General features: G+C 36.0%; 2 protein-coding genes across 2 annotated transcripts in view; one reads left to right on the forward strand and one right to left on the reverse strand.

Annotated features, from left to right (window-relative positions):
* Positions 1 to 20,984: 20,984 nt before the first annotated feature.
* On the reverse strand, positions 20,985 to 118,380 carry WDR72 (WD repeat domain 72). Its single transcript, XM_072345101.1, has 20 exons — positions 118,093 to 118,380; positions 112,592 to 112,753; positions 111,648 to 111,754; positions 108,890 to 108,968; positions 106,209 to 106,380; positions 105,612 to 105,688; positions 104,120 to 104,239; positions 102,399 to 102,544; positions 101,929 to 102,025; positions 100,127 to 100,268; positions 99,437 to 99,679; positions 98,652 to 98,872; positions 97,514 to 97,709; positions 87,693 to 87,898; positions 72,304 to 73,124; positions 68,203 to 68,294; positions 65,997 to 66,079; positions 59,611 to 59,787; positions 26,405 to 26,540; positions 20,985 to 21,069 (listed from the first exon to the last, which is right to left on the reverse strand). Exons 2-20 carry the CDS (start codon positions 112,742 to 112,744, stop codon positions 21,014 to 21,016), a joined length of 3,324 nt encoding a protein of 1,107 aa, XP_072201202.1. The 5' UTR covers positions 112,745 to 112,753; positions 118,093 to 118,380; the 3' UTR covers positions 20,985 to 21,013.
* Positions 118,381 to 124,375: 5,995 nt separating this feature from the next.
* Positions 124,376 to 125,997, forward strand: part of LOC140256565 (protein unc-13 homolog A-like) — a 10,659-nt gene continuing 9,037 nt past the window's right edge. The window contains exons 1-2 of the mRNA XM_072345102.1: positions 124,376 to 124,469; positions 125,783 to 125,812. Of these exons, the coding sequence (XP_072201203.1) occupies positions 124,448 to 124,469; positions 125,783 to 125,812 (52 nt within the window). The 5' untranslated portion in view covers positions 124,376 to 124,447. The remainder of the gene's footprint in view (positions 124,470 to 125,782; positions 125,813 to 125,997) is intronic.

Below are 125,997 nucleotides of genomic sequence, written 5' to 3' on the forward strand. Positions count from 1 at the left end.
TTAGAAGCAAGTCCAAATACTCTGGAGGTATTTGTTTTGGATGATGCATTCTTTGTCATGTAAAAATATAACTTTTCAAAGTACACACGTTACTGATTAAACACTGAAGTTGGAAAATCTTATTTCCTTCTAATTATTCCTAAAGCCCTATGTAAAAGATGGAGAAGGATAATCAATGGGATGATCCAGATAAAAAAGGGTCTTAACATAAAGAGAAATCAAAGGGCCCAATCCTCCAAATCCTTCTATGATTAGTCTTTAATCTGCAGTGAGATTGCTCATGTGAAACAGAATTTACAGAATCAAATCTTAAATTTCCCAACAGCATTTTTCCTAAGAAAAGAGATGAATTAGAAAATCCAGACCTAATGTCTTATTGTGTCTGAGAATGCCAGAGAAACAGTGGTGGTGGCAGCCATCAAATCTAAAAGACTTGGTAGGATTTTGGTAGGTTTGAATAGGATTAGCTGGCACTAACCCTCAGTGTAGTGAGTGGAAATCTTAGTTATGGCAATTTAAGTTAAGTTAGATCCCTGGTAGACTAAACAAGTGAACCCACAGAAGTGACTATGCTAAAGGCAGCCAAGGAGCTAAGATTCCCAAATGTTTCCTCTACACTAAAAAGCATAGCTTCAAAGTAATTATAAAAATGGAGCAACTTTTGCTCAAAATATGGTAACAACTATCTCTGTCTTCTTTTTCTAACATTTCCACCAATGATTCATGTAAGCAATACAAAAGCCTTCTTCTGTGGGCTGTCATTACTGCCAGGTCATTTGGAGTGGCTTGGGGCTAAGACCCTGCGATCTGAGTTATGTTTGAAAAATTATTCTTATGTGGAGACTATTTTCAGAAGTAGCAGACCAAAAGTTAGAAAATGGAGGGACTTGGAAAAAAGTGTATTTAAATAGCCTCAACCACAGCCAGATCTGTGTTAGGTTCCACTCCAACCATTTTCTTCTGCATTCAGTTCCAGCCGGTACCCGGCACTTCTGTTTTTACAGCTCTTATCCAAACCTACTTCTGGTCAATAATAAATAACTTGGCATGAGTAAAGAAGTGAATACAAGTGCTAGTTACTGCCTCTAGCAAATTTAAAGTCATTGAATCAATAACATGTTTCAATTGGACTCCACACCTTCCGATTCACTCAGTATCTCCTAAAATTATCATTCCACTAGTCAGGAATTATTTAAATTATGTGTTAGGCATGGATTTGCTGTCAGTGTGTCTTCTATTAAAACTGTTAAATCCTGCATCCATCAGGAAGTGGGTCTGGAAGGATAAGAGCTACCTGCTCACATTCCTCTGTGTTGTAGTTGCATACAAAGGTGACACACCTTTGCACCCTTCTCCTGTGCTCACACCTATTACAGGAAGCAAGCAGACAGGCTTACTCCTGTATCAGTGGGATGGGAGGCAAGGAAAAAAGGAGCAGAGTGCAATAGCACCTCTTACTGCTATCTGCAGAGCTCCCTGGGACTCACAGCGACCCATTTCTCAAGAAGGATAAAGTACTTCTCTTCTATACTTTTTCTCTTTCCCGGACTTGTTAATCTCTTAATGTAAAATAGATCAAAATGATAGATGGCTCACTGCCACCATTCTGCTTTGGAGATCATGTTACTTTGCTTCCTGGTTGTCCTGAATGCTCTGTACAATACAACAGGCCTTAGAATAATCTTACTAATCAGATCTGTACACATTACTGTTTCTATTTCCCTTCCTGGTAAGTACAACAAAAATTCCTTTAAAAAATATTCTGTAGCAAAATGCCAAAGTAGTGAAACTGAATAGTTGATTTTTATTTTTAAATGATGCTCTGAAAATATTTAGTATTTAATAAATAAGTTCCCTTTAGAGAGCTGTGACTAGGATTACCAAAGCTAGTCCAGGATGAATAACCAACATGCCAAATTCTGGTCTAGTCTACAACCAGTACGTAGAAGATGCTTTTTTGATTTCAGTGACATCACTCTGGATTTACACTGGTCTAAGATCAGAATAAAATGTTCTTTAAAGATATTGTCCTCCAGGATGGCTTTCCAAATCAATTGGCACAATTACATCCTTATTTAATTTGTCTCCCTCAGGTCAGTCTACATGTCAGAGGCTTACAAGCTTTGTTGTTTCAGAGCTGAATGAGTGCTTTAGGGAAATGAGTTCTGAAGGTTCCCCTCATGTCTAATGGTCCAAACTCCTTTGTTTTTGATGCAAAAGACACAAAAATACACTGACCTTTTATTCACTTAGACTTCCTCTTCTTCCTCTGAGCAGTGAGAGATGCTTTCAGAATGAAATAGGCTGGCTCCCTTCACCTGTGAAGCAGTTCATGAAACACTTATATGCACTTATTACTTTTTCAGCTACCAAAGTAAAAAGACTATTGGCATTCACAGTCAGAAACTTATCTTTCTGCTGAAGAATTGCTAAGCTAGAGGCAATAGCTCAGTGATCTAAATACCAAGGATCAAATTAAGCTTTGTTGCAAGAGAAAGAATCTTGGTTGACTTCAGTAGAATGGTGCTCATTTGCATCCAAGTTGAATTTGTCCCATAAACTGTATAGAAACACAGGTTCAAATCCTGGTAGGCAGCAACCAGTTAGGAGTGCTTTGTCAGCTTAGAAATAAACATTATGAAAGAGGACTTCATGATTTGCCACACGCTTACTTAAGATTCAAATAGTAGCAGCCAGCAAGATATTTCTGATAAATTTTCCCCAAAACTGTTAATAAGACAGTGACAATAAAGAAGTTTTATCATGCTCTTTGTTTATCTTTCAACACCATTTGTCCATGTGGCTGACAGCTTTTCATCAGAACAGGAGATGCTGCTATACACCTTCCAGTTGGCTATCACTTGTGCAGTATGTCACTTTAAAATCCAGTAATAAAAGTCTGTGAGTTCTCCCTACTTTTTTGCACTACTTTCTACACACTGTGTTAAAAGAAAACCTTCTTTTAGGCCATCGGAAAGCACTTCATACTCCATTTTCTTTTTTCCATTCCTCTTTGACTTTATATTTTCATGATTTCCTTAAGGGTAATTACTCAATAATTTATCTTTAAGAGCAATAGAGAAATATTAGTATTAACAACACAAATGCCTTTTTCAGACCTGCTGTATCTCACTTTCACAGGGAATTTGGAAGTGGAAATCGCGTGCAGCTCCTATTCTCTCCTATCCTGTTTAGACTTTCAGTGGAAAAGGCTGTGTGTTAGCTGTGTGCAAAGACAATGTTCCAATATCAGAAACCTCCCAACCAGAAAGTTGTATTTTGGAACTCTGCAATAGCAAAATCCCTAAGTGCTGTTAGATGGCAATTACACCTTAAGCAAAAAGATATTGCAGATCATTGATTCCTGCAAATCTCCTCTCCTTTGAAACAGTGGCACTTGCTTATGAATGAAGATGCACATACTTTCACCTTGAAATCACATGAACCTATTTTCTCTGTCTAGTCCTGGAAGCACATGAAGTGTGTGGTCCAAACTGAGTATATCTCATCTTAAGAAAAAAAGTTTGATTCTTAGCAGTAAGGTAGGATAGTTGTGTGAGTGGTGTCAGTAATATGGTCAAGGCCGTGGGAGTGAGAATATGAAGTTTGCCGGATACAGATGATGTTTGTCTTGGACCTAAGCATTTACAGCTCCACTCAGGTGGGTCAGATTGAAATCACGTCACTGGCTCCCACATGGATATTTGTGTGAGCAAGGACAGGAGGGGAGAAAGGCTGCAGAGCTGTGCTATTGGAAACTACTCAGTTGATCGGTAGAGAAAAAAAAATAGTAGAATTGAGCTTTTCTTTGATTTTATGGAACATCGACTTCTGCAAATGTGACCTTAAATTCAAATTGATTTGATCTTAAATGTGGGAGATTTCATCTACCTTCCAGGCAAATATGCTCCATATGTTAAATACCAGTAAATATAGTTAAGTTCTCCTCTGTCTATGAATGGAATACAGAACAGCTTTTCTGTAAAGACCAGATTCTCCCTTAGCAGCAGAGGATTTAAAAGGTCAGAAGTAGTAATGATCAGTTGAAAACAGGAGTTTGTCTGAAAGCTGTTATAAGGTTTGCATTTCCGGTAGTTCCTAAGGCCCATTTTTTGACTGTCATTCCAGAATAAATCAAGTGTATTTTCTGGGGGTGATGATTCTTTCCTTCTTTACCTCTTGACAACGAACAATTAAACTGGAATATTATTTTTACGCAGCACAATCTAAAGTAGATAATTCCTCACAGTTATTCTGGGAAGATTGCATTTACTCATAAACTCGGTTTAGCATTTAAACAGACCACCACTGAGTAGGGTTAGGAAATAGCTTTTTCTTTCAATTAGTTACCCTATAGTTGCTCACTGCAGGATTTTTTATTTAAGTGTGTCGTACTGCTTGAAGATGGCTTTTTCAACAGTTTTGACTACTTATTTATTATGCAGCTCTCTGATGTTATTCTGGATGGCCGCTATTTTTAGTTCTTGGATTATACATTCTGGGGAAGAAGAGTGATGATATTCTCTCTCCCAAAGATAGATTGCCCTTGAGTTGCCAAAAGCTGGCAAAGGGAAAAAACAAAAACAACAGCAAAGTGCTCATGGCAGAAGGCTTGATGGAAGCTTTAGGGGACTAATTCTGATATGTTTACTTTATTTTCTTTGTAATGGGATGTCAGCTGAACAGAACAAACAGCTCTTCCTGCATCTGGAAGCATAAGCATTTATTGGTCTAGATAAAGCACAGAGAAGAAATATTATTCAGGGTGTACTATAAGTCATCACCATGTCTCTCCAGGTAAACTGCCAAAGTGTTTCTCTGTTGTACAGTTTTCACTGCGTTGCTCTGTGCAACATAGATTGGTTGAGGGGATTACTTATGGCTACCAGAACACTGGAGAGTTTAATACTGAATGTATCCTCTTAATCTTACCCTGTAAGAGCCTCTTAGGTAAAAAATATTTCTAGTATTGTTAACAGGAAAAGCAGTTCTGTTGAGAAGGATACGTACATACTTTCAGTAGAAGGCTGCACACTCATATGCAGGTGTTCTGAATACTCTGTAAGCTAGGAGGAGCTCAGGGAGGCTTGAAGATTCAAGGACTATAATGTCCCACCTCTGATAGATATACATGGGGAATCTGTAATGTCTCTCTGAACCCTAGCAGCTCTTTCTCCCAAGGGAAAAGGAGCTCAGTTTACTTTCCTCTTCTCAATCCTCATAATAAAAAAAGCCTTATTTTTCATATATTTGCTGGCATTGGCTTAGGAAAATAGTACACATAGCAATCACTTTCCCACCTTTTCAGGATATAGACATAAGCACATACAGATGGGATTATTTTTCTGTGAAAGAAAAACATTTTGATATTGTTTAGATATGTTTCAGAACATTGTCAGAATAAAGTTTATAGCAGAGCAGTGTTACATATTCAAATTTCTTTGACATATTTCAAATAGCTTTAAACTATAAGCCTTTCTCAGCAAAGAATTCTTTAGAAAATGAACCTCCTAATCATCTTGTATGTTCTGGATCAAATCCACAACTCTCACATTAGGTTTCACTATGACAGCTTCTGTATTGCTTTTCAAAACTGCCCAGAGGGAGACCAGAACGGCCAATATATCTTATTCCCCAAAAGGAATATTCTGGTGAGCTTTGGTGTGACTCAGATGAGATTTCCAGGGAGAAAACCTGCAGGCACTTGTCTGCCTTATGACTTTCAGTATCCAGCTCCCTGAGCCTGCACTTAGGCTATTGGAAGGGACAATAGAGATGTCTGGTGTCAAATCATGAAACTGCTTTGGAATATCTGGAGCCCTGTCAAAAACTGTGGTTACAGCCAACAGTGGTCAGCAAATCCTAAAAACAACTGTGTAACTCTTGCATTCTACTGTTTTACGGTATGTGAGAAAATCTAAGTTGCCATTTTGTAACAGAGTCTCATTTATAAAATGGTAACTTTCTCACATTGGGACAGTTATCCATGGCTGCATTTATACTCTTGCAGAGTTTGTACAGCTTCTGTACAAATAATGCAATATCAGATTCCACTCAGGCATAATCATTCATATACATCAGCTAATGCCAATTGTACAAGCTTATCATCATAAATACTGAGATATTTATATATAATAATACGTGATAAGGAACACATCGAATTTCAGTTTGCCATTAATTTCAGTTTGCTATTTATATACAGTATATGGATTTCAACTTTTCCCTTGTCGCTGGCATTGTTGAAACAACTGCTTGATCTATTACATTTTTTGAGTAGCTCTGTAAATTATAAATAGTGCCCAGTTGTTTATTTCAAGTGCTTTCAGTACTCCAAATGTGGTTTAATTGTATTTGAAAACTGCCAAATATCAATAGAGATCAATCCTGTCCCATTGATCTGTTTATGCAGTTAAACATGTAGAATATCAGATTCAGGCTCTAACATATTTAAATACTCCTCTATTGATCAGCTGCTGCCATGATCCAGCACAGATGATAGTATAGATGATTAGAGGAAACTGTCTTCTCTGGTTTGCTCACTGATACCTCTGTCTCTTTAAAGGCTGTATGGAAAGCCTGATCCACAGCTTGAAACCAGCAGTTGAGTCAGATTAACACACAAGCCTGCCCTGCAAGAAGTTTTGAATCTATGGAAAGATTTTAGCATCTCATACAGATAATCACAGAAACATGTACTAAATTATGTGGGAAGTATGTTAAAATCCTGGACCTCACTGTCCAAATCTAAAAGAAGTGAATTAGGGAGCTTAAAAATATCTCTATGCATTCAGAAAAGCAACTGGTTAAAGCCTGTCCAGGGCTGTCTGTCCAGCTAGAGGATAAGGTTAAATTTTGTTCCATAGAAGATGATGGGACTAATCTAAGAAAAATGCAGAAATAACAGATCTTAAAATGTTACTTCAGTTATTCGGATTAGTACATGATTCAAGTTGGAGAGTTCTACAGGCAACCCAAAAGGTTCACGATTGGATTTTCTAGAGCTAAATGGATGCCCCTTTTATTTGTAAGCTATTTTGAATATCCATTAGAAAGCTGACCAGGAAACACTGGCTTCTTGTATTTAGTTCAGGACTGATCAAACAGAGAAAGTGTGTGTGAGGAATGATAAAGTGTCTCATTACAGTGCTGCACAGAGATCAGGGTTAGTTATCAGAGGAGAATCACTCTCCTGTGAGAGATGAGGTTTTCAAGTAAGTAGTTCTGTGTCAGTAGTTTCCAGTGTTCTATTCTGCTCTGCTCATGGAGAGCACTGGGGAAAGCACCTCTTGTATCCCTCAGATATCCCCAGGCGAGTGAGTGCAGCTAAGTGGCTGAATGGGATGTTGGTTTAGATACTGGAAAGAAGATGATGTGGGAAAACACATCTAGATGCTTAGTTGAGATTTCATAAGTAAGAAGATACGGAAAATTGATGTATACTTCCAGAAAGTGTCCAGTATTGCATTTGACAACACCACAGAAAGAGAGCAGTGCAAATAAGTGCCAGGAATGTGACATTCCCACTGCTGAACATGAGACCTCCAAAACACACAGTACTGCTGTGGATGAACAAGCATAGCTTTGTGCATTTCAGTAACTCTGAGAGCTGAATGCCTTATTTCTTGAGCTTCTTCGGAAATCTCAACTAGAGATGTGAAAAACTAACATGAAAGCAAGGAACAAATACGTATAAACTGCTCTGTGTGTTTTCTGTGAAAGCTTGGAATGCCATCACCTATCATCATTATTATTATTCTTTGTCAGCTAGCAAAGAAAAGTAAGAAATTGTCCTTGTCAAGTTTTCTTCAGAATCAAACCTTGCTTCACACCTTAAATAAACAGCTTTCTCTGGGAACAGGTGCATGTGGTATTATCATTACGTTATCAGATATGTACCTTTTCTGAACTGCACACAAGACTGTTGGAACAAAGTCTGAATATTTCTAAACTTGCATTCCTGCGTTAAATAAGACTAACTCTGTAGTTTAAGATAACCTACACATGTATTATGAGATCACATTAGCTATTTCTGAAATTAGTTGGTATCATACCAGATTAAAAGAACTTTCCAGTGTTAGTGCCAACCAATGTAACTATTTTTACTCACAATAAGTTTTGAAGAGAATACTGCATCTGCTTTAGACTCAGGACTCACTCACTTCAGCAGCTGCTTTTGAGCATTGCGAATCAAATCACAGAATTCATACTGCAGTACTGTAAAGCACTAAAGAAAAAGGAATACATTTCTTCTTTCTGCATCAAAGCCAGCAGGTGAAGGACAGTATTACTAGTTTTTGGTAAATAACAGAAGCTGAAAAATGGCTTCTTCAGACCAACAGGTTGAATATATAGCCATAAATTCTTGGCTGCAATGATTTATTCAGTTGTTCTATAAACTTAGCAAATGAATTTTGATAGATATAGCAATGGTATCTTTCACATTAAAAATACAAAATAATAAAAAGTAAGAAAGTGTTAAGTGTGGGAAACTTCCTTCTTAATTCTTGTGGTAAGGAGGAATCAAGCACTGCAGGTAAAGCTTTACCACTAACAGCAACTTGAGCTAGCACTCATCAATATCTCTAAATTACTAGGAAGAATCTAGCTAATCATTATTTCCTTACACCTTCTGGCAACCTTGTAAAGATTGGTATGAGTTAATATAAATCCTGTATAGATCCACAAAATGTCCTTTGACTACCGGAACTTTGTGGGAAACTAATTTAATAACCAACCAACAGGTTACAATACAAAACGTTTGTTGAAGGTACCTTGGTATCTGAGTGTGACTGACAATGTGATGAATGGTGATTGCTGGGCTAGCTTTGAACAAGCATTCTTATTCCAGCAAAGTCAAACAGACCTTGCAGAGGAAGTTATGGAATTTGCTTTTTGTTAAGGAAACTCAGAGATCAAAATCTATACACCAAATCTTTAAAACTCTAATCCAGTCTCAGGAGTGAGGTGACTCTTCTCAATTTTGTCCTTTCAGAGATCAAAACAGAGAATCTTATTGGAGCTCTCATGTCATTGCTGCATGATAGCTAGCTAAAGACTCTGATATCCCTGTGCTCACAACAGCACTGACTGGCAGCAAAGCCCAGGGCAGCATACAGAGGACAGCATGCTACCTTATCCTATCTGCCAGGCAAACTACAAAATATTCTTTCCAGCAGGAAAAATTTATGGGCTGTACTTAGCAGATTTTTTTGCGGAGCCCTTCAAAGCAGATAAAGATAATAGTAAATGTAGACTTTGTATGAGTGATTGTGAACGTCTGTGTTAAACTTCATCATCTATGTTTAAAGACTTATCAGTCAAACTATCTCTATGCTCATCACAGACTGTATACATCATAGCATTCATTCACAGATACAAACCAGTCTCACATATAAAGTGGGAAAAGTAAGGATGGAATTGAGTAAAATATGCAGGAAGCTATTCTATCCCCATATGGCCTGAAATTTGCTCAAGGTATTATACATGTGATTAGCAACTGTCTGTCAACTAAAGGATAAAGCTTGAAAATTTAAGGAGGATAGGGCTTTTACTGCAGTTGTGGTGGTCAGATGTTAAGTGATTATAAAAAGAAGAATTATGAATTTCTGCTTCTGTCTTTGAAGACAGGGAAAATAAATGGTCAGGTTCTAGTGGGTTTCTTTTGTTACCATATTAGCTAAGACCTGCCTTGTTTCAAGTGTGGACATAAATATATCAGTTGTATTGTTCTGGCCCGACTGTCAGGACCAAAATTAGACCAATTTTTCTTTAAAATTTGTTTAAAAGAGTTAATGTGTATGCAAAAATATAGAAGTTTTATAAGGTTAAATTAATTACGGAAAGACATGAGCTAATACAAATAAAAATTGGTGTGTAATAGATATGTAGAAAAAATTAAGTATTCTTTCTGCAGTCCTAAAACTGACATTTCATGATGTAACTAAAATCTTCATATTCCATTTTAAAATAGGATTCAATATGAAAGGTATAATAACTGATATAAAAGATATGTATCTATGTGTGTATGTGTGCATGTTTGTGTATGTATATACATACACAGGACTCAATTTGAAATCATCTGTAATCAGCAAATGCATTTCAGTGGACTCACGGCAAATACCATTTTAATATAAATTTACAACATTAAATTTAATAACCTTAAAACGCTATTAAATTATTTAATGTAGGTATTTTGCATCCTAACATATATTCCAGAAAACCAGTGTTAGTTATGAGTGAGTATCTTTTTGTCTCTCTGGCAGAACAGTATTTTGGATTTGTGCACAAGATATATTTAAAGGGACTTTCTGCAGTATATTGCAGTCACTGGAGCTTTTCCCTTTTATTTCTATATACTAACCAAGTAAAAACTGTAAGTTAACATGCAAAACTTTCTCTTCTGTTATGTAACAATATTAAGAATAAAATCTATCAATATCTCTACATAATAACTCTAAATCCAGATATTCTGTGTGGTATCTTAAGCATAGTGTGAGTACACTATTAGAGTTTATCTTGCACACAAATAGAAAATGTTCTGTGTTAGGATATAAAATATGTGCTACCTGACATGCTAAATTACATAATTTAATAGAGTTTAAAATGCATTAAAAGTTAATGTTGGAAATTGATACTAATATATAAAATCTATCACACATACATATTTTGTATACATTTAGGTACAGAATGAAAACCCGATTTATTTACCTTCATTTGTTCTTGTAAAGAAATACAATAGTCAGTATCTTCTTCAGAAAAAACCCTCTGTTGATTTCTTTCCTTGTCTGTAACTGTGGAAGAGCAGAAACCATCACACTCTCAGTGGTAAAGCAGTTCTATCTGTTTAGTTAACTTTTTCCTCAACCCTGTAGAGGTAATTTGCAATGTTCCCCCAGGCTTAAAAGAAAAAGAACTTACTGACTCCCATACTGCCAAACAACAGACAAGACCATAGAAGTGATAACACGTAAGATAAAATAGTAACCCTGCAGTGGATTGAACCCATGTGGAACCTTCATTTTTTAAAAGTCACTAATTACAGACATAAACCTAAGTTGGAGGGATCAGATCTGTATCAACAGCAGGAACCTAGCTCTCCAAAATTCAGTATCCCCTGCCTTGGCTTACTCCCAACCTTCTATGAGATGAAACAGTACTAGAAAACTCTCACAAGAACATGCATTTTCAGCTCCTCAATTTAATTAATACGCATAGAGCACTTTCAAGATGACTCAGACAGCATACCGCATGTTTCTCTTGAAGGAATATGATCCACTTATAAAAGAGAATCTGAGTTTTATCACTTCGAGAAATGTGCAACTACTACACTTAACATATACTTCATGAATACACTTTTGGAACATATATATATAATAGCAAAATAAGTGGGCTTATGTTGGCTTCCTGGCAGAAAGCTAACTGGCAGGGGAAGACCTGAAAGAAAAGTTGATTGAAAAATGCTCTTGCCTTCCAGAAGAGTGTGAACATATGTGTCACAGCATTTTCTAGGTGTTCTCATAGGGACTGTGCTCATTCCTACAGGTCAAAAACATGGAGTGTCTGTCCCCTTAGTTTATCAATACAGATAGATGAGTTCCTTTACCTGGAAATGTTTCCTTCGTCTATTTTACTAGTACAGGTACAGCATCTAAGTCTAGCCACCTTCTGTGATGGAACAAGCATACCCACTCCTAGAAATACTAAGTATACTACAAATGCTAAGGTGTATATGTATTAGCATATATACAAATGCTAATGTACCAAGATGGTGAAAGAGAATTACTTCATGAAGCAAAGAGAATTCGTACTTAATTTCACAGCTAAACTCAAATAGACCCAAGTTGTGAAAGAAACCCAGTTTTAGATTAGTAGTGCCCATCTTTTTTGCTATAAATTGTAATCATTCTGTTTTCATTGTGACTCACTTTCCAAGGATAAATCCAGGCACACAGACTTACTACTGTGATTTCATCATCAGTACTGCATTCATTAGCAGTATTTTATTCAATAGAATTTGAATTCAATTTCTGGCAGTAGTTGAGATAAGTGAGGCCAAACCTGTCAGTGTACTTGGAGCTGATGTTTTCACCATAAGCACAACATTCTGAGAACAGAAAGAGGAGTGTGTGTGTGCTGGGGAGGAAGCATGTGAGGGCAGAGGGGGTGAAGCATCTTCTGGTTTTTGCTGCAGATGCCAAACCAAAGCTTTAATCACTGGCTGTCACTGAGGATTCTATGAGAGCTTTCACAAGAACAGTTCAATGCATTTCACTCACTTGTCACTTCTTTCCAAAACACTCTTGTGCAATGGTGTTTGTGTGGAATAGAAGTTGAATTTCACCATGGACATAGTTACAACTCAGTGGTGGGTGAAGTGATCCCAGCAGACTTTGTAAAGCACTTTGGGATTCTTACAGATGAAAGGTGCTATACAAATGTCAGGTATTGTTATACACCACTTAGGAGAAATGTTTCAATTTATTCCCCTGGATTTACTGTTGAACGTTTTGAGATAATCACTGTTGCTGATAATAACAGTAAGAATAGAATAGAAGGCTGCAGACTGTGTAGATTTTTCTGTATTCTGCTCATCTGTAATAGGAGGTTGCATACTGATAAGGAATTTTTTGACAGTGCAATTATAAAAAACTAGTGATTTTTCATATTATGTGGTCAAGGTACAACTGTCATATTTACATGGCTGCACCATCTACAGCCCAGGATTATGGAGAGATTCAGCAAAAATGTAAAGTGCTTTCAAATTAGTATAGCCCTTTACTTGGGCCATTTGTTTTACTGCATTATCTCTCCATATTTGTCTAAGTTCTACTTGTTCATCTTATCAATAGTCTATTCAAATGCACGACAGATTTCTAGCAATGTTTATCCAAGCACTTGTTAGAATCTGTTAGAGATTTCACTGTTCATCTTACCACAGGTAAATAAGGTTTTACGTTTTTACTTTATTTAGCATAACAGAATTCATAACATAGTCCAATACTATCTATAGTAGGAATGTAAAAGGCTATTTTGCCAGGTAGATCAGTAAATTCACGTTGCTTATGTTCTCTCTTATATCACTTGCTGCTACGCTTTAACAAATCAAATGGTCCTTTTAATACTGGAAAAGGATCCTATGCCAGCAGTTCTCTCAACTGTGTAATACCTGAACATACTCTAACATTCCCTCTTCACCATCTGCTTCCCAAGTCTCCTCGTATTTCTCGCTTCCAGTTGGTTCATGTCATTAACCTGCTGGCTCTGTCCATTTCTCATTATCTTCTCCTGAAGATTAGGATAAGAAAGAAGTACTTACTAGTTGATGCTGACAAACTGGTGCCCCTGAGCCCTTTTGAAGGTAGTTTTGGCTGAGTAAAAGAGGGTGGAGGACATGGGTTAGGACTGAATGCCTGATAAGAAAACATGTCATCTACTGTGGGACTCATTTTTTCAATACCTTGCAAAAAATTTGTGTGCAAGGGAGTTGAATCCATCTCTAGGGAAGTCTTATTTTTAGTATGTTTTAGTACTTTTGGAGAAACTGCAAAAGCATTAAAATATATAGAACTACCTCCTCTCCTAGCTAGCTAACAAGGACACTCTCCTGGCTTATCCAAAAAGTCTAGCTCAATGGAAAAGAGTTAAATGTTTAGGAAAATCTAATGTTGCTGAGGTTTATTTTATTGTCCCATCTCCCTTTCCAGAATTCTGACAGTGAGCTCAGTGCAGTGGAGGACTTTGCCCACATGTACAGCATTGTGGTTATGGCTATATGTATCCTACGCAAATTCCTATAAATCCTTTCTTCCTCGCATATTGACCTACCTTTTACCTTCAGCAGCTCTGGTCAAAATTACCATAAAAGATCAGAGTGCAGCCTGGAGGTCACTGTGACCATAATTTGGCCATGCTAGTATATTTACTCTTGTTAATAGAGTTTAATTCTTTCTATTCTTCCCTATTGCTGCTTCTACCTTGTTCTCTCCCTATAGAAATATAACCTCTGAGTGTCACCAAAGGAAGAAAAAACTCAGAATTCTGGGAACAGTGTGATAGATTTGTCACACAAAGAAGGAAGAAAGAAGCCCACACAAATCTACAGATTTAGGCACACTGGAGTAACAAAAATTAATACGGGTTTTGTGGGCTAACCATCAATATTTGTGTAAAGGACATAAATAAAGAGAAGGCACTTTTTACTAAGAAAACTAAAGAAACCAGTGAACTACTCAGAGTTAGTCAGATAAGTGATTTAAGAAGTGAGGGAAGGACTTTCTGAAACCTCTTACAAAAGGAATTCTAAAGATAAATGTTTCCTCATGCCCAGGCTTAGCACAGCAAAAACTAAATGCATGAGATGTCTTTCAAATATGAACACTTCAAGTGATACGATATACTTGAGTGTTTAGTTGAATAAGCAAGTAAACATAAGAAGACTCGTGTTCCTGATATGATAGATGGTGGATTCGCCTAACTCTTCCCAGAGATTTCTTTATGGAAACCACCAAAGAACCTCTGTAATTTAATCACTAGCCACTGCAATTGGCTGACTGCCTGTTAATTGCTCAGATGATTCCCAAATTGTCAGACCAAAAGTCTACCCAGTGATTCATTGGGCTGTCACTCTATATAATGAAAGCAACAAATATAAGAAACAGCGGCTAGAATGAATCTTCCCTTGTAATGTCATCTGTTTTTTTCTCAGGATCCAATCCATTAAAATTGTTCAACCTCTTTACAATCTAAAAATCTCACTGTTGCTTATCTCACATTCTTAAAGAGCAGTTTCAAGTTATGCTCCAAGGTGATTCTGCAAAAAAGTCAACAAGGAAAGACATGCTTTCATGGCTCAGCCTAAATAGTTTGGGCAGGGTTAACAAAAATTTATCATTTTACTGTGTAATTTTCATTTTATATTTTACTGACAACATGTAATGACCACCCAACTACACTTACAAAACATCAAGGTTGGGCCTTGTCACTATTTTTATTCTACAAAGTACAGATTCATTACTTTATGTAACACCTGCTTTTACTTCTAAAAAGAGACGATCCCACAAAGCCTCCCAGAGGTTTCAGCCGATGCTGCAAAGAGACCGAGGCTATAAAGGCAGCTTTGATTCTGGGTCTCTGTTCTGTGGCTTCTCTTTCAAAACCTCTCTGTACATCTTAGGCAAAGCAAAGGTCAGAGTGCAGACAATTCCACGCAATTAAAGATATTTGTACCTTAAAATGTATTTTTTCAGGATAATTCATGATCTTTTTATGAGGTACTATAATTAGCAGAGCCTACAGCACAAAACCCTACATTGTGCATTCCCCTACCTTTCTTTACGCTTCCTATAGACAAGGATGCTCCGACAACAGCATCTGCTAGCTGCTTCTCACCCTGCAGTGAAATGTATCTATCTTGGTAAATCTTAACATTTTTGGATCTTCAGAAACAACACATATTCTGAAACCTTGCACAACAGAAAAAAATAGTAGCAATTTAATTTACAGAAAGAAAATGTCATAATGGACAAAGAACAAATCGTGACATCTATATGCGCAGGCAGATAAAATACCTTGACTTTTAAAAACTGACTTTATGATGTTACAGGCTTGTTTAAGAGTACATGTTACTAACCTGATATCCATCTTAAAAATAATCTTACTCTCAGTTCATTTATGACAATAATATGCTTAAGCATGGAGACATGGAATAAGCTCACCGGTGTGAATTTCAAGGCTTGAGTGCTGCTGCCATCTACATGGCAGGAAGACTATAAACCAAAACAAACAACAATATGTTTGCTGCATTTTACTTGGCACCCTGTTTGCTAGTGTGGCTATAGAAAATTAAGTTATGAAACTGGAAAGAATATTCACTTTCTGTGAAGGAAATCTGTAGTGATTTAGAGTTCTCCAGCTCCACATTAACAAGTTTACAAATTATTTATATAAAATCTGAGGATAAGAAAAATAAAATTATTTTACTAGTACTGGATACTGTTAATATTTTTCTGCTGAGTATTAAGCTTTTAAATGCTAATAATAAATATAAAAATAATTATCTTGGTTACTGTAAAAATGGAGGGAGCAATGTACTTAATAAAACAACATATATTATTCCAGTGATGATACTTTTCCTGGCTATCTTACTGAGAGTATTGCCAGAGGAAGAAAAATGGCTTTTTGCCCTGCATTGTGAGGAACTTAACAAAAAATCAAGCTACAAAACTCTGTTCTTTAGCTAAAGTTCCTAGAAATACATAAAAGAACAAGTGCAATTAAATAGTACTGTGTAACAATTTCATCATGTATACAGTCCACCCTAAAAAAACAAACAAACAAAAAACAGCAGATATTTAGATATATTAATATTTAATATTGTTTAAGAACTTGTGCTGCTTCACATTGGCAGGTGTATTTGTACTTACTGATCATACTGTAGTCAGGACTCACATACTCATCAGAATGCAAAGAAGGCAGTGTTTACACGAGGTAGCTTTGTCCTGCAGCACAGCTCCTGGTCACCCTTTAGACTTTCCAGCAGCTGCAATTCAAGAAGTAAACTTCCCATGGTCCTCAATTAGACAATTCTCAGTTGTTGAGTGTTTTTTTTTTTTTTTTATTTGGTTACATCCATAGATGTGTTACTTCTCAAATAATACTGCTGAAGGATCTGTAATAATAATTACCTGGGGATCAATGGACTCAAATTGTAAACGAATGGAGTCTCTAATATTGCTACTAAGAGCTTTGCCATGCACTTCATACTGGCTTTTCCATGAGTGAGAGAAAAGGGAAAGATCAATCCTTGAAATTCCTCTGCATGCTTTTATCATACAAGAATGGCCTGTAAAATTCAACAGAAATATCCGAAACATGAGGAGCAAGACTTTTTCTTTATAGAACCCTAATAGAACCATCAGGAGTGTGCATATCTGCTAGCTGTTCAATGCTGTGATTTTGAGATTTGGGTTCTAGCTCACTCCTCTAGCTTGCTTTCAGAGAGCATGTTCTTTCAAAAGGAGCAAAAATCTGAAGCGATCCTCTTTGTTACACCCTTTCCCATTTTGTTTCCAGAATTTTCAACACTTTATAGCTTAGTCAGACTTGCAAAATCTTTTCCGTTTATAGATTCCTGGTGCTTTTTGTAGCTTGTGGCTCTGTTACCAAGTGGTCTTATTGAAGAGTTTCACTCTCTTATCTCTGAATCTTGTACAAATATTTCAAGCTCTATGCCAATGTACTAAAGTACATTGTAAATGTAAATTATAAAGTATATATATATTTATATATATATAATTTATATATAATTATAAAGTATAAATGTAAATTGTAAAGTAAAGGGCATTTTCCACTGCACTACAGAAGAACCTTGTTTAATAAAATATATAAAAAAATACAACCCAGGAATGGAAGCACATGAGATTTCAAAATGTAATGGTTTGTATTTAGAGCCATAAATGAACAGTTCAATATTTAGGGATTTTTTCAGGCAAAAATCTCCATCAGCGATCATTTAACAAGTATGAATCATTTGGAAAATTCAAAATCCCTCAAATTAAAGATATGTCAATGACATTAGGGTTGGGTTTACAATAAAGAATCAGTTGGAGTTACAATAAATAATCTTTTTTTTTTTTTTTTTTTTAAATATAAAAAATTATAAGCATAACTATAGATTATAAGATATAGATATCTTACCCATCTTCCTGCCCTGAGCTGCTTGTTACTCCTCTGTTCCATGCACTGACGCTGGTGTTTGTTGGCACAGCCCAGTCAGGCATAGAGTGCAAGCATAAGCAAGACATAAAAACATAGGCTGAAGTGGGGACAAGCTGCCCTGTTTACTGGTAGGATGTCCTAATGTTGCTTAAGAGTAAAAGACCCTATGACTTCTGGAGGAAGCAAAAGATAAGGCCTTTCTCCCTAAGCAGTGTAGGCTTTCATTAAATTTTTATCCCATACCTAAAATTTGGACAAGTATTCTAACATAATAGTATGTGACTTCTTTTGGTAGGATTCCTTCAATGTAACACAATAGAGCAGTACGTTCATAATTACTTTGCAACTTTGTTGTAAAATCAATCTCCATAACAATGAACAGGATAGTAGTACATCAGAGTGCATTAGTACACAAATATTTCTTCAGTTATTACTGCTCATAAGAAACAATTGCAGGTTAATATGTATTTTTCTACAGAGCTCTAAAATCATCACTTTGATACACAAAGATTTTTCTAAGCATGAGTTTGTCCTGAGAAAATACTGTATAGCTGGTTACTTGAAAGGCATTCACACTGGAGATAAATTCATTTTACTGGGACATAAATGCACCTAATAAGATAAATTCTTGTCTTCCCTTGGTGACTTAACAACCGATGGGCAGCTCAGCACCACCACAGCTCTCTCACTCCCCCTCCTTATAAACACAGGAGGAGAAAATACAATGAAAGAAAAGAAAAGCTTGTGGGTTGAGATAAGGAGCAGTTTAATGAAAGGGAAAAAAAAAATGCAAAGGTCATGTGGAAGCAAAAGGAGAAAAATTATTCATCCAGTTCTTGGAAAGCAAGGCCTCAATACTCTCGAGAATGCCAACGCTTTCACCTTCTTTCAACCAGATTTTATTGCTGAGTATTACATCATACAGTACGGAATATCCTGTGGTGAGTTTAGTTCAGCTGTCCTAGCTGCATTTCTCCCCACCTTCAGACCAGCCCAGCCTGCTGGCCTTTGGGGTTGTAGGCCTGGAGATACAAGTGCAGAGCCCAACTAGCTCCATCCTAGCCAGACACAGAACACTTACTGATACCACAATTATAATTAGCACAAAGCACACATAAGCACGTAGCAAACACCAATCATCATCACACAACCTGTTCCAAGGGCTGTCTGTATTGGCAGTCTGCTGATGTGCACTGCTTTGACGAATTAAAGACAAGCAATCAAATATTGTGCAGCACAAATGTAATTGCTGCCACAGCAATACTGGGTGTTATGGACAATGCCAATTCCTCGAGCTATGACACCTTTTTGAACACAAAATCAAAAATACCTTGTAGATATTGTTTTAGGAGACTTGCTACCCTTGTTCTAAGAACATAGCTGGTGCAAGTCAGTAGATACTGATGCAAAGCAGAAATGTTTGCAGTGAAGGGAAATGTATGTTTCAGTGCCAGTGGAAGATTACTGCAGCAAAATAGAGATGACTGTTGATGAGGGTGTGTGGCAAAGAAGATAGCAAGGTTCAAACATTACAGTACATTTGGTTTACTGTCTGTAAATTTCTTGTAGTAAGTTCCTGTAATTGTACTTGTAACTTTATTTTCACCTTCTTGATATTTTCATCTTTGATTTTACCATAAATTTTAAGAACAGGGTAAATGTCAGTTGCGGGCACGTGCTGCTCTTGGCTGCATAGAACTTGTGTTATGTAAGCATAAACACGTAAGTGAAATTACTATAGACATCCAGCATGATAAATGAAAGAATGAAGCCATACCACTCCACGTCTAGATTGTTTAAGTCACCATAATTCAAATATAAGCCTGTATAAACAAAAGGTATGGTTTATATATGAAAATGACTCCTAAGAATAAGGAAAGCTTATGGTGTGATTTCTGGGTGGTTCTGTGTGGATTGGATTTGGAGTTGGATTCAATGATCCCTATGAGTCTCTTCCACCTTGGGATATTCCATGATTCTATGAAAGCTCCTCCTGAAATATACCAAATTTGTAAAACACATTGGCTTTACTATAAAACATGTCATTTTATGCATGGTATGTATAATTCCAGATAAAGAAAATAAAATATCTTTATCTGCCCTGGGCTTCAGCCTCTTTTAATGGCACATTTTCAGTAGAATGACAGTTCAAATACTACTTCATATGATGTTGCAGCCAAATTCAAGCCAGGTTTGGTCACACCTACGGCCACAGCATTCCCACACAAAGAGGAGAGGGATTAATTGCCAGAGAATTTTTTCACGCTGAAGAAATCCCCAATTTACTAGATAAAGCAGATTATGGCAAGCATAACAGGAAGCATAATATCAGGCAGTGATTTCCACCATCATACAAATCCAGATGATACCATCTACAAGCCTCTATGACTCCATTAGCCCTCCTACTATTGGTAACACAGAAAGAAAATGTGCTGCTCAGAGTGGCAGACCAGCAGAAATCCCTCAGAACTTTGGGTGATATATGAGTCTAACGAACTGCAAATATTTTCCAAACACACTATTTTTTATTTTTTTTTTAAGGACAGAGATGTGTATTTTCTTTTCCCAATGAGAACAAACTGCAATACAACAAAGTGCATCACTTTAGAAGAGAACTCAGATGGGCTTCTCCATCTTCATATTGGAGCACCTATCTTCAGATTACACTGCTGGCAGTATTTATAAAAGGAAAATGCACATGCTAGACACAACCAGACTTAAAATCAATTTCCCATGCAGATCTGTGAGCACAGAGTTGTCTATATTTTATTGTTTCTAAATATTCCAGTGCATTTTTCCTTTAAATAAAATAAAATAAAATAAAATAAAATAAACCTCTATTTTTTCAAATAAGCCAAATGCTTTTCATTTTGCTTAGTGTTAAAATGCTACTGGCAATGAAAATGAGAAGAAAGGAGAGAAAAAAATAAGTTTGATTATTTAAATTAGTTGCACTTAAAATAATATTCAAACTGATGCAAGAGTTTCACAGTCAATCAGTGTCAGGAATCACCACTGTAGCTAGTGAAAAACATCTAAAATAAGGACTTGATATTTTCTATGTTAGAAATATCAAATTAAATTGAATAACTGTAAATCTATTAGCGAGAGAAGTGTGAACTGAATTCAGTAAATCAGCAAAGAACAGATGACATTATGGAAGATATTTCTTCTGAAAATGAAGTGTTAAAGGTATAAAATAATAACCACAATAAGCCATCCCATGTCCATTCCACCTTTATCTTATGTCTTAGCTGCTCTTGTGCATTGTCACATTCTTCCAGCTAAGTGGAGTCTTCTAACACACCTTACAGGAGCACACCTTAGATATCCAGGGATGTGACTTCATATCGTCTGGAAAAGATAGAAATGTATTTTGTTCAAAAACCAAAAAAGTTATTTGAAATTCTTTCCGGTAGATTTAGAATCTATATTTCTGTCATGAAATTAGGACTTTCAACACCAACACAATAGTGTTAAAAAATAAAATAAAATCACATATCTACATCCAGAAAGTTTCTATTCTGCAATAGAAACTGCAATAGTACATGAAGCAATATGGAATCCAAAATAGCTTAAGAGAATTCTTAGCCTTCCTCAGAGTTTTTCTAGAAAACAGTCCTCCTCTTGTCTTCATCTTTTTGTTTTTAATAAAATGCTTTCCAGAAGACAAGCAAAACATCATTTCAGTTTAAAGCTAATAGGTTATTTGCATTTCCTATGGAAAAAGCATGCTGAAATTATGTATATTTATATATATTTCAAGAGAAATAACCCAATATTAGCTGTAAACAGTAGTAGTAAGAAGCTTTATTAATAAGGCATTAATAGCTAAATTTGTAAGGAGTAACCACAGTCATCAGTTTTTAGCTTCATGACTTTCTCCCAATTAATGCATATATATTATATATATTTACAATCTGAATTTAAAGTATTAATTAAATTAAAAACACTGCTTCTGTAGATTCAGCACTCACTTTGAGTACATGAAGCATGCTGTTCTTTTTCAGTCTAATGGCTATCTTCTCAGTTTGTCCTATTGTCTGTCATTTCTCTGCCTATCTATGACATAAAGAGAGACACATTTTCCTGTTGTCAACTATATAATCTTTTGGTTTTGCAGTTTCATTTACAAGGTAAAACCAAACCAAACAATGACTCAATACTAGCAACTCTGAATGATGACAGGACCCGGCAACACATCTAATGCAGTTAAATTCTTATGGGCCTAATTTCTGGAATTACTGCTTAGACCCTAATACTCAGTATCTCTTCTTGTTATATCTCCACATTGTCATTTCTATTTTCTTCAGTTCCGTCTCTGACAGACTGTACTTTGGGAGTAGTCAAAGATCTCTCCCATCTTTGTGTCAAGGTCTACCTAGGGCATCCAACTATGGCAGACTATGAAAACTGTTTGTATTTTCACTGTTATCTGTCATTCATTATTTCATTATCAATCACATTCTGTCCTGAGAGAAGAAGGAAAAAATTAATATCTACGATGTTTTTGCAGTGAAGATATCACATGGAGCAGTCATGAGCTGCAGAAGGGACCGGCTGACTCAGCCACACTTCCTGGCTACTGAAAGCCATTCTTATTGTTTACAAGGTTTTCATCCAAAAGATAAAAAATTTTGAATTCCAATTTACATATTTCAACTGTCTTTTTTTTTTTTTTGTTTGTTTGGTTTTTTTTTTTTGTTTCATCTGTTCAAGCTCAATTTTTCTGCACTACCAAAGAAAGTAACAACGTACTGCTTGATCTACTGCAATATCTCTGCTGGGAGAAACAAGAGTGAAGGGATATCTGCACCTACATTGTTCCTCCCAACTTCCACTCAGATCTATTGTTTTAATCTCAAGAGAGCTACGCTTGCGGAAGCCTCTTTACTGGGGCTGTGCACATATGGAAACTAAAACATCTGCAGTTGTGTAAACTCCTGCTGTGTTCCTCTCAGATTCAAACTGACAAAATTTGGAGCCCTTAAAACTTAAACAACACCCTATGAAAAGGATTATCTGCTCTCTAAGGTTGTGAATTTTCTGCTGCTGTTTACATAAGAATATTTGGGTGAATAGCTCAGACCTAGAACTCAGACATCTAAATTTGATCCATTTCAGCTTCCTTCTTGGTTTCTGTAACTGTGGAAAATTTGACTGCTGAAACAGAAAACAATACTGTGAATATTTATTTCTACTGAGGAACCATTCTAAGGTGCAATGAATTCTTTACAGCAGTTTAATGTGATTAAAAGTTAAGTTCTACAAAAATCTGTTGCAATTCCTATTTGATTATTATCTTCAAGGCCAGAACAGAGTTTCAAAAGCCTAGGCTTTACATATCAAACAGAAGTAGTCCTCAGCATGTAGGGAAAATGGCAGTGATAAACCTACTATTAGGCATTTGAGAGAGAAGCCCAGTATCTCCTCTGTGTGAGGGCTAAAATAGACGTGAGCCACTATCACAGATAATGGCAGCTTGTAGGCACACGAAGGGAGAAACTAAAATCTATTTCACTTAGACAAGAAACTGCAGTCTGACATTTACCTGCGTCCATCACACATGAAAAGTGTTTGCTGTGAATTATCTGAGAGAAAAGTGCAGGTTGAGGGGTTTCATTTCCTACCTAAGTGTAGCTTGGATCACACACTGAATACAAGAAATCACAGGTAAATCTCAGACTGGGGTCTTGGTTAGTCAGATGGATTCCTGCCATCTGAGCATAGGCCTTTTTTCCATGACTGCTGGAGGCCCACCTCTGGAGCAGTAAGAACATGTACGGGCACATAAAGAGTGTGAAAGTAAAATAAGCAGGGTTACTCTATGTGATTTTAGAAAATTTAGATCACTTTGAAAATGACTTTCACTCTTACGTCAAGGTTAGAGGCTGCACTTTTCACCGGCAGGAAGCACAGTAAACAGATATGTCTACTAATGGCTGTGTACCTCCAGCCTTACTGATGCTGGTAGAAGATGCAAAAAGGAACCCTTTCCAGAAATAGTTAGAGCTCCTTTCTGGTATGTTGTTATACATTCACCTTTTCCTCATCAGAAGAGATAATAAAGTGAAGATATTTCTTAACATCGCTTTTGCACATGTAACGTATTCTAAGGGAAATGCAATAGATTCTGCAAAACAAACATACTCACAACTCTTCAGTTTAAGCTTATAAATGACTATTAGTTGTCCTGACTTTGAATATGAGAGAGCTCAATTCACAGGTTTCACCAAATCAAATGCTGGCCTCCCAGGCACTCTTACATTCCAAGATCCATTTCAAAGTCAAAACACCTGAGAAACACTAGAGAAAATCTTACCCAACTGAATACCATATTATTGTTTCAATGTTTGCTACTAAAAGTAAGTAGTAAGTTTTAAGTGAATGTAGTCCGTTATCAAATCTCTCCTTTCAAACAAGCACTTCGGTCAGAAGTGTCTTAATTTCTTATCACAGAATTTCATCCGCACAAGGAGCAATAAATAATTCATGTTCCTAGCTCTTTGTTGTGTGTCCCTGAACTGCACAGAGCTGGAAGGCTGACAGCTGTGTCAGGACAAGCACCAAAGATCTGACATGACAAGTGACTAACAAGTTTCTTTCAGTCTATAGCGAAAGAAGACAATGGCATAAAGTGCAAAAACGAAATCCTGAAACAAAATGAAACTGTTTCTTTCTCTTTACCTAAGTGTTTGCTATGAGCTTATTTCCGACCCATAACCTCTGGTCATTTTATAGTACTGCCCAACCCCCTTTACTCCTCACATTCGCCTGGCCATTTACGCCTGTCCACGGATCAATATGAGCAATTCTTGGAGAAATACGATGTCTCCATGACAACCAAGCCACAAATTCTCAGTGGAAAGCAGTGAGACCAGTAGTGAAATCTCCTGAGGTTTTCAGACCTATAAGACAAGATGTCTTAAAATGCAGGAATGGTCAGAAACAAAAGCCAGAGTAATTCATTGTTTATTACCAGTTTAATGATGTCAGATGGACCGCACGGAACTCAGTTTTTAAGTTTAGATGCTTTATCAACATGTATTTTTGCTGGCCAACATTCACTTCCTGACAGCTTTTTATCCTTTCCATTACTTCACATAGACATGCAGAGTGTAGAATTGGTATTCAAGTTCCCATCCAAATGTGTGCACTTTGCCACTCAGAATAATTTAAAGCAAGGTTCAAATTAATGTTATCTTTAATGTACATTAATTCTCACCTCAACACTTTCACATCACTTTGCTTAAATTCTCTTTCACCTTAAAACACGTCAGATCTTGGACAACCCACACTTTCACACAGAATCGTTGTAGAAGGGACTACAGATGGTTTCTGAAGGATGTACCACGCACCACAAACAGTTTGAGGTGGCCATGACCAAGAAATTACACTGGTCTCCTTCCCAAGTAGATTACATATTTATTTCTATATCTTATACTGCCTTCTACTGTACAGCAGTGAGTTCAAGCCAGCGTGGCTTTAAAATGAATACAGACTTACAATTCATTGGTTTCAATTATTCTAACGTATGCTTGTGTTCATTTTTGTGGAGAAGATGAAAAAGGAATGTAGTTCAAATCAGGTATATGATGGCAGTTGAACTCCCAAGGAATCTTGGAGGAGTGGAGTGTGCTGAAATATAATCCCCTAGACAGGGGTCCTTTCTGGGTTCTGAGATGACTTAGGGGACCTGACATGGATTTCAGACTGCACCCTTTGACTGAAAATTAAATCTCAGCAGTGTTCCTTGGGGAAGGATCAGGGGACTGTTGGCAGCTGCCCCCTGTCAGCACAGGCTGCAAGATTTGGAAATCTCTTAACTAAGCTGACAGGCCACAGAGACGATGAATCAAAAATATGATACACGGATCAGCACACAAAGATGCAAGAGGGTACACAGAAACCAGATAAAGCAGGGGAGGAAAATACCGAGTGAAGAAAGATGTTTAACTCTTTCATTAATGAGTACTACGTGCAGGTTTCATATATGGTGTATGTGGGTCAAGCTCATAGACTGTTAGATTTTAATATTTAGTTGCACAGTATGTTTTTTATCAGCTGTGACTGGATGTACTTCATACTTGTTTCCTCTTGGGATTCATTTAATGAATTTCTTAGATATTCCATAACTAGGAAGATAATGATACTACATGAAGATAAATCTTCTGGTCACCAAAAATAATGCACTTTATGGATGTTCTTGTATTTAACTGAATCAATGTTAAGAGTCATTAAAATGAAATAATGATTGTGAACTGATTTAGAGAAAAGAATCAAGCTTTTTAATGCTACCAATTTGCTTTGCTCCAAAGATACAGTGTTTGAATGTCCACTGCTATGTTTAACTGCAGTATATACAGTGCTTCTAATTTTTCATAACCTCATTCTACCTTCAAAGGGTCAGACATTGCACATATATTAACTAAGAAGTGTAGTCCAAAACTAATTATAATGAACTAGTTGTGTCAGCTTTCTTTTTGGTCATAAAGACCTTATCCTTTCTAAGACCTGAATTCTTGATGAAAGGGGAAAGGATAACACTGTGACCCCTAGAGGTGACCATTAATTTGACACTGCAGCTGCTAAAAAGGAAACAGCATTACAATGTGCCTTTTTTACCCAACCAAAAGCTATGCCAGGTTTATCACTTGATACTTGGTAACTGTCTTTAAATGGTTCTCACCTGGACTCTCAGATTCTTCTAAGACACATCTGTCAGGCGCATCCTCCACATCTTGGAAGTTGGCGGGGTTTGAGCTCTTGTCATGCTTCAGTACACTAACTGGAGCAATAAAGAATAAAAACAGGGGAGGGAGAGTTGTAATTTATATTCAGAAACAAAGACTTCCTGATATTCTGCAGGTAATTCAATGTTGAAGATGTACTTTATAAACACAAGTGATAGTCTGAAATAAAGCCCAAACTCAAAATACTTATATCCAGCTATAACACTGTTGAAAACTCTATAGACAAGAATTCATCTGGGGACAAGTTTGAGGCATTGGCTTGATTCTAAAATATGAACATTATATCATAACCATAGAATGTGCTATTCTATTTCATGAAAGAGTCCAGTATACAACATCAAGGGCTAGTTAGGTGGTTTAGTAATGGGTGGAAACATTCAGTAGGAAGAAAAAAAAACATGTTAAGATGAAAATATGTTGAATATAACAAGCTAGGATGCACAATAAAATCAGTTGTTACTCAATATGCAGTAGAATACAGACAGAACTGTGGTTTAGAGATGGTCAAATTTGATTTCTTCTTTTAACTAATTGCTAAAAATATTTTCATTTTTGAGTAGGGAAATATTATCATGGAAGTAATTATTTATCAGTATACAACTTGTAGCTTTCTTGGCTTTCAAACAAATTACACACAGGTAGTCCCAAAACGTTTAGGGGTATTTCTTTTGACAGTGTTCATTTCTTTCCCTGCTGCTCTTATGAACCCAAAACAACATTACAGAAAAGAACTAAGAACTAAGAACTAAATCTCAAATATTCAGTCCCCTTTAAACTTTCAGTTGATCTCATTTCTTAAGGAAACAGTGGTGACCAGGATTAATAAAGACATTTTTATTTTTTTTTTTTTTTCTAATATCTGTAAAAGTAAGCAAAGTCCTAGACTTCAAGCTAGACCACGTGGGTGAGGATCACAATGGCTGCAATTCCAGTTTTGTCCTGAATTCAAAACTACTTAATTTCAGAACTCATATAAATTTTCCAAAAGGTTGAGTGAATTAACAAAGCCTCAGTGTACTATTCAGATAGGAAGATATCAAAATACACAAATTCCACTTTGTTATTTTGTACATTCCTTTGGTTTGCAGCTATTGATCCCAGGCCATCAAAACTTCCCATAATACTCAACTCCTACATTTACCCAGAATCCATTTGAATAAATCATCCCACAACTGTGGAGGTTGATCCTTGAAAATGCAACATTAAAACATAATAATAAAATCAATGATAGAAACACTGTACCTTTCATATGGGAAAAAAAAAATAAATAAATAAATAATAAAATAGTAGATTTTGCTAAGATTATCTGCCAGAGATGGTAACCAGGCAGCATACAAACTGCCCAGGAATAGCAGGAATACGGGTTACATTTCTAACCTTACAAAAAATGACAGTGGACTTGCATCAGTGGTCAACCTCTCCACATAAAAAGGAATTTTAGTTCATAACTCTGTTGTGAAAGTGTTGACAAAATAACCTGCGTGAGGAACACTGACACTGAAGAATAACTTACAATAAATAAAATATGTTATTTTTCATGAAAATGCTATGACACGCGCAGTCTTCAAAGATCTTTGTGTTTTCCTCTGATTTTTACAACATCTAAATAATTTTCAACTAGACTGTCTGAGGGTGAGGATTCCCAATTCAAAACAAAAAACAAACAAACAAAAACCTGGAAACCTCAAGTGTGCACAGACATTTGGTTTGTGCCAATTTTTTTTACAACACTTTCTAAAATAGTTCATCCTATCAAGTACTCAGCTCTATTGCGCTGAATGATAGATTGAGCCATTACAGCAGCATGAATGTATAAGTCAGAACTCTCCTGATGTAGAACAATTGGAAAATTTCCAACAGAGAATTCTGAGAGAGAAAACAGAGCATACAGCAGCACCTCTAGAGAGAAGGAAAAGTCACAAGAGATGTCCTCTCTAAAAAAAAAAAATAACATTGACCAAAAATTCAGAATCAGCCTTTTGAAATGGAAAGCTCCCAACTTCAGGATGAGCTGTGAATAATATTTTAATTCACTACATGACTCTGAGTTTTTCCTGGATTTATTTATAAGAAGCTACATAATTTGAGTTTAGCTAAGGTAAGGTGATTCCAGTCAAAGAACAACAACAACAACAACAAAAAGGTGCTTAATTTAATATGTAATGTGGTGCTGAAGCAAAATATTCACCTCTGAAACAGATCTTTGACAGGAACAGGCCAAACAGCAAATAAACTTCATGGCACCCTGGTTTATGAAGTTATGTAAGTGAGCATGAAAGGGACCTAGGCAGATGCCTTCAGGTCTTTTTTTTTTTTTTTTTAACATCAAGTTACATGCTCAATTTGAAGAGGAAGGTACCATAAAAACATCATAAAAGACAGAAGAACAAAGCAAATTGAGAAGTTAAAAATACAAAAAGAACAGAACAGTCCGGCCCAAATAAAGAAAGTTAAAAAATAAAAAATAAAAAGGCATTATATAACTCTTGAAAAAAAATAGTAAAAATTACATTTAAATAGACACCTACTTTACTGTATCATAGAATTTTATGTTCAAATGTCAATAGGGGAAACACAGTTCTGAATTTCTCATATCCAAGACATCAGTGGAATTTCAGAACTAATGGAATCATAAAAATCACAGTCTTTAGTCATTCTGAGCACACCCTGTCCTATACTGGGTTTAAATGAATCTTAACATTACTTTTGATTCTACTTGAAAGATAATTTGTGAAGCCGAAGTGATGTAAATGTCTAGAGTGTAAATAAGCCACAAATCTGCAAATCAGAGAAAAACGTTAGGAAATAGCCATTTCTGATAAAGTGACCCCAATTATGTTCTAGTACTGTTCAGTGAGAAGTAATATAAGTTGATACTTAAATAGTATAAAGGATAAGGGAAAAGAACAATTTTCACAGAGGCAAATGACATCAAACAGCGTATTAACATGAGGTACATCTTCCTTGTACAGAATCAGTCTTGAGAACTGCAGTAATTTTTTCATGATACATATAAATGAGAGTTGTTTACTGAACTCGACCATCTTACATTCTAGCATTAAAAAGAAAAAGACAGGCAAAATAGGTGTAAAATTTAGAATAGCAAATGATTGCTATCACAGTATTCAATGAAACATTTATGTTAACAGCTTCCAAATATTTCAAATGCAAAAAAAGAAAACCAAACAAATTTTTTTCCATAAAAAGATAACAGACTCATTTGTGATAAGTCTATGAAAGAACGTCCTTTGTGTGAGAGTGCTGCAAAATGATAAGCAATTCCTTGTGATTTTGTACTAATCATGGCAACAGCCAATCACTGTCTTATTTCTACATGTTCTGCTTGAAGTCCAAAGAGCCTTGTTTCACTCAGGAATGAACCATCACATGCCAGATTCTAAGTAACCCGTTCTTTGCACCGGTTTGCAAGGGCAGACATATTGGAGAAAGCTTGTAAAACAGAAGTGAATCAACAAATTAACATTTTTTTTTTAATAAGATGCTTTGTTAATTCATGAGAGGGATTAATAATTTGAGGACAGTGTGCCTGCAGAGAAAGCAATGATGCATTTGTCATTCAGTATGTGACATTTCAAAACAAGCTGATAGGGCAACAAAAATTATTTTTCAATCAAAAATAGTAGATAAGATTGGCTACAGGACATAAATGTATTAAAGGATCTTTGCAAAATGTAAAATAACCTGAATCTAAATAAATTTGCAGTTAATAACTCTCAGTATATTTCTTTTCCGCAAACTTTTCCACTCTTCCCTTAAATATCTAAAATTTTCACACCCCACATCCTGACTTTCTTTACCATGGGAGGCTCTATGTTGTACACACTGGGAATATCTCCTTTTGTTTGTCTGGACAAGTCCCTGTTAGCTTAATGTCAACCCTCCCCCAGCTCTGGTATGAGAAAAGGTGCACAAGCCCTGTGTATCTCTGTGACATTTTTGATTAACAGTCCTTTGTTGCATCCTCTTTCAACACCTATGGTTTTTTTCTATGTATTTTGATGCTAGCCTAAAAGGAAATAATTATTTCACTAATACAAAAAATGCAAAAGGTATTCATGAAATAGCAGGTGAAACAGTAGCAGTACTTGCTCCAATCATCTAGAAGCAAGAAAAGAAGAGAAAGAATCAGCTCCAGACTGTATGGAGCACCATCCCTTACACTGGGATGATAGCAGAGCAATGGAGCAATGTACCAGCAGGCCAGAGCCAGCCTGGGGCTGTGCCCTTGGTGTTACCAATGCTGAATAGAGCAAAGAGATGACCTCAGGTTTTGCAGGTGATACTCCTGTTCACGGGGCCTGCTATGGGGTTTGCCTTCATTGCCACAGGGTGAACATTGTTGAATCATTCTCAGTTGGCATCCAGATTGTTTTCTGAAAAACTGTCACCTTGCTGTTAACTCCCATCCTGTCTGTATGCAAACTAACCTAAAGTCTGCCTAGAAACCTAGCATTCCAAATTGAATTTATCTCTATTTGCTTTTTTTTCCCCAAAACATCTCTCAGTCCATATAACCACTAATTCACTGCAGGAATGAAGAAATACAGTTGCTGGTCCTTTCATAGTCTTTAGTCTCATTAAAAATAAGCAAACAAGAAATAAAGGAAAACATTCTACTGATGTATTTAGTCAGCACCTAATTGCTAATGGCATGTCCTTTATTGACATTTGAATGCCACACTGAGTTTCCATTATATTTTAATTTTAAAAATAGAGATTAAGACAGTAACCCTGAAAAATGTGTAATTCAAAAGCAAAGGTAGCATTACATGGAAGTTGGAACAGTTTTTGAAATAACTCAGTATGGAGCAAATCACATTGGAAGCTAAAGTAATTTAAATCCTTGCATTAAATGCAGCAATAGGTCCTAATACTGACACGTATGACATGCACAGCTCATTCTGCAGAAATAGGAACCACACACCCAGAGGAGCAGGACCCAACTTCTGCACTGTGGGAAGCTGTGTGCAAATGAAGTTCAATCCACTTCCTTAGTGAATTACAACCAAACAATTTATCTCCTTGTAAAAGTCTAAAACTGTTCTAAGATTTTTCTAGATTTTAAATTAACAAAGAAACAAACAAACAAACCCCACTATAAACTCCATTTTCCATCCCTCTCTATAACCACAAGGACAGAATTACTCCAGACAGGAAAATGAAAATTTTCTGTGATTTTTTTCCCAATATACCTTGCAGTTTTATTCACCTGGAGGGACTTCTCTACTTCTCTCAACTAAAATATGGCAGCGTGTAACAAATTGCATTCCCAAAGGACATCCCATTTTTGTTTCATTAGCGCAATGAAACATTCATTCAATTTTAAAGCAGTTGTCTCAATCTTAGTTATGATTTATACAGGAATGTGTCCATGTATTCTGTGCACTGTGTATAATAAAATACCCAACTAGTTAACTTTGTCTCAGTGGGTTCTGCTACAAGAAATAAAATTATTTCCCATAAAACCCCACACAGCATTTATTGCAAAGCTCAGAGCATATGCTTCTGTAAAACTTAGGAGGATTATGAAAAGGAAAATGTAACCTCAAAGCATCTTTAATTCTTCTACCACTACATACTGCTTTTTCTTCTCCATATCTCCTCTCTAGCCACAAAGCTCACATTTCTTTTTAACAAAACATGATGTAGGATTGAATAGTTCAATCAGTTGATTATCATTATTAGCATCTCTCTCTTTTTTTTTATTAAATAAATTTTTCTTACAGGAATTAGGAAAGAAGGCCCAACTGCAGTTCTGGTACTTACTAAGTAAACGTCATCTCCTATCCTGTCTGTCCTTCTAAAAAATATAAAGCACATTAGAACAATACAAGTGGATAGTCCATACTGTAGATATAACTGCCTGCCAATAGATTAATGTCTTCTCCAAAAACAAGAAACAAATAGGGAAATCCATACTTCATATTTTTAGAATTACATTATCGCTAGCTTTTTCATGAAGATAGATCTTTTTGGTATTCAAGTGCAAAATGTTTTTAATTACTCCATTTATACACAAGAATTCTAGTTGTGGATTTCTTCAGTTTTCTTTCAAAAAACAAAATGAAACAACAATGTGCAGCACTCTGTGGCACTCACATATCCCTGTGCATAATGTGCATCTTACCACTTGCATACTCTTCTTGTCTCTTGATCAAAGCTTTCCAAAAGGCTTAATCCACAGGGAAAAAAATATACAGAGAATCTATATTAACCTCTTCTGGACAGATTATTGTTATTATTTTGCATTATGGCCTTGAAGATGCATTACTGATAGGGAGGTAAAGCCAACTCAGCACAGCATGAAGCTGCTGAATGGCTGCTGTATGAAAGTGGAAGTACTTATTTCCAGGACATTTCTGTGATGCTCCCTACTGTTAAAATGTTATCTGACTTTAAAAGATTTTCAATTCAATTGTAAGCGGTAAGTAAACTCAAGCAGTACAGTACTGTGTACTGAAGAGTTTCACAAACTGGTCAAACAGGCATTATTCCAAGAAACTAATGTTGTATAGGACTGCTTCCTGGTGGCTGAGACCTCTGATTGGCAAAAGACAGCGGACTTTTCAGTCAGCAAGCTAGTTACCCATGGATGTGGCTTGAGGCTGACACACAGATTGACTGGTTCACACTAATTTACTTCACACAGATTCCATTTATCTCCTAGAAGATCCCCTGGCAGCAGCTTATAATGGCATATCCTAGGATGCCTGCCTGCATGAGTTTTTAAAGCGGCAGAGCTTGATGAATCTAAGTCCAGAAAACAGTTCACAGATTGAGGACTAGGTGCAATCAAAAAACATCAAGTAGCACAGCTGGGACTTGCTAGCTTGCTTGACTGGTTTGAGCAGCTGAGCATTAACTACGCTTGCTTTCCTGCTGGCAGCCCTGTGTCACTAGGACAAATAGGAGCACTACCTGACAAAGAAAAAGGAAAAAGAGAAAGAAAAAAAGGAAAGGAAAATGAAAAAAAAAAAAAAAAAAAAAGAAAAGAAAAGAAAAGAAAAGAAAAAAAAAAGAAAAAAGGAAAAAAAAAAAGAAAAAAGCAAACAGTATAAAGCAAAAAAAAAAAAATCAAAAGGAAGAGAAGAGGGAAGAGGATTATGGCATTACATAGAACACTATTAACAGATGCAGGGAAAACTCATTAGAACATTTAATCTTTAAGCAACTCGAGGATTATCAAACTAAATAACACTCTAGTTAGCAAGTTTTGAGGCTGGGAATCTGTAACATTTCTTTTGGTCATGCTAAAAGTTAATAAGGAAAAAAAGACCTGAATAAATCTAAAGCTGATGCCATTTATTTCCTATTGAGAATAAAATTATATTCAATCTAGTAACATGTGCATTGTGAATAACAGTTACCAGTATACTGCGTTTCACAATATAAGAAAGTGAGATATGGGTCGATGTAATTCCTCACCTCCACAGAGAACAACAGACCTCAGTAGGGGCAGGCTTATATTTTGTCTGAAAACACAAGCTTACACCATAGCTTTCCAAATTCAGATAGAGTATTTTTTTAAGTCCCTGTCAGAAAGGAAGCAAAATTAATATTATTGGACAGTAACATTTCACAGCAAATGTACTGTGAGACATACAAAGCACATTTAGTACTTAGGAGGTTAAAGACTCAGCTGTAGTGTTAGTTGATGAAAAAGTAGGATTAAGGCTTTAGTATGAGTCTTGACATGATCATGTTGTCTGCCTGCTGTCTTAAGCTTTGAAAAACAGCTGGGATCATCTTCTTCTAAGCTCCAACTCAAAGATGTTTAAGCAGTTCCCAATCCAATTAAACAGAGGTAAATATAAGGAAGGGCCCTACTGAGCCCAATCATCTTATTTCTTTAATGAAAAACGGCATAATTGTAGGTTACACAACTCCTTAATCTCACTTTAAACCTAACAGACTGCAGCCTTATAGTGCACATGGCAGGCCCATTTAACCCAAGCATTCTGTATTGGTGTGCTTAATTTTGGGCATTATCCTTTATTATGTTACTTGTAATCCTAAAAGCCTATGATTGTGTCCAGATATTTGGCAAGGATTGTACCTGGATATACAGGGATTCCTCTCCTAAGAGTAATGGATTAATTGGATACTTCTGTATGAGTAGTAGTTGGTTTTGTAGTGAAATTGCTGTGCAATTTTTAATTTGTGAACACCGCTTGCTTTCTCTAATGTCCTTTAAACAAGCTGACTTTTTGAACATTAGCAATGATACGGTAGGAACCTATATTCTCACCACAGACATGACAGCACTACAGAATCAACACTGCAGTTCACAGTGAACTGTTTACTAAAGTCCTTGTCATAAAAATAGAAGGAGGATACAGAAATCCTATTTTTCAGGTGGAATTTCATGTTCAATTAAGAAGTAGCTATCTCACACACACAGCCCCATTATAATACTATTACCTAAGGACTTGTATTAGGCTTCTTATTTTCCATCCAGTCTAAAAAATTTTCAGGTATGCATATGTAGTCATGCAATGCTGTGTAGGAAATATTTGCCAGTGTGTGTATTTTTTCCGTGGTTAGAGTTAATACTATAAAGGCAAAAATCCACATATGTGATACTTCTGCTTTGTCCTACAAATACACAATGGGACATTCTCCAAGGATGTAAAAGCAAAATCTCATAAGAGACTACTTCAAATACAGGCTCCTCATGTCTGCAGAAGCAAGAAGGAAATGTAAATGAGCAGGAGTGGACAGTTTGCAGTAGCTGTTACATTATGCATGATTCCTGACTGCACAGGATTTAATTAATGATTTTCAGTTACATGGTTAAGTTTTGTAGTGAACTGGCATTCAGGGCAGCAAACTAACATCTGAACAATTTGTATTATTTTGTGCTTGTTCCCAAACATAAGCTGTTCCAATTAACTGTCCCTTTCCTTGTATTGTTGGAAACCTGTTTTTCATAAGTGGACAATGATTCTGGCCTCTGTTACAGAAGAATTAATTCAGAGTTATGCTAACGGAGTTACACTTGTCATGCAATTGAGAACAAAATCTGGACATCGCTGATCTGTAAATTAATTTTATTAATAATGAATTTTCACCATCACTTCCAGTTACTTGAAAACAGATCCTTTAACTTTAAGCTCTACAGAAATGAGAGGACAGGAAAGTAATGGTATGAAATAGTGGGTAAAAGAGAACCTCTCTCTAATACTGCATCTTAACACCATTCACCTGTTTTTAACTTTATACTTCAACCATCAGCAAGAATGTCTGTAAATGGAAATAAGGGCCTCGACCCTGCTTTCAGATGTAATAAATAGGGTAATAAATAGGTAAAAAAGACACTACGCACTATGGCAAGGAGAAAGGCACCTAAGGAGGTGACTTCCAGTATCACTGTGGTTCAGAGGCTGTGTGAAACCACACGTGAAGAACTGAAAAGCACTGTTCTAAAAATGCAGATGATCTTTCTGTTGATACGTGAAATACAGTACAAGATTATGCTCTTACTGTAGTTAAGCTTCACAGGGAGATGAAGAGCCAACAAGTTACATGTGTGAGCTTTTCCATGCTCTTTTTGCTGTTGTTGATGTTATATGTTTTTTTGAAGTGTTCTGTTCTGTCTCTCCAGTTTTTGAGTCCTTATTCTTCAGGAATGTGCTATTTTTCTAGTTTTTGTTTGTTTGTTTGTTTTTCTGATGTTTTTTGTTTGCTGTGTTTTTTTCTTTTTTTTGTTTTCTTTTCTTTCCTACTTGCGTTTGTGTGTTTGCTTTTAGCAATATGTAATACTTTTGTATTATTGCTGTTGTAAGATCTGAGACTTTCAGAAAAGAATCTCATACACTAGCTTAAGACTGGCCATAAGATGGTGAAAGTGAAGCTATGTTACATTCATGGTAACTTCTTCTCTTATCATGTCAGCCAAGTCAGTGTTTAGAGTTTGATTTTTCATTCATGCCTGATAATTAATTTCTTGTAGATTCTGAAATGAAAGCTTTACCTTAGGGCCTATATAGTGGGAACTTCTCTCTCTTGAACTTAAAATCAACATTAAAAAAAAGCAGTTATCATAGAAAATGTTAAATCAAATTGGCTCCATTGTGGGCATCTGATCAGAAAAGAGATTATCTTTGTCTCTTAAGTAAAATAAATGTCATTTCATGCAACCCCTGATTTTCTGATTCAAAAATGGCAGTTTAGTTGCTGAAGTGATTTTCATTTCCTGTATTAAAACCACAGGAGTCTGTATGTAAAACTCGGAGTATTGGAAATATATTTAGGAATTCTGAAACCTAATTCTTCCATAGTGATGCTTTCTCATACACATTCCTGTGCCTAAAAAATAGTTCCTGTGTTTTGAAGGTAAGCATACACTGACTGTTTGGAAATGATCCAGCCATCAACAAGAAATTCCAGGTGGAAATGCCCTACCTGTTCCAAATTGTAATTCTGGTACTCTTCTCTCACTTACTGGTTAATTTGTTTCTGCTCCTATATGCTTTCAGCCTATCTACACAGTCAGAAGTAAATCTAGGGACATTCACATGTATCTCTCTACATATTGAAGGATAAAAACAAATTCAGTGTTTCAGGAAACAAAATGCCTGTTCAGGAGAGCACTAAAGGTGCTCTCACACCTGTATACCAGCTTGTAAGACGAGTGAAGTGGAAAAGCCAAAAGGCTCCTGCAAAAAACAAGGTAAAAATGTGCAGCAGGACCTTGATTGCAATTTTCAAAGACACAGTGCAATGACCACAGCATTATGAACAGAGAACACATAGTTCTTATAAAGTGAATCACAAAGTGCTCACCCCCTGCCCAGGATTTCACACCTGTGTTAACTATATGCACTTTTACTAGAGCAACATGGAGCTGCTTCTGTTTAGTTCCAACCTGAATTTGGTCATGCAAGTAGTGTAAAAACTATCTTGGGTACATAAAAATGAGAAGAAGGGATACAATGTAAAACAACTTTCCATAATTACGCTCAGAAGAGAAGACAAGCTCACCATCACCAGAATATAACTGGCCCTCTAGATTCCTTCTAATCTTTTCCTAGATATAGTAAAATCAAGACCCAAATCTAAAATAGAGCTTCATCCTTCTTAGTCCAAAAATTTGACAACACACAGCTGTAGCACAGCTGTATACCCAATTTCAATGATTAGTCAAATGTAGGAGTCCACTGAGGGTCTTGGGCACTTCAGTTTTTGCACAGCCAAATTCACAGGCAAATGACAAATGCAGGTGAGCTTCTACCTACAGATGTTGCCAAGACCTGATGCTTTTTACAGAAGAGAAATGCCTTGCTCTGCCAACAGGTCCACTTTACATTTCTACATTTTTAGACCCCATCTCTCCCTTGTCTCTCCCAGCCCCTTCCTTGTCAAAGCAGTAAGAGAAGCTGGAAAACTGAAATGTCCTTGTTCTTTGCAGCACTGTTCAGCAACCCCTAAAACATTGGTGCATTATCAGTGATTTTTCCCTCTGAAGGCAAAACATAGCATTATGCCAGACACTATAAAGAAAAAAATCAACATAGCTGGAAACAGCACATAGATGTAGGATAAAGAAAATTTAAAGGAATTCTGCCAATGTGAAGAGTTAAATTCAAATTTACACATTGGGTTCACAGTAGTATTACCATATTATATTATTATCAAACACTTTATCTCTGTTTATCTGACACTTTTATTTCCAACCGCCACATCAGGTTCCACTTCTAGGGAATCACTCAGTCATTCAGAGCTAAAGGAAAGTGAAAATGTGGTTTTAAGGAACCAGGAACTTATTTTGTTTTAGTCCATGTAGAAAGCTATTGAGTGCAAATGAATAGGGGTTACTTTCCTCATCTTATTTTTTTATTCTTACAATGACATCCTCTAAAAAGCAGATGTTATTTTATAGCTTCATTGGGACTATGAACACTATGTTATTTCCTTTACATATCAGTATTTAAGAAGTCCAGCTTCACTTAATGCTGAATGTAAAGAAAATGAATAGACAGATCTTACTATTTTTGTTAGCTTACTTTTTGCTTGATCATTTTTTGTACTAAGTCCTTCCTGTTCTAGCCAGTCAGCAAACCTCTTTATACATAAATCATGTTCCTTAAAAAGTGATGCAACAGTATCTTATAGAAACACCAGGAATAGCTCATGTTAGCTATTCACAGAATCCAGTCATGACTGGAAAGTTTACTAATGATGTGTTTAAAATGAGTTTTGAATTGGGAATTGTTCCACCATGGTAAGCACTGCCCAGCTATCTAGCTATCCTTGAATGAAACAGTTCACACTGAAATTTCAACTAATTTACCTTCTGTCATCACTTTATGGGAAATAGATGTATAATACTTAACAAAGCTTGTGGAAGATCCAGAAAATCTACAGTGAGAGAACATATTTTTTCCTTAAAAGCAGAAATACAAGTGAAAAATATGTTCATGGCAAAGATTAGACAAGAAAAAAACCAAAGCAATATGTACTGTTGACCTGAAGATTTAAACAATATATAATTATAGAAACAATGATGGATCCACATGAAGACATGAAAATTTGGGAGCAGATAACTGCTAAAATATGAAGATAAAACCTTTTTCATTAACTTACTTTTATGTGTTCTATATATTTTTCTTTTCATTTAATCCTATGAAATTTGTTCTTGACCTCTCTTGCAAACACACGTCCTGCAAAGTAACTTTCACAGACATGCAACATTCATAATATGGATGGAAGAATGACAAATGCCTTTTTTCACTCTGTAAGGTACACCAGCATATGTGCTAGGATATTTCACAAGTGAAGGCATTTCTCAGACTCTGTGACATAGTGTGAATATTAATTGCATCATGGCTATACAGAGCTTGTATAATTAAAGCTGTAGTAGAACCTGGGGTAAACTCACATGTGATAGCACGTGGTGACTTCTCTAAAAGATTCAGAAAGAAAACCAACAAACATTAATACAGCTTGTTTATACTAGAAACATCTTACCTGTCTGGGATCATGGTACATAGCTACACAGTTAAAGCAAACAAAAACGATGTACAGAAAAATACTTGCAAAGTACAGATATTACTGATGAATGAGTGAAATTCTGTACTTCAAAATGTCCTGCGCACAACCAAGTAATAACCTACAAAGTTAACCTGCATTTCACTACTATGCATTAGCTTTACTTAACTTTCAGTAAAAAAAAAAACCAAAAACAAAAACAAAAAAACACAAGAAAACAACAACAAAAACCTCAAAGAAAACACTGTGCCATCAAGAGAGTTGTAACAGATACAAGGCTGCTTTTAAAGATAAATAATTTGATAAAAAGGACTACTATATCATGTTATAATTCTTTCCACAACAGCAAATCTCCTAGCTTCCCATTCTTACTAGAATACCCCTTGTTCCAACCAGATGGAATGCATGCTTTAATTTCATATTATTATGCATTTATGTTTCTTTAATGCAAGAGAGCAGCTCATAATTTCATTATGAGCTGATTTATTCACTGATTTATGACAGAGCTGCACCTACAAAGACAATTGACTGAAAGATATTTAGAAGACAAAAACTATTCACAACAATGTAAGTCTCTCTGTGAATGCAGAGGTTCAGGTGTTTTACATATTCTTAACCCAGTGGCTGTTTAAAGTACTTCTCTTACCATTATCCTCTAAACTTGTTTGGCCACATTTCAGGTATGTATAAATTCTGATACTTCAAGAATATGTAGTTTACAGCAATTTTTAACTAACTTTAGATTTACTACAGTATTATGAGAGAAAATGAATTTCTATGAAAGCTGTACATTCACAATACATTGTCGAAGTATTATATATTGCATTAATACTTCACTGTGCTTATGAACGTTAATATAGGTTATTTGTTTATTACTATGTCAAGGTTATTCATCATATGCAGTGTCAGAAAACACACGCTGACATCTCATATTGTCTGCTTCAAGGGCAAGAACCAATGTGACCTTTGACACCTTCTTTTAAAAAGGATGAAATCATTCCACAGGAATAATGCTATACTGCACAGCTCCCTTTAGGAATCAATCTGACATATATGGTTTCCAATTTTCCATACTGTATTACGGCTTGTTAAGCTAATTCTGGCTAATTTTCTCTTCCAAGTTTAGATATGTAAAACTTCAAATTATTTTTCTTATTTAGCTATTATTTATTCTTCCTACCTATTCACCACAAAATGAAAATTTCAAACAATTGGTTCTTCATTAATTTCACTATAGACAATCTTAGTTCTACTTGAGCAGGGAAATTTAACAACCAGTGATTTCCTACATCTGCATTGCATCTGTAATCAAAAGATATTTTAACAATATTTGGGGCTGTCACTGCTTTTCCTTTCAAAGTCCATTAAAACCTCCAGGAAATCCATCTTCGTTTCTATTAGTGTTTCTTGCTTTGCGGTTCTTTTAGTACTCCTGTTATCACTGGATAAACATATATGCAACCAAAATAGGAGGTACAGTTTCTACTGAAGAATATAGTGAATAAGTGTATTGAAATAAAAAACACTGGAATGTAATCCAAAAGAATGATAAAAATGAGAGATTATCTGAGAGCAACTGAGCTCTGCCTTCAGCTGTTTCAGTAACACCATCGTGGAAAGTGGATGCACAGTTTGAAGTACAAAATTAGACATAAAGCTACATGTGTTATCATAAGGTATCAACGTTGTCTTGAGGTGTATGTGCATTTGTACAGGTAATGATATGAACTTCATCAGTCTCAAAAGTGAGTACATTTTTGGAGAGAGAGGGATGAGATTCACATGAATTGATAATTATATTATCTGTGTATGATACTGATTTCACTATAAAATTCAACCAAGGAGAATGCAGTATACTTTGACCTAGCTGATAAAAGGTCAGAAAGCAATTTTGAATAATAAATGAGACCTGCTGACCTCATGACCCGAGTCTGGCAGGGTCAGCAGCAGTCCTCTCACCAGATGCTGATGGCAGATATACAGACGCAGACAGCTCAACTAATGAGCTTCCTGCATAAGGGTTTCATATCCAGTGACATTTAAGTGCTATGCAGTATATAAAATAAACTTCCAAATAATCTGCACCATAAAAAATTAAAGCGATATTTACAGAGAGATGTAATATGACATTGTAATCCCTGCTAAAGCAATTATTTTACTGCTTTACCTAGATTGCCTTTAACCACAAAGGATAATACCTTACTAACATTTCCTACGATGTCTGTTCTCTTCATATTTATACAGTTCCCATTTAGTGGATGTGCATAGAAGAGGTGTAAGTTTGATGGCACCTCACGCAATATGGGTCAGCAAAAATTAGTTATAAGATCCATTCAGTTTTATTCCATTTTAATTTTTTATTCAGGGGGTAGAAGAGAAGCCTAACATGTAAGACCAACAATGATTTTCCCCTGAACACTTCATAAATTGTGCTAACTCAGAGTTACAAAGTACATGGCTCATGATGAAGAAAGAACACAATATTGGAATTAAATATCCATCATTAGTTTTCACACTACAAAAGGCCTAGGGTCACTACCCCACTTGGGTCTGAGCTCCACAAATTGCTATCTCCTTACTCAGCTGTGCTCCAGCTGCTTGCATGAATTTGCAGTAATACTTCTATATCTTTGTGTTTGTCCTCTGTTAATTAGAAACTTCCTATCAAGCTTCTAAATACCATTCTTGGAGAGGTTTTGAGATCTGATTGCAAGGGAAAATAACTACTTGGTTATCCTGATATCTAAGTACTTGTCTGTGAACAAAATGCAGGAGCTAGAAAGTCTATAGGAGCTTACATCTTTTAAAGGTTACTGTTAAATACTTTTCCAAAGAAAGCTTCTTGGATACAGAAGTCTAGAAGTTACATTAAAATTCTACAGGAAAGTAACTGTGGTCTTTTCAGTTATGTATTACTGTGCATAAGTGATGTTTAACTTATATAGTGGCGAGTATTTAAGAACTTGGAACCTTTCAACATTCAACAGAGATGGAAAAAACAAACAACTACTGCCTCATTTAAAAGAAGGAGAAATGGAGGCATTATGAAGTAAGATCCAATCATTTTAAAGCTCCAACCTTGCAGTTTAGCTGAATGTCTACATGTTGTTGGCTTACCAGAAAGGGCAAAGAAGAGTGAGTAGCTGACTCACTTTTGCCAAAACATTTGTTATTCCGTATACATCTGTGACTTTTAAAAATATTTATATTCTCTTTAAATCAACCAGTGTTAAAAGTTACATTTATACAGAAACCTGCTAAATTTTCTTCCCTCTCTTTAAGCTCTTATCTATTTCAGCCGTATCTTTTCAGACACAGTCAACAGAAAGGAAGGTGACCTCCCCAAAAGGCCATACAATCAATGTATGTAATAACTTTGTAATATTTGCAGAGTTATTTACATTCCTCTTATACCCCCACAGTCTATCAGCTCTTCTGAGTGCTGCTGTGCAACTTTTGACTGAAATGCAACACCTGACATTTATAGATGAAATTTACCTCCACAGTGGTGAGTGGCATACCACTAGGGAGAGAGAATCTGCATCCATCTGATCCAGGGCCTGCCAGGAGCCATTTAGATCTTTTTAATCAGTGCTGATTAAGGCAAGTCAGATGACTATCCTCAAATTTATCACTGCCTTTAAAGACCCTGTAGCAGCCAATAGCTAGGGGAGCTAGCAAAAGGGATTGTCTTGACCACATGTCCTCCCTCTGCACTTGTAAGGACTTTGCAAGGAGAATTAAACACTGTCTCTACATAATCTATCCCAATTTTTCAGTGAGCCAAGAGTGTGTCCAGAATGCAATTCTGGGACTTCAGTATTGTGTGCAGATACCAATTAAACTCATTGTTAGTGCACCCAGCTTCTAAATCTTACTGCATTCATTTAGGGAACCAGTAACAGTATCCAGCACTTCCAGCCTGTGTGCAATTGAAATAAAATTTGATTATAAATATATTAGATTATAAAAGTTGCTTAAAAAAATTTCCCTGTAGTTTTTCTTCATGTATTTAAGACAGCAGCAGACTACATAAAGACAAAAAGTCTTACTGCATCCAGGGCATCAGGAAAAGTATTTAGGCTTGCTTGATTTCTTTTCTGCCACAAAATAACATGCGTATTCCAAGGAGACTGCTAGATTTCCTTAAAAATATTACATTCACTCTGGTTTACAACTGATGTGAGCTCTGTAGTGGACAACCACTATCAAACCAAATTTAACCACTTCCATGCTGTTTCCCCATCCTCCTGATGAGTACTTTGGTATTCCAACATTATACTTCCCTTAAAAAAAAAAAAGAGAACACCTCTGGGATCTTTGGGAAATATCATAAAAGGACGACAAACAAACAAACAAAAATCCCTCTATCCAGACTTTCTGTTCTATTTAATAGTCATGGGAGTACAAGTCATTTTGAAAGTCAGTGAAGAGTTGTTCGCAAAAGCTTCATACTCGATGTGCCTCTAGAGGCTATATGTACCAGCAGAAGCTTCTGCTCAACAGAATGCAGATTTTATTACATACATCTGATGGTTTTATGCTAATTGTTTACTGGTAAGACGAGAGGCAGAACAGTGCAGTCTGGAATTAGATTCACAGCCCTGAAATGCATCTTTTAACTAAGATCTTAAAATACCTTTTTTTCAGGAGAGGAGGAGCTCCATAGATCTGGCAAATGTTATCACCTGTAAGCAGAAATTCGATTTTGCTTTGCACACCAGGTTTCTCCTGTGTATGCTATTTGAGAGCCAGGAGTCAAAAATACATACTACAGAGTGGATCTCACTATGGGAAGGAGAAGTCAAAAAGGTTACCGCATTCAACTGGTAGCATAATAACAGCAAATAAGCAAATATTTCTCAGAGAAAATCATCCCAGGCGGGTCCTTTACAGTGAATTTGTTAAGCAAATCTCCTAGCTGTGCTCTAATGTACCCCCTGCCCTTGTGCAATTGTGCTAACAGCTAACTCAAGGAAAGCTGCAATTTTCCTTTCCTCGACCTCCTTTTCAGGCAGCACAACAAAGCCATCCCACACAGAATTTTATTTTTGGTTCTGCACATCTATGTGGTGACACAAAGAATGAGAATTTTCTCTATATCTGTATTGTTTACTTCACAGACCCAATGGATGCATTTTTAGTGTTACCTCTGAGCTCTAAAAGAGGAAAGTGTAAATTTAGTACTGTCCACTAAAAGTCAACATGCTTTCCAAACTGTACTATTCTTTTTAACCTGGAGTAACACATTCCCAAGAGCAATTAACATGCCTTATCTTCTTCCTTTTTCTACTAAAACTGCTACAGAGAAAATAAGGAAATTAATGTTTCATTTGCTTACATCTGATCTAATCTTGATCCAAATTGTAGTCTTACTTGCTAATCTTCAGCACAATTACACTTGATAGGAGCTACATTTGTATGTCCCAGAACAGATTTTGCATTCTGTGGCTTTTATTTTCTATTAAAATGTACTTTCATAAGCCATTTTTTCCATGAGAAGATCATGAATTACTTTGGTGCTGACTACATACTACAGTTTTGCAATTTGCATAAACTGATTATTTTCTAAGTAGAAATTTAACTTTTTTACAGCATTTAAATAATACTGCAATCTAGTTTTATTTCAAAGGAACAGTTTGTCTTAGCAGCAACACATTCTATTTGGTTTCTGTCAGTCTAAAAGCAACATACTCTTTGGGGTTGTTTTTTTGTTTTGATTTTTTTTAGATTTTAAGGCCAAAAGATAAAATACTAAAAGCACGAGCTACACAAATGCTTGTAAAGTTTGTATCTAAATATGAAAACTCTTCTGCTTCCCCATATTTCATGTAATTGTCCTCATATCTATTTTCTAACCTTTACCAACCTTGAAGTCCGTTTTATATTGTATCAGAAGTGCAGCTCATTTGCAGACAGCTGCAACATGAGTTTCCTTACCCTGCCCTGCCATTGACCTACAACCTGATTTGAAAGAACCACCTTCTTTCAGAGTGAGAAGTTATTCATTTGCCATAATAGCTCTATTTTGGGCATTCTCAGCAAAAACAGGCAATTGTGCCCAAATAGCACGAGGTTTTGTGGTATCAGCCTCGTTTTATATATGGTGACAAAAAAACAAGGATATTTCACTTATGACTGGCTCACAATCAGAAACAAGAAAATTTGTAATTAAAAATAGGCTTGAAACATAACATGTAAAAAAAAAAAGTTAGAAATTGGTATTTCTCAGTCATATGAATTTGTTTGAATTTTATTCTTTAAATTACGGACATTATTCATTGAATAAAATCTAGTTTTCTAGTAGTCCATTGTACAAAAGTCAACTTTTAAATATTACCATTCCTACAGAATAAATGAAAACATGAAATAACCAGAGACTATTGGATAACAGAAACAAAATGTTTCTGATGAAAACAATTAGTCACAAGCATTACAAGTTGAAATTCAGTTCAGCGTTAAACAGACAGTTTAGAAGCACACGGTACATTTATCACAGCTCCACAGACAAGTTATTGAGCTGTCTGTGAAAAACAGAGCCAAACAGGAAAGCTTTCAGCAGAAAGCAGTGGTTGAGGTCCTTGATTGATAGAGTTAGATGATGCAAAGCTGTCTGATGGCCTTTCTACAAAATAAAGTGAAGGAACTCAAGGTCTTTCATGACGATCTCTGACCACAGATGAACAGCTACTTTATTACAGCACAGATTGAGGTTGCACCTTAGTCCATATTCTGCCACTTTTGGATGCACACGGATAACTTTACCAACAATCCACTGTGTTTAACATGTCTGCCATCTTTAAATGGTTTTAAAAGGGACAGTAGATCTCAGTAGTTAAAAGCTTTGCCTACTGACTGTGACTGAAAATAATATAATCATTTTTATCACAGCATCCTTACTGCAGAGACAGGGCTGATTGTTCAGGAACAAGCGTCTCATTTAAAAATAGGAGAAAAAACACCATTGTGCATAAAAGGCAGTAACTATCTGCTTCGCTCTTCCAAAATATAATCTCTCTCCTCCTGGTTTTTTCAAGTGTGGTTCAAGTATTTTCCACTGACATGATGCTACTGATAGATCTCACAGAATATATAATTAACAGAATTATACCTCGTTTGCTTTTAGCAAAAATGATATGTTCATCTCTATGCTTGAGTTATATGGGAAAAATACCCTCAAAGCAAGAGTCAATTCTGCATTTCTTAGTGATGTAAAATATTTATAGCCAATCACCTGCAGCCAGTTCCAGGTCTCCCAGTCTCAGAAACCAATGGGCTCTGTCAATGGAGTCTTAGTGTGAAACAGATTTACAACATTTAAAACTAATGTGCTTACTTAAGCCCATATTATTGTCTGATATACACATATTTAGGAGAAAAATGAACATTTTCTTCACTGCTTAAAAGCCTAAACCCTGTCCACTGGTATTTAGGACCTCTCTGCTCATCCTTTGCTTTGGATACCTGAATGCACTTTCAGATGCTATTTTTTGAAATGAAGATGACCAGCACTTTCTCACAACTATCCTACTCTGAAGAGTCACAACGAATTAAAAAGATGGGGAGATTATGCCTGTTTTACATGGACTGACACTTCTGATTTTTGAATAGCAAAAATTCCCACAAATAATTTATCAGTGCGTATGAGTTTGATTATCCCCTCTTTTAGCTCAAGTTCCTATCACAGGCCCATAGCGGGCTCAGCAGAAGTTGGTCTCTCATTCACTCTCATTTAAACTCTTTTGAAAAAGAAAAGTGTTTTCAGACATTTAAGGTTTTTCCTTAATTCTCTCTTTCTCTCCTTCCCTCCCTCCCTCTCTCAATGTCCAGGCCAAGGTAGTGCCACTAATATTTGCAAGACTTTCATTTATCTTTTTTTTTATATATTCATATATTTCAATTTCTATTATTCTGATAGCACCCATGTTTCAATAAAGTGCAAGAGCTTAAGATCAGAACAATTTATGGTAAAGCCAAAAATATTTATGTCTCCTCAGCAGAAAACCAAAGTGTCAGTGGCTGCAAAAAGCAAAATTCTAATATGGAAAGCTTATATATACAGACTATTCAGCTTTCTAACAATTTCTGCCCACAGGTGAGGAATGAGCCTTACTGATGAGCCATCTGTTCAATACATTTCTTCACCACCTTTGCCTGCCTTAGTTTTAAAGTCTGTGATAATCACTGCTCCCCTGACTGTCTTCCTCAGAATAGTTTCTTCTTTCCATTACCTTAGTTTAATATTTACTTAGAGACTGATGCCAGAATTGTTTCCTGTTATGAAATTCAGAGTCTCAGCTATCAGAGGAGTGACAGGAGGAAGTCTGTTCTGAAACCTTGACTTGCGAGGGGCTGGTTTCAAAATGTTTTGAAAGTGATTGTACTATTTTTTATCACTAATTGCACACTCCAGGTATGACAAATGTATTTATATTGATGTTAAGTCACAGCCACGTTAAGTAAGTTTATATAATAAGTAGGAAACTACCATCTGATGAAATAAGGCAAAGAAGCTGACAGTAGAATACCTGCCAGGATTTACCATTCAAAATAAACAATACCTGATTTGTCAGGAAAAAAACTATGTAATCCGCTGTTCAAAAAACAAAGCGCATGCATTAGCTGTGGTTTTTAATTAGAAAATACATAGAAAAGTACATTAATTAATGATGGCATTATTACATTTTGCATGTAATAATGAGCATTTAGTTTGAATTCACAAGCTCCTTTTTCATGGTTGCTATGGATGTAAACACAACTTGTGCACTCAGTTTCCAGCTCGGTTACTTTAAAATTAAAAATACCCAATTATACAATAATATATGCCAATAGTAGACTTAAACCACACTGTTTAAAACACTTCCCTTGATTTGTTTGGATTTATTCTGACCAGTGCACACAGGTTCCAAGTCCTACAGGGATTTATGCAAAAGGAGATCTTTATTCTTATCAAGGCTTTTGTTCCTGTAACATACAAAAGACTTTCCTCACCACAGTACAACCTGATTAAGAGGCCCTCAATTGCTTGGACTAGATAACAGAAGAATGAAAATAACACTGGTTGCTATTAGAGAGACAGGCGTTAAGAAAAAGATTTCCTTCTTAAAAATTCAAACTGATAGTGTGTATATACCCACAAAACTCAAAAGAAACATTTCATGTATTTTCAATTATTTCAAAGCAGCATTTCACTTTGTTTAACACTGGGAGCATTGTTTTTACATCCTAAAATTGATCTATGAGATTACATGGTTGCATTTCTGTTGCATAAGGTCAACCTTGGAACGAAAACCCTTTAAATATAAAGCACCATGTCAGCTTCAAATAAGTAAGGGTGTTTTTAAAACGTGCATGGGTTTTTCCATTTCATTAAGATTTTCGGATGAATCCAGTTGTTAAATGGTTGTTCTAGTAACTGGCCTGTCATCTGGAAATGTTCTCAGATTGTTTTTCTGACACAATGTCCCTGAAAAAAAGTTGGTCAGTGTGACATGAAGAGCACAGGTTTGCCTATCACACTGATTACTTGATGTAATAGTAAGCAAGCTTAAGTGAACTGTGTGTCTTCAATCTTTCCAATCACTTAGGGATGGGCACCAGAGGATACCATCCATCATCCATGGCCTGAAACATATGGTGCATCAGCAATCTTAGGCTGACCTAAATGATAGTAAAAGCTGCTACACTGTTCACAATAAGAAATTGTTGTTCACTGAATTACAGGTTTGTGATTAGATTGCTAACATGGCCAACTTGATGTATAAGTGAAGTGTCCAGGAAAGATATTCCCTAGGATCCTTTGAAGATTAATTTATACCCTTGAAATGTGCACCAATCACAAAACGAAAAAATATGTCAAGATATTTTTCTTGTGAACAAAAAAAGCACTGCAGTGGTTACGGCCATTAATTCATTTTTGGCAGTTTTAGCCAACAGAATGCAATAAACAAGGTCTTAAAGGTTTTTGTTTTGTTGCAAGACATTTACTGCTTGATTCCTAAAAACACAGGGCACTACAAATTCATCTTTTCGATAAGAGGCAGCATCTTCCTTAAAAAGACTGATATATATATATATGCAAATATCACACAGCTGGGGAAAATACTGAAAATTCTTCATTTTGTATTATTATATTCTCCTCTACTGTTTCTATAAAGCGCCTATTTTTAGGATGGTCTGTAAAACAGAAAACATACTGTAACGTATCTGACTGCTGATCCCCAAATTATTGATCTTGCCTCTCCATAAAGTAGATTATGCTCATAATGTTATCATTAACCAATTTTGGAAAAATGCATCTTTATCACACAGTTAAGGTTCAAACAGCAATACCAACTGATGAGAGGTGAGAGGAGGGAGGTTATTATCCCACAGCAGCTACCTCTCTTGTATCCACTCCAGGTGACTGCATTGAATTTCCCCACCAATGCTGAAATACATGTTTTAAGAGGCACAGTCAAAGAGCGAAGATTTCAAGATCATTGCGTTATTTTAACTGTGAACTATATTAGAGCATGGCTGAGAAAACACACATTTATGCTGACCATTCAAGATCTTTTTATGAAAAACAGCTTAGTCCAGGCTAACTTCAGAAAGAAATAACACCCTTATAAACTATGAACTTGAGAGAAATTATTTTGCAGATATGGCTATTAAATGCAATTATCAGAAGATAAGGTTGGAAAAACTGATTCTCTTTGCTCTAGCTTTCTATCAGAGTAACACTTCCCTGTTCTGATACACGTGAGGTAGATCTTGCTGCTTGTCAGATCAGACCTCCTACTGATGCTTTAGCTCTTTTTTTCTTCTTGTGACACAAAAGTCCTTAACCCCATATGAGTCATATAAAAACACTCCTAACCACGCAACTAAATCATTAAATTTCATTACACAAAGGAAAGCACAGGTTTGCGATCATGATCACCTCACTACTCTTCAATGTAGCCTATTGCCAGTAGTACAATTTATATAATATACTATATATCATGCCTTGACGTTGATAACAATGGTCACTGGTGAAATTGACTCCTTTTGAACCTTCCAAGAGGTGCTAATTAATTAACTAATTTTTTCCTGTGGCTGAAGAAGGCCTTAATTTGCTAACTTGATCAGGGGCACACCTATTTGATCTCCCTTCTTTTACATCAAAATGCTTTTTTTTTTTTTTTTTTTTTTTTTTTGTGCCTGCTTAAGTTACATATAAATACAAAAATATGTTGGTTTTGCTAAAGGAAATCCTAAGCTTATCCTGCTATAACAGTGGTGAAGAATAGAATGTTCATACTGACTATTAATTAGTTTAAAGTAAAAATCTCTCAGATTTAGGTTCCTTCACCCTCCTCACTAGGCTATCTGAGCATCTTCTGGTAGTGCAGCAGGTGATGCAACTAACATCCATCATATGAGAACAATGCTGTCACTTGGTCCTTAGGGAATAAGTGATAGGTATTTCAAGTGTGACAGAAGCTGAAGTTTTCCAAGAGTAGGAAAAAAAAATATTCTGCAGATATTTACTTTGATTTGGTGCAAAATCCTAAGGTGTACTGGAAATTGTTTTGTATACATTATCATTTGGGTTGACTTAGTTTTGGAACAATACAACACAAGAAATGAATCTAAAATAGATTATTGAAACAAGATATTTGCTGGATCTAACTTTGTGACTTAAAAATTAAACTTCTGCTAAAATACCTGATGTGGAACAGGGGTGAGAGGGGAAAACTTCAAACGATACAATTATGAATTTCCTGAATTTGGAAATCTTTTTTCTGCTATTTGGTTCTACACACCACCTAAATATGAAATACCATTTCTGTTATTATTTTTTATCTGCTTTGAAACAACAAAATAATCATTACACGAACACAGATCTAAAGAAAGCGTTCTACGAGGAAATAAGCTGGTTCAGGTTTGAGAGCGTGCTCAAAAAATTAAAGTCAGGATTAATCAGAAAATAACATATTTAGAGGCATCCAGCTATTTCTTCTAGCATAGGATTTTAGTCTCTCATACATACATCCTGCTTTTCAATTCATATTGAATCCATGCACAGTGTTTCATTACAGGCCTGAGGCTGCATTTGACTTGGCTTTTTCTTTCTTTAAAGAAGATTCTGTGAACTTCAAACAGTGAAGTTAGAAGCTAGTGATTTTATAGGAAGAAATTAATAAACATTGTAAGAAGGTGAATGCAGAGCATCGAGAAGTTCAGGAAAAAAAAGAGATGGAAAACTACTAAAAAGTATTATGTTATTGATTTGTTCTGCTCTGTATTTAGTAGCATAGAGCTAAGCTAATACTCATAATGAATGCCTATGCATAGGGGTACTTTTTTCCCCCTGCTTCTCATGATGGACATATAGAAAATACTTAACAAGTATTAACAGGGGTAATTTTAGAGGAAGAGCTGTGCTTAGAACTATTCTTTTTTTTTTTTCCTGTTGTTTGATTAATTATCACTGCAGTGAGTGGAGTATGGACAAATAAATAGTGCTCAATATGTTACTTAACAGTACAGACAATGGACAACTGAGAATCTGAGCCCTTAATTCTGGATATGGTGAAGTTAGTGTAGTAGAAGCATAAATTTCAAAATCTAACCTGATAGAGGTAGGAGGAAAAAAAAATCCACAAAAAACAAGGTTTTGTAGTTTCTCTGTTTTTTGATGAACTCATGTTCATAGATAAAGGTAAAAAGAAGTTCTGACATACAAAAAATCAAACTTGACATTGTAATCTACACACATTGTTTCCACCTTATGTTCACATCTCTTCCATTTCTAAGGGAGCACCAAGAGACTTATTTGACTCAGAGCTCTGTATACACAGTGATAGGGAGGAAAAAAAGAAAAAGACTATAAACTAAACAGTAAGGAAAAACAAATGAGAAATCTGAAAACTCTTTGACTAAGAAAAGTAATTTGTGCAAGGCCACCTTCAGAACAAGGAAGGAAGGTGTGACAAAGTTTGGATCTTCAATAAAACAGCAGAAGATGTAAATGGCTAGGCTTATTTCAGAACAGCTAAGGTACTGCTTTATACAAGGAGTACTTGCCATTCATTTATTCCAAAGCCTCAACTCAGAACCAACTTTCATGTTTTTAAGACCTGTGCTGTAGTTTGTCATTACCAAATGAATCTTTAGATAAATTTCATAAGTAGGGAGACTAAAAATGAACTAATGATAATTCTGTCTATATTAGCAAAAAAAGTGTTAAAGAACTCTTAAAGCTCAAAATAAAAAGTTGTTCCAAAGTTTTCCTGTTCAGTATGTAAGCAGTGAAATAAGCACATAAAAACTGTATTGTAGATTTGAAATTAGAATATGCGTCATCCTTAATCCTTCCCTTGACTGGTGTCCTAGAGCAATCCTATCCTTCCTAATGTTTTGGAGGAGTCTGAGATGGCGCCTGTACAATTTGATTTTGTGTAAAAATATGCACTAAATCTGATTTCTGCTACATTAAGGAGTCCTCTAGTAAAATATATGATGCATGGAATGAAATAAGCTGTAGTTCTAGAACGAGTCTTTAAGCTTGCTTCCTTTAATACTTGACCACTAATATTAAAGACTACTGGATCAAAATACAGTTTTAATTAGATATATAGGAGATGATACAGTGGTATAGATAAACCACAGGTTAGATGCTAAAATATAACATTGATTTGTATTCTTTTACTGGAAATAATTGTAACATGAAACTCATTTTTAATGCACATTCAGTGCAGAAGCAAGCTACTGCTGTTACCATCCTGTACTTAAAGTCTATTCATCAAAGAAATGCTAGATTAATTTGTTTGCTCTTTCAAAATCTGAGATTACATATATGTCTCATTCCAATTAAGTGCTGAAAAGTTGATTATACAATCATTTCTTACATTGCTTATTGCTAATATGCATGCACACTATGTTAGTCAGAATTTTTTTTTAACGGCTTGAAATAATTCTAATAGTTTAATGAGCTTTTGTTAAACACATGAACTTGTTCAATGAAAAAAGTATAAAACTTCGGTTTTGCCTAAAAAACATTCTGCTCCTACTGTCTAAAATGTCTGTGCTAATGAGAATGGACAGAGAAAAAAAATTCCATTTTATAGTTAAGTTTTATCATTCTTATTTCAGAGTGAAAATATGCTTGTTTTCAACAAATAAAATCCAAGAATCGTCCCCGAGAAAAGTGTGTTTCAGAAGGTTACAGTTTTATCTTACGGAATAAAACATAATACATGTAATTCTCTGATAGCTGAGACCTCCGTTAATTGTGAATTTTCTTCTAGGAAAAAATATATTTACTTAGGGAGAAGTTGAAGTATTTTAAACTTCTTCCCTCGTGCTACTCATAAAGTTGATAGCCTGGGGCACCTAATTTTGTTTAAGGTGCGATTTGAGACAAATTAGTTTCATCATATTTGTTTCATTTCAACTCTTATCGAATTTTTGACTTTTTGTGAAATTTCACTTACATTTATCTGCTTATATTTATTTTGGTTTTAGAATCTCTAAAGTATAGTCGCTCTTCTGTATCAATAATCTCCAAATCATTTCCCATACTCATTTTAAAAAAAATCTGTAAACAATTTCCTTTAGTGATTTCTACGTGTTACTTCCCTCTCTTACAAAACTGGTAGATTTATTATCCTTTTCCTTTCAAATGTCTCTAACTACCGTACCTCCTTGACTTTACTATCTCCATTTTTAGCACTCTGGGCTGGGGGGGGTGACCTCCTCAGATTTTGCTAGACATTTGCTAGATACTTAATCTCCATACCCTTGATAAATTGAACTACTATGAGAAAGAAGCAGGAAGTACTACTGGTCCTCTTCAGCAATAAAAAATCTTTAAAGTAGTCTGCTTGAGGTAAAACATCTTTGCTTCCTTCAAAAATCTGCTTATCAGAAAATATGATAAGATTTGTGAGATTCACAAATAGGTTATGAAAGCTTGCACAAATCTTTCACTTGCTTTCCTTCAGGAAATCTGTAATATTGAACGGCGTTTTAATTTTCATTGGCTTTCTTCCAGATAACTTGCATTGGTCTTTTCTGCTTCATGTTTGAATGCGCATTTACAAAATGAATAAATAAATAAATAAATAAATAAATGTATGCTCCACTCTAAAATGTACACTGTTAGACTCTTAACTGCTTTCATATTTAGTCTCTGCTCTCAGTTTGGAAGAAAATAAGGTTATCAGTACTAGTCAATACGAATTCATCAAGGGGAGATCATGCCTGACCAATCTTGTTGCCTTCTACAGCTTCATGACTGGCCAAGTAGATGAGGGAAGAATAGTGGATGTTGTCAATCTTGACCTTAGCAATGCTTTTGTTACTGAATCCAAGAACATCCTGGTAGGTAAGCTTAGGAAGTGTAAGAAAGATGAGTGGACAGTGAGGTGGATTGAGGACTAGCAGACTGGCAGAGCTCAGAGCATTGAGATCAGCAGTTCAGTCTACTTGGAGGCCTATAACTAGCTCCCCAAGAGTCAGTATTGGGTCTAGTCTTGTTCAATGTCTTCATCAGTCACATGGATGAAGGGATAGAAAGCACCCTCAGCAAGTTTGCTGATGATAGTAAAGTGAGAGGAGTGGCTGATGCATCAGAGGGCTGTATTAATTCAACAAGACCTGGACAGGTTGGAGCGTTGGGCAGGGAGGAACCTAATGAAGTTTAACAAGAGCAAGTATAAATCCTATGGGGAGGATTAACTACATGCATCAGAGCAGGTTAGAAAATATCTCGCTAGAGAGAAGCTCTGCAGAGAAGGACCTGGGTGTCCTCATGGACAACAGGTTGACCTTGAGCCAGAACAGTGCCCCTGTGGTCAAGAAGTCCAATGGTATCCCGGGGCACATTAAGAAGAGCATGGCCAGATGATCAAGGGAGGATTTTCCCCCTCCTCTACTCTTCCCTGGTGAGGCCACATTTAAAGTACTGTACCCAGCCCTTGGCTCCTCAGTACAAGAAAGACAGGGAACTTCTAGAGTCCAGTGGAAGACATTTAATGATCTGGAGCATCTCCCTTATGAGGAAAGGCTGAGACACCTGGGATTAGTATTTATCTTAGAGGAGAAAGGACTGAAAGTGGAACTTACTAAAACTTATAAATTGCTGAAGAGTGGCAGCAGGCTCTTTACAGTGGTGCCCAGTGACACTGCTAGCAGCAGTGGGTTCATACTGGAACACAGGAAGTTCTATATGAACATGAAAAAAAGCTTCTTTATTTTGAGAGCTACAGAGCATATAAACAGGCTGACCAGAGAGGCTATGGCATCTTCTGCGAGATATTCAAAACCCAACTGCACACCACCCTAATGCTACCTGCTCTAGCAATCCGCTTTAACAAGGGAGTTGGACTTGATTTCCAAAGGTCTCTTCCAACCCCTATAATTCTGCAATTGTGAATTTCTCTCAAGCAAAAATCATGCACTGAAAAAGTGTCCTTTTTACCACATCTACCAACTAATCTCAACAACCTTCATCGTATCAGAAATGAGTTAAAATTCCATTCCTGAAAGTTTTTTAATAAACAGCTAATTTCTTGGATTTGATTTCCACTAGAAGTCTGATAAACTGCTGCACATACTCACATCAAATATTTCTATTAAAATATTTTCTCATATTTTATCTAGACGTTCACATCAACTTCAGTAGCTTTCTGCCCACTTTCCCTTTTAGCTGTTTTTTTCTCCTTTAATTTTATTTTTCTGGTGGCTTGCAGTTCTTAGACATTCCAGCTGAGCACCTTTTTCCAGATTTTGCTTGATTACTTGATTAATGTTGGATACGGAACTCAGCAACAGCAAAAACTGTTTTATAGAATGAATATTAGATATATCAAGAGTTCAAATCAAAACGTGAAACTAGCAGAGTAAGGGAAGTGTAAAGACATCAGTCATTTTTTCAGCAATCAGAGAATCAAGCTGAAGTTTTCATTAGAAGTAACCTTATCAACAATCCGTTTTTTTTTTCTTTGTTTAAATACACAGCCAAAAAACCTTACCTCCACTAATATGAAAAAGAAGGAGACCACAGGAAGAAGACACAATGAAGGACAGTATCAAAGATAGAATAACAACCCTTATCCTTATCTGCACTTTCTTGACAAAACAAAAACACTTTGCAGGCAAGCAAGAAGATTCACTTGTTATACAGAAAGATTTCTTAAGACACATGCATGAAGTTAACATGAAAAGTTGCATGTGCCTAGACTGAGTTCTGAAATTAAGATGAAAGCCTCTGCTGCAGGTCACTACACATATCCAAGTGAACAGCAGCTGTTATATCTTGGCTTATGCTGATTTATCATTAATGAGGAAACAGAATGCCTTATCTGTAGATAAGTACTTGACAAAACTTTACACTAAATTCTAGAACTTAGAATCTGCTCTCATGCTGGTTTTTTTCAGAAGAAGGTTGCTTTTTTTCCTGCAAGAACATATTTACTTAATTGATTTGTTTAAAAAGTTCCAAAATCACATACAGAAGACAAGGTTATAGATAATAGGCATCAAATATACATACTTAAAACCCTGAATAATTATTAGTTTCTTAAACTAAGGATTTTTAAGTGTTAACTAGAATTCATTGCAAACAATACTTAGCAGTGTAATTTTTTAACAAATCCAAGAGGCAGTTAAAATAATATTCCATATTCAGGAATAAAGCATGCATCTTGTACTTGTTTTAATTAATTTATTATTTTTTAAAATACAAGAATACATTAAAACCATTTTCCTAAAATGCAACTGAATCCACATTCACGTGTTTATCCACATTTAGCAAAAAAACTGAGGCAAAATGCCAGAAAAACCTGTATGCTCTACTACTGTCTCAGATAATATAATTTTGGATCTTTACACACATTAGAAGAAATAGGCATCCAAGGATGGCAAGTGGAAAACTGCCTCAGTGCATTAGCTAAAAGGAATTTACAGTCCTACACGCAGCACTCAACTGAAGGGGAAGGAAGCTAGTTTCTAACTTTTACCCTTGCAAGTGTTTTGAGATTCCCATTAGAAAAGAAACAATTTCTGTAGAACTTCTTGAAAAAAATCACTGCAGAATGCCCAGTGGGTTCAAATGAACTACAAAAAGGACTATCTCATTTCCTTGTATCCAATCAGTGGACTGTTGGATGAAATGGAATGAGACTTCTGCCATTTTTCCTCTGGTCTAACAAGTTTGGCACATGATTGTGTATGTACTACGTATGTATACCATAAGATCAAAGACTGCAAATTAAAGACAAAAAAAGAACAATAGCAGATTCATTTCTTCTTAATTTGGCAATGGAAAACAATACCATTAGTAGTATCATTAGTACGAGTTCAGCAGTGTTTAGGAAAAAACAGGACGAAATCAGTACAATGTACTTTCTCTGAATTACAAATAAATACCAAAAAGAAAACAAAACAGATAAAACTTCAGTTTCTCTGATGAACAGAACCATAGTCTACCAATATATTTGGAACTGACTCCAAATAATCACATCTCTGACAGTACCAGAAAAATTACAGCTGTTTGCATTTGTATTTCCTTTTAATAAAACAGGAGAACATAGTAGGACACAGTTAATGCCCTGTGAGCAATAACCTGTAAAAACTTTAGAGGTAAGAATGCCAAATCCTGAAAGTTCTATTTGACATCTTAAATAAAAATTCAGTTTACTTCAGTAGGAATGTGATGAGTAAATCAACATTAAAAATCTTGGGAATATATTAATTCCAATTAAACAGAAATTCCACACAGTACAGTGATTCTGGTCACCAAGATTCAGGTACTTGTACTCAAGGGTCAGAGCGTATGTTCCTGGTCTTGAATTATGGCTTAAACTTGAAACAATATTTAACCTTTATCTTCATGTTGCACAAGATGACTGCTACTGTGCTACCCATCAATACAGATTTAGTGAGATATAAAATGACCTATGTATCAAATGAATGAGTAAAGCCAGACATAATTATGTGTCTCAGTAATTACAGACTGGACTCAGTCCTGAGTGGGCTTTAAACAATTTCTACACATAATCACATCCCCAAACCAGTTTTACTCTAACACATGAAAAATCCTGAAAGATTTTGTTAAATTCTTAATAAAATCAGCAAGTTTTGCAGTGCCAATCAGAAAACCATACAAACTAAAACAAGATTACTTGCTTATATACTGTGATTAATATTTTGGGGTGTTTCAGTTACAATGCGTTTTCTCCCAGACTGCGCAGCAATAAAGTGATCCAAAGTAATCTCAAGTGTAAACAAAGAATAAGTTCATATGTAGAAATTACTCAGTGTCTGCAGTTTGTTACATTCCAACAATGCAAATTTTACAGAGACCATACTGTTTTGCTGCCTGAAACAAGTACTGGTTTTAATATCCTGAAAGAAACAAATATATAACAATTTTTTTGTGACAGAAACACACATTCAATGAGATTATAAATCAGTTTCCCAAGAGAAGGCTCACTTTTAAGATAGGATCTGAACTACAAGCTATTTAATTTTAAGACTCAGCTAATGGATTAGGGGGGAAAAGAAGGTTTAGTTTCATAAAAATCTAGTTCAGTCTTTTTTTTTCTTTTTCTTTTTTTTTTTACTATAAACATCAGCACCATTGTAAAGTCACAGATAGTTGGCTTCTTGTAAAACGAAATGATCTAATTGTAAAATGCATTTGATATCTCCTTGCAGAGAGATTATTTCTAAAAGAAAAATAAAATATTCTCTACTAGATTTCAATGTTACAAAGTCAAGCAATTAATTTTTAGTGCTAAACTGATGTCATGGAAAAGAAATTTGTAAGTTTTAAAGACGTTTCAGAGTTCCTATTTCAAGCACACTGCTTCCTATATTTTCAATTGTATTTACAATACCAGCACCATTATGTTTCTAAGAAAAAATTACATAAGCAAAGAAACTTTATCTGTTTATGTCTTCTTTAATGTCGAGAACATAGAAGTCCTTTAACTCCCCAACAATCCCCTAAAAAAAACTATAGGCCTGTTAGGGTCAGGAGTAGGCCAGTTAACTTGTCTTGCACAGTAATAATGTATTGTGAACTCATTCTGCTGACTTCTTTTGAGCATGTTCTGCTAAAGGAATATACCAATAAATTTAGTACTTATATGTCAAAGTTTTTAACATATTGCAAATCCATCTGATCAGCTTTCTCAGTCTTTGGCCTTGTCTGCAACTTACCATTTCCATTCTCTACTACAGCCAATGGCTCTCTGCAGACTTCTGTCTTTCTCAAGGTTCTCATAGTCCTCTGAACTTCTGCCAACAGCACTGCTTGCATTGCCTCAATAATCTGCCATAAATGCAAATTATTATTGGATGATAGTGATAATTCAGTTAATTTATCTAAGTATTTCACAATTTTAAACAAATACCGGACTAAGACAGTTCAAGCAGATGCCATTACAAATGCAACTTCTACCAATATATTAGACAGAGATAATCATGTGGCTCTATGTAAGTAACAAGTGTTAACTGGGTAGCAGTAAAATGACACAAGTTATGAATAGCAACTGATGTTCACAAATTAGACATTCATTTTCCTCAGTCTCAAAACTAGAATCAATAGTCTACTGCCTCTTTGATACAAGGCGGCCATTGCAGTACATGTTAGGGAAGCACAGGTGGTGTGATACCATCTAATAAAAATATCCTCATTTGTTTCTGTGTTTGCAACAGTGCTTTACAGACTGAATAAGAACCTCCTGATGTTTTTAGAAGTTTGCCTAGTCTCTCTGAAAAGTATTGTTAATATTTTGCTATAAGTGGTAATCTCTTATTCTTCCAGCTTAACCATGTTAATACCATATTTTTGCCTAGTACAAAGAGTAAAATTACCCACTAACACCTCTTATCCAAAAGAAGCGGCTGTAAATATGGGCAGCTTATAAACAGCACGTGATACCTATTGCACCACACACAGGTGTTAAGATAATACAGTGTGTAAACTGTATGGCAGAGTTATAATTTTTACTTGTTTTTGCTTAAGCAGAGAAGCCTGAGGAGAACTTGGGAAATTTTAAAGCCTAAAGCATTTCTAAATCACATTGAGATCTTTTACAATGGACCCAAGCTTTTACATTTCCTGATCAGTCTACATTTCAGCATAGCATAGAACAGCAGCATGTGTACCTTCTTTTTATTTATTATGTCCTACAGAAAGGAGATAAAAGTTTCTCACCCCCACAGGTAGTTATTCTCTACTACAATAAAATTTCTGAAATACAGAGAAAACCTGAAGTTTCCAAGACAGCTTACCCCATCTCAATATAAATGTGAATTTAAGTTGCATATGAAAATATGTTAAATATAGTATATTCCTAATATAAACTTTAAAAATTTTTATATTACACAAATTTATGTTAATAAATCAAACGCAGTCTTCCTCTAACTGCCTGGAGGAGTTTCATCTCACTAATAATATCTAGTGAAATCATGGGTAGTTGTAGCATTCACAGTTTTAGCCACTATTGTAAATTCAAATCATCAAGCAGAACAAAGGCTTTAGGTGTCCTTCATGACAAAATATCTTATTATAGACAAGTATACCCTGGCCAGGTCTACAGTGTGAAATTTCACAGCAAATGAACCCAGCCCTATGTACCATGACTTAGTGTAAACCCTCATCTTGTCATAATAGTGCTTTATTTTACTAGGGAAACCTAGGGCAGTTTCCATTTCCTGACATCTGTAAAATACTGAGCTTTAGTGATTACAGATTCAGACTTTATATCAGACTCTTACAACATATCTCAAATAATTAAGAGCCTGAAACCCTGAGAAGTTTTCACTGTCTTAGGAAAATTCCAGACAAAAAAAAAATAAATTAAAAAATAAAGTAAAATAAAATAAAATAAATATATATATATATATTTCTGACGGAGTTGCACAAGAAAATTGTGCACATTATCTATTTTTCATGTTTTTTGATCTACTAAGAACCTGTCAGTAATTTGGATCAGATATTCATTATCCATTCCATTGTTGTGTATGCCACCCAGGCAGCATTTGTAACATGCAATTTCCTCTAACATCTTAGAGTAGAATAAAAAAAACCCTGTTCCAAATGGCACAACATGATATTGTGGAAGCACCTGTATGTCTCTGCAGGCAGCCTGTCTATCATTTTGTTGAATCCACATTACCACAGGGCTCACTGTGGTTTCACGTTTGGTTTTGTTCTCTCAACTATGTTTTCCCCAGCAATTCATATACTTCATCTGACATTATCACAAAGTTTAAAAATCTCCGGAAGGTTTACCTGTTTTTAACACAAGGCACATTTAAGTTAATAGTTTTAGTCATCTTTGACATTTTCCAGTCTATACTTAGCTTACTTCTGGGTTACATGTATATTGGCTATCTTGTGGGCTAATGTGTTTTTATTATCTGTGATTGTGAAATACGACAGAAATTATGCTTCTCTAAGGTTATACCTGATGAAGTATAAATAGCGTATGTCCAACTACAAATAGAGATATTCAAGGGTAAAAGGCAATTGCCAGACTATCAGGATCTGCAGCTGCAATACCAGAGAACAATTCAGAAAGATAAGTGAAAAGTTATATTGGCTTTCCTTTCTACTCCTAATCAATTATTTCCAGGCATTACTATTCTCTTTATAATGACTGGGCTTGATGAGAAAAGGCATTAGACATCACCCCTGGTTATTGCTCAGACCATAACCTCTGCAGGGTTGAGCCTTCCAGAAGCTGCCTCCCCAATACCTCCAGAACAGTCACATCTGTGAGCAAAACCCTACAGATCAAATCATCAGACTTGCAGCACCCAATTTGCTTTCCTCTAATTTAAAGCCCCTATAACAAGAACGGATATTCCGGGGGGGAGGAGCAGGGAGAGGTGGTGAAGGGTGGGAAGAAGAAGCTGTGACCTACAATGCACTGGCTGTAATGATTTTTTGAGTAGTTTTTGAGCGTAAATTTATCTGCTTCCTTCTAAAGCACAGTGGTGTGGCTATACAGGGGATCTACTGGGCAGTAACTATCAAGAGAATTATTATTGTGTAGACACTAATGATGTAGCTAGTTGGCTGCAGGTAAAGAGTCAAGTGCTGTAAAAACAAATGCATTCAGAGCTCGTTAGGGAAATTATTGTAAACTTGAGAAACAGCAATAGAGAAGAAACTATCTTCTCAGGGAGATTCTCGAAATGAAGTGGTTTAATGTTTGCAAGTAAAAATCTTTGTAAAATATTTCAGATTCATCCATCTTCTTTTAGATATTAATAGAAATTAAGTAACTGAAACAAAAAAGTACAGATTTTTTGCATGAATTAATTAAAAGAGATGAGGAAGTCCAGAGACAATTCATCCTCTCAAAATCTGAATAGTTTCTATTCTGTGCCTGTCTTTTCCCACAGATGAGAGAGGGGAGCTAAAGCAACTATAATCCTAATGCATGTGATTAATTCAGTGATTTAAATATGACATCATCAGTTTTTTTTAAGGGGAGAATTACCTAGCTAAATGACTAGCTAATTAGATAGTGCAAAGTTTCTTCCAAAGAACAGGAATACTTGATGTAGGTGGTGCGGTGAACGTCCAAATGAGGACCTAAATGCTATACACTGAAGCTATAGAAACTGTTTTTCTGTTGTTGGTTCTGAATTAATACAGCCAAGTTCCAACAATATCTTATTACTTGGGGCTATATAACAGGACAGTTTCAAGATTAGACTTGTCTTATGACTAGGTAGATCTGAACTAGTAAGACGAGGTGCAGGACTCCTATTGATCACGAAGGTATTTGGAGTTAATGTGATGAAGCAGATATTTCCATATGACTGTGCTACACCACAGTGCCCTGATAGTGTCATGCACAACAGAGGCAACTTGCTGAGGGCCCATAGACTGATGATTGCCATACAGATATGATAGACTGCTTGCATGCTGTCATATAATTAAATCCTTGTCCATACATGCAAAGACAGGAGGCATTTAAACATCTATCATTTAAAGGAGTTAGGAATAGCAAAGGAATGATTGTAAAAGAAAGTGTCCAGTGGAAAAAATTATGATCTCTGTTAGACCAAACGACATCAAAGCACTACTTGTATGCTGCAGTTCAATTATTTACTAAGTATTCCCTAGAAATTTTGTTTTAACGTGCACTCCATAAAATAAGAAGGCTTCACAAAGCTGCAGTAATATAATAATAAAGTATATACAATTAAAATATAACTAAATAGCTAACAGAGTAGAATATTATTTTAAATATAGAGAAAGGACAATTATGACAGATAATTAGACAATTAAGGGCAGAAGTACAATCACTGCCATCTCATTATGCATTTCAGGGTAAGTAATTTTATATATATACTCATATATATGTGCACACTACATATGTGAGCATAATTTCAGGGTACAGTTGGAGCTTGGCAACAAAATGTTACATTTCACCTGAAGAACAGGAAAGTGCATGCAGACCTTTCCTTTAAAATCAACTGGGGAAAAAATCTTGGAAAAATATTTTAAAAATACATGCATTTTTAAAGTTTAAGACAAAGACCTCCCTTGGCCCTTCAGCTTCAACAAGTCAGTTACTCAGTAAAGCCATGATCAATCATTTGCAGCAGGTTCTTTCAGTTTTCTTGTTTGCACAGAACCTGTTACAGTACAGTAAGGAGATGAGGAATCAATAAATGGCAAGTCCTTTGAGTCATGTCTGAGAATCAGTATCTTCCACAACAAAAACAAAACACACACAAAAACACTTTCTTTAAAGCAGGATAACTTGGGGTGGATGTACATGACTTCTTAATCAGGCTGCTCAGGATTTATAGGTTGGCAATGAAATTGTTTGTGTATAAAGAGAGGGCTAAAAATGCCACCCAATTATCAATAGAACAATCATTTTATGGGTAGCTGAATACTCATAACTGTTGGTAACACAAATTATTTTGAATATTATATTTACAATTGCTGAGTGCAAACAAAAAAACTGCACTCCAAAGCTGGTTTGCAACAATCACTGCAGCTACAAACCAGCCTCTGAATAATGTTAAAATGTGGGCAGAGTTCATAGCACGATATTTGCAGTACTTCACAATTTCACTAGATATAAAATATTTTCAGAAGAAAAAGATATGAGGTAGCTTGTTCCAAACCTTATCTTCCTGCAGACTAATCTCTTTTGGCAGATAAGACCATTAGCATTGTATAAATTGATCAGACACTAAGTTCACTGGAAAATATAAATACATAAATCTTGCATAATCAGATATGCTGCAAGTGCAACTTTCATGACTGTACAACTCTACTCCATAAAGAGTTTTAGCAGCTGGTCAGGCCAGCAAGGGATTAAAAGGATTTCACATGACAATTGCAGCTATAGAGATGAAGTTATTATTTTTTTTTTCATTTAAAAAAAAAAAAAAAAAGAAGAAGAAGAAAAAAAACAAACAAACAAAACTACTGTAAGAGAAGTGGGGGCAGTTTGTGAGGGAAGAATGCTGAGATAATATGCAAGATGTGTAGATAATGAAGATATTAATAACTGATAAAATGTTGAATTCAACTGGATAAATTGACAGAAACCATTAGTCTTTCTGTAACAGAACACAGAACTACCACCATGGTGCCTTCCCAAAGCATCAGCTCTGGAAAATACTCACTCACTTGAAATACAGTGAAGAGTTGCAGTCAATTTTAAAAGTAGCATCATAAAAATAGACCTTTTACAGTTATTTCCCTTTTCTAGAGTAAAATCCCTTGTGGATGCAGTACCATGTCTTCAGTTTCCTAATTCTGAACATTAACTGACTCAAGCTACTACAGTTTTTGCTGTTGTTTTTTGTTGTTGTTGTTGTTTGTTTGTTTGTTTTAAATGCATATTTCCAAAATTAAAAAAATGATTTCTAGATTTCACTCTTCAGACTACTTCACAGTTCCTAGTGAATTCTCAGGAAAAAACAGTTTATCTCTACATATATAGGATTTCTCACTAACACGAGCTTTCACTGACACAGCATTAACTGACCTGGAAACCTATAACTTACAATGTTTTTCAGCTCATTCCTGAGGAGTGTTATAATGAGTAAGGATATGGGATAATTTTATGTTCCTTTAAGAATGCATTTTCTGTTTCCTGCATAATACATTAATATACGATGTTGCCCTTATTATAGCCTTTATTTATGTAAGTTACATCTAGCCATCAAAGAACAAGTAATTCATCTCTAAAACATGCTGTGAACAAGATAAAATATCATTAAGCATGCTTTGCTTGATAATTACTATTCATTCAGATTAAAGAACAGCTGCTTTCTCATATTTAAACAGATGCAGAAATGCAAGATAGTTTCAGTAGTGGCATATCCCATACTGAAATAATCTGATTTTTAAAGATACTAATAGTATGAATTATGTGATATTTTTACCTTAAATTATTAACAATTGTACCATAAGAAAGATTCCAAATACTAAAATAAGGTCAATATTTCCTAAAGATTTCATTATTGTAATTAGCAGAGACTATTTCCCACCTTTATAGATTGGTCATTCCAACAAGAAATGAGTTTCAGCAGTGAAGCATTCCCAGAATCAGAGGAACGACGTCTACTTTTATCTGAAAAACACATGTAATTTATGAACTGACAGAATACGCAGGAGTTCACAGAAAGAAAGATATTTTACATTTTGAATTTTTCTCTTCAGCAATGTAATAACTCAGCAAAAATAATTTCTCAGAACACATTTTAATCTCATAACATAAGGCATGCATACATTTATTCTCATCCAACATCATATCGGTCCATTTTGTTTACAGTGGTCTAATTATTTTCAAAGATATGATTCCCATCGTGACTTCTAAAAGTTATTGCCTATGCTATGTACAATCGAATGATTATTTTAGAGGAGATCTATACAGGCACGCAAGTTTATGCAAACCTAAGAATTTTTGCTTTGTGCCTAGCAAATCTTTGAGCATTTCAAAGTTCGTTTTGTGCTCTTGTACCAAGATCCTTCAAACAAATTAAATTCAAAGTTTCTAGGCTATATTTCACATAGGACAATGATAAGTATGAAAGAACTGAAAATCTTTTTTAAAATTAGACAAAAATCAACCAAATGTAGAAGAAGAATCATACCTACAATAACTTAGTAGGAAAAAATGTAATTCTACTCATTTGATCCTTGTACGTGCACAATAAGAAAGCAAAACGGGCTCAAATGGACTTCAACAGATAAACGTCACACATTTCAGTACTTTGCCATGAGGTTCCTTGCTAGGCATAAGTCAAGCAAATAAGTTGTACCATTATTTGAATCCACACATTAATATCTGAATGCCAGTACAATATAATGTCTTGAGAACAGGAAACTGATTTTTTGGGGGCAACTGTAAGCATTAAAGCAACACCAATATTTACAAGCAACCCAAACCCACAACACAGCCATCCATTCACTGAGATGGTTCTCACTAGCTGATAGAAGAGCTAACTTGAAGCCACTCTGTTGTAAACATAAAATGACCTTTCAGCAAGCATGCCTGTGATTGAAAAAGAGAACAAGAAACATAGAATCCTATCCAACCTTATCCTCTGTTCTTATCCAAGCAGACTTCAGTTTTACGTCTGAGTATATAAAAATACATTAAAGGGTCCTGCTCTAATGTGACATTCTTCCTATCACTCTTTACAGCTGTAAATATATACAGAAATGCCACAGATATCAGGAGAAAGCTGTCACTCCTAAAATATCTGTGTTATCCACAAGTCTTGATGAAAACTTTAATTCTTAAATCCAAACAAATGTATGAAACAAGAAACGTGAACTATAAGTTAGATTACCCTCAGAGTTTTAGGTAGCAGTAGAACAATTTCTGTCATTAACATTTTAGTAATCTCTATTTCTGTGCAATTTATCCATTTACTTTTTATTATCCCTTAGCTTCTTCATTCTTTCTTCCAGTAAGCGTTTTTGCTATCACGACAAGTTACACCATGTAATAATTACAGCACATATAAGAAAGAATGAAAGATACAATAAAAGCTGATTTAGATGGGGTTTTCAAAGCTTATTTACATACCAGAAGGTCAAGTTTTCACTTAAAAGAGTTTGTGTTAGCAGTTTAGACAGGACTTAACCTATAATAGGAATACTATCTGCTAGGTAACATATTGTCAACAATCTATATTCCAACTTCTATTCTTTGGTTCACTGTTGTAAGAACAAATTTACTGTGCTCTGCAAGCCAAGACTGGTGAATGACTGCCTATGGGACATTAGCATGAAGAGATTACTTTATTCTGCCTTAAGCCAAAAGTCTAAGGGCATTATTGAACAGTCAAGATAACCCTCGTATTACTAAGGCAACAGTTTGCTTGAAGGGTTGTATATATTGCAGGGTGGGCATGTAACAGAGTTGAGGGAGATGGGGGAGGGTGAAGATGACCATTTAATTACATGTCAGTTTTTCAGATAGCTAAAAAACGTCTTTAGAAACTCAGCCAAAACGTCCTGCCACCACAAAAAATATTTCCTTAGACATATCAGCTTTTGTACATAAAAATGATAATCACAGAAGAAAACAACAGATTAATACAATTTATTTATAAACAATATCCTTGGAACTAAAGAATACATATGTATTTTCAGTTTTGAAGTTAAGCAATATATTTTAGCCATGAACTGTATGAAAATATAACAACATTAAAAGCTAATATTGACACACTTCTATATACTTACTGCGTGGTAACTCTCCATAAAAACTGGGAAATGAAGATATGGCAGCTTCCATGTTTTGCCATATGTTGTGTACAGATTCTGTTTGCTGTAGGCTGAAAGAATATGAAACTTAAATAAAATCTGAACATACAAAAATTCTGTGTTCGATTAAAGGTAAATATTCATAGAATCATGGAGTGGAGGGGATCTCAAGGATTATAAGTTCCAACCCCCTGCCACAGGGGGTTTAGAGTATGATTGTAATACTTGGGATTTGGGAGAATAACATGTATATGAATATCTCTTTGCCAAAACCCTTCAGTACTTGTCTCTGACTAAATCAGGAATGTAACCCCTGAAGAAAAAGAATGAGAAGAAAGGAAGGGAAAAGCTACACTATTTTAGACTATGTTTTAAATGCTTTTCTGTAGTGACTCTGAAGTTGCACCATTTAAAAGTATTTCACCTTTCAAAACCAACTACTAAGTTGTAATGTTACTAAAGCTTTGTGAAACTAAACTCAGAAAACTGTCAACTTGAGCACTAAGTTGTAGATACAGATATCAAAATGCACCATGAGAAAAACTTCTTCTTCTGATAGCTTTTTCCTTTTTATATCCCACTTTTTTTAATATGATATTTTAATGCCAGTTCCTTTATTTTCACAACTATGCTCAAATTGCAGATTCAAAAACATCTTCACAAGTAATAGTTTATAGACTCATCTCCAAGTTTTTCCAAAATCATGCTTTTCATACTTCTTTCTTTTTTGGATTATGGACTGTTTGTTTTGTAAACTCTTCAAACCCCATTGAAATCCACTCATATTTGTGTTTGTTTTTAAAACAGCTTAATACTGTTTGATAGTATGCTCAAAACATGCAATTCACCATTCATTATTTTCAGATCCCAGCAATTTAATTCATGCAGTCTGGTGGATAAGAGTTCACAGCTATACTACATCCTCAAAATTACTGATTGAAAACAACAGCTAGTCAAGAATTCTTCAACCCATGTTCACTGAGGGTGCTGAACTGTCAAACTCACAGTTTACACAGAAATATACACACATACACATGCTGACAAAGACTGGATTTCTGCTCAAAATATGATTATTTTTATCCGAGAATACCCAACAGTATATCAACTGCATTTTTCCAGTTCTGATTCTCCAGATTAAAAGTGTATTTATTTAACAGAAAAGAAAATCACTCTCCTGTAGGAAACAAAATCAGATATGCCAAAGAGATTTAAGTTTTATTATTGTATTCACTGGATCGAGGCACAATTGCCTGTCAATAGAATCATTCTCCCTGTAGCCCAGTGAATATTGCAGTGCCATATGCAAAGAGAAACAGCATTAGCAGAAGAAGGTTAGATTCTAAAAATCTGAAACCACAAGACCATAGTAGTTTTGTAGTAGCAATGTACCTAGGCATCCCGCTACACTGCAAGAAATAAACATGCTGGTCCATTATTTAACATGAAATTGGGCAGGAATTTGAATACCAGCCACACAAATATTAGGTATTATTCACTGGCTAATCTGTGCAAACGTTTTTACCCTGCTCTGAATGTTACGGTTATAAAGCTTCACGTTTCTTGGACTAGTACTCATTTGCCAAGAGAAAACTTCCACAGGCTGGAAAGTTATATGCCTCTGAAAAAGAAAATACTGAAAAGGTAGAAGAACCCTACTGAAAGAAAATGAAATTGCATTTTATCATCCATATTAGTAACTGAGCTACTAAGTGTTGTTTTACCGCAGTAATAATTAGTAGACCAGGACCCTTGCAAGCATCATAAAACATCTTACTAACTTGTTGAGTAATTGCTGCAGCAAATAAGAATTCAATATTTAGTTTTTCCCTTGAGCATGCAGTAGTTTTAGCTGAATTAACTGCTCAAGCACATGTGGCTACTTACTGTACTTGTAGAATGCAAACTGTATAAAGTCACACGTTCTTAGTTTCTTTCAAACTCTTAAATAGGCAATCTACATTATTATAGCACAACTCAGGAAAAACAGCTCATTTCAATCTCAAATACAAAACGAACAAGGAAAAAGGATAAATCACACAGAAAGATTTAAAGAATAAATTTACATAGATTGTGATAACGCAGACAGATCATAGAGGAAAAAGTTAAATGAAAGCTGAATCTCAATATCATGTTAAATAAATAGTCCTATTCATGCTTATGTTTAGAATTAGGGGACAAACACACACACAAAAAAGGGGAAACTTACTGATCACATATCTAACATTTTGAAACAGTTTTTGGAATATATGGGAAAAAAATACAGTCTGAAGAGAGAGCCATGATGAGAAAAATACTTTGTCATCAGCAGCACAGAGGAAAAGGCCAGGTGACTAGAACCTTTCAGGTCTGTGTTGATTCAGCTCACACAGTCTAGTCCTGATCTAGTTCCCTGAAAATGATTGCTATCTTTCTATACTAGGAAAAAAACCCAAAAGCAAACGAGAGGCTTCTTCTCAGTTTATTTTCCGGAAGTGTAAGAGATAAAGAATAAAGACAGAATAGCCTCAAAACTTACTAAGAGTGTGCTAGTACAGAGAGAGCAAAAAGAGGCATGTTATTTCTACCCAGACTTGCAGCACATGCTATTCTTGCTGCAGAGAGCAAGAGAAAAATATAAAGCTTAAAGATATACATACATTAAAAAAAAAAAACAACAGCAAAAACAACAACAACAACAAAAACAACACAACACAGGGAGAAACTCAAGAGCCTCTTATTCAGATGAGGCCATTGGGAAGCAACATCCCAAGTGAGAGCATCACAAACAGCATCAAACTGAAACTTAGCTATAAGAGAGCAAAAATACGATAAACGGGAATGCTGTACAACCACAGAGAATTTAGACAACCAAAATCAAACCATGTCAAAATCCTAAGTAAAGCATTTTGCACATTAAATAAAATTAATAACTTCTTTAAACTGTAGATTGTGATAAGTTTTCTTCATATTGTACAAAGAAATTGCCTGTTTCTACAATGAACCCTGGATGTCATGGATTTAGATTTCCTGGAGAGGGCTTTCAAATATATTTTACTGTTTTCACAAAATAAATTCTGAATTTTTTTCCATACAGTTTCCATAATTTTAGGGAAGAGATGTTCCAAATCCAGAGTCTATGTCTGCATAAATGTCCAAATCTAAAATGTTCCTATACTTCTACATGTCTGCCAGAGTACTGTACAACAAATTGCAAACATAAATTTTGTTTGTATAAAAAGAAATTAAAGTCCAGTCTGAAATCTTGGAAACATCATTTTGTGTAACATCTTGCATTGAGTATGGACCAGCAGACAATAAAATAAGCAAGAAAAGCAACTGAGAAATGCATGTTTGTCTTGTAAGATCTTGCATATCTCCTCAGGCATCTTGAATGCCTACAGCTTTGTGGAAGATGCACAGTCCTTTGCAGCACAAGGATCAATATTTTTTGTTCTTCCTCTTGCCTCTAGGCTACAGCATCAACACACTGAAGTTAATTGTCCCGAAAATACTAAATACAGACCAACATAGGTTTGCTGAATGACAACAGTCTGTGGACAGACAATATCCATTGCCTGATTACTATGCTCTATTTGGCTGTGTCAAATAACATTGAGTACACTATTTCTTCCCCGCCCTGAATGCGGAAAAAAGCATTTAGTCAATAATTTTGTTTTGAGTAATAAATGCTATCTGGGACGGTTCTTATAACATGAGGGCGTTACTTCAGATAGGATAACTAGGACAGATGGTTTTTGGCTCACCCTTTGTTTATATGTGAAGACAGGTTAAGTATGTTGCTTACAGGAACTGAAAGTTAACACAGCGCAAATGTGATTTTTCTTTTAAAAACCCAAATATGTCTTAGGAGACCTCATTGTTCTCCTTAAACTCTTAGAAAAAGGATTCTCACTGAAAAGACGGGATGAGAAGTTGGAAAGCTGTAATTCTTGTTCAGCTGAAACAACTTTACTCATCAGCTAAGTAGAAAAGCAGATACTTAACTTTCTTGCAACCTCTTTTCATTTAAAGAGCATGCTATAAAACAAAGCTCTAGAAAAAGAAGGCAACTTACTGTTAAGGAGGAAAATATTTTCTTACCTTTCAATTTGACTTGCATCTGCTGAAGGCATGTTAAAAACTCTGTTGATTAAAACTATTCTGCTTAATAAGAAAAAAAATATTTCTGCTCCCTTTGCTCTGTAAACATTATTCCCTGCTCCATCTTTCTCAGCAGCATGTCCTTCAGTTGCAGCAAGGTACTGGTTTGATAAATCAAGCACTCTTTTTGAAAACAAGTTGCTCACAGTGTGTTCTTCTAGCACTCTGCCATCAGTACATTTCCATCCTGGCAACGTCAGTGAGAGGTGGCTTTCATTTGATACAAGTCCAAAAGCAACCGGACTCTGCAGCCTTAAGATATCTAATTGCCCAACACAAAGATTATCTACTTCTTTATTTACACCCCAGGGTAAGAGACATGACAAAAGCAGTTTAGCTGTATCTGTGGTGATGTTCACGTCGATGTTTCCTGATGGCTGCACTTTAGTCTTTCGTGAACTCTTCATTTTTTTCTGTCTTTTTATGCCACCACTTTCTTCCAAAGGTCTAATTGTGTTAGAATCTCTATTGGCCTGGTTTGCACAAACAGTATCTACTTGTCCATCCACCGACAATGTGAACCCAGGAGTTTTATTTCTTTTTAATGTCAGTGCTCTTTTCTCAGTGGTACTTTTGGCTCTTTCTAGAGCGTCATAGTTGTGGAATGAATTTGATGACTTCAGTCCACAGGGTTGAGATGACAGCAGAAGATCCACAAGTTTTTCCAGATCAAATAAGAGAACATGAAAGTTTGCATTGTTCCATTTTGTCTTAACTGGTAAAACAGCGAAGGGCTGTTGAATAAGGCTGTTATCCATTACCTGAAAGAAAAATAGCATTCAAACAAATCCATGGTATTTTGTAGATATCAGCATAGTTGTACAAGGAATAGGCTAAATCCATTAAGTCCCCCATTAAGTTCAATTTAATTGCATTTCTCCACTTGTTACTTCAAAACAAGATTTTTCTTTTAAATAGTTTATGCAAAGTGACACGCTTTTAAATATTGTAAACAAGATTCTCTATCAGCTTTGAAATACAGAATAGTCCAATACATTTTCATTGCAGAGATAAAATACAGATATTTATTTATTGAGATGTGCTCCAGATGCTTTTATAGAAAAAAAGCTGCTTTAGTTCACAGGAATCATTGGGACTCAGGGCACTTTCTGAATGTACCAAGTGGATCACAGAGTGTTAAAGTGAGATGGTAACAAAGTGGCTACCAGAATCCTGATTTATTTGTTAGAGAAACACCTCTAACTTCAGGAAACGGCAGACAGGAGTATAAACTTCATTTTGATTCCTCTACATTTTTCTTTAAGCACTTATATCTTTACGCTTTTACTGTCCTGCACAAAGCCATAATCAGAAATACTCTACTAGTGCAAATTAAGAACTGTTTCTGCTACGTGCATGAGCTGAATCTTAAAATAAACCATCAGATATTAGTTAAAATAGACAAATTGACAGCTAAATTTAGTTTTTAAAAGTTGTTAATCACCACTGCATTTGAGAGTACTCTTTTCATAACTCCTTTTACACTGCAAACAACTTTTGTAGGTTTAATAGCTTCAAATCTGTTACAAGAAACAAATTTAAAAAACAAAAAACAAACAAACAAAAAACAAACAAACAAAAAAAAACAACCACAAATAAACAAAACTTTCGACCCTATTTACTCAACAAGTTATTTGACTATTTAGTTTTGGGTAATAAAATGATCTGATATTCCCTTAATTAGTGAATGATATTAACAACAGATGAAAACACCCTCTAAATACAAAACATTAAGCCTCCCCATGGAGATGCTTAGTTAAACAAGGGGTTATAGCAGCACGTTCATGTCTCTTTTTCCCCCCTATCCCTTCCCTTTAAAAAAAAAAAAAAAAAATTGTAGTTAAGCATTAGGATTATTTTCCATCTTTAATTTTACTGTTTCCTAATACTGAGGTAGAATTCCATGTGAAGTACACACTGGAATACACAAACTAGTTCTGAAATAAATAGAAGATTTGTACCCTTCTGTCTGTTTTATACACATATTATGTTGATTCATATTTAGAAGCTTTTAGGAAAAATCACCACTCAATCAAGAAAACATTTTGACAGTGTCAGTTTGTTGAGGAATCTGGTGATGCTACTGGGCGTGAGGTCACAATAAATGTTTATTGGCAATTCGAAAGCTTATTGACATTGATCCTAAAAGCATCTACCAAGTTATCTTAGCTCTCTGCGATAGGCATTTAATTTCAGTGAAAGCAGGTGGACATCTAAAGCTACAAACATAAAACACTATTTAGGACATATGGACAAGCTATTCTCTCTAACATAAGATGACAGAAAATGGAAGGAAGCCCATAAAAATAACTATGAACTTGAGTGCTGGGAATAGCATCTGATGATGGTTATTGAAAAGCAGATTAAGTTATTTACATTCTGAATGGTGTATTTGTTAAAGTTCCAGAAATATTTTACAAAACTATTTTTACTGGCTACAGATAGGTACTGCCATTAATTATTATTATTGTTATTATAAACACATGAAGAGTTTAATAACTCAGCATCAGAAAGTAGGCTAACAGTAGCAATAACAAAGAATGGACTGCCTCTGAGCCATGTGGTCTAACTTAGAGGTCTCCCTCTGGTCAGCACAGGGCTCTTGCTTTTTTTTTTGTTTGTTTGTTTGTTTTTTCACCATTTTTTTTCAATGGAGTTTCATTTAGATTCTGAAAGACAATCCTGGGTTCATGTGATCACATTCTATATCCAAATATCAAGTCATTCCAGCTTTATTCTCCAAATGAATTTCAAATTATTACATTAAAAAAATCTTCCAATAATAACAAAGACTTCTTTCAGTTCTGCAAGTTAAATGACCACTCTATGTTGTACTACAAAGCATAATCCACAGATTTTGACACTCACTGTTTTCAAAGGACAGTACAGAGATCTCCTCTTTTTCTAATTCACCTTCGCTAAATAAAAATTTTACTTTGGCATAGCCTACCTTCTGACTCTTCACTGATGAATACACCAACTTTCTTCCATCTACTTCCATTATTAGCAATTAGGAAGATTACTTTTAACAGTCTTCTGACAACTATTGTAGGGAGAAAGCTTTTCACGGTTTTAATAACTTGATCTAGATTTCAAAACCTAGCTTTTGTCCTTTTCATCACTGTTGAAGTGCGTGACTCCAAAATAATTATGAACATTCAGACACACCACTGTACTTCATTTATAAGAATTATCTGCATACGCTCTCCTTCTGCATCACTAGCAATAAGTTTAAGAAATCTATCTGAAGGATATCTGTATCAGTCAAGAAAGATGACTTTATTGATAAAAACATCCATCCCATTTTCATGAAATCTAAAAACTGAAACAGAAAGCTAAAACCATTTTCATTGTCATAACAAAGCTAACCCATTTTTTAAGTCTAAAAATAAGAAGTAGCAAGTACTTCATTTTCATTTGAAAATGGTGCCAGCATGAACTGTTCCAAAAGCACTATCAGCTGTTTCAGCTAAAATGTTTCCTAGTCCCTAAAAAAAATCGCAAACAAAGTACCAAATGAAGCTTTTACAGACTTCTTAAATCTTATTTTAAGCATTCCCAAATCTTAGTGTAAAAGAGTCTTGACACCACCATGCAAACCAGCAATGTATGATACTAAGGTTCAGTAGTGAGGCCAGACACCCCTTGTTCAAGGAAAATATAGCCTTTCATGTTGATGATATTCACGCTAGCAATTGGAATTCAGAACATTTTGCTTCTAGGAGGAGCTTGCATTCATTGAGAATGCTCCCTTTGAGCCTTCACCTGTGAGCTTATAAAGAAGCATGGCTACAGACCAAAATGATATCCAGACTCATGAATCTGTTGAGTGTAATCTCTGACTGATCCACAGCTTTCCTTATCTGAGAAAGAACAGGGATTCATGATGGCTTTGAAATGGCAAGTTATATTCTATGCACAGAAACTATAACATAATAGATCCCTAATTTGCTGCTGAAGATATTATAGCCAGGACACAGCCGACGCAACAAACTGCAGAATCTCTCATTTCTTCTGACATGAAATCCCTTCCTGCTTTTGGAAGATCATTCTTATACATCCCTCCTTTTCCCTTTACAGATCTTTACCAAATCACCTTAGCGCCCAGGAAAGGATTGTTCCTCATCTGTGGGGTGTGGGGCTGCCTTCTCCATAGCTTCAAAATACATCAATGCTATCTTTACAAAGTTAAAGGTGTGAACATTACAAAACATTCATGGGAAGTACAAGTCCAATGTTATTTTATCTAGCTGCCTTTTCTCTAAAGGTCCTTTCCCACTGGGATCCTCCTTAATCTTGGAACACTGTTCCACTTAAAATACACACGTCCATTAGCTGGCAGTGACTCTGTATTGTTTCAGCTCCTTGTGTACTTTTTATGCACTCCAGTTTTCTTCACCAGATGCACTTTAAAAAATAAATAAATAAATAAATAAAAAGTTTTGTGCTAAAAATACATTGGACAACAATGGTCTTGGCATTCATTTTACATAAAAGAAATAAAGTGGCAAAGTAGACTTTGTAAGGCAAACCAGGCTCAAAATACACTTAGAGGTCAGTTTAATACCACTAAAAGGAATAGTTCTCACAGCGTGGGTGGTATCAACTTTTACACAAAAGCATGCCTGAAAGTATTAAATGCAATTCTTAAATACTTTTGGTCTTTATCCCACTGTACTTATTTTTATATAAAACATAACATATAACAGACAAACAGACCCCAAATTTCCCAGTGCCTGCAACGTGAATCAATAATACAAATGTGAGCTAATCTGATGAGAAATACCAGTTCCCTCATTCCTTCTCTACTTCCCCTCCATCCCCCACTGCACAAAAATAGAATTCAGTTTGCAGGTGGAATTCTGTGTGCAGGTGGTTGTGATTTTTCAAAGTACTGTCAGAAGAAAGATTTGTTTAAGATGAGCCGTGCTGCTTCTGATTTTTGGAAGAGCAACGTATAATTTCCATGAATCCTGAGGATTTTTGTTTGTTTGTTTTGTTGTTTTATTTTTCTCGGCAGATTTAAACTTTGGTATTTTCACAGTCATCAGCATATACAATCAAAATAGACCACTAACACTAACCCAATAAAACAGAGCATTTGAAGTCCATGATAAAATCTGCATCAGAGGAGCGAGAATTCCACTTTTAAAGAATAAACAATCCCATATTAAATATAATCATTGAAACGAAATTGCAAATTTACCAAATATCATCATCTTATTTAAGTGTATTCAAGGAAGACAATCTGTAAACAAAAGTGGAAGTGGATCCACAAAAGTGGATCTTAAAAATCCACTTGTACTGAAAGGATAGCTCTACTCTGTTCTCCATGATATTTAGTCCCTGATAGCAGGAAGAAACAAATGTTACTTCCTTTCTGATGTCATTTGTTATTTTTGTCATTTTAAAAACAGAATATGGAATAGCTTAATAAATGACTTCATCTTCATAGATCTTCTCTCTTTGATCTTTTAAATAAGATTAATTACATATACAATGAATGCTCTGAAAGTAATGCCTCCTATTTTATTATGTTGGCCCATGACATCAGAGTTGGATGTTGGTGGTATGGCAGCAGAGGTTGGACCTTCCCACCAACGTTCCATTACATGTTGCTTCCATGTGAAAGATGGCAGCAGAGAGGCAGCCTAACTCAATGGTGCCTGACATGGAAGTGCAGATAAAGCAAAACATTTTTCCTCCATGTGGAAAAAGTAGTACCCATAGACATTCATTGATGCTTATTTAATATTTCTGGAGACCAACCAGTGGATGTGAGCACAGTGAGGTGATGAGTAGTGCATTTCAGCATGGTGATAGTGAGTCACCTCCACTGGCACAGATTTTTATGAGCACAGCATGCATATTTTTGCTCATCACTGGTAAAAATGCATGGTTAATGCCTGAAAAAATAGTTTTGGAGCTGAGAAGTGGTTAAAATAGTGTTACAGTTCTCTTTGCAACTGTTGCAGTTTCCACAGAAATAAATAGGAAGTCCTACTTTCAGAGCAAAGTAGGTAGTATACATTAGAGAAACAACTATGTTCCAGGGGCATGTTTGCAGGTGCAATCTTTTACAGTTTTGCAAAACAGGAAATGTGGAATTCTCACAGAATTGTCTCAAAGAAAAATACATTCTAAAAACGTACAAAATGGCTGGCACAGTACAAATTAAAGCATTAAATTCATTTCTAAATCCTCTGAGCCCTGGGCTGCTGGAGATGGTAGTCGATAGTAGTAAAAAAAAAAAATAAAAAAATTGCCTCCTTGAAATGTGCTTGGTGGACAGCAGCTTGATGATTGGCAGCACAAATAGAAGACAAACGAGAAAGCCTTCAATCTGCAGCTGATGCACAGGAAGAACATGGGGAGCTGAGTTTACAATAGAGAAAACATTACCAAGCTAATGGCACAGGCAATCATTTGACCACCATGCATCTCTGATAGCAGCAGGGCATCCATTTTCAGTTAAGTGTTAGAGTACCTTTTTGCTTTCTCTGACCACTGCAGGGGTAAAACAACCTATGCGTGAAACCCACTGACTGGTAATAAATTACTATATTGGATACTTTTTGTTTTCTTTCAGCAATGACTTTACTGTGTATTCCTGCTATCATTACCAATTAAAGTGGAGATTGCGTTAGCAAGCTATATCTAACTGTATATCAGTCCCTATGCTCCAATTGCTTTAGCAAGTATCACAGGGTCAAGAGGCTCCTTTGACCTTTATCATCTAAGTCTCTCTGACCACTCACTATTTGAAGCAATCTCAGCTGAACAGATGGACACTTTTGCAGATTCTATAAAGCTTAGAATATAAAGATAAATGAAATTGTGTTTGGGGCTTCAAACTAGTTTATGAACATAAAATATTGCATTCAAGTTTCGCCAAAAAAACAACCCTCAGATTACAAATAGCATTTCTTAAATTCATACTATGAATACAATACTTGCCAACTACAAAATATTTGTAGCTTCAACATATAAAACTAAAGGCTTGATACAGCCTTCATAGCTAGTTATCATGAAGTTACTACTGAATATATAAAGCTTAATGATTAATGAAAATTTAATCCATCGTTTTACTGTGACTAATATATACCAAATATTCCAACAGATCATACAGTGAAGGAATACTAAAACAGATAGATATTGTAGAACACTCAAATAGAGTTTGGACCTTAACTTCAAATTCCCTGATCTTAAGCATTTAAAAAGCGCTCTCAATCAGTACACCAAATTTAAGTCACACAACACTTAAAGAGAAAGCAAAGTTGATAGTCATGTCTGAAAAACTGGTAATAAGTTTAAATTATATGTAAATAACCTTGTTCATTAATGACACTGAATAATCTTTCCAGCTAAATCACATCAGAAATCTGCATTGTTAATTTCAAAAACCTTAAGTAACAAAGGTAATACGAACTTAACTAGATTCATTGTTGAAAATTATTAAATTGGATTAAATTGGAAGGTTTCTTCTTATTTTCATGCTGCTTCTGTTTTCAGGACAACAATCACTCAGGAAGTAAAGTTCTGACTTGCATGTTCTGCTAGTGTCATTTATGTTTAGTACGAATACTACTTTAAAACATTTTCTTGTTTTATTTCAAGACCAATCTGAATTCAATCAACAGTTCCAAGCAGTCTTACTAATGATGAACTCTGTAAATATGCAGGTTTGGTTTTTCTCTTAGCTTTGGTGAATTGATGAGAAATCCACGATATGGGCAAAGATGCTGTTGGTCAAAAAAGCTGCAAATTATAGGTGTGCAACTAAAACAGCTCTTAAACATATAACATCTCTAAAAGTCTGCCCAGAGATGAAGGATGAAAATCCTCAGTTGCTCTTTCACCTCCACATTAATAGGCAAGAAATGCCTTCTATCCCAATACATCTCCTACAGACAGTCTGTACATACACACTCCCGTGCGTACCCTGCTTAAGGATCCCTTCAGTTTAGTTAACTGCTGTAATTTTCTATAGACACCTAAATTTTGCACAGACAGAGCAGAACTACCTTCTGCAAAGCAATGCTGTCTTCGTGCACAGAGGATCACACAAACTAGAGGTGTTACTATATTTATCAAACAGGGTACTCTTGAGAAGGACATACATAATTTTCAGTATCATTTACCCTTTTAGTACCTTTAACAAAGGCTCTCAGATTTTTATTATAGAAAGAACGTCAAAATGAACGGAGGACCCATTCACCTCAAAATAAGATCCACCTTCTATGTGGACAGTCTCTGAGCCATGACAATCTTAGATGGAAGGAAAGTATGAGATTCTTTCTTTAAAGGAAGACTTATTAGTATTTACATAAATTATGTCAACATCTTAATGTACAAATGTAGAAGTAAATTTTCTAACAAAAACTGATGCAACTCTAGAAACGAATAGATTTCAGAGATGGGTGGCAGTAAAAACTTTCTTTGCATTACTCAGGACTTAGGAAGGAAAACTGTAACATGGAACATCCACTGTAGTTCCTACATAATCAACTGGACAAAACAATGCCATGATAATCCACAGACACAATGCTTGCATTTGGGAATTATTGTACTGAATTATTTACTGAATGAACACCCAAATATTTGTGAAAATAATGCTGGGCAGAGAAACTGCCAACATAACTAAGGAAGGAGATTAAAACAACATGGGAATATTGCTTTGTTCCAAGAATAACTCAAGTATGTAGAAATTAAGCTACCAATACAATGCTAGCTGCTGACTCCAGCTGGGATAATGTCTTTGCCTCATCTGCTGTTGCCATACTGGATTCTAAAAATAAAATTTACCTACATAGATCTAGTAGATCAAATTCTAAGCAAGTGACTTTCCCCTGTAATTTTGCAGTTAAGTAGTATACTGCAGTCTAGCCTTGAAAGTGTCATTCTTAAAAACATATGAAAATACAGACTAGACTTCAAAATTCTATACTTTTAGTGGACTTTTCTGGGAGGTATCAGAATAGCAGCTACATCCCTGTACCCCTAGCTATCATACAGTTATTTCTTTGACAATTGTTTAATCTTACTGAAAGCAGTAGTATTGCAGAGGTTTTCAAGGGAACAATCTTTGAAAATTATAGAGAACATAGCTGGTTTGTTGATTCATCTTTCTGAGAACTATTGAAAGAACAGAACTGAATAAATTTAGATTTGAGTATTAAAATGTAGAAAAATGAAGAAGAACAGAAATGTAAGCACTGGTGTTGCTTCTTTGTTGTTTCTGCTGTTTTTCAATTGAACCACAATTTAGCACTTAAATCTCTGATAATTAGCAGAAATGAACTATTTATCAGAAGTAAACTGGAAGACAGCAAGTTGTTTATTGAAGAGTAACATTTGGTATTGGTTTCAGAAGTCATTTTGCAAGGCCTAGTTCCATCATTACATTTATGCTGTCAATGTATTTCTAAAAAAAGTCACCACTGTTTTGAACTGATGAAGGAATGCACTTCAACAAAGGCCTGTCTGTGTTGCTTGCTATCCACATCTGTACAAGTAAAATATGCTATGCTATCACAATGGTAGCCTTTCTTTTTATTCCGATTTGTGGCAATGACTAGAGAAAATACCAAAATCAATGAATTCACAACTTGGTAGAGGAGCTCGGAAAACTGCAGTAACTTTTAGCAAAGCTGGCATGTGGTCCAAGCTATTGCTCTCTCTAAGGATCATTATGCCCTTTGACTGTCACCTGTTTGAACTAATAATTCTGAAGGGATTCCTTCACTGTAGTTGTGTTGCCATATTGGCCCCACTGCATGTTTCACAGGAAACATGGTGCTGAAATGCTCTGCATCTGCATTATGGTTAATCCATATATAGATCTTTGTTTCTTTGCTCATTTCACTGTTACATTTAAATAATATACTATTATATATAGCTTCTGAACACAAATCTATGAAAAACCGAATGAAAAATTACCCCTTTCCTGTTACCAGCATTCTCCCACATGGTTCTGCTTTGGTGTTAATAGTTAATTTAAAGTGATCAAAGATCCATATCTCTGATGATACCACCCTAAACATCAAAATGAAATAAAAGAATACAAATCTAAGGTTCCACAGTTTACAGTATCCAAGTTCATATTTGAAAAGTAATATTTGGTATTTGTGCTTATATCTCACTTCCATTTCTCTATCAGTTTTCACATTGGAAAAATTTAACTTGTTAAATTTTAAACTGCTGTTGTTCCATCCTGGTGATGTCTTGCTTATTCTAGGCAACATAACGTAGTTCATTATTTATTATTTCTGTACATTTTACTGCATACCGTTTTCAGTAATGATATAAAAATACCAACTTTCTTCTGAGGAAATACTTTTGTTTCATAGGCATCCTGCTTACACATATTTTGTTTAAAACAGAATATATGTGCTATTACATAACTGAATGAGAAGTTCTTCAAAATAAATATTAGGTATGTGAAATACCTGAATTTGAAATGCATTTTGGAATTGTTATTGTAACTGGTACATTACTCCAGTTATAATTACTTCTAAAAGTTGCATAAGCCCAATGACTCCTTATGGATATTGTGTAGACACTTAAGATATTTTGACTCTGCACCATTCTCTAGTGGCTATGTGCTCAAAGATTCACATTTTAAGGAAACGTCAAGTGAAATATATCAAGTGATAAATATTTCCATAAATTTTCCTACATAAATGTATTTCTCCCCCATCGCTGTCTTTCTCATCTGACATACACAGCTATGGAAATGATCTTAAAAAGCACTTTTCTTTCTAGTCTAGCTAGACTTCAATAGACTTCAATAGTGTAATTCAGCAGATCAAGGGTTTCAATGGAATTTGACTTAGCAATGATTTCTCAAATTGTAGAAGCCCCTCTTCTTCCTATTTCTTTACCTAAAGGAAGCTCTAATCACATTATTTAGCCATGCTCTGAAAATAGCAACACATGATAACAGATTTATATCCAAACTATTCCAAATGAAAAGCTGGAAAATTTTTTAATGTTAAATGTTCATGGAACATCAGGAAAATTGATTCCATTCAAATTTACGTGAAGATTTAACAGATTCACATAAAGTGAGCTGTTTAAAAAAATATTTTTTTTTTCTTTTTTAAATACTTAGTTCCGTTTTCTAGAATAACTGATTTAAAGCTACAATGACAGCTAGTTCCATACATACACCACAAGCACACAATCTAGTACGTAGTCTATTGTAATTAAGACCAGAGATTCAATACCTATTGCTACTGGCCAGGTATCATAGCAACCTTATGTCACTGAATACTACTGGAAAACTGTTCAGCACCAGCAAGACTTCGCTTCAGGAAAATCTACAATGGCGCTACAGATTGTCAGCATCTGTGGGGGTTGTTACAGAATGAACAAAAAAGAAATCCTTTAAAAAACCAACAAAGCAACAACAACAAGAACAAAAAACAAAACAAAACAAACAAACAAACAAACAAAAACACAACAGAAAAATGACAGGGATATTGTAGGATCATTAAAAACAACACAAAGAAGGAAAGACTTTTTGTCATTAGTTACATAACTTATGCATCAACATCCTAATATCTATCCACAATAAGCTGGAGTTAAAATAATGCTGTTACTACACTGTATGCATAAATTCACAAAGTATTTTCTCTCTCTCTCTCTCTATTTTTATTTTTTTTTTGGCTCACTATTTATCACTAATTTTAATTTGAAATTAGAACAGACTCTTAAAATAATATTTAAACTTCCAAAAATGCATTCTAGATAGTCTTCTATAAATCCGCAGAAAAAAAAAGAAAAAACAGGTTACTATGAACAAGAACCCAATATTGATTTTTCTGCGGTGCAGTAAAGCATCTCCATTCTATTTGGCTGCTGTCAAAGCCACTCTTTAACAGCTGGAGTCAAATTGCACTATTTACAGCAAGAACCCTTGTCAAGTGGACCATAAGTATTCTAACAATACACTATTCAAATGGCACTTTGCCACACAAATTGCTGACTTGATGAATACCCTATGTCAATGACTAAGGCCAACATAGAAGTTTCATTTTATGAGAGATTTTTACATTCACATACTAAGTACAGCTTTCTTGAAGAACTATTAAACTATATATTTTGGGTCTTTTGACATTGAAAATAATTAAAATCTGTTTAAATATATCTAGGGTATTTGACAATACTAATATGGATCTTGCGTTAACTGCATTTGTCACACTCATCTGTTATTGGTACTCCCACTGGCACGTGCAGCACAATAAGAGAATTAAAATGGTCAAAACACCATGAAATCAAAGCATTCTGCCTTTGTATCTGTGATTCACATGATGACAAATGTTTTGAAAGAAAGCCTTTGAAGCTGGGCTGCTATGTGAGGATATTTTTCTTAGCATGGAAGAAAGAGACCATTGTCTTGCAGATGTGTGTGGTTTTTTTTTTTTGTTTTTTTTTTTTTTTTTTGTATTTTCTTAAATATGTTATTAATGATAAAACAATGTAATAAATATTAATCTTGCCTATGGACTTCATGTGGATCATCATAAAAAGTAATGATTTCTTACAAACATAATACCAACCTTACAGAGTAGATGGAATCCTAACATTTTCTGTTGCATAAGTCTCCTGAAACTGAAATTTTAAGGAGGCTGAAGTGAAATTTTTGTTTGTTTTTGATGAAATTGGAATGTTGTCATCAGTTCAGCATGTTAACGTTCTATTACACATTTTGCCAGAGAATCTAATGAAATATTGGATGCATACATGCATATTAAAGCATCTTAGATTTTCACAATAGTTTAATCTGAGAGGACATTATATACAATGCGGTTTGAAGTTGTTGAACTCACTTATACTCACAGAACTTCTGCTAGCTTCATGAAATATTTTCAAGAAAATATTTAAAGGCATAGAAAAGCTGCGATTCAAAAGAGTCAATACAAAATACTTGGGAAAAAAAAAAGAAAAAAAAAAGAAAAGAAAAAAAAAGAAAAAAAAAAAGAAAAATAAAGAAAAAAGTTTCTAGATCAAGAACTATGAAAAAATGTCTTTTGTCTTAAGAAGCCTTGGTTTGGATTTCATAACAAAACAGCTTCAAGTATAAAAAGCCACATGGTCCCTTTGTGCAGACCATACCAGATTTCTAGAATAACACATTAAGCAGATCTCCATTGTTCACTTAATTGTTATTCTCTTCCCAAGTTGGCTACACCCTATGCATTTAGGCACCAGCATCTCCCACACTAATCTACAGAATCTGGTCTAACAGGGATGGAGGTGAGATGAAATGCTGGATGCAATGAGTCCAGATTTTTGATGAATGTTGTTTCTCCAAGTACAGACATTTATTTGTTAGAGAATTAGACTAACATGACTGTAAGGACAAAAGAAAACAGAAGGTGAAAGAAAAGAAAGGTATGCTGTCAATCATAGGAAAGTTTAAGAGCCATCAATAATATTCTCTCAAGGAGTTTTTATTAGGACAAGATAACTAATGAACAAAGTTGAAGGATGAAAATGGAATATTTCATTGCAGAATCAGAGCAGTCAAGACACATGCCTGATCAAGAAGAGTGCTATAAATTATTACAACTCTGTCACCTCTTGTGACATTACTTTAAATTTAAAATCACAGTAATCCACAAAGTACATTAAACTCCTCACTTCACAATTTGCCAGAAACTACTTTCCCATATTCCATGAACAGCACATCCTTTTTCTTAAACACTTTGTTAAACTCATGCAATTTGAAAATTGAAATGTAATATGTATGGCCAAAACTCTGCTCCAAAGACATCTATTATAACTTTGTTATTTCTCTTTGAAAAAGCTAGAAGAAATTATTCCTTTAACTAAAGTAACAGTGAGATCAGATTCTGTGTCAATGGCCAACTAGCACACCATCTGCCCCCACAACATGCTCAGCAGGATTATGCTTTAATAAGACTTTTCAGAAAATGGGATCAAAAAGAACTTTAGAAATCAGACTAAGGTTAGTAAAAGGTCAAAGAGAAATATAAAGAGTTGAACAATTATAAACTCAAAGGCATATTTAAATTGTAAGGAGAATTAGGAAAAAGACCAGAAGAGAAAGTTTACAATAAGGACTTGGATTAAGCTATCCCTTATCAAACTGATTTCTGGAAAATCCAGTATTTTGTTTAACACTATATAAAGGAGGTAGGAAAAGGCCAGGCACCATTCAGAAAGCTGTTTCCACGTATGAGTCAAAGTTAAACATTTGTCATCTTCCCGTGTTTATGGGAAGGTATTTATGATCTGTGTTCAGTGGCTTCCTCTGTTTTATTGCAGGGAAAAGCCGTTCTGAAAAAAAAGAAACTAGTAACTAAGAAGGACTACATTTGAACAAGCAACACTGAAGCCCCATTCTTAAGATCCCTTTGTATCAAGAATTCAGTTAAATATATTCAACTCTGACAAACTAGGTGTCAGAAACAAAGTATTAACCTTCATCTTTCAGTCTGAATAAGGGTTATACACATCTTATTTGAGACTGCAACAAAACCAAGGTTGTGTAACAATCTGGTTTTTACATTGATCAAATACAGCTTTTCTAAATATCTACAATACCAATTAAAAATACACATATTTAAGCAATAAATAAACAATCAGTATTGCACCTTCAACTTTGTTTCTCATTTTCTAGTATCTTTGTAATAGTTTTCTCAGATTAAATCGTACATTAATAGTAGTTACAGTAAGGCGTTTCCAACTATTGCTTAAAAACAACAAAACACGAGTGTAACTTTTCGAGCAGTCTCAGTAATTTAGCTAATGACATCAGTGAAGAATTGTTAGTTAAAGCTAGGTATTTTTTCTGGCTAAATCACTCCTGAAGGCTGATATATACATTTGTGGCCCAATATCTCACACAATGAACAATATTATTATTATTATTATTATTTTAAGAAATAAAAAGTGCCAAGTTAATTGCACCAACTTAAATGAAAGGCACTTTCACTCTGTTCTCCGCAGTTAACAAAACAAACACCAAATAAAATCTACCACTGGATAACAAAAGAAATCTGTACCTCTGTAAAAGAGCTATGTGGAAGACACGTGAAACTTTTCCCAAGAATCATCCACCTGAATTGGCACATGCAATAGTTCTGAGGGCATGGCTCACAGATGCAGTCTTAAGTTTGGATTGCAAGGAAATATGCTCAGCAATTTGTTCTATATAACAGTACTGGACAAATAGGTGCAAGGCTTTACAAACGTAAAATCAAGTCTACACAACACAAATGCAGTACTACATGGGAACAGTGAAAGTATAAAGAACTTGGATCACAATAATTTGCTCACACATTAATTTTCATCCTTACCTTATCTGAAGATTTTTCTGTCTGAGTAAGGTTGTAAGAGATCGTACCACGCTTATAAGAGCTGGAGGATTTGTATTGAAAATTTTTATTTCTTTTTGACTCCTGAGATACAGGACGTAGAGAATCCGCCACTAAGTATTCTGAATCTTCAATGGAAGAAAGGATGGCTTTTGCTATTTCACCTGTTTCATGTCGTTCCAGGGTACCTATAGAAACACAAGTTGTAATTTTTTTTTTTTTTTAATTTTTTTTTTTTAGGAACTATAGCATCTAACATGGAAGTTTAAATTTCACTTTGTATATTTCACAGGAGCATGAAAGTCATGAAGCTACACTTACAGATAAGCCAACTAAGTTCTTACTCTCTGGATCTTAGAAATCCAAGTTCTATTTCACTGCATTACTACATTCAAAAACCCAAAGACTTAACTTCTTTAGAAGAGACTGCAACAAATACCTTAAGCTTCAGGAAACTTAGGATATTCTGTATGATGTATGAAGTCAGAGGAGAAAAGAAATGTTAGAATACCACTTGTTCAGAACTGTCATTTGTCTTCTTCCAATAAAATCTTCACTGTGTACGTAATTAACATTGTAAACAGTAATACTTATGTAATATTTTAGTGCTGTCCTCTAGCGTTCTCAATTACAAACAGCAAGGGAAAGCTCGTTTTTTTCCCCTTTTTCCCTCTGAAACATTTTAAACACGGTATAAACAAATACAGTACATCTAGACTGAAAGCCCCAAATACAAATACAAGTGTTTAAGGATAGTTTTCTCACTTCTGTGGATATGAGGAATCTGATTCATTTAAGCATCTCATCCATATTATAAATAGATTTAAGTCCTGTTTCTCTAATTGGAAGAATTTGTCATTACTCCTCTCCAGATGCTTTCCTCAGTTTTACTTCTCATTCTTACCACATTTTCCTTACTCACACCAGAGAATGAATCAGGAAAAATGTAGCATATGCTGAAAGACAGCTCTTTATCTTAGGCTTCTTTTATTACAGCCATTGAAGAAGAAAAAAATCATTGGGCCTAAAACTAATTAACTTCTGACAGGTGATTTAATTCTATTTCCTTCTTGCTGTATTTTTCCACACTTCATATGATTTCCTAAGTTAGTGCAAGGGAATTAAATGCTATTAAGGCAGCCATGGGGCAGGAGGCTGACATTACTAAATAGAGTAAGATTGTTTAATTTTGTTTGAAGACAGTGGAACATCTCTTCCACGGTCCCCAGACTGTTCGTGGGTCAGTCAGGTAGAAGGAAAGCCACACAGATTAGCTCTGATTCCCTCTCCTTTAGGTTACATTCCCAATTAGACTTTTCTTTCTTCCTCTTTACACGTTGTACAGTGAGCTTCCAAGAACATAATGAGGTTCAACAAGGCCAAGTGCAAGGTGTTGCACATTGATCAGGGCCATCCCAGATACATGAACAGACTGGGAGAAGAGTCCATTGAAAGCAGCCCTGTGTGGGACAACTTCATGGTCCCGTCAGAGGTAAAACAACACGAGGAAGCAGCATGCACTTGTGGTCTGATAGGCCAACAGTATCCTGGGCTGTGTCAGAGGAGGGATGGCAACAGGGTGAGGAAGGGGACTATTCCCCTGTGCTATACCCTCATGAGTCCTCATCTGGAGCACTGTGCCCAAGTCTGGGGTCTTCAAACCAACAAGGATGTAGAGCTGCTGGAGCAGATCTGAAGAGCCACAGAGAGGATCAGAGAGTTGAGGCACCTCTCTTATGAAGAAAGATAAAGAGCTGGGCTTCTTTAGCTTACTCTGGGGAGACCTCGCGGCAGCTTTCCAGTACCTGAGGAGAACTCAAATAGGAGGACTGGTTTTCTACATACTCTAGTAGCAATATGACAAAAGGAAACAGCTTTCAACTAAAAGCGGAGAGATTTACATTACATGTTGGGTAGAAATTCTTTACTCAGAGGTGGATGGGCCCTGGCAGAGGCTGTCCAGGAGGCTGTGGATACCCCATCCTCGGAAGCATTCAGAGCCAGGTTGAATAGGATCCTGGGCAGCCTGATCAGTGGGTTATAACCCTGCCTGTGGCAAAGGGATTGGAACTAAAAGATCTTTAATATTTCTTCTAACCTAAGCCATTCTAGCAGTCCATGATACCTTCTCACTCCAACCCCACTGCTAGATAAGGCCTTACTGGAAGGATTCCCTGAGTATTTTTCATAACACTTTAGAGGCAAAACTTCAGTCTGAATACCTGAAGATTGCAGAACATTTAACAATACACAATTGGAACAGTTATTCATAACACAAGGAATGACAAAAGTAACGTCTCCTATTTATTTACATTAAAACTACAAAAGATAAAAAGATGCAGAATTACCGTTTGACAGAAATTTTCAGTCACAAAACATTTTTCAATAGTCACCACTGTTATCTATGAATTTTGATAGTGATACTTGCATAGAGCCAGCATACCACGCTCATAAAAATGTGCATGGCCATCCAGAACATTGTTTGATTTTTATATCACTGTCACCACCCATCACCTCACTGTGCTCACATCCACTGGTTGGTCTCCAGAAATGTTCAACAAACACTGATGAATGTCAGTGGTTGCCATTTTCCCATATGGAGGATTTCAGTTAAGCCCCTTTGCTTCACCTGTACTTCTGTATCAGGCACCTTTCTGTCAGACTGCCTCTCTGCTGCCATCTGTCACATGGCAACAGAATGTAACAGCATACCAGTGCACAGGTTCAACATCTACTGCCAGACCACCAGCATCTGCCTCCGATGTCATAAACCATCATAATAAAAAAGGAGGCATTACTTTTGGAGCAGCCCTCCTATTTTAAATGAGCTCTTATGTACCATGTATTTCCTATAGGAATTAAGAATTAAACTGTAATTACCTGTCTCCTATAAATAAATGAGCTAAAACATGGGAAAGATATAAAGTATTAAATACCTACTATATCCTGAAATGTTTTTTCTCTTAAGTTTGAATTCTTTGTAGCCTCAAGTAATACAACATGAATTTCCCTTTTCACTGCTACTAAGAAAAAACACCACATAACATTGAAGTTCTAACAGCAACACCTGCTAAAAAATATTGGACTGGGATTGAGGGATCTCATACCACATGTTTGTGTGTATAAAACTTCTTCATCAGAAATTATTTCTCCGAAGCTCAGCCATCTCTGTTAACTGTAGCATCACCTCAGTTATTTATGTGGCAAAGAGTCTTTATACTCAGGGCAGGAGAAAGCAATGAGACTGATTCTTTGTCCCCTACAACCCAACTGAGTGCCATAGATTATTCTGTAATAATGCACAGAGAGAAATAATAATAATAATAAAATAATAATAATAATAATAATAATAATAATAATAATAATAAAAAGCTAAGGTTTAATTTCTTTTCATATCTCATTTTAATTGACTGCCTCAGGATTTGCAGCCAGTGACAGAGATTGTTACAGAAGCAAATATTAACTGTAAGGAAAGCACCGTTTCTAAGATCTTTGAAGTCAGACCCACCTATGAGCCCTTCAAAAACCACACACAAAAACCCCCACCAGTTGCAAAGCTCCCAACACTATAACATTTAAGTGTATCTGTTCTGCTCCCAAAATAAGTGTACACAGGACGAGGGAAGGATTATGCAATCTGTACTAGACTTGCATGAGTAAACATGCTTGAAAATATTAATGTATTTGGAAATAATACAGTTATTCATTTCATATTATTTTGGCCTCTCTAAGCATGCAAACAACTTCCTGCAATGTTCAGAACATAAGATAACCAAATCCACCATAAAAATAGTTCTCTCTTAAGTGTAGAGAGCTTGGCTTTCTCTGCTATCTGTTTCTAGAAGTCCCACATCTTCCTGTGTTTTCTATAATGCTTTTGTCTATGCAACTCACTAAATACTGAAGACTTGTTATAACATCCCTGTGAAATAACAATAAATGTTTAATATTAAGGTAGAGATTGTGAGAAATAAATCCTCAGTAAATTAAAAAATTCAGGGGTCTGATATTAAATTTTATAACAAATGTAAAATCTGGTCTTGGAGCTTCAAATATTCAAAGCAGGCTTTGCTAGCTGCTGGTGAACCTGAATATACCACACCATACACAGTCAAAGGAATACAGCAGCTAAGTGGTTTATTCTAGGAATAGTTGTTAGATAAATGTACTCCACTTCTGAAGGAAAAGGAAGTTAAAGAGCAAGGTGGTAGGAAAGAGTATAAGCGACACAGGTCCCAAGCTTGAATTTTAAACACAAAGAAACCTAAACATTTTGTGTTGGGAAGTATAAAATAACAATGGATGAATAAGAAAAGATAGTGCTTTCTCCATAGCAGCATCACTACTGCTGTGACTCCATAATACACACAAAATGTAGGAAAAGTCTCTCTCAGGCTGTGACCATGGCAACCAAGTCTCCTGAACAGACAACAGTGGAGTATTTCATTCTCCTGGGCAGCTTTGGACCACCAGATGTGACTAGCTAGAGACTATCACAACATCTTATTCTTCTTCTGGACCAAGTACTACAAATTGGGTCTCTGGGTGTTAGTGCTATGTGTGCAGTTCTGTGGATTCTGCTCTTATTGAATAATGCATTTTTACTGAGGAGGTCATGCATATTATGCTGCCTCAAGACGAGGCTTTCACTGGCATCACATGACCTGTCATATCATCAGGCTCCAGTGCTTTCTGTTCACTGTCGCAGCCAAAGTATTGAAAAGACATCCTCAATATTGCAGTGCTGCTGTGACCTAGTAACTCAACTGAGTCTTACAGCATAAGTAATCTGTGTGAATGAAAAATGGTTTTAGAATTGATTTTATTCAAAAACAACACGTGGTCAGGAACAAATCTTTTTTTTTTTTTTTTTTTTTTTTTTTTTTTTTTTTAATTTCCTAGTAGCCAAAACAAATCAAAATAGCTCACTTCAGAACAAGCATCACCGGTCAAGTATTAGCTTTTTCTCATTGCTTTATTTTCTGTCCAGACACTCCTTTCCATCCTTTATCAACTTAAAAACTTCCAACCATATATTTTCTTTTCTAATAGAATCAGAAAAATGAATAAAAATCAGAAAAATAGTATAAAAACACACACAGGTTGCTCCAAAAGTAATACCTCCTATTTATTTCCATGGAACCTAGAGCAGATGCAAAGAGCATAACACTGCTTGACAGAGCACATTCTCAGCTACAAAACACCTTTTATTTACTTATATTTTTTAAAGTCACCACTATTAGCTATGCTTTTTTGCCAACTAAGAACAAGAACCTGCATGCTGCACTCAAAAATCTACCTGGTTTTCAGAGCATGGCTTGCCTTTCACATTGCTGCTGTCACTGCTGACATGCACCACCCCCTGCCTCACTGTGCGGACAGCACTGCTCGGTCTCCATCAACAGTCAGCAAGACTCAACGAATGTCAGTGTGTGAATTCCTCCATGCAGAAGAAATGGCAGTCTCACATCTTTGCCTTGGAAATGCTTATGAAGCAGATGTCATTTTGTTAAACTGTCCCTCTGCTGCCATCTATTGCACAGCAACAAAATGTAACACCATACTGATGGAAAGGTTCAACCTCTACTGCCATCCCACCAGAATCCACTTCTGACACTGTGGTTCAGGATAATAACATGGCATCACTTTCAGGGTAGCCTTCATAGATGGGATGGATCAAATGAAATTCAGCCTCCTGAAATCCATTTATTAATGAAAGGATATTTTTTCTTTAACTTCAGCACGGAGTATTCTGAAGGATCACATAGAGGAAAACAGACTTAGCAGACACTGCCATGATTTTTTGCATTTAGATTTACGTCACACAGTCCAACTGCTGAACATCTTTGGCATTTTCAGACCTGCATTAGCGAACTTTTCAGGATGTCTTTTAATCAAAGACAGTAATTGAGAACCATGCAAAGAAAGCCTCTGAAATATTACTTATATAACAGGCTTACACAAAAGGCAAACAAAGAGCAGTTGTTCAAAGTAGTCAGTTCTTGTCTAAAGTATTCTGTTGTAGAAAAAAACACTCTGATAGAAGGGCCATTAGAATCGCTCAGGTTAGAAAAGAGCTTTAAGATTTTCAAGCTCAAACACGACCTAACCATGCTACCCCTAACTCTAGAAGCCTGTCAGTCCTCAATGAACTCCTAATAATGCAACACATCACTTAAAATTTGTGCCACAGTTTCATAAGGGCCATTCTTTATAGCTTCAAAGTGATTGACAAAATTATGTGCAATACAACGGTTTTACATCATTATTGGGAATATCAAATGATTTTTGTTCTGATATCAGAAAAAGTAAAATAAGTCGTTTTTGTATAAGCAAGCAGACTTTGAGCATATTCACAGATATACATCTGACAAGGCAAATGCTTACTAATACTACATAGAATAGCACAGAATATTAAACAAGTAAAAGATAACAGATCCACAAACAGCTTCAGATGTAAATTTAGTTGTGAACAGAAAATAGTCAAGCATTACTTTATGAATTGTATTTCCCAACAGTGATAATTACAAGCAGCTGCAGTAAAATCATTGCCATTAGCAGAAACATAGATTTACTCCATAACTATTAATAATATCAGAACCAAATTTCTGATTTAAATATATTCTATTTGAAATTCACAATAGACACATAGTTAAACAATAAAATAAAGCAAGACATGCAAGGCAGAATAAAATACAGTAAATTACTAGAGGTTACATAATGCAAGAATGATGAATAAAATCACATTAAACTTAAACTAAACCTACCTCTGATAAATGAGGATTGCTTTGCTACCTTAAAACAAAGATCCCTCTTTAAAGTCTACCTACTATTTCCTTGCCCTCAGCATGTATTAGACAGAGACGTGGCTCCATTGGCAGGTTTCCACACGATTTTTTAAACCAAGAAAGAAAACACTGATCCTGTTGTTACATCTTATACCGATTACCTTTTTAAAAAGATCTCAAATAAATCAACTGCTCAGAAAAACATAAGAGCAATATAGATTACAGCTAATTTCCTTATTGAAGTGGACTTCAAGTGGTGGCTACTGGAAGAAATATTCTACACTTTAATTAGAACAAAATTTGTTATTGATTTTCATATTCATCTTCTAGCACACAAGTTTGGAACATACCCTGTGCACATGCTATATTAATATTCCATATGTATTATTAGATCAATATTTATTGTCATGGAAAATATTCTACTTTAATGGGAATTTACCATATCCTTATATTAAAATGTAGGCAAAATATGTTTGCCTACACAAATACTAGCTCATAGCATCTATTTCATTTTCCGTATCACTAACCACATGCACGTTCAGCAGCAACATTTAAACTTACAATAATTCCACTTTATTCAGTAAATCAAAGTACTTAGGATGTGATTCAGTTCTTATTAGGGACCTGTAATAGTAGCAGCAAGCAATTTGCTTTCCTTTCACTCCCCCTTCTTTGTGCTCCTCTTGTAGTCAACAGAGAAAAGATAAGCCCTTTTACTTACTCCTACTTCCTCCTATAAATTACAGACACAGCCTAAACTAGTAGCTGCTAGTTACGAGCTTATATTTATAAGCATAAATGCACATCCATAGTTTAGAGGAATTCCACTTGAAGTTAACTATACTCTTGTCATTTAATGCATTTCAGCATATGCCATTCCGAAATGGCTATTTGGAATAATACAGGCAACCCATCATGCTTAGAGATAGAATAAAAACTTTGACTAACCAAGAGATGGGTAGAGGCTGCATACAGAAATGCTGGGTTAGATTTTAATCTCTGTGACTGTGTTTTTCCCATGTCATAGAAGAAACAAAAGAAATATAAGGTGCTTTTTAGCAAGTGTTAACTTCAGAATTAACTTTGAAAGAAGTGCCAGCCACTCTCATTGTAATTTGGAGGATAAACTCTAACATATAATTTTCATTTGCTTAAGTATTTGTCCAGATAAGACAGTTCTGAAGCTAAAATGGTATAGCTGAACAATCGTCATAGGTACTAAAAACATCTGAACTTTTGTGAAGTCATTTGTCTAATTCAACAGAGTTACTGCTGACTCCACAGCAGGGTAAATACTGAAATATTCATAGAGATTCCTTATTTCACATCCCCAAATTATAAGCAGACTGGCTGTTTTCCCAGTTATCCATTATCTCTAGTACAATAACAGTGTTCAGAATTCTTTTTAAACTGCAAACGGTGATATATGAGGCTGACACAAAAATTGGGTCCGCTGCGGACTTCCATTTAGAGGCAAAGCCTCAGTCACGAAACCAGCAGCATAGTCAGAAGAGAAAAACAAACAAACCACTTTTTTGAAAACTACTAAAACTGTCCCATGTTCAAATCCATTATGAAATTTGAGCACAGAGCAACTGCTGAGACTATTCTCCAACTTTCGAGGAACTCGCAGGTAAGCAAATCCACAAGTCGTACATACGTGTCTGTCAGTTCAAAGACGGACAGATGAAAACTGTAAGAAAAGGCTTTGCTTCTGCTGAGTTTCGTTTGATACATCTTTCTCATACATCTAAACAATACTCCGTCTGCCTGAGTGACACTGAAGTATCTACACAGCTCTTGATCTAGGTCAGGCCAATTTCAAGGATCAATGCTACGACCTCTTATGTTCTCCTCTAATAAAGATTTAATTTACATTAAAGCAAGTACAGTATATCCTGGTAGGCTTAGATGGCATTTTCTTAGCTACCAGTGCAGAAGTGGAACAGAATAGATAAGGCTGATACAAACTAATTGCAGCAAATAACTGCATCCCTTATGCTCCAGACATTCCTTAAATGTAGCAATTGCAGCCCCCATTCTAGCCTGATACCAGTGGCAACAAGATACAGAAACAGTAATTAAAAGTATTTTTAATCATGTTGACCCTTTTAAAATATGTAAGATACGTGAGCATCCATTTTACTTTGTGTCAAATGAGTATCATTTTCATGGCTAAAGGGGAGATAGTTCAATGCATATTGTTTTTTGCATTCTTGGTACCACTATAATCCTATGGTATTAAGTCCCACTGATTTACAAATATTTCACTGCACTTTCGTATGATATTATCTAATTGCACTGGAATAAAATTGCAACTGAGATATAGTCATCTCTCTTCCAGCATCTCAACTTCTTGGGCTGCTTTAGTCATTGCATGATGATATAAAGGTACTACAGAATAACTGATGCAAAACAAGTTAAAATGAAAGCAATGATAAGAACAGATTGATAAGGAACAGTAAAAGTTGCCAAACTCCACTACAGTTTCAAATGCATCTAAATTTTCAGTGAAATTTAAATGACCTTTTGGGACATCTCAGAGTCAAGTTTTTATATGTTTTATAAGGTCTTTTTTATGAAATGGTCTACTCATGTGACTTTGAGAAGTGGCCTGCTTAGTTGTGCATTAAACAAAGAAAACATTCTAAATCACATTTTCCCCCACCTAAATTTCATACTGTTTTCAACATCAGTTTTAGAAGAGGCAAAGAATGTAGATGGAACAGTTCGAGGCTGATAGCATCTTCAAATGCCATTGTCTCTATAAAAATGATCGTATTTATTAATGAGTTCCATTCACTGCAATACCAGCTAATCATTCAGTCATCAGAATCTGACTTAAAACTTCTATACTGTTCAGAGCACATCACTAATATAATAGCTTATGTATAGCTTGTCATATAGAAATTTAACCTTCCTAATTAATCTAAGATGTTCATTTTTCTTCTTTGGTCACCTGCAGGTTACAGACAAACATAACTTACAGAAATTGAACAAATAACCTGACATTACCTGTTTCAATTTCCCAAACATAAACCGAATCATCTTCACACCCAACAATTAGCAGATTTTCAATGGGGTCAAATTTTATCTTCTTGACAGGAAACAGATGCTTTCTGGCATGTAAGAGACAGACTTTCTTCTGAAGGTGTAGAACTGCTACTGAGTGATCACTGCACACACAGCACACTACACTATGATATTGCAACTGCAAAACAGATTAAGAATTTTGTTATCAATATTGCAACAAAAGTCACCATGATATCATTGTCATAAGGCTGGAACAAGTTATTTAGTCATTTATTACCCAGAACATAATAACATTGGAAAATGCTTTATTTCAGACTACGCCTCCAAGTTATTTTTAGCAGGCAAGCTATAAAACAGATCTCCAGATCCTGTTCTGATTTTTCAAATTTAAGAATAGTTTAGACACCAGTATTTGGGCAGGCAAAGCAGTAGAAGTTGAACACTGGAACTTCTGTACTGTCATGCAGAAGAATATATTTACATTAAGGGTGACAGCACTGAAGCAGGTTCCCAGAGAGGTTGTAGAGTCTCCTTGTATGGCGATATTCTATACTTGTCTGGATGCGCAGCTGTGCACCCTACTGTAAAGTAACTGCCTTAGCAAGGGGGTTGGACTCAATGATTTCTTGAGGTCTCTTCTAATCCCTGTGATTCTGTCATTCTTGTAATTTTTGGTGATATGAACGAATTTGCCTGATGGAAAATATCATCAGCCCCATAAATGAACTGGATTATCATTCAAGCAGGTAAAATACAGTTTATCTAGATTCCAGAAAAATTGCACAAGAGCCTTACAAGTGTTAAGACCTTGAACTAGCCCTTTATGAAGAATTTAAATATAACATTACTAAAGATTTGTCAGATTCAAATATAATTTTACAATTGTGATATGAAAAAGGATGAGTACTGTTAAGAACTACAATTAAATACATCACAATTTTAGCATTTTTCTGTACCACTGAAATTGCAAGTTAACAAAATCTACACCCCAAAGTTAAAAGCAACTTTCAAACAAAACAATTAATTGATTGATTCGATTACTACTGTAAATCAAGGATTAAAATGCCACAGGGCGGACGTACTTGTATTTGAGATACTTTTTATTATATTTTTTACTTACTCTGCAGTTTTCTGGAGATCTCAATAGCTCTGTCACTGGACCAGATTGCAAAATAAATCGGTGCAAGACTTTTCCAGTAAATATGTCCCAACAGATCACTGTAGAATCCTGGCCCCCTGATAACAGCCAGCTGGGATCAAACCTTACTGAATTACCATGTGGATAAAGTAAACATGTAACTCTGCTACTATGACCATTCAAAACTTTATGAGGTAGATTACCTGAAACAACACAGTAAGTTATTTCTCTTATTTAAAAATAGAGGCTCCACATTCGATAAAACATTCGGTAAAACATCAGGAGATTCAGAAGAATATTTACAACTAAATTCTCATTCAAGGAGTTCTAAGCAAGGTGTCCTCTTACATGAGATCAAACAATTTTGGACACATACACTCCATAAGGGAGAACCAAAGCTGTACATGCTGACCTTCACTCAGCAGAAAGTATCTTTTTTTTTTTTTAAATTTCTGAAGTGAAATTATCTTTGAGAGGGAAAATGACAAAGATGACTGTTGCTTCTATCATATCCCACAGCTCTAACTCTAGTTGACTCCAATCCCCACATCCTTCATAAGACTAGCAGTGTAAAGTACTCTGGTAGTGATTTGATAAGTCACCTACAGGGAGGCTGGAAAGACTATCATAATCTATTTTCCTCGTTCAGACTTTGAGCCCCACCTCCACCTTCATGGAACATTTAAATGGATGACTGAAGGGAATGTCAGAAGCATGAAGTCTTCTGTACATCATTGAGAAAGTTAAGCAAAATTGTTAAAACTTACCTTTCAAAGCCACATTTTCTAGAAGTCTTGCTCTTGCAGTTTCTAGTCCTGGAGTTACGAAAATCTCCCCATTTTCACATCCACACACGAGCTTATCCAGACTGGGTATGTACACGGAGGAAGTCACAACTGCATTTTCAATTCCATCTTTAGACTCACAAAGATGATCTATAATGCCCTCTGCCACTGAATGGGCTTTATTAAAATTATCCTGGAGAGTCCATGTTGTTGAAATTGGAATTTCTAGAGTGTGGGGAGAAAAAAGCAGGAACATTATTTGTTTAAATTCATAAGAAAACAAAAACATATTTTTCATCTCACAGCCATTTTTTAAACTTATCCCTCCTGGACTTTTAGGTTGGAGTTGGCAGCTGCCAATCCAACAAGTTACATCATCTCACTGAAATCCTTTATTTTAAATATACCCACCTATGAACAGCCATAAGTAGAATCAACTTAGCAAATTTTCATTTAATGAAATTATGAGCAGATTGAAAAGAAACAGAATATTCATTCAACCACATGAAAAAATGATGATAATTACTGAACACTCTTCTTCTCCCCAACTACAGGGAGTCACCACACAGCAGAAGGATAAACAGCAATTTTTACTATTAAATATTTTCACAAGTTTGCATGATTTACAGGCATAGCTAAAGAGATTGCCCTGAGAACATAGAATTACCAGACCTTTTGGTGAACCGTCAAATGTTGATGCAGGAACATCAGGAACATGCCACAAAGTGATTCTTCCTGAAGCTTCCCCAGAAAAAAGAATCTTATAGAAAGGCTCCTTTCTTTCATTCATAAAGCCCATGACAAAAGGGAAACTCTGCCAAAAATAACTGTAAGTCAACCTTCTGATGTGGAAGAGGGTATAAAATAATGCAATAATTAATTTCGAATTCCAAGTTTGAGATCAGAAGCCATAGAAATATCAAAAACAGAACGTTATGCTCTTCTTCCAGAAAATAAGAAAATAGGAAACTCCAGGTGTATTTCCTATAAGGAATTTTAGCATAGAGCAGAAGCATACTTTGGAAACTGGTGCTGCTTGTTTGTTTTGGGGTCATTCTGAAGTACCACATCAGGATTCCTTCTGGGTGAAATTAAACTGAAAGATGTGCACAGGAGCACAGATGCTGCATTTCAGACACAAAGGTGCATAACAAAGAGATTTGCCAAAAAAAACCAAACAACAAAACAAAACAGAAAAATAATGCATGCTCAATAGCATGGATTGAACGCTCCTCAGCACAGTTTTCCTCTAAACAGAAGCATTAGTTAATAGTGTCAATGCAGCCAGACTGTATGCTCCATGAGGACTTTTTAATAGCATCTTCATAAGCAGAACATGTGTATTTGGGAGTAAATTTCACAATAAGCAACTCTACCACCATGTAACTTGGGTTACCATCTAAAGAGAGATGAAAACAGATTGTCACCCAGGTAGCTGAGTTCTGTAAAACAAACCTACTATAAAAATTACTCAGGTGGTAAAGTAAACATTTGAGTAAAAATATTAGAAAAGGGCAGCATACATGATTAAAAATGCATATGTTTGGGGGAAAAAATAAAATATGATCTTCCTTCTGTAACACCCTAACATTTGCTAAACCGTGTGTCTTGGCTATTTCTTTCCCCTCACAATATCTGACCTTTTGGCATCCTTCAGCAGTTATCTCATCTGATTTTAGATTAGAAGCATTTCTGGGAAAACTGGTTTGTTCTATTGCCTTTCCACTGAAAGCTGAATCTGTCAGGCTCCAGAAGTGCAAGCAACAAAAAGTTCCTAAGAGTCTCTGGTTGTCAACAAAAACAAAAGCTCACTAGAAAAAGCCCATACATTTGACAGTGTTTCTGGCCAGGAACAAATGAAAAATTGGTCTCTATTGCAGATCTTTATAAACTGCTGAAAAATTTGTTTAACTTCATTTACTGTAAGCACTGTCAGTTTGCCCACACTATAAGAGTTAGCTGTGTGATTATGACTATGAAGGCTTGATATAAAAACATTCTGCATAAAATGTCACCGAGTCAAAACCCTCCAAATCAGGATATGCATACGCTGCAACACACATACATTTCTTAATAGAACAGGAATGAAATAACTTGCTTTTTTTTTTTTTTTTTTTTTTTTTTCTTTTCTTTTTTTTTTCTTTTTTAAAGCAGAAGTGAAAGCAAAAGGTTCTAAAGCTATTTATGCTGCTTTTAACTTAAAGAAAACCTCTCCTCTTTTATTAAAAATCAGGAAATGCCAGGAGCTGAAAATACAGGATTTCTGTGAAAAATAAATAAATAAGCCAGAATTAAAGACAATGAATAACCCCAACTTTACAAGTAAACACACTGAATATGAAAAAATGCCTTCCTTGCTATTTAAAGACAAAAAGCCACACTTTGCAGCACTTAAATCTTTGTTGAAATTTCAGAAATTACAAACATATAATGAAGCGGCTTTTGAAACTCACTGTAAACTTTCATGAATTTACCTTATTTTCTTTCACATCAGTAAAGCAGAGTAAATGAGGATAAACAGTTTCTTTCAGCACCTTCCCATCTGCAGGATATATGCTTTTGGAAAGTCCGCTGCATAATTCAGAAAGAAAAGATTTAGAAAGTCTTTTTTTTTTTTTCCTTTTCTTTTCTCCTTTTTTAAAGAAAGGAGAACAGCAACATCTAAGATCCGCAAGTTAAATTAAAAGTTACCAAGCAATTACAAGCGACTTTGTGAAATCACAGCGCCAGCTGCCCAAGTTCTACATGGCTAATCTTATTCCTGTCTCCCCTGCTGTGGCAAACAAAGACTGAGGGCTGTCAAATTCAGGGTAAATCTTTGAGTGCCAAAGTGTTTTTGTTCTGGTTTTTGATCACTTGCAACACGCAGAGATTTTCCATAATAAACCTCCCAAAGTTCATCCTGTACCTGAACTTTTTGTGTGAATTTCCCATCTGAGCCCACCTGTTTAGCAGCTGGTAGATGTAACTGTAACCATCTTCTGTCCAGATGATAAGCCTGTAAGCTGCTAGTACTTCCCCACCAGCAAAGCACTGACCACTCTTACAGAACTCAGTACACAGCAAGGAGAAATCACAATAATCGTAGACCTGAGTCCCAAAAAAAAGAGCAAAATACAAACAAACAATATTGACACAATCGTATTAATTCAAGCTAGTTTTAGGCAAAGGATCAATGAAAAGAACATTATCTTGACTCAACCACCTCTTTTAAGCCAAAGCAATATTTATAACATTAAACTAGCATAACATCAGAATCAAACCATATGCCACAAAGATAAACTGAAACACAACAATAATAATTAACATTAAGGGCTTCTGCTACATTGGAGGATTTCAGATAGGGTTTGCTTAGTTTACTTTGCGTTTTCATTGTTATCTTTTACTGGACTGTTGAGTTCTTATGAAGAAACAATGAATTTAGCACATAACAATGACACTGAAGATTGATACATGCTGTTAATGCTTCTGTTTTTATTCTTTATGTATTCTCTAATAATCTTCTGATGCAATCACAGCACATTTTTAGCAAAACAGATTTTTCTTTGTTTGAGGAACAACAGATTTTTCTTTTTCACAAATTAATTGAAATTGAAGAACATTTACTTGTGAGAATTCTAGTAGCATTTTCTGTTTCTGGAGACTAGAAATAAAGAAGCAGCATGTTACCTTTGCATCCCCATCTTAAACAAAAGCATGGCAACCCAAGATATGGTCTTTGTGTTCCTTAGTAGTCTTGGAAAGAGTTTTCTTAGTCACATTCTACAACTTACTCCAACAGCATGAGGAAAAATTTCAGAATGAGAATTATTATGAATTACCCATTTGGAGCACAGGACTTTAGATAATTCGCTCTCTATTTTCGTAACCATAGAAGTGAGTTGAGACATTGAGGATACATGCAAGTCTCTCCCACAGCACATGCTACATATTTAAACAGTAATTTCATCATCATCTTTCTCTTTAGAGGAATATATAGCTTTAGGGTTATATATTTATTAAAACAGAAGCTCAAGATAAGCCACTTGGATATTCTGCTGTTTGAAGCAGCAGCATAGTTAAGTACACAAGCATACAAGACGCTACAGGACACATGCATTTTGTGAAAAGCACAGAAATTTATAAACAACAGGATATTACACTATTTTTTCATGCAAAACCTGCCCATTGTGCGCAAGAAAATTATCAGTGCTTTTATACAGACTTCTTTTTCCCCCAAAATAGCACAAGAGAAAATTCAAGGATACCCTACACAAAAGCATTAGACAAAGCTGATTCAACTCTATGAACTCCAGCCTTCCAGACGTGCCTGAATTGGACATTAATACTAATAGTCCAAAATCACCTTCAGAAAAATGTCACAATAGCAGCTTGTTTTTTAATGTAGCGCGGAGTGCTGTAATGCACCCAATGCTCTAAAACTGGGGGATACTTAGAAATAATCCCCTTCCTACCAAACCAATTTAATGTCAAACTTTTAAAGCAGAAATACTTAAAATGAAAACCTCAGTAACATAGTTAAGATAACTGAAGAGAAGACAGAACACACCTGACGATTAGCAAGGACTAATTTTAAAAGAGGAGGAATTTACATGTCAGAATTGATCACATCAGCTTCTCAAAGTTCTTAACAAAATCAAGCAAATATAATGATCAATAACATACCTGCCAGCATATGGACGACACAACCAGAAGGAGCCTTTCTGTGTAAGTGCAAAACCGTATTGCTCGGCAGTTTATACAGTCCAGAGACTTTGATTCCTTTTCACACACATTTTGCCTCTCCTTTGAGCAGAGAAGGAAAGAAAGCCATGTGATTTATTCCAGATAGCTCAACGTTTACATTTAGAATAGAAAGAAACTACTGAAAAATCATTTTGTTTAGTGTAAAGCAACATAAACTTCCTAATTAAAAGCAAGATTGGAAGACAGAGTTCACAATTACTGTATAAATAAATTACATCCTGCATGGCTGAGATCTTCATCAATGATTATACTGGGGTTAATTTAACTTTATGATTAAATGAGTGAAAAATTTTCTGCTTTGAAAGATATTGCCAGTATCATAACTTCCCTCAAAAGGGTTATGCTGGCTATGGAATCACTGTGCAGTAAGAGGGCAAACCATTCTTTCATTCCACCCCATATTAATATCAATTCAATCCAACTATATTTATTGAAGTACTGTTCTCAGTGCGTCTGCAGTAACTTGACTTTTACTAACTTTGCTCTCCTCTCTTCAAAAACAAAGTCTCAGACAGTAAAATAAAGGAGTAGTAGAAGCACACATGGTATGATGCTACGTGTTGATCAGTTTTTACAGTCTCCAGAATTTCTACAGTATAATAGTGTCTTTTTTCCCCTAGGAATGTTAGAAGGAAGCCCCAAAACATTGCAGAACAGTCAAAAACACATCACGTGAACACTTATACAGTATCAAACTTGACAGACTGTCCTGAGGGGCCTGATCCTATCAATTAACAAGTTGTGCAGTGGCATGCTCTGCAGTTTGTCAAATAAGGCAGTAATGTATTATGGATGCTCCAAAGAAGATTGATGACTTTTTGCCATTTCAGATGACAATTCCTAGTACTTAGCTATAATACTCTACTCTCTTTGTGACACCAGTCCTCAGAGTTCGACTAGAACTCAGAACACTGTATTCCAGTTCTAGCACCTGTGCAAGTCAAATGACTGCTACTGAGAATACTGACAAAATTTAACAGAATCAAGCAGTCTGAAGCTGGACAAATTGAGCCCCTGACACAGCAAGAGTGTTTTCTAAGTGAGGACAGTATTATGAAAAATATTTATGTATAATCTATAGAATCATTTTGAGAAAAATAACAAGGATGAAGCGAGAATAAAGAGGGTGAATTTTTAAATGCTCAGAGTCTAAGGAAAGATATGAACACTGCAATGTCAAGGTGAGAACTGGCCAATATCCCTACCAATTTTAAACAGCAATAGAAGGGTCAGTTTTCAGAATTTTGAAGAAACTTAATAAGACTCTAGCGTCTTCAAATATGGACAAATTAATCAATCTGGATTAATGTATATACATAAGATTCTCATTCATATTCTGCTTCAGTGTATCTTCACTTGATGTCATTCTTATGTTTATCTTATTGTTGCAATTGTCATTTTGCAAACTGACCTGTATGCTGGTCAAAGATGAAGATAGGTCCCATGCTTTTAGAACTCCAGTTACAGACACAGCAACCAGTGAGTCTTCTGTGAAAAGTAGACAATCACTTTTAAACAAGAGTCCAAACAATGCCTAACAAAAAGAAAAACCTTGGCATAGACAGTGGTTCTCTATACAGCACTTAATCTGATAGATTCTACAGGGCACAGTTTAAATGAATTATGAATCAACTCATTCGTACTTAGAAATACAAAGCATGCAAGCAAACAGTGAATAATTATTTTGTCCAACCAGGTACATTCCAAGCAAAGATAAAATAGCAGTTCTGTGTCCATAATTTCCCTGATATTACCAAATTAATTTGTACTTATCTCCAAACAAGCTGTTGTAGAGGTCATTTGTTTTTCTCTTTATGAAACAAAGAAAGAAACGTGACTAACATCAAGTGTATTATAGACACCTTATGTACTAATAATGGAACAATGTCTTATGCATAAGTGCTCTTTAAAGCACGCTTAAGTATTTATTAATCTAATGAGAGAACACTGTTCATACAGAAATATTTCATTAAATTAATTGGTCTATATGAATATCTATACTGTATACCTTGAATTCTTGCGGAGTGAACAATGCACATACAATTTATCCAGTCAGAAGACTGAGAAGACAAAGTGTGCAGAACACCCAAAGTCTTAGCATCAATAATAAGAACATCTTGATATTCTCCAAAACAAAGAAGCCAGCCTTCACCCGTCATTCGGAAAGAGCAATGGTAATACTGTGCAGTGTGGAGAAAAGAGAATTAGTATAATGAGCTCTGGAAATGTGTGTGCATATCATTCACATTAAGCATATCACAGTTAGAAATGTATTCAACACTCTGAATTACACACATGAAACAGTAATCAATTTTGGTAGAATTGCAAGTGTTCCACATAAATATATAACAAATTAATAATATACGTTTAAATTTTAGAAAAAGGGACTTAATACTGAAAACATTATCTGCCCTGTCTAGCAGCTAGGATTTTTGAAAGGCTGTTAATGGATGTTAATTTCCATTCTAAATTGCTAGAAAGTTTGGTAGTGATTTCTGAGAGCTCACCTCCTCCAAACATCTGATCTACACTTATCGAGAAGGACAAAGTCTGGGGGTAATTTAGGTAAAAATGAAGAGGATTTATATTGAATTTCCAATTATTTTCAGGATTAATTTCTACTCGGCAATGTATTCTTAGTATGATACTCGTTGCCCTCCTGTTCAAGAAATCCATTATTTCTCCAAAATAAATAAATAAATAAATAGATAAATAAATAAATAAAAATCAAATAAAGAAAGGAATAAATTCATAGCAAAGGACTTGATAACAGACAACAGGGATGCAGGTGTTTTATATGTTCAAGGATATTTTTCTGTACCTCCAGTTTGGGTTAGATGGGTCTCAAAGTATCAGTTAACTAACTCAAGCCTTATAACAAAAGATCCATAAATAGCTGGGAATAGGATAAGTACTGTCACAGAAATGAACAATCAGATGGAGAAATGCTTAGAAATGGATGAATCTGTAACTGTTACTCAAATATATAAGGTTACCCAAATATATGAGGTTAGTCCTCAGCCAGTTCTCTAAGATCCCACTTTTGTTAAGATCCCAGAAATGGTCAGGAGTTGACCTTGGTGTTAAGTTCCACTACAAATCAGAAGTATTGTTTGCACTGCTCGACATCTGCCATTTGTAATAGAACTACTGATGCTGAACAAAAGGAACGTACCAAGCCAGATAACGTCAACTAAAACGTTTTTAAATGATGATGCTAAAACAGTATGCAATACGACTCCCAGACAAAACTCCATATGAAGCTGAAGTTTTGTCACACAGGAAAAAGAGGAAAAGAAGCATAACAACAAAAAGCCATAGCCAAACAAAACCAAAGAACACAAAACAATTACAAGTACTCAAAGACTGTGTTTTAAAAATTGCTTCTTGTCCTAGTTGCAGTATTTTCATTCTTAGGAAAGTTTTCTTCTTAGGTGCTCACACTGCCCTTTAGCCATCTTAGCACATCAAAATTATAGACCAAAAAATCATTACCTAGTCACAATGGTACTACTTTTAATAGAGAAGTAACACTATTCTGAAAGTATTTGCATCTCCTACTTGAAGAGCTAAGCTTCTGCCACTGATCTTCAGAGAAGCACATAAGTCACCAGATAATCAGCCAGGCTATATATGTCTGCTTCTCTGCAGAATTTCTCCAAAACTATTAAAATCTAATAAAGCAACACACAACACCGATGATACCATACTTCAAATACATAACTAAGTATTAATATTATGTGTAATTAAACACTAAAAGCATATATGTTTTCTATCACGTATACATTAGTACTATCTAGAAAAACGGCTTACAGCATTTTTGTACATGTTCATGTACGAGTAAACAGACTGATAAGAAGCTACTCATCTACAGTTTCTACTTTGTAATTTAGCCATAGTTTAAGAGTCGTGTGAGAACTCAATGAAGTCTCAGATTCCCATCACCGGGAGAATTAATTCCTCTGTAGTCTTCTTCACTGAAGAAAAACATCTTTTTAATTGACCTATGAGCTCTCAGCTCTTTTATTACCATTTCACAAATAAAAGTATCTCTGAATCAAATCCATACATGTTAGGCTCTAAATCACATATTTTAAACACCCTCACATTCACATCTACGTATTTGATGTACCTTATCCAGTTAAGGCAGAGACTTGAAATGATTTGAAGATTTAAAGCAGTTTGGCCAGTGAGACCAAGCACACCAGTAATCTGTCCCCCACTTTCTGCAATGAATGAAAGTGCATTTTTGGTAGTGGGGCAGACCAGTCTTCGAGGTCAGTCATTAAGGCACTCAGTTTGCCTAGATTCCTTGCACTTCAGAAATAGATCACCCGGAAGTCAGCATTAAAACTTGAAGCTCCCATGCCATTTTAACAAAGGACAAGAGTAAAAGACTGCAAGACAATTTTACTTCACACCACATCTTTAAAATGCAGAAATAAGATTGCATTCTAAACACTTTAAATGAGAATCAGTTTGATTTGATTAAGGAATACTGAGTCTTATTTTCTGAGAAGGAATCTAAAAGGAAAAATAACATAAAACTAGTTTTGCAGCAATTTCCTATGAATTATGTTTAGAACTCTATTTAAAACTACCTATTTATTAAAACATAAATCAAGTTAGTAGAGGAAAAACTTCACTTGTAATGAACAGGGATATTTCATGAAAAGTTTCCATACTTACATAGATTGCTGTATGCCTATAAGGAAGCTTTGTGTTCTCAATGCACAGTCCACTAGTGACATTCCAAACACACATCTCCCTGCCAAAGATAACTTCATATTATTCTCTGTCATTTCCACTCAGTTGGATGGAATAATTTTGTGCCACCAAGTTTTTCTTTAGTGCTATACTTAAGTGCAGTCTGGTCATTTATGTGGCTTTTTGTTACAGATTACTGGGTATGAAAACGTCGCAGTCATTAGCAGGGCATGACATACAGTATCTGTTGCTTTTTGTTTTGGTAATTACACACTGCTACTTCGCAGCAAACCTGACTTTAAGGCCAACTCTGGTCTACAACAAATTGTAGGTATACTGCCATTATAGCTCGTCAAAGCATCACTATAACTATCATTCGTTGGAACGACATCCTCCTGAAAATGATTCATTTCACTCAGCTTAAACCACACGTTTTGAAAACGTAATGCATCTTCTGCTGCGGGCTTCGGGAAGAACTGACACCCTCGGTGAAGAAGAAACAGTGCCACCATGAGGCTGCTGTAGAAGGCTCTCGAAAACCTGAATGGCAGTTCTGCTTCTTAACATGCAAGAGCCCTGTTTTAGACAGCCTAAGAGCCCTGTTTTAGACAGCCTCATTAGCTAGTTTTGCTCCTCACTGAGATATTGGTCAAGATACTACTGAGATAGAGTACCAATTGAAATGCAGTAAATGAATTTTTACATGGATTGGAGTCCAAGCTCAGCAATAATAATCTCAGCTTTGGGTTTTAAATAATTATATCCACAATTTCTCAGATTATATTCAAAGGCATTTTTAATAAGAGGAGTCTTAAACATTAGGGGGATATATATATATATATATATAATTTTATATAATTTAATTTATATAATATAAATTATATATATATATATATATTAATTTATATAATATAAAAATTATTTAGTGGCCTGCATTTTAATCTACTTACTGACTTAATGTTTTTTCACTTCTGCAGGAGTACAATCTATATACACAGTATGCCAGCATTTGTAGAACAAAAATAGTAACTTTTGGTCTTTGGTAATCATTTTCAAGGCAGTGAGTTACTTCTTGTTTATATTAGAATCCTTCTGGAATAAATCAGTTAAGGAAATATTCAAGGGATTCTGATGAGGGATTTAGAGTGGAGAAAAGAAGAAAAGAAGTATCTCCCACACAATTTCCTCTGTCCCCAATGCAAAGAGGTAGTGTCTTGAAAATGGCAAAAAATTGAAGGACTCACAGGCCAGAAAATAGAGTTTGATTGATTCCATATCTCCTGAAGATGAGGTTTCCTATTTGTACTTCTCAATTTCACATTGTAACCTTCCAGGCATAAGTGATACATATTCTGCATTTACTCAGTACAGAATTTAAGCAAGCAATAGTTTGGTAGTTTGGAAAGCAAGTATTTAAAGCAGCCAGAAGACTGTTCAGTCCTACCAGTGTTCATTCCAAGCAAGCCCACTATGGCAGAAACTTCAGATTGTGAATATCTGTATGTATCGCACCTACAGCAAAAACCTCACTGTTTCTTAACACATTTCATCACAGCTCTTTTGGAAATAGTGTCTTCCATTATGATCTGGAAATGATATTGCACTAATAGAACTTCAGAACTAAGATGAAAGATAGGTTCACTTCTGAGCCCTCAAGCAGAATTGTCAGAGAGCAATCAAAAACTAATTCTGTAGTTCTCCCACTATTATTTTCTGATGAATTTTCAAAGCTTAGACTGCCCCACTGGGCAGATAGAGGTAAACAGTTTGGTTAAAATGCCTGAATCACATTGCTCAGTTTGCCTCTCCTTGCAGCCTGAAGTTTGAGAATTAGAGATCCGAGTAGCTGGAAGGAAAGGATAAACAGTGTTCTCAGTGCAAAAGTAGTACAGAAATTGAAGCTTATAGGGGCAACTGACAAGAGTTCATCATGAAAAGAGATGCCTTGTTAATTGAAAAAGGTGAAGCTAAGATGAACGAGGAATATAATCAAGCATCAAGACAAAGTTTTTTAAGGAAAGTCATTAAGGAAGTTAAAAAAAAAACAGCTCTAACTGCTTTCAGAAGCTGAAAACCACAACACATAGGCTTCAGATTCCAGCACAATGGGTTGTAAAATATTCAAGGAAATAAAAACTCTCATACGTTACTCTGGCAGGACTGCAGAAATTAGTTTAAGTGCAGTTCCAAATCACAACAAATGTACAAGAAAATCTGAAAGATCAGGAAGCTCAGGGGACGTGTTCCAGGACAGCTGATGCAATTTAAAGAAACATTAAAGAAAGAGACAAAGAACATTAACACCATTTATTCAAGACTAGTTTTTTCCAGTGCTTCCAGATGTGGTCACTGAGCAAGCACAACCTGCATCAAGGACATTAGCCTCCTTCCTGATTCAATTCTTGAGATCAAATTCAGGAAGAAAAAAAGCCATCATGATATTAAAATTATGAACGTCCCAACCCCTCCCCCTATAGCCCATTATCCTGCATTTGAATCAGACCTAACTGACTCTCTGAATAACTCATTCTCCTGACTACTAACTGGTCACCTCTGCTTGCCAAACTCTTCTATTGCATAAGAGATGAATTCTTGGTTAGCCGACTGTATATGAGAAATAGTCATTATCATAATTACTTTAATTGGATTAAAAACTGTTTGCCAAATGCAGACTTTGATCTACATTTGATGTACATTTCATGATTCAAAACAAAAATGAATTGAGTATTCAGTTACCTACCCATTTTCAGTAGCACTTACTACGTATGGCTGTTTCTCAAACTCTCTTGCTTTTGCCAAACAAGTTACAGAAGCAGTATGGCCAAAGAGAATTTCTTTAGATGAAATCTAGGAGAATAATACAATGGTTTAACTTAAACAGAGCACTTTCTTTATAAACTACCAAGATCTAAAAACTAGTAAATCCTATTTGTAGATATTAGCAGTAATTGACAATGCACTTTTTATTCTTATGTTCTTCTGCCGTGTTCCTGAAATATACAGAGATGTGTACTGATCATGCAACTTTGCATGCTGCCAATAGGAATTATAGTCTTTAAACACTATCGTCTAGAATCTGCTCCTAAAGAATTTATGCAGTGTCAATGAGCAGGCAAAGTACAGCATCTCTCTGGCCTACACTATGCTGCAAAATAAGTGGCAAGTGAAGCAGGGAATTGATATAGCAAAGCAGTTAAGCATGTATTTAATGCTATGTGTTAAAGTAACATCTCTGGTGAGGATGAGCTTCATCTCACGCAAAGATCATTTTAGTGGGAAAAAAGTAGCAGCACAAAAGCATAAACTAAAGTGCCAAGATATGTTCAAACTCAAATGGCACAGCAAAATCCAACAGAACCATCACTAAGAACACAATAAAAATTTAGAGTTGCTTTGACTTCATTCCACTTTTAGAGAAATGGACATGAAATAGGAGTGATTCGTCAGTAGTTTTGCAGTTTAATTATATTGTAATTACAATATTTCATCTTTTATCTTGAAATGACAGACCACACTCAACAACTGTATTGAAGCAAAAAGAATTCACGGTGTAAGAACTGCAGTAGTTACATGTTTTTGTACAGCGATTACAGTACATAATCTCAAAATAATCCATAAACCAGACAATTCCACTGTTTATAGTAAAAGGTAAAACCTCAGTTTATCAATTTGGTAGAAACAAACCTTTAATTCTGATGAAAGATCCCAGAGACATATTTGCCCCTCTTGACTTCCAGTAACAATAGTCCGCTGGTCATCTGTAATCATAATGGCAGTGATGCTGTGAGACGGAGCAATTCTCCCCCACACTGCCACAGCTGGTATCGATACCCTCATAGCTCACACCTAAAAACAGAAACAAGTCAAGGTGATTGTAAGCCACATGGAAAGTAAAAGAAATAATTAAAATAAATAAATTATAAAAAAAACCAAAAAACACACACACAACGGAAACATGCACAACACATCAACAGAAAAAAACCACAACCAAGCAATTAAATCAGCACTGAAAAGGTGAGCTCAGAAAAGCTGATGAAGTATTGAGACTGGCTGTTGCCAATATCTCATTAACGCTTTCATTAATAGCTTGAGAAGAAAGAAGGGACAGAGAAGAGCTGCTGTTTTAAATATTTGCTGTGCCAAAAAGGACAAGTACGATCACAATGTAAGCATACCCTACATAACATGCCTGAGCTCTAAGGAGAGAATGGATTGAGAGTGATCAGGAGAGCAGAACCTCCTAGAGACAGAATAGTGGAACTGAATTCCCCCTGTGGAAGAAATAACACCTGCTGACATTCATCAATGCTTGCTGTATGTTTATGGAGACCAACCAGTGGATGTGAGCACAGTGAGACAATGGATGCTGCTTTTCAGCAGGAGCAACAAGGATAATGAAAAGCAAGCAGTGTTTCAGATGGTGATGAACAGCAGAATGCCTAGAACATGACAGACAGCACCAAGATGTTTCCCCTTTGTCTTCCTTATCTGCGTGTGCAATGACTTCTCGATTGTATTCGCATTCTACAGCAATCTTTAGGACAAAAGGAGTGTTAGGAGGAAGTAAACGACAACCCCGAGGACTAACAATGGACCTACAGAGGACCATCACAAGGTTAGAAGGCTAGCTGACAATGAAAATCGCCAAATAAGGCTATGTCCGTTGGGCAATTATTAGGGTTCGATGGGATAATTAGTTTGGGAGTGCGGTAAGTATGTAATACACAAGTATATATGTGTGTGTGTGTGTGTGTATAACCTGCTCACGAACGATCAGCTAGTGCACCATTCTTGGAGAGTTATCTCGATGCTACCCCAGCGCGACCATAAAGAATACCATGATGAACTGTAACAAAACCTCGAAGTTAAGTTTCTACTCAACGATTTCTTTAAATCACCACTTTATGCCTCAGCAAGTACGGTGATGAGCGCTGTCTTTTGGGTTAACAAAGAGATGATTCTTCTGGATTTCCTAAAACACAAACCATCCATGCTGACTGCTACATCATGACGCTGACTAAGCTGAAGGCTTGAGCTTCCAGACTCAGGCCAGAGAAGTAGATCACCTCTCTCTTGCAACACAATATGGGCCAGACCCCATACAACTTTGAAGACCATGGAACAAATTGCCAGTCTTGGCTGGACTATCCGATCACATGCACCATATAGTCCAGATTTGGCACCAATGAAAGATGTGCTGTGTGGGCAACATCATCATAGCAGCAGCGAACAGTGGGTCACTCATGCTGCTGCACATTTTTACAAACATGGCACACAGGCTCTTGCTTATCACTGGTGAAAATGCATAGCTAATGGTGGTGTCTACATTGAAATATAGTGTTTTATAGCTGAGCTCTATCAAGTAGTATTATTGTGTTCTTCGTATCTGTTGTATTTTACATGAAATAAATAGAAGACATTACTTTCGGAGCAACCTATGACTTATTAGCACATTTTTAGGCCACAACTGTTATGAATTGATAAACTGATATTACTCTGGACAAATCATTCTGAACTCCTTTATATGTAATTTTTCACAGAAACATTTTGTACTTTTTCCCTTGTGTTGTGGCTGAAGTGCAAGAGAAACAGAGGACAAGGCATTTTAACTTGTGTTAATGTAACTGTCCTTAAATCTTCCTCCTCTTCTTAACTTTCTTTAACATCAAGATATCGATGTACAAGATAAAGAGTACTTTGCATAAATATTTTGACTCTAGGAATACCGCAACTGCCCAAGAAATACTGCAGGCTTATTTGCACAAATGCACATATTCACACTTTGCCTGAAAATATTGGTTTTATCAAAGATACATAGTGAAGCTGATAGCACCAACAGCAAAATTTCTTACTTTTCTAAAGCAAATTATTTATCATACTATTGCTTTAAAGAGGTAAAGCTTTTCCACAAAGTCAAATACTGCCCAAGGCATTTCTCGCCTGCATGTAAGCTTATCAGCACATGTTAAATTCCTCCAGCTTTGCCCATTCAAGCATGTCTGATTCACAGTGTTAACTCATAATCCAACTTTAAATCACGTTCCTCAGTCATGTTCCCATTTCTCTCTGCTTGCGACCTAATGAACTCTTGTTTGTCCTGCCTTCCTCTGGCTGCCAGAAAGTACTCCCTCATAACTGTAAAAAATATATTCTTGTTCTTAGTTAAAATCATACCATTTCATTCCACCTATAACATCACATCTCCACCATCCTGACCCTTGTTTTATGAACATGTCTCACCAGAACCACAGCACAATCCTCTTAACTTTGAAAATAACTTTCTGCCACCACATTGATGTCAGCAATGTTGCTGACAACTTTGCTATGAATTGCTCTTCAGAATCCCATTGTATTCATGAATCTGAAAACAATCAACAATATTTTGCAGATATGAAGCAGCAAGAGTACATGCAGGTTCTTATACGTTTAAGCAATGCAGTAAATTAGAAAAGAAAATGAAACACCGAGAAAGAAACTTAGAATAGAAATCAGAATACAATGGAGATGAAAAGGCTCCAAAGAAGAAGGCTATTCTTTCTCCCACCTCTTCGTGTTTTAATACATATTTCAAGATCTTGAACCACACCTCCCCCTCTACTTGGCTTTGATAGCTTCCCCTCATTCTCATTCTGAGGACCTTGGTTGCCACTACATTTCTAGTTTAAGATTTAACGGGACTTCTTCTGGGACCTGCCAGGCCTACACCTTCATCAGCCAGTGCAGTCACTGCTGAGTGACCACCAGACCTCCCCTGGGGTGCAACCATGCTGCTTTTTCAGTCCAAGGGAGCAAGAGCCTGGGACCAGGAATCAATACAACTCATTTTAACTAGCAAGAACCACCTAGTAATACCTTGTTTGTATTTCTTGAACGAGTGACACAAGAAACACTTATTTCATTCCACACAGTAATTCACCACAATCAGAAGGAGCACAGTAAGGGCAACACCATCTCCCAGCTGCTGATTACATCAAAGGTTTGCAGCACAAATTCAATTTTATGATGTTAATCTCAGCCTGCCACTCAGAAATTTTCTCTGAGGGATATGATTTTTTTTCTCTGGATTTCATTTTAAGAATGATTTTCTTCTTCAACAATCAATAAAGATATGTTTTCATCAAAAGACTCTATCTTGGCAGAATTCAATTGGCCATTTGAAAACCTTTTGGTGACACAATATTAATTAAAATAGTTTATGTTGCCCCTAAACTGGAAAATGGGGCAGGAAAACCACCAGCAACTTGGAACTCTCTTGCTGCACACACTGATACAGGGTATGGTAAAATAACCTGCACCTCCTTGAAGTTAGCATTGCCCCATAAGCTATTACTTTAAGCTTGCTAGGAAAGCATTGTGAGACACCTTTTTCCAAACACAAAAACCAAAATACATGGAAGAATATAAAATCCCTTTCTTCCACCACCATTAAAATGTCTTGGATATAATAGCAGTGTACACACTTGATATCCATTAATACATAGATAACCATTAATACCCATTAATACATAGTAGAAGCCAAAGTCACACATCACCTGCAAGAGCTTTGATGAACTTTCATTTTTATGAAACACCACATTGTGTAACAAAGTAGCCAAAACTAAGCCTATGGAATTCATTACTTACACTGCTTTAATAGGGGAGAAAACCAAGCAAGGTCAAGATGTTGAATCTGAAAAAGTTAAAAATAAATAAAATCCCCAAGAGAAAGGCAGAAAATATGCATCAAAGATTGAGTCACTCAGTTTGTCTTCCCTGAGTGACCTTGAAGTCACTGAAGATACATCGTCAGAAGGGTGTTGGTCTGGGTTCAGCTGCGCTGTACTCCAGAATGTTGAAATAACAAACAGAACTGGAATCAGACGCTAGAAATAAAACATTTCACCAGATTTGGCTTTTGTGTAGTGATGCAATAATCACTAATTAGTAGTGTAATCAAGCACATCATCATGAAAGTTTCCCAACTGTGACTATTTAAGAACTCCTCACTTTTCCCTTTTGCTCTTCTAGTACTCTTTATTACCAAACAGGCCTCTACACAATGTTCCCTGCTACGGGGCACACAACTGTTTAGTGTAAACAGCCCTGAATGATTTATAATATACACACAGCCAGTCCCATACAAAGACACAGTTTATTATGAAGCAAAGTCCGAACCTGACTCAACGCTTTGCAAGGCACAGATTGCACTTTTTGTTACAGTATAGTTCTAATTTTAACATTCGAAGTGTTTAATGAGAAGCTTGGTCCTGTCACACCATCGGCCATGAAAGCAGTACAGATCTTTGGAGCAGAACCAGCTCACACAGCAGCAGTGTCTGTAATGAGCGTTCCCAAAGCTCACATACCCTTAACGAAGGCATTACCTATTTGTTGAAGTTACACAACACACTCAGGAAACACCACTATGTTATGTAATAGAATCATAAAGGCTGGAAAGACCACTAAGATCACAGTCCAGCAACCAACCCACAGTTGTGACAGCTCGAGACCATACCCTTCAGTGTCACATTTACCCTTCTTGAGCACCTTCAGGGCCAGTGACTCCACGAGCTCCCTGGACAGCCTGTTCACCCGGTGCCAAGCCACTCTTTCTGAGTTTATCCCTAATATCCAACCTGAGCGTCCCCCGACATAACTTAAGGCCATTCCCTCTCATCCTACTGCTATTACCCAGGAGCAGGGGCTGAACCCCACCTCACCGCAACCTCCTTTCAGGGAGCTGCAGTCCTAGCAAGGACTGAAGAAACAACTGTGACCACGAGGCTCTCAGCGAGCCCTCTCGATTCACTGAGCAGAATTCCTAATCCGAACCACTGCTAAGAGACAAGGTGTGGAAGGTGTACATACATATCTAGTTATTCTGGAATCTAAACACCCACACGAGACGTTAAACATCACAAACTGGAATTTAAATGCCACTCAAACACAGAGCATCTGCTGACAGATACGCAGACAGGCCACAACCAATTACAAAATAAGAGCTAAAAGAAAAAGTCAGCTCTACTTGCAGCACAGCAGAGCTCGCCCTGCCCTCCCATCACCACGCCAAGCCCGAGCGCCGCGAGGGGTCTGCAAAGCAAAAGCCTCGTGCACAGCGCGCGCCTCGCCCCGCGCCGTGGGGAGGCTGCACTCCGCGCTCAGCGGCTCTGGGATAAAAGCAGAGCTGAGCCAGCGCAGCCCCTCACCTGGAGCCGCTCCGGGAACTGCGAGCGAGAGAAACACCGAGGGGAGAGGCAGGGAGCGAGAGCAGGCTGCGTCCTGCTCCGGAGGGGTGACGCAAAGCTCTGAGCTCGCCCGCGGGACGGCGGCCGGAGCAAAGCTGGTACGAACCGCCCGCAGCTCGCGCCGCCCGCAGCCCGATCAGAACGCGGAGCGCCCACAGAGGTGACGCACTCACACAGCAGCTCTCTGCCTCGACAGCTCGAGGGGAAAAGGACGGAGAGCCCGAAGGAAGGAAGAACAAAACAACAAGAAAAATAGTAGGTAGAAAATAAAAAGGACTTAGGGTTAAACTTGGGAGACGCCAGCACAGCCCGTCCATCCACCCGCCCCTCGCTAATGAGGTGGAGGTCACGCCGCACCCAGAGCACGTCCGACGGGTGAGCACCCGGCCCTCAGAAACCCCCCTCCCCCCCCCCTTTACTTATGCTAAACTACCATACAGGGCAAAGAAGTATTGCGCTTCTGCTCGCGGCAGCGGGACGCAGGTGTTCCGAGCGGGGCCAGCGAAGCACGGAGCGGCTGCTTTGGGCTCCCATGTGGGCGCTGCGGGGGAGCGTGATTCCAAGCGGGCGGGCGGGGCTCTGCGCGGTGCGGGGGGTACGCGCTGCTCAGCTTCGAGGGCTTAAAGAGAGCTTAGGTGGACTGCTGTGAATAGAGAGCGAGCACGAGAGAAGACAGCGAGTAGATGTGGTGGTTGTTTGTTCGCTCGCGAGCTTTTGCTTTTTCTAGGTGGTAGACATAATGAAGCTGAGACCTGGCAGTTGTTTCTGTGAGTATCCAGCACGGGCTGGCTGTGGTGCGTGCTGTGAGTTTGTTGCAGCTGCTGGAAAGCTCTCACGGGGCTGAGCGAAGGGCTGCAAACAAAGCAACGGGAACCGGTGATACTGAAAAGTTTGCGTCGCTAAACGTATTGCTTCCTAAATCTGCGTTCTTTGTATTTATTGGAATAATATTAAAACATACAGAGACCTGAGATGGTATAAAGAGGCTTAAGTATGTTTTTAGTGTCTGTAGTTTGCTTGTTTAAATGCACCAGTTACTGCAGTGCCTTATGCCTGCTGTGTTTTTATTTTAGTCTTGTTGAGCTCGTGCTTGTGTTAGAGGTGTTTCCCTGAGGTTTCTGCTTTGAGATAAAGAACGGTATTCCAAAATACATTGACGTGATTGCAGCCTTCGTCCACGGGACGTGTTATAGAGGTGAGTAACCATAAAGAAAAGAAGTTCGTAGAGTTTGTGGAACTTCAAAATATGCTCTGCCCTTTCCCTCTTCCCCCCCTTCCCCACCTTGTTCTGCACTTTAGCTTTTGTAAGACTCAGAACTCGCTTGGAAACTTACCGTATTTCTTGTAAACAACTTTGTGAGGGAGAACTTCTTCTGCTTCTTCACTTGGAATGATTTCGCATAGGGAAGTAACTACTAAGGAAAGGAGACCTCTGAACTGATGGGATCCAGAAGGCAAGGGAAGTTAACAGGTCAAAATGCACAAAGGATGGGGGTGTAGAAAGTGAATGAAATCAACACTGGGATTGAACATTCTCTTCTGAAGGAGATGAATTGTTGGTTTGGTTCTTTTGCTCCGAAGGTGACGTTCCTGCTCTAAAGCTACAGTTATTTCTAGTTCTATTCCTCGAGTGCATTTTCACGTACAGATACAGAAGATAAACATTCTAAACTCAGCTCTTTCCCTAATTCTTTCTCTGTAGATACCACTCATACCACCTCATTTTACCTCCTGTGTGTGTATATGTGATCTTCTTTTCTGATTCTTCTGTTGAAGAGAGCTTATGTAGGTTCACAGAGTGCTTCATGCAGGAATGCTGTGTTTATTGCAAACTTGGACACCAGGCTGTGCAGAAACATGCAGTTAGCTTCTGTGTTAGTGTCTTATTTTCCCAAACTGTAATTGGATCAAAACAAGGCTTACAATGAGCAACTTACACGAGCCAAAGTATTCATCTGGCTTCATTTAGTAACCAGAGCTTCTTTTTGAGACAAATATGAGCAATTAGGGGTTAACAACATTGTTGACAGATGTCACATAACAAAGTGGGAAGCTTAGTTGTAGCTTAGATTGCATTGGGGCAGAGTTGTCAAGTGGTGAGAATTTATTGTATGAAGCTACATGTCATAGCAATTAAGCTGTTCTTTTGCAAAGGTAGGCTCTGGTTGGGTTCAGCACTCCTGGAGATTTAAGGATGCTGTTGATTAAATTAGTGCTTTTATGAGAATAAGCATGGTTTCACAAATTAGTACTGGATAAACAGGAGATGGAAGATGCTACTTGTCACGGAGTAGAATTAAAGCAAGGCAAAGTTCAATCTCTTGTCATCTCTTCAGATTTGAAAAACACAACTTACTATTTCCCAAGGAAAATAATGTTTGAATCTCTAGGTCCAAAGATAAGGTAGTGATGTGGGTTATCGTTTGAAAATGGATGTGTTTCTGCCTTAATTAAGGCGGTGCTGGAGCATGAAGTGTAATACACATTTTCCGACGCTAGAGGGAGCCAGGGGAAAAGCAGAGGAAAAAACACTGTTCAATTTTCCTGAGAATGCGGAAACAGAATTTGTTATTGCTAAATTGGCGTTCAAGTCGATTAAGGTTGCAGAAGTGCACACTGTGCTGCTTTCAGCTCATAGATATTTTAAAACCGTTTTCTTGGCCACACATAACACAGGCAAATATGGAAGCTATATGTGCTTCCAGGAGCCTTCACATACTTTTTTGGGGTGAGGTAAAGTGGGGGGGGGGGGGGGAGGGGGGGGGGAGAAGACTTGTTCAGAAGGGCAGGAAATATTAGTGCTTGTCTTTAGGGCATAAAGTGATGCTGAAAGTGAGGGCTGAAAGTGCTGAGCTCTTACACGCTGTTAGAAATGGTGATTTCTTTATAGGGAATGCTAGAAATCTAATCACTTATGTTTGCAAAATAGAGGTACAGGAGATAAACACTGATAGTTTGAATGCTTTTCTCGAATACAAGTATTTCAAAGTTAGTAGAAAAGATGACAGTTCTGGAAAGACCAGCAAAGAGGCCATGTGGGTTAAATGTGTCCACTGAGTGTCCCAAACATGGCAAACTTTAGAAAGCACAAAGAGAGCATGCATAAAACTTGTAGCATGTGCAACTAACTTTAATCTGGTTTACAAAACATTCTGCTTAATCCCAAGGCACTGAAATGAAGACTGTCAGATTTACCTGCCTGCTCAGTATTGTTTTCAATCATATTTATTTTCATTGTTGCTGGAGGAGTTACCTTTTTGCACTGTAGTTCCACTGACATGAACAAGCCAACCAGCACTCCACTGCACATCTCATGCAGAAGGATGGCTATATAGATACATGTGTCAAAACAATGAAACCATCCAAAGAAAAATGGCACCGACCTGAGATTTATATTCAGAAGGAGATGGACCATATTAAAAAAAATCAGGTGAATAAAACTGGGTGGTCTGAAGAAAGAAAGCTTTTGAAAGCAAGTTACGGCTTTTTTGTTAACTATTAAAAATAATGTTACAAACAACCTAAATTATGTTTCTCTTCAGGAGTGTATTTAAATCAAGAAATAATGTGACTCCTTTTATTCCCATCCCAGGCATTTCACATGTCATTTGTACTTTAGTGGTGTTTTAAGAGGTAAGTTAGCTGTGGAATCAATTGAAATTTGTTTGCTAACAAAAAGTTCTTGCTGTCATCCAGCATAAATCAGACATTCTGATAGGTGTCTCTAAATGCAAAGTAAAGGTAGTGTAGAAAGTATGTGTGCACATCAGAATGTGTGAAACACATGGCAGAGATTAGAAACATTGTGCCTTTGGTGAGCCAGGAGTCTTGGTCCTTTATTCCTCTGGAATTATAGTGAGCAGTTGAATTCCAGTAGCAGCAATCAGTCTTACAGATCATATTGATGATAAAAAGTTCTTTAGAAAATCAAAGGTAACTGAATATAGATGCTAAAAAGTAGATAGGGTTTCCTTTAGTTTTATTTATCTTTGCACTGAGGCATATCTTTATCTGTGCAGTGACTTTCTGAGGTGTGTGACTTCATAATTCTGAATAACCCCATCACTGTAGAGGCTGAGAGTCTGAAGAGTATCCAAACTGAATAAAAATAATCCACAGTATGTGATTCTCTTCTCAATCTGTTTGTGGCTCAGAATAAAAGTGGCCTTGAAAAGATGGCTTCATAACATTCACATAGGAATGTGACTGAAGGAAGCTGTTCCTACAAATGGTACTTAAGTATCAATTGAATTTTGGCAAAAAGTTCTCTTTTTTTGCACTATTTTTTTCATATTTCTTAAACCAAAGAAATCTTTACTTTTTTATTTCCCTTCCCTTGTGAGAAGTGAGAGGCTTTAATCCTTGTTCTTGTTATGCACCATATTATAAATCATGTGTTTGTGACCATATTTGTTGCATTACAAGCATCCTGTAGAGAAAGAACTTCCTGAGAAGAACAATGTGTGGTTCTAATGCCAAGTAGGTAAATAATCAAACTGGAATCTCCTTGCTTTCAGTGCTGAGCAGCTTCTATTTGTTATTATTGTGCAAGTTAAGTCAGTCCAAAGAAATAATGTAACAGAAGTACGGTTAAAAACAAAAAGCAACAGAACAGATTTCCATGCGTCTTACAGAAGATCATTCAGTGAAGTCAAGTATCGGCTTGATATCTTAATAGGAGCATCATACCTTGTTTTCTGTCCATACTTCTTACCCATTGTGGTTTTGGTATAGTTTGGCTAGAAATGCAAGGCAATTGATTGTGTACTTAAAATGTTTTCCTGCATTCTTGATTCTAGACATGGATCTGCATTTTTAGGACCTGTAATATCAGTCATTATGTTAGGAATGATAAAATGGAAGAGGAGAATGTAGGGCAAGGTATCACTAAGTTAAGATATTTACTTGAATGTACTGAAACTATTGGCTAGTGAAACTTACTTGTCACATTGCAGCTTCTGCTCTTGTCCTTCAGCCAAACACTGTCCTGTCTGCTTGGTTGTTCTTCTGCTAAGCATAATGCTTTTTCAAAGTGAAAGACTACTTGGGCTAAATATGTCTTCAATCCATAGAAATGCTCTGCTGATGTTCAGCTGTTCTCTGCATGTTTCCTTCTGTGTAATGATGACATCTGTACAAGTCTCCACATTCTCTCTGGATGAACTTTATTTCAGTATTAAATTACCTTCATGATAAAATATAGATATTCTTCAAATGAAGTAATTAAAAATTGTGCCTATTATCTCCTGTCCTGTTATTAAAAAGAACAGTGAGAAAAGGCAGTCCCATTTACCATCTCCTCTGAGATATTTATAAACACTGATAAATTTCCCCTCACTCCAATGGCACCTTTCTCTTTTCCAGGTTAAACACTCTCAACATTCACCCTTCACTGAATTTCTCTTGAACTTCAAACAATCTCTCAGTAGATCCTGAGCTTAAAAGGTTTACATCTCCTGTTCTGCCCTGAGGATCCTATTCCTCTACTTGAACTTAAGATCTAAAAACAAAAACCAGGTTGTATGGTACAGACAGGAAAAAAATGAAGTTTTTCATCACTTTATGAATACGTATTTAAACACTTCTAAAAACAGAAAACAACACCATTAATAACCCAATTAACTAGAACAAATAGTAAAAATAAAATGCTGTGGTTCTTGTAGTGATTTCAGTGTTTTGAGTATTGTTTCTAAGTCATCAAATATCGCTGTAGCAGAGTATTTGTTATCCATGCAAATTAAACAAGTACAGCAATAGAATTACAAGTTCATGGAGTGAATTAAAATTAAGTTTGTCTCTGTCTGTGATATTTATTTGCATTTTGTTTTAGTAAATTAAGCATACTTTTATGTGGCTGTAGCTAATACAGTAAAATAGAAGTTCTGACTGTGTGAACCAGTGCGTAGAGTACTGAGCCATTTTATTCAAGAGTATTGAAAATGATAGTTTAAGAGTTTGTCCCTAATACAATCCTTGTGCCATGTTTGTTATTGCTGGACAGAGGTGGCATTCAGGATTGTTATTTAGACTGGAGGCGGCTGTGTATGTCAGATAGACGCTGAGGAAATGAGAATGAGGAAACAGCTGTAATAATTTTTCCATTCCTTTTCCATCTCTGGATGTTTATTGAAGCAGAAAGTATTTGGCACTGATGTTTTAATTGGCTGGCTTTTCTCCATGTAAAACATGGGAGGAGTGTATAGAAAAAGTGAAATATGTAACACGCTTACACTGAAGAAACAGGAGGTGAAATGTGATTTAGTGCTCAGCAAGACAAACTATTCAAAGTAATCTCCTAAATTACCTTTCTTCTGGAATGGAACTTCTCTCAGTAAAAGGTAGGCTTTTCTTATCAAGCTGGCTTCTTCACCAACATATTTAGTAGGTGGCTATTTGAAGCACCTTCAGAGACTGCGGATGTACATTGTTGATTTATGTGAAGGAGGGTCCTTCTTGTACTGCTTTCTTCAAGGGAAGTCAAGCAAGCACTGTGTGTAAATGCTGTGCCTTTGCAGTGTGGTCAAACTGCTGCAGTGTTTGGAGTCCCAATCTGCCTGTGGCTCGGTGATGGTTTGACAGTCTCTCCCTGTTTGCTCTGAAAGTGAAAGCCTTCCCACCATGCAAAACAAAGTAGAGTTATTTAGGTAGACGTTTTATAAGTATGTTGCAATGCCATAGAGTTCTTAAGGATATTTAGGTACAAATGAAAGTGAGAATAAGTAAAAGGAAGGTAGATAAGCAAGTAGAACTCAGAAAATAGTGTTAAGCTATGGGGACCTCAATAGTGTAAAGCTAAATACTTGAAATTTTGCTTTCTTTAATTTACTGGTAATTATTCGGTCAAAATTAGACCAGTGAGATACATGATATACATAAAAATTGTAGGGCTGCAGTGTTGCTTCTGTCAAATATATCTAAACTGTCTTACATGTGCTGATATGGCAGGGAAGAATCACAGCTCACAGAATGACCTGTGATCTGTGAAGAATAATGTTTATCTGGATTAAAGACAAAATTAAATGATGTTTAGCAGTCATACGTGAAATCTGAAGTAATAACCAGGTTTCCATACTTAAGACATATCTACGTCAATCACAGCTGGTTCCAGAGAACTCTTCATCAATGGGAGTGATGCCACAGAGTGGAGCTTAAGGCTGTAAAACAAACAAATGAATCAGGATTCAAAATGCAACCTTTTAAACTGGAGAAGTGTTTGCAGGCAGAATACTGAATGAAATACTGAATGCAAAGTACTTATTAATAGGGTGCTAGTAGTTAATTTCAATGATGTGAAGACTGTGAGCTTTCTGTAAATTCTATTATCTAGTATTTTGAACCCTCGTTAAGAGGTGATGGGTAGTGGATAATAAAGAACTATCTAGTCTCCATTTACCTTTTGTATCGAACCCATGTATTTACTAAGCTCAAACAGGCCGTAAAAGAAACTTTCCTCACTTTTTTTCCAAAAATGTTTCAATAAATAATATTATTACAATGGTGTGTATATTTGGAAGTGTTGTTACACTTTTTGTTGATGTTTTTTTAATTATTATTTTTATTTTTATTTAAGTATTGAAATAGCTTAGATTTCCTTAAATAATAATAATAATCTTATATTATTGACGTATCAAATCTTTTTTTTCTTTTATAGTTAAAAAAGGAAGGTTGGATAAAGCAGCTGGTAAGTCTGAATTACCTTCTAATTTCTGCTTTAATTTTATTTTACATGTTGTGTTAACCTATTAGGTGACTGTCATGTATCTCAACAGAAGTTCAGCACAAAACAAATGAGGAAATAAAAGTACCTTAAAGATAAAAATAAAAGGTTATGGACCCTAGCAATTCGTTACTTTAAGTTGCTAATTA

Source organism: Excalfactoria chinensis, chromosome 10, assembly GCF_039878825.1.
Source record: "Excalfactoria chinensis isolate bCotChi1 chromosome 10, bCotChi1.hap2, whole genome shotgun sequence".
Taxonomy (NCBI): Eukaryota; Metazoa; Chordata; class Aves; order Galliformes; family Phasianidae; genus Excalfactoria; species Excalfactoria chinensis.

What these genes read in the sequence shown, in the direction of transcription:
- WDR72 (XM_072345101.1), bottom strand. Translation starts at nt 112,744, where the DNA reads ATGAGGGTATCGATACCAGCTGTGGCAGTGTGGGGGAGAATTGCTCCG. An exon ending in GGAATGACCAATCTATAAAG is followed by an intron (nt 59,788 to 65,996) that starts GTGGGAAATAGT and finishes CATTTATGGCAG; the next exon opens with ATTATTGAGGCAATGCAAGC. An exon ending in AGAAGAATCTGAGAGTCCAG is followed by an intron (nt 21,070 to 26,404) that starts GTGAGAACCATT and finishes TATCTTTTCCAG; the next exon opens with ACGATATGAAGTCACATCCC.